The sequence below is a fragment of the Netta rufina genome (assembly GCF_964035555.1).
Source record: "Netta rufina genome assembly, chromosome: 9".
NCBI lineage: Eukaryota > Metazoa > Chordata > Aves > Anseriformes > Anatidae > Netta > Netta rufina.
This window is the reverse complement of record NC_140132.1, coordinates 5,659,719-5,803,897: the sequence shown is the minus strand read 5'-3', so window position 1 is coordinate 5,803,897 and position 144,179 is coordinate 5,659,719. Positions and strand designations below refer to the sequence as shown.

The 144,179-nt window shown below is 44.1% G+C and overlaps 2 protein-coding genes across 4 annotated transcripts; both read right to left on the bottom strand.

Annotated features, from left to right (window-relative positions):
• Positions 1-43,742: 43,742 nt before the first annotated feature.
• PAX3 (paired box 3) lies at positions 43,743-119,437 on the bottom strand (the record flags this gene model as incomplete). Of its 3 annotated transcripts, none has more annotated exons than XM_084292433.1 (9): positions 119,307-119,437; positions 118,542-118,777; positions 117,199-117,328; positions 116,717-116,851; positions 69,282-69,487; positions 58,507-58,672; positions 57,104-57,318; positions 44,306-44,552; positions 43,743-43,777 (listed from the first exon to the last, which is right to left on the bottom strand). In XM_084292433.1, exons 1-9 carry the CDS (start codon positions 119,389-119,391, stop codon positions 43,743-43,745), a joined length of 1,455 nt encoding a protein of 484 aa, XP_084148559.1. In that variant the 5' UTR covers positions 119,392-119,437. The 3 variants fall into 3 exon arrangements, with proteins under 3 accessions (XP_084148559.1, XP_084148561.1, XP_084148560.1); XM_084292435.1 differs by having other exon boundaries at positions 69,282-69,481; XM_084292434.1 differs by having other exon boundaries at positions 117,199-117,325.
• Positions 119,438-131,783: 12,346 nt separating this feature from the next.
• On the bottom strand, positions 131,784-132,686 carry RNF228 (ring finger protein 228; the record flags this gene model as incomplete). Its single annotated transcript, XM_084292106.1, has 1 exon — positions 131,784-132,686. The coding sequence occupies one exon, from the start codon at positions 132,684-132,686 to the stop codon at positions 131,784-131,786; it is 903 nt and encodes a 300-aa protein (XP_084148232.1).
• Positions 132,687-144,179: the final 11,493 nt, after the last annotated feature.

Genomic DNA, 144,179 nt, shown 5'->3' with positions numbered 1-144,179 from the left:
CAGACTGCCTATTTTAATACATCAACATCCAAAATCTGTACACCAGGGCAACAACACTGGAGTAAAAAAAGATGTCATCAGATGAAAAGGAACAAGCCAAACAGATATCGCTTATAGAGAGTAAGCATCAAAAGTGACAACTGAAGCCAAGAGTCCTGGGGGAGGGAATGCTGTTTTGTCCTATAATTACGTTCTCCCTCCCTTTGCCAACCTCTCTAATCCTGTTTCGAGTGGGAGTCATTTTCTGACAGGGAAAATAATACATATGGAATCAAACAAGTTGTTTCAGGCAGAGCAGAGCAGGAGGGAAGGGTGGGAAGTGTGCTCTTCAAATAGTTTCTGCTCTTGCTTTTTGTCTGCTGACCACAAGCTGTGCAATGGGACCTGTTCAACCAAACAGCCATCCTGCTGCGGCCTCCTTTCTGCGGGGCTTGCTTCCAGCAAAGAACATCTGAAGGGAGCAGGAAATGAGACAGTCTTCAAGTTTAGATGTTCAGCTGTCTGACCCAAAATAGCCCCATCCTTCACCAAAATACATGAGAGCCTTTGACGCAAGTTTACAACCAAGGTCCTGAAGCCCCCAGAGCTCTTCAGAAGCCCCAAGGGCTAGGCTTAGAGACTGGACACCTAGTCTTGAGCCTTGACACCACCACTGGATACTTCTGTGGTTTTGTAGTCTCGTCTCTGTCACCCAGCAGGGTCATGACAATGACAGGTTTTCCCTCCCATAAGGAGTATACTTGTCATACACACACAGATACACTAAATCCTGCACCATTCTGCAGTCAGTTCATTAACTGAGCTCATTACTGCTGGGTAAGTCCAAAGTAAAGTATAATGCAGTTGTTTGTTAGGAGGGGGTTAGGCAGCTCCCATGCTTAGCTCAAAGGGAAGTTTAGTAGGGATTCGTGTTTCTGACTTTCAAAAATGCTGACCATTAGCTTTTTCCAAGCAATTTGGTGAAAGCACCATGACTTACACTGAAATTCTACTGCAGGAGCACTTTCTCTAGAAATACCATGCTGAACTGAGGATCATCTGGGGCTTTTCCTTGAGTCAAAATAGTTCAAGAGTCTTTTTGCGATGTCTAAGATCCTTCTGTCTGCTCGATCAAAAAGTTGAACTTTTGCAAGGCCATCAAATGAGTTGGATAATGAAGTAGGAAGATGCAATTAAGAACTTCTTCCAAGTATTCACCATCTAATAAGTATGAAGCAAGCAGCCAGCTTGTTTTCCAGTTCTCACTGCTAAGTATTGAGTAACATTTGGTTATTTAAGAGTTATTTGGCCTTTTTCCAATACAGTTGACAGCTAAATAATATATAATCTGGTTTTCAGCAAAGCAATTACCAAGTAAATCTGAATACACTGAAGCAGTAAACGACAGGTTACAACACCTAGGACAAGATGCCACACCTGAAAAAGCTAATATTACCTCAATAACTATTATCTGTAATCACCAGAATATGCTGAAATTATTGCTTTATTTAGTGGAAGATTAAGCCACCTGTTCTTGAAAACACATGCTAGGTACATGTTTACTGCCCCCCTTCCCCTTTTTCCAAAGGGACTCCACTATCATTCCAGTAGCACGTTACTGGAAATGATGTGTGAACCTCAAGTTTCAGGGCCAGATTACTCAGAGACAAAGTAAACGTTGCAGTCAATTAAGCTGCTCACACCTCTCACGAAGCAAAGCAGAGAATTTGATCCTGTGTCAGAGCTCATAATTGGAACTGTGCAAACACTAGATTTTCAAAGAATTAAAAATAAAAGAAGTATGACAAACTGAAAAGCATTTCATCTGTTTACACTGAAATGACCCCTCTGATTCCTTATTCTCAGCAAAATATTTTTGAGGGTCAAAGAAAAATACTATATTTGAGACAAAATTCAATATTTCCTATCTAGCTGGATGAAAAGGAGCTTAAAAGTTAAATTAAAGCATTTATATTTTCTCCCCCACACTTGGTTGAAAAAAAATAGTTTAAAACATTTCAATTAATTTAAATCATATGTTCGGGGGGGAACTATACTTTTGAAGTACTTTCTCAACATTGAATCAGAAACCTGTTGCTGCTGTCTCTTTATCATTCTTACTTAAGCCACTAAGGCTTTTCTTTAAGCTGTCCTCTCTGCTTTAAATTTCACAGTAGCAGTACTGAAAGCAAGTAAGAATAATCATCACCAATGGCTCTCCCTAACCAAAGGTATTTGTTTAGAAACAGATTGTGATGATAACTGCAGCAAGAAGATGCAGATGAAGAAGGTACAAATTACAACTTCCCTTCCCTCCTTTGTCAGTCCAATGACTGTGATAATATTTCCATCCACCATTAAGCTGTAGGATGGTCCAGAACATCTTAAGACCACAATTATGAAAACAAAGCTGTTTGAACACACCATACATGCCTTGTGAAAAGAGAGTACAGCTTCACTAAGGTGTTGTTATCTGCTGTAGGACTTTTCTGAAGTTATATGTCTGCTACAAAAATTGCTACCCTGCAGTGGTAAATACATCATAAAGCAATTAAATGCATTTGTGCAGTCTTCAGAAAACAAGATATTCTATCATCTCAGCCAGATACTAAGTATCTGGAATAAACATGCTTGCTATTGGAAAAAGGACTGAACCAAAACCAGACCTCAATTTCCAACCAGCCTGGAAGAGTTTTGACCCAGTTTTGCACTTCCCAGCAAACATCTCTCTCTCTAACAAGCCAAACCGAGGGTACAGTTGCATCCTCAGTCTTTCACAGACAGATACAAACAGGCTTTGTTGTCGCCCCAAGCGGCTTCCGTGCTATTCTTCTGGCATAAGTAGGATGCAGTGCCAACGGCAGCACACCTTGCCCTTCAGCAGCTCCCACCTCCTCAGCACGCGCCCTGTCCCAGCCGTGGCACGGCAGCTCCTCATCCAGGAATCACGCACACATAGCTGAGCTGCTCCAGCGCCTGCTTACACACTGCCTCCAGACCTCCCTGCACACAAGCAGCACATGGGTGTGCTCTGGCACTCACCCTGCACTCGCTGCTAGGCACTGCCCCTGCAGAAGTTACCTGCAGTCCCCCAAGAAGGGCATTTGGGCACATTGGCCTTTCGTTTCAACGCCAACAATACTGGGAACCTTAATTCTAGGTTGCCAGCATTTCTTCGCACATCTATCTCCCACTCACTGCAAGCAAGAGTACAAAAGGAGTTCACCACTTTTTATTATTATTTGCTCTTATGGCCAATCTTTCCTCATGTTCCATTTAATATCCTGCTTTTACGGGCACACCTTCTGGAGGTGGTTGAGCTGGCCTTGCTGAGGGCTGGAAGAATTCCCTCTCCCTCAGACTTCATGGTAACTGCTTGCCGTTTACCTGGGTTTAGCTACAACAATCTCAAAGGCTGGCTATGGCCAAAATTATAGTTGATAAGCATCAATGCAGACAATTTGTTTCAGGGTGTGTAGACTGTCACATGGTGACTGTATCAAAAGCTTGACCGTATGTGTTATTGTATACATGGATGCAAACCTTTATTGTATGTGTTAATGTTTTCCTTTACATCTTAATGAATGGATTAATTCAGGAATGCTTTAAGCATATGAGAATAAGTCTACATTAGACAAAATATATTTATCTTTAAGGGAAGTCTTGATCTTTCCCATGACCAAGTTTCTGGATGTCAGGTAAAAGCAGTTGTAATCAAAATTTCAGCTACCAAAATCAAAAGCTTAACCTGCCCACGTCTGTGTACAAGACAATGGGACTGTTAAGGGAGGTTTCAAACTGCTAGCAAAATAGCAAAAACGACTTTGTCAGGATATTCTTTTTAGAAGAAAACCTCCATCTCAATGCCTTCACAGTCCAAATCAGGACAGTAGATGGTGCTGTCCGATGTCTTCTCCCGGAGCATTTTATTATCACTAGCATTAACACACTACTCTTAAGGCATTTTTTACAATATGTACTGAGAAAAGTTAATTCTGGGAACTTGTTAAATCATTTCTTAATCAGTAAATTTATATTTACTCTATATTATTCGCTTCAGCTCAAGGCATATTTCTTAGAACACCTTGCCTCCTCAGAAAATGAGGTTTACACATTTCCAGGTCAGAACACCATTACCAGATGCACGGCAGAATCAGTCTTTGCATAATTTTGTCACAAGGACTCAGCCCTCCCAAACGTTTTTGGAGAAAAAAAAGCCATAGGAAAGCCCAACAAAAATTATAGGCAAACATTTCAAGATCTTTAAAACACCAAAAGTGCGATCAATTTGTGGTATGTAGTACGTGAGCCCTACAGAAAGTAGTAGATAGAAATTTAAAGCTGACAAATTGTTGTTTTTTGCTTTTCTTTTTGTTGGGAAAAAAAAAAAAAAAAAAAAAGCCAGACTAAACAGTGAAAGAGATTCCAGATTGTAATGATTTGAGTTTCAACAAGCTAATACCATACTTATAATTGAGTTTCTTTTTTTCCCCTCCTGTTGTTACTAATACAGCTCCAATCTCATGCCTGCCGGGCCCTGTCCTCCAATCCCATCACTCTCCCTCAACATCACATTCAAGCTTCTTGTCCTCGCTTTGAAGTCTGTCACAGAAATAACCTTCCTGTGCTGTCACTTCTATTTATAGCTACCTCTTCCCTGACCCATCCACCCGTTACGTTAGCCTAATGGATATGCCCGTCTGTGCCCCCATCTACTGTGCACCTTCCTCTGTGCAGCCTACAGGATCCTACACGCCTGTAACATCGCTTTGGTCTCTTTGAAGCTTTCAGATATCTCTCCCTGAACAAGAAGTCTTGGCTAACAAAGAATCAGAGAGGGCAGCTAAAAGGTATCTTTTTAAAACCAAGAACACTTGTATTTCTGTAATATTTACACTTAAAAACACTGTGATCTCAGGACACATGCCCATGGTAAAAGTCAAAGGCACTCTAACATTTCAGCAGACTGTCCACATGCCTGTGAACAGGCACACACAGAAGTTTTACAGGACTGACTGCATGCTTTGACCGGTCTCTGCAAGCTTCTAACGCTCAAGAGCAGCTCAAAACCAAAGGCTTTTTGAGCAGGTCAAAAAAAACAAGCAGGTCAAAACCAGCTGAGGTTCTGGATGCACAATTTCTTTGCATGTCAACACAGAGAGCAAAGGGCCCCAACAAAAGGTTTGTATGGACACGGTTGAACAAACAAATCAACAGTGCTGCACAAGGCAACAAACAAACAGGAACCAAGTCTCGCATGCAACTTGTTCCACAACAGCCAGGTTTTGTTTTCAAAACATGTATTTTTCCGCAAACAAAGGCTTGATGCTTTATTTCCTTGTCCAAGAAAACGGACATTTGTCAGCCTCCCCACCACTGCGTGCCCTCTCTCCCACTACTCAGAACTTTTTAGCAGTGAAAGCATTTGGAAGCAGTGGTGTCAGATCAAAAAGAACAACCCCTTTCCTCTCATTATTTGTAGGGCAAGGAGACACTAAGGGATAGGAAAACCCTGAATAAGCTTCTAGCTGCATTCAGAGACAGAAAAATCTTTAAAAACTGGAAATAGCTTTTGTCAAAGTCACGCAAGTGCCTTGGGAGCTCCACACAGAGCAGCCAGCCCAGCCTCAGCCTGCGGGTACCACGAAGGATGCGGCACAACCTGAGCACAGCGATGGACACGTGGCAGGAACGGCAACAATTTGCAGGGCACTGGCAGAGAGCTCCTCCAGCCCCTGCTGCACAGAGCTCTGCCAGGGAGAAGGGAGAGCATCCTGCCAGCACAAGGGCAAGGCTGCTTTAATCGCCTCCACTTGTGATGTGAGTCAAGGCATTTTAATTCCTGCATTTGCACAGGACATCTGATAAGAACTTGTTGGTTTCAGACATTTTTAGCACGGTCTTAAAAGAGACTCAATTGGATAAACAGAAACAGCAGCAGGGCGGGCAGGAGGAGCCATGGTGGATGGAGAGGAGGTGGAAAGGGAAGTGGTCAAGGGGAACAGCAGGACTTGCTGCCTGAAGGGCCGGGGACCTCACCGCAGGCACGGCATAGCTGCAGAGCCACGGCTGCCTCCAGAGAGGCTGGAGGTGATTCCTGATCCTCCAGCGGCATCAAACAGAGAACTGTACACGTGGCACAGTAGTCTTGAGCAGTTAATAGCTTGAGCCTTTCTTAAAGCCATGTTTTTCCCCTCAAGTTTTTCACTGTCATAAATAAAAGGGGCTGTATTCATCCTCTGAGACAGGGATACATATTTCAACTCCCAGCAGCAGCTGCAAGGAAGGGTTGGGAGACACGGCTGTTCTTCCCAAGGGGGCTCCACAGAAGGAAGACAGCTTTAAAATCAAGCCAGGGCTCCAGTCTCTTCTCAGGATATACACTGGATTAGCAAGGAGAGGTGGTGTCAGGCCTCCCATTTGTACCAGCCCCCCTTTGACAGCCTGATAGATTTAGCATTGTAAGCAGCTTGAATCAGGGTGGGCTTTTTGGGTTGTTATTTTTTTTCCCCCTCCTATAGCTGCCTCAACCACAGCCACCCCAAACCAGCTACGCCGCAGATAACTACAGGAACACCGGCTGTTTCTCCAGCACAGCCATCCTGTTTTCATAGCCATGTTTTCATATTCATCCTCCGCAGTCATGCTCTGTGGCTACACACGCAAATCCCTCATGCGCCCACTGCCAGACGAAACGTGAAGTTTGAGCAGGCCGCCTGCACACAAGCTGGCTGGCAGCACGGGCACGGCTATGCACACAACACAAGCTAGCACGCCGCTGGGACAGCTAGGGCCTGCTCGGGCAGCCCAACGTGCTGCAGGGGAATTGCCTGCAGAGCAGCACCTCTCCGACACCCACGGGTCACAGCTGGACGTTCCCACATGTCACAAACCCCATCCCTCCTCCTCGCTTTGCTGAGGCTCTCTCTCTGAGCAGGAACACTCGAAAGCTCCCACATCCGAGCGGGCTGCAGCTCCCTGGGCAGAGGCTGCGCCCATCACCCTGCCACAGGAACGTTTCCCTTCTCGTCTTGCTGTTTCAGACACGAGGCCCAGCTGCGACACCTCCCACAGCACCCCAAAAGATGAGGCCAGTCATTTCCCATGGTTTCACCCTTATCTGCATTCTGCTTCGTGGTCCCCTTCTCAAGAAGCTGAAGCGGACAGACACGCAGCCTGGCCAGAGAGAGGATTTTAACTCTCTTATTCTGTGTGGTGGAAAGAAGAAAGGTCCCCAGCATTCATATTCAAGCCAACATCCACCCCTACACTGGCAGCCTCAGCTCCCTCACCCTGGAGCACTTTGGGATTTGGCTGGCACCTTGTCAGGCATTTGGGGCACCCTCCCAGACACACACCTTACCCCAAGCGCAGAGCCCAGCTTCCCTCCTCACACCAAAGCCCACTCCCAAGAGCAATCCCTTCCTCCTCCTCCACCTTCCTCTTCCCAGCTTCCCTGTGTTTCCAGCCCTTGCTCAGACACCTCTGCCAGTTGCTGCTCTACTTCCCACTCCCTAGAAGGCTTTAACACATCTCCTTTGTTCTTTGCACTCTCCAACACACCTTTAACGAGCCAGGCAGCTTCTCAACATCTTCACATGTCACGCTTGCCTGCCTACTCACCAGTAGGTGCAAACGCTACTCCCACCCTTCCTGAAGCACACCAACTCAGAAGGCTGTACGCACAGCCCTGCCACATTTTGGACCGCATCGCCCCCCCGTGCAGCTGCAGATCAGCTTGTGCCAAGGGAAGAAGCGCGGAGAGACGGCAACAAGACGCCGTGGGTGGGAGAGGAGAGCAGCAGCATCCCTCCGGCAGCAGCACCCATCTGTGCTGCCTGAAAACACACATTTAAACCCCTTCTGAACCAAAGAAGGGATAAATGCAAACAACCCTAACATACATTGCACACTAGGGACAACCTCGCAAAGCTAAATTCTTCTTGTAGCGTGCTGCTGCAAATCCTGGATGCACTCCTACCTTTCTCAGAGGTGATTACCACCTGCCTCTGACTTTTTGCTCTCAGATGGAAGGAGGTAGTTTCTGTCTTTGCCAAACTGGCAGATTCCACTTAAGCACGAACAAAAAAGCTTCAGGATTTTGTTGAATCCAATTAGTGAGAAGCAACTTTTACATCTGATTCTTATTAAGTGCCTTTGAGCTCTCCCCAGAAAACCATTGAAACTAAGTGGCTGTGACACTTGATCTTTACAGTGAAGGTGTAGGGTCAAATTTGCATGTTTTGCTGGCCTTTCATCTTTTGATGATTACATACCTCCTTTAGATAGCCAAATGAAGACCTTGAGTTCTCATCAGAGCCCTGTACTCCATCACATTCAGGATTCTTTAACATCGGTCCCCTCATTGAACAAACTGTCAGTCCTGGGATTTTCTGTAAGCTTACTGTCAGCTGTACTAGTGCAGAGTAACTCAGAGATGAATTACACATCTCTTGGCTTTGCTAGAGCAGTTCTGGGGCTCTCAGGTGCATACAGCTCTTCAGACTGCGTGGGGCACTCCAGCACCTGCAATGTCGAGTGCTGGAAGGAAAACACACTGATGGGACCCAACAGCCAACAAGATGAAGGCCAGCAAAAAAAAAAAAAAAAAAAAAAAAAAAAAAGTGACAGGCTTCTCATAAATTAAATCTATGAAGATATATGAATGTCATTACATATATATATATGAAGTCATATACCAATATATGAAGATATTTGAAGAATCCAGGAGATACTGAGGATTTTTATGCAATTCTGTGCTATTATTTTCTTTACAAATCGAGCCTTTGTACAGGACCATGAAGTAACTGTGTAGTCATTAATGAATTTAATTTCCATAACTTTGCCTACCAAAGAAAACTACAGAGAAGAGAATAAAGAAGTAGTTTCTGATTCTTTTAAGTACACAGATATTTACAATGGATCCCCTGCCCATCTCATTCCCAGCAATCCCAGTTAGGGATCCTTGGTATACTAAGAAGACATTTCTTGGCACAAGAAAACAGCATTTCTCCTTCCCCTTCATCCAGAAGGCAAACATAGCTAGGTGTGCTGTTATCAAGTGCTGCACATGGTTTTCTTTTACCACAGTTCATCTGTAGATTATTCCCTGAGAATTTGTGGTAAAGCACAAGGGTGCTGGGCAGCAAGGGGGAGAAGCCCTAACACTCTGCTGACTGCCCCTCTGCTGGACAGAGTATGAATACCAAAGTCTTCCTCCCAGGAGCTTTAGAAAAGATTAATCTGTTAGCATCACTACACAGAAACTATCCTAAGGATTTGCACAGCCTGGCATCTAAACCATGCACCCTATTTATTTTTTTCAGAGCTCATCTGTACACCTACAGACATGCCTATTGACTGCTGTAACACTGCTGTCCCATAGCATCAGTGCCCTCTCACACAGAACAGACAGTCCACCAGGTCTGAATCCCAGATGTTACCTCCTCATGGTAGGATGAGCCCTGAAACCTGTCATTCTATCACCACTGCTCACTGCCAGTGTCTCTCAATTTACTCCAGGAATGAGGTTTCAAACTCTACTCTAGAAGATCTATCACAAATAGAAATCTCCTTGGAAATAGCCGTCAGTAATTCTTTTATGTTCTTACAGAGGGAATCATGAGACAGGCAGTTGATGCCAGTGACAGCTGAATTTTGAGCTACAGTTTTTCATTTTCAACTACTCGTTGATAATGCAGTACTTTCTACTGCAGCAGGATACTATCATAATTGCACACATTTTTATACCTGTGATGGATGACCTCAGCAGAAACAAGTGGGCTAGGAAGTTTTTATCTGCAGCAGTTACCACCTTGCATTCAGACAGCATACAAAAAATGACAGCTCTGTACTATGTAGTTTACAAATCACACCCATAAGAGTCAAAAAAAGTGTAAAATGCCAAGTTTAGGCTGAACTCTCATAAATTGCTATATTAAGCCTCTCTGAGGAAATAGGAGAAATCATACGTGATGGTAAATAAAGGCTGACATTTTACATATATGTACCTGGGGCAAGTTAAGGTAACAGTATATCTTATTGCAGACACACAAGTAACTCACTGCTATCAGCAGCTTTTGAATATTAAGCTTTTTATCCAGGACTAGTTTTGACAGTCAACAACAGAAAAAAAAACAACCCACTTTATAGCAGAAATAAAATAGGGCTGCCATCCCCACAATGCCCAACGCAAGATTTAATCAAATGAGCATGGCCAAGATCTCTTTAGCTTTTCTTTGCCCCCTGTTCTTCCCAAAGGATCTCACAAACCCATCCAAAGGAGTATGGGCAACTTTCAGACGTAGTACTTGAAGATCCTCTCCCCACTGCTTCATTATGAAATTTTGAAGAACTGTTAGGTAGCGCCTGTTGCTGGGGCTGCTTTTGAGGAGCTGGATCTGAGAGTATTTGCAGGCTGTTATTATACAGGCAGGAAGCCAAAAGAAAAACAAACAACCCACCTACCACCGAGTAATCCAGGAAAGAAAGGAGAAACAATGTTCAGCGTTATACAGATAAAGGAGTATTTCCCTCCTGCCAAATTTGAGAGTGCTGCTAATAAGCCAACCACATTCAAAGTAACATCAAACGAGAGTACATGAGTGGAAAACGTGAGCCTACGTAAGCATAGGTACATGCTCTTATCTTGGAGCTTTCCAGGCAAAGATCTCTTGGGTGCTTCTCATCCCGGTCCTGCTGTACGTGCTGCCGCTGGGGCACACTGGGCTCCACGAGGTGTGAACAGCACACGGGACAGGTGAGGGGAACTGCTCTAACACTTTTTGCTGATCGACATACTCACTGTAAAACCATTCAGGGCAAGCCAAACTTCATTAGTTAAAAAAATAAAACAAAAACACACAACTCCTCCTGTCACCGATCTCAAGTTAGGTACGTGGAGACTTTTGCAGAGCTGAAGAAGTGGCAATGGCTGCAGATCAAGTAGTAACTAAATGCAATAAGCATTGCCCCACGCAGCATCACTGAACACAAAAAAGCAGCGTCCTCTGAGGAAACTAGATCATGTATGAGACAAGTGTCTTTAGCGGCCACAAGGAGTCAGGACAGCCATTGGAATAGCTAAGGAGACTGCTCCCAGCTAGTGCAGAGGTAGCACCTCGCGTGCAACTGCTTTACAGCACAGAAATTACACACTGTGCCTCAGCCGTGCAGAGATTGAAGGCTCCCGTAACTCCTCCAGGCAGCAGAAGACCTGAGCCCTCGTGCCCTTGTCAGCTCCAAAAAGAGCTTACTGGGAGGCTGCACCGGAGTTTGTTCAGGGAAGCACTTGTGATTGCAGAGTTGTGCAGTAGCCATAGACTTCCACCCCAAAACCTGAGGATGAAGTAGAGGAGTTGCACGTTCAAATGGGATGTCAAGGAGCAGGACAGGAGAAATCTGTCTGATAGATCCTTTAACCAAGGCTATGTGGTAACTGCTTTATTCCATAGGTGTAAAAGTGCTGTTTCTCCAGCAGCCATGATACGTTGCAATTCTACAAAAAAAAAAAAAAAAAAAAAAAAAAAAAAAAAAAAAAAAAGTCCCGTTGTCCACACAGATATTTTTCTGCAAAAGCATCATTTGAACTAACAAGCCCTGCTGGTTGATAAATAGTGGCTGCCCTTCAGGGTGATCTCGCAGTGCCCACCTCACCTTCCTGAGGTTTCCAGCAAGTAGTAAAATGACCATTGGGACAGTTACTTTGAAAAACGTTAACAATTTCCAAAACACATGTCCACTGCAATCTGGAATACTCGTTCAACTTAAGCTGCCACATTACAGATTCAAGCATTTGTATAGGTTTAGATAGATTTAATCACAGGTTTAAGAAGATGTTATTTCAGTTAGATGAGAGCACCTACCCTAGCCCTAGCTGCTCAGTTCTGGTACCTTCGGTGGTCTCTTGCAGCAAAGCTGGTGCCCAAATTCCAGCAATGAAATAAAGTGAATGTGTTCTACCCCATCTCATACTGAAGGAAACAGAACAAGAGATTTTTCTGGTGGTGGTGATTTGCTTCGCCTCTATAACTGCATGTTTGCTTCCAGGGTCTAAGACAGCAGGGGGAAAAAAAAACAAAACAAAAAAAAAAAAAAAACACCCGCCCAGGCTTATGAGTGAAATAGACTTTGCTGCGATTTCACTGCATCTTTTAAAACCATGTGCTACATCATAACATCATACCACTGCAATTTGCTGATGCCTCAGGTGGGCAACTGACTTTCAGATCACCTCTTCCGAAGATGCAAGGTATACCATACAGCACAAACACAGTCTCTTTAGAGAGTGCCTAAAATCCTACTGCTGGTTTGGAAAAGGATTTTATCCTTAAGAGCAAAGTGGCTCTGACTTGTGTACTGCAAATGCAGGGGTTTATGGGTTTTTGTCTTTTTGGCAATGCAGACCCAGAAAATGAGTCCCTGATACAAAACTCACCCTGTTTGCTGTTTTATCACTAAAGTTGACCTAACAAGAAAAAAAAAAAAAAAAAAAAAAAAAAAACTTATTTGGGTTGCACAAGTAAAGCCAGATTTTGGAAAAAGCTCTTTCAAGCTGTGGCAAAGAGAACAGGACACCAGAAGAGCAGTTACACTTCTGCCCTCCGAGGCAGAGCCCAGCGTATGCAGAACAACTGTGCAATATTTGCAGCTTCATTTTTAGCTGAGATCTCATCTCTATAAACTTGGTTTATCATCATACAGTGTATCTATCTGAAAATCTTATTAAATGCCTTTAGAGAAGAGAGTATAAATTAGCATCAAATCCTCTTCCAGTCACATACTTTTTTGTGTGGTTTGTTGTTTTATTTATTTATTTATTTTAAATGAGTACAGCCAGCTAATACAGCTATACAAACACAAAACAGTCATCCAGCTCAACAATCGTCTTGGTTCTGTTATGCAGCCTTTCGTCTGCAAACTTCATATTAAAGAGCAGTGCGATGCTTCCAGATTTTAATAGGAACGGGGATGAAGTGAAAAAATGAATTAACCACTGAATCTGACCTCTTTCTATCATTCAAAAAATCACTGATTTTCTGGTTTTACTGCACTTCAGGAAAATCTGATACACAACAAAAGCAAACATTACTTTGGTGGAATTTTTGTTCAGGAAGTTTTTATAGTTCTTACAAGAACCATCAGAATCCAAATTTTAGTCAACACAACAGAAGTACTCCCACTGACTTCTCTCCACTTTGCATCTGCCCCTAAGTCTATCCATTTTTTTTCCACATTGTGAAAAAGACTCAGGATAAACCTCTCCGTGGCTCTATTTATTCAGCTTGTGTCATGACAGCTTGAGAAAAAAAAAAAAAATCCCAGTTACCCCTCCGATGAGAAAATACACTGAAAATAAACAGCTCACCAGAACACCAAAGCAACAGACGAACACCAACATTTTACACCCCTGTTGTGGATTTAGGAAGATGAAAAGATGCTAACATTTTTGAGGTCAGCAGAAGTACTTCCCATGAAAATCAGTAAAAGCACCACCACCAACACATTCAGGGGACCAGAGCTGGGCCTACATGGACTTCTTCTGAAAATCCCGTATTGAACTCCAAAAGAAGCGTTGACAGCTTGCGTCACTGGAAGCTCAAAGGCCACTTCTGAAAAAAGCCAGCTTCAGTATCTAAATACACCGCAACAGCAGTTGGTCTTGTTGATAGAGGAAATGTAACTCCTCATTGCTTGACTCTTTCCTCTCTTGCTTTGTGAAAACAACCAGCAGAGTGTGCACCCACATTCAGATGGGGTCCGGGAAACCTCAGGACTCCAGGTGGCCTCACATTTCTCAAGGTAAAAAATAAAATACTTGCACTTCTGCCTACCATGGAATTCCAACGCCAGACAAAAATCAGTGCTGTTGGTACTGCTAGTAACAGCAGTAGCCTTGCACCTTGTAATTTATTGAGTGCTAATACTTTCCTCTTCTCCTCCTTGTACAAAAAGGAGTTTATGACCAGTCAAACAGCAGAGACAAGTTTGACCTGTGTACTGCAATAAATCAGGTGCCAGGACCAGATGGAGAAGGGTTAGGAAGCATACTAAAGTCATTCTTGAGTTACACCTAGTCTATATGGTCTACTCAAAAGATTTTTTGACCTCCTAGCACAAGCATTTGTTTTCAAAGCCTGCAACAACAGCAACAACAAAAGGGGGGAGAACGTGAGCTGTTGCAGATCCCATTTCACAAGAGCCCAGAGTACAGCTTGCCATGGTGAGGATCAGTGCAAGTGTCGCTTTTTTGTCAATATCTAAGTACAACTGTGAATCTGATTCTTATTTTCTATGTATCATTCCTGTAGCATTACAGAAAAATGCTGTTAAGACTAAATTCAAGTTTTTGTTATAAAAAAAAAAAAAAAACAAAAAAAAAAAAAAAACAAAAAAAAAACTTATAGATTATGGAATTGCTGTGACTGCTTGAAATTATCATTTGAATTACAATCTAAATTTATACAATGTATTTGGTCTCCAGACCACATTCCTTTTCCTGCATTCATTTCCATCTGTCATATCACTGCTGTACTTGACCTTGGATATTGTTGTAGCTCTGGAATACATTTCTGTGGCTTTTTCTCAGGCCACGATTGGAAGAAGTTCGTTTTTTATTTTTTTTTTTTTTCTCCTTTCTTCTTCTTGTGGTCTCCAGACCAACACAAGGCAGAAAAGCCAGACTCCATACTCCCATGAACACACCAAACTAAACGCTGATGCCAGAAGCTCCTGCAGAAGTTCCACTGAAGTCCACAGAAGCCACCTGTGGCCATTCACTTATGACTGAAATCACTCACCTTGCTCGTTATTGGGGTCAAAATGACATAGCTGGTTTGCATTTGTCATACACCAATTTTTGTCTACACTTTGTGGCCGTTAGATGTACAACATCTATTTGATCAGTGTCTATTCAGACATCACTAACCAATTATTGCTCTCCCCTTCTTAACACGGCCTCTGACAACTCAGGTTTCCTTTGGCAGTGTCTTATATTTTCCACCAACTCGGGACATTCTAAACAAAGAGGTTTGCAGGACTTTTGGCCCAAATACTACTTTTGTTTAACGTTTTTGTTTTGTTTTGTTTTGTTTTGTTTTTAAATGAGAGTACTTTAGGATTTTATTTATTTATTTACTATTTTTAAGGAAAACAACAAAGGAAAAGAAAATAATTATCTGACATCTGTTCTATTGACTTCCAAATAATTAGAAAAGCTGTATTGCTTACCCTTATTTAAGAAGCACAACAGCACAAATTTTTCATCATTTCCTACAAAATCCTAGTCTACCAAAGCATCACTTTGAGCATCACAGAATATGCCTGTTGCTTCAGAGGTGATGTTTGCTCCTTGCAGGAAAGGAATTGCTCTGCTTTTGATACACATGTATAAGCATGACAATTTAAAATGGCAAAATTTAATGGCAGTTCTTTCTGAAGGAAACGTGGTAGTAGAAACATTTACAATAGAAAAATAAGTTTTTTTCTTGATCAGGGTCTGTTTTCTGAAATGATCAAGAGGAAGTCCACATTTCCAACAGTAGAGTTGATTTTGCATAACCAAACTATTCAGTAATCACCAACATATTTTTGATAACTTTGGATTGGCCTTGCTAGCATTAAGAGCACAAGAACATTACAGCATGCCAAGAGTAAAAGGGAATTGAAAATAAGTGAAAAGGAGCTTGCTGAATAGATTTATCAAACATGCAATGAAACAATCGTTTGATAATACAAAAAAAAAATAAAAACACTTTATTTTTCTTTTTCTCCCACCCTGAAATATATTTCATTATGGATGCACTGGCACATTTTTTTTTTTTTTTTTTTTTTTTTAAATGATCGTCACTGTCAATTTTCAGTTTCCACATCTGCCATGTTTAGCACACAGAGGGCTGGTCGTCTCAAGGTTGCCAACACCTTGCTTTGGCACTTAATGAGACAAAATGAACACTCAGGATTTCACCAACACCACAATAAGCCCAAGCTTATTGTTTCTTGGAGGCATAGCTTTGGGCAGGACTTCCTATGCTCCTTAGCTTTTCTGACAGGGTATGCCAAAAAAAATGGTGAGAATCAGCTGTGCAGTCAACGACAATAACACAGAATAACAATCCACAGAACTTGACCCACCAGCACCAAAATAAAACAGCCACTGTATGATAACTTTTGTTTTACCTATTCCTAAGGCAATCAATTTCAAAAAAGTCATTCACTAGAGAACAGCTTCGTTCAACTTGAAGCATCTGTGCACCAGGCAATTCTTGCAGCCCCTGAAGCATCCTTATGCCAAGGGACATTTCTGATCGTGATGCATGGCTAATATTGCAGTTAATTTAAAATAGGATGTTCACAAAACAGCTCTTTAAAGAAAGCGTTCCTTCCCAATTTAAAGATAAATACACCTCTGCTGACTGACAGACATTGAGTCTAGTGGTTGTTCCTTCTATCTCTGTTTCTTAAGTGACTTAGCTAGGACATAAGTCAGTATGTGATTTTCTTACCAATGTTTACAACTGTTAAACACAGCGAGGGCCTAAAATCCCAAACTTTCTTTTATTACCTTCCCTTTATTGTAGAGTTTGAGAGATAAAAGGCAGCAGTTTCAATGGAGCCATGAAGGAAAGAAAGACATCAGTTACACAGATTACATCACTGGCTGATTTCATCTTCCTAAAACTAGAATATGTTCTATTAAGCTTGATGTGCCAGGACCAGAAATTGGGAAACATATCAAGACAAATATTTTAAAAAGCAAGTACACATTGTTGCTCTGAGATAGGTTTGTTTAAAATATAAACAGCTATGCAAATAGGAAACATATTGCTTGAAATACATGAAATGCAACACACAGTAACCAGCACAAGTGAAATCCAGCAGTCAGGTCCTTACTTGGATCTTATTAGCCTAGCTACTTTGGCACCATGCAGCTATGCCCTTTTTACATGAGCTAAAAATTTGGCCCAGATGTAAGCACAGATAAGGTATGACTAATCTTAGGCAGTACTGGAAACCTGCGATGCCCAGTGAAATCACTGGTCAACATTTGCAACATCTCCCACTGCCCCCCTCCCTTCCTTTCTTTTCTTTTTCAATTATTATTCTTTCTTTCCCAAATACTTTTTTTTTTTTTTAATTCTTATTCTTTCTTATTATTTCTTTCTCAATTATTTCCCATTATTCTTTCCCAAGAAAGTTTCCTCAAATGAAGACTGTGATCCACAAAGCATCCATACAACAGCCAGGGGTAACAGGAATTTATGGATATCAATACATGATCCCTGATTTAAGGCAACTCATGCTCATGAGACTTTTGTTCCAGTAGAGCAGTAAAGTTTTGTAGAGCTATAAGGTGGTTAAAAGCTATGCAGCTCTTCCTTCCTTTCCTTGGAAAAGCTCACTCATTTACTGTGTCCGTGAGAGCCTCCCCTGGCCAGCACAGTTCCCATAGGCTCTGCACATTAAGGAAGACATCAGGCATTGCCAAGTCCGTGGGAGAAGTGACCTGCACCTTCTCTGGAGCTATGCCAGGTGGGAAGAGCACAGCACAGCACAGCACAACCACCTCAAACTCAGACATGAGCATGAGCATTCAAGGCCGTTTGGACTGGATCTGCACGAAGAGCCCAAGACAATAGCTGCTAATGAAACCATTGTGCTCAGCTCCCATGCTACCTGCAACTGCTCACACTTTCTGGGCTGAAACGGGGGTGTCACATGAGTTTGGGTAATTCAGGTTAACACTGCAGAGAAAATTTATTTCCATGCATACCAAAATCACTTCAGGAAGGGAACACAGCTTCTCAGTGTGAGTACTGCTATACATGCACTAAAGGAAGCTGATATTTCCATCAGTGAGCTGTTTTAATTAATTAGCACTACGAAGAAGAATATACAAAGTTAAGGATGGCGCTGTAACACACAGAAAATCTATCCACCCCCATCAGGTAGCTGAGACATGCAAGAGATCAACACATGCAGCAATGAAAGTAAACAAGTGTGGTGAGTTCAAAAGAGACCTGGGGCCGTGTTTGTGGAAGAAACCAGAAGCTGCAGCCACCAAGTGAACTTGTAAGTTCACAGTGGTGATGGATTGGCTGATTAGATTTTTTTCAGGGTTAATAAGGGCAGGCCTCAATAGGTCAATAAGCTCCTCTCATCTTGTATGCGTTCTCCTGGTATGTAAACTACACATTCTCCTGGTATGTAAAAATATTAGACAGTCAAAGCAACAAAGGAAAACAAAAAAAGTCTGATGTGGCTCATAGATTCCTTAACAGCTCTCTCTTGTCATGAGGTTGATAGGAATGTGATGAGCTGTGGATTCTGCAAAACCTGAATGTAAAACACGGAAGGGCAAAGCACTTAGTTTTGACCTAAGCACGTTTGGGTGGTATAATGATGAAAGACAAGAAGTAAAAGTTGAAATGAAAAGTAAGGAGACAACTGAGAAATATAAAAGCCTAAGGTCTTCACCTTTCTCCCTTCTTCTCTGAGCAATGAAAAAACAAGTCACAAAGAACATGACACCACTCAGAAGAAACATGTCCCACAGCGTGCATCAGGGGAATCAATTTATTTTGCTGAAGTCTTGTCTGACTGTAAATGGACAGAGTGTGAAATCAAAACAGAAGTGCAGTAGATTCTTGAGAGAGAGAAAAGGCAGAATATGTAGAAATTGTTCACCCAGGAGTGATCAAACACCCCCAAATTCAGACCTTGGAACAGAAGCAGATCGTTGCACACTCCTGGGAAGCAGGTCAGCAATAGATGTGAGAAGGAGACGAAGGCAAGCAGCCTTCAGGGAGGCGCAATCGAGCAGGAGACATGCATCCACCAGCACTGAGAGCAGAAGGAGAACAGGTAAAAAAGAAGGGTTGAAATCTCTTCATTGTACAGAGAGAGCAGCAGGTGGTAGGAATTAGCTAGATGCTTAGATGACAAAGAACTAGACCCCAGGCTGATTTGCAGGGAAAGGGGCACTGTATGTGGTTCTTCAGTGACAGAATTTGCCCGTAAATTGAAGATCGAAGCCCCGTCAGTGTAAAGAAAACTTCCATAACTGAAACCAACTGCAGGTCTGTGTAACATAAATGGACTAACCAGATTACATGGCTCACAGCAAGTGTGAAACTGGAAGGATTTCCAGCGGTCCATCCCCAGTGCTGGTCTACCCAGAGCCAGCGTTTAACTAACCTGTGATTAACAAGCACCAGAGAAGAGGTTTCTTAAAGCTTCCCCTGCTACCTGAACTATCTTTCAAATCTTTCTATTAAAAAATGAAAGCACAATGAAGGTTTACATTCAAAGGCGGCTAAAAGGTAATCTATAATCCAGTTGCCCAACCAGCTGTATTTAAACACTTCATATCATAACAGGAAGCCCTTTTTTCTTATGTCCTTAAAAAGAATGCTCTGTGAAAAGTAACTAGATTCAGTACCACGCTTCCACAGTTGATTCCAATTTTCTGTAACAAGGAAAGTGTTCCTGGAAATGTGATTCTTATTGTTACTTCATGTTGATGAGTTACTCAACCAAAACTAATTAGTTCTAGAATGGTAAAGTTATATTTGCGAGTCAGGCACGATCTCTGGAAAAACACTGTTGTAGATCAGCCTTTCCTTACGGGACAAGCACAGAAAAGGCAGATTGGGTTTTGTAGACACCAAAAATAGACTGTTGTTCTATGGCACTTTTACCTTCTCATTCTCTATTAATTCAAAGAGCGGTGTAATTGCAGCAATTTTTAAGAGGACAGGCAGGAAGAGCAAAATAGTTATTTCCCAATTTCAGAAGTCTTCAAGATGTCTATGCAATGTAGGTCATTCCAAGTTGCCTTTACATGGCCCAAGCATGGCAGGGCTGATCTATTTAGGTGATTTATGTCAGCAGGAAACAGAGAATTTACACTGTCTGCTTTGGCCTTGATCCCACGACAGACTGGGTCTTATTTGAACAAAACTAGTCATAATTTTGAGGTACACTTCATTCTACTAAAGAATAATTTGGCAAATTGAAGAGGCATGCAACGAGACAACAGGTACTAGATATTTAGCAAGCTTTTATTAAGGATGCTTCACCAGCCCTCGGGAACTAAGCAGATACAAACCAGCATTCCAGATGTCTGAAAAGAAAAAAGTAAGTATACTCCTCCATACCCTAAGTAATCACTATGGCGATTCAGTTTAGCACAGAAAGGAATATGTTATTATGAAGCAATTCGAGAAGAGCAAATAGAAGCAAAATGTTACATACTGTTTTTTTTTTTCATGCATAGAATTCATTTTCATCAGGTTGATAAAAGGACAAATTAGAGGACAGAGACTCCAGAAACTGATTCATCAGTCTTAAAATAAATGATTTAAAAGTGAGTTTAAATACTTAAATACACAATTTCACTTCAGAAACCACAGAAGGTACCTGTGCTGGCTGGCTCTGATTAGACTCCTAAGTACAGAGCAGGTAAAGCTTCATCCTACTTGACTGAAGAGCAAAAACACACACGCACAGGTATTAGAGGCAAAGTTGTGAGGAGAACACCAAAGCTACAGCTTAATCATTAGCAAGACAGTTGGGTCATTTCCTGTGTAGTCCCTGCAATAGGGAGATCCTTTAACTCAGAACAATTTCTGCTAGATTGTATGTAAAATCATGGAAACTGCAAGGAGACGTTTTATAATTGTCAAAGCTTGCTACAAATTTGCAGCCTAACCCCATCCAGGGACATCTAAACCCTAGAGGAAGATGTGACTCAAGAAGTTCTGAGTCACCAAACTATTGTTGTTGCCATTTTTTCTGACCCAAAATTTTCCATTTGTGGGTTTTCCATTTTTCAACAGGTTTAAAAGGTATTGTTTTCATAGCAACTTTCTGCAAGAACAAAAAGGAGGGAAAGAAAAGTCTTACCAGATCTCATTAGAAAGAAGAAAAGCGAATTTCCAAAAGATGTGGACAATCTTGGCTAAAGTTAAACCGAGTTTAATTAAATTACATGAAATCACCAAGAATCTCCCATTGTTAATCAAAGCATGATTGCCACAAGACAACCATAAAAGATTGCTGAAGCCATTGTACAATCTCTACAAACACTGATTCCAACATGAAGCATCAAAACTCTATGGGGATGTGGTGAAATTAAGGTCTGAGATTATCATGTCACCTACAATATGTAATGTAGGAACATCGGGTCTGAGACGTATGAGCAAGGGTGACATGTAAGTGGAGAAAACTAGTGATGAACAGATTACAGAAACAAATCCTTTTGCATCAGGTACTAATGGGACAAAAACAGAGAAAGAGGTCTGCAGATCAGACTGGCATTAAACTTGTAGGAATTTGGAGACCTCTGGAAAATGCTGAGTTACCAAACCTGAGCACAAAACTAATTGAAGAAATTTAATTCAAGAAGTTCAAACAAACAAAGCACAGACTCTCATATTTTTAATTTGTGCAAATGCAGAAAAACACCGTGAAATTAATCCGTTCTGCACTGGGTGGTACCCAAGTCCCCAGAGCTTTAAGCACTTTATGACCAGTCTTTCTGTAAGTTATAGAAACTCAGCACACAGTTGGCTGACAGGTGTCTTGTTCACTGACTCAAAAAGGATTTTCAGATTTATGTTAAAAAATGAAAAGGGATGGTTGGGGGGAGGAAGGGGTGGGTGTCTTTTTCTTTCATTAAACCAGCAACAGTTACCTTCTAGCAATGGCAGAAAATAATTTGGATACAAGAATAAAGGATCACATTTGCTTTTGCAGGAAATTTGGTGAAAATAAGAGGGAATCACAAAAACATTACCTGATGTTTTCATTTTTCCTTCCTCAAAGGTGACACAGTTTACAGAATTTGACCCTATACAAAATAATTGAATTAAATTAAATGGAAGCGAAAGAAACTCCTCACAAGCACACAGATGGAACACGGGGTAGATGCTCAGTCCACATAAACCAACAAAGGAACATCAGCTCCCAGGAAAGGAAACTGGTTTACAGCACACATAGATCTGAGTAAGCAAGAGACCTTCTTCTCTAAAATAATAACAGACATGCACCTCTAAGGAATTGATTTTGGAAAAATTCCTATAGTAGGCACTTATAAAGGATGTCATTTTGGGTCAATACCGATACCAATGTAATGGTCAGATCTGGCAAAGACACAAAAATCACGGATCAAATTCCTCCCCTGGTCACACTCTGTTAGCTGAGATGAACGCTCAGGATTCAAGCTCCCACACTGCCTGGCGTATAATTCTACATCTCCTCCCACTGAAAAGTACAGAAAATTTCATGAAAACAATACAAAATGCTGCCTCTCTAAATGCAACATAAGCAAATCAGACAACGATGACCACTCCTGAGCTCACCTGATCCATGCAATTAGAACTGTTGGAAGTTCAACTAAAAAGCAAGAAACATTAAGGGGGGGGGGGAGGGGGAAAGTACTTTATAAGAGTCCTAAAAGCAAGAATAACTAATTTAGACAGGCACGTCCCAACCCCACATTTTGTATGGACAGCGCAATTCCTTTGTAAAACACCTAGATGAGTGTTGCTGGTGTCATGCCCTGCACAAAACAAAGTACCAGGAGCATCACGAATACAACCATTTTTTCCAGAAAGTGTGACTAATCCTGCAAGTTTGTTTTCAAGTGTACAAGGCTCCAGTAAGGTATCATTGCACTCAAAATAAAAAAAAAATAATAATAATAAAAAAAAAAATCACGAAATGGCAAAACGGTGGCAATGAAGAGTTAAGATTGTTGCAGTACAGTTACAATAGGGCTCACCTGTCTGCCCGATGCAAAACCACTACATAGGGCAGAAGTTTACATCCAGAGTTGATTTTCACGTGTACTTACAGTGTACAAGCTACCCAAATGGCTGCTGCTGCTGCGTACAAAGGACAAGCATACTCATGGCAGTAAAACATCCACAAAGTGCTCGGGTCCCAGGCAAAGGCACAGGGACAGCAGGCTCATGAGCTCAGCTTCCTGAGCCAATGCAATTGCTAATCCAGCTCCAGTGGATAAAAGTGGAAAACCAAAAAGAAATCCTAACACCTGTAAAATATGAGGTTGCAACAACCAGTCGGAAGGTAGGGGACAACTGGAACAATAAGCTTTCATCCCAGCCTGTGCTTTACAGAGCGTAGCAGGTAGAGGAAGCCCAGGAAAAAATCTTGACCATGAACTTGCACAGAATCCTGACAAATGCACAGGGAAACCATAACAGGACTATTATTGGCTTTGTCACAAATAACCACTTTTTTTTTTTTTTTTTTTTTTTTTTTTTTAAGACCTCTGTAGTCCAAATAAAGGAGAGGACCTGAAGCAACTCAAGTCTGAGAAAAAAATAACTTACCAGCAGAATTATGGAAGCACAAACCTGAAATCCCGTGGTGTGTCACACACAGAACGACAAGGGTCTTCTCCAGTCAGAATTACAGAATTTTAACCATGAATCATGCCAGGACAACACAGAAGTAAAAGATGTTCAGTGTTTAAACAGCCTTTAAGAATCACTGAGAATATCATCAGAGGTGTTGAGATTTTCGTGCCCTCTCTGTTTGATTGTATCATCACACAAGTTGCAAGCAAAACATGTGCAATAATCCTCTTCACCCTATAAGATTCCAGTTACTGAATTCTCTTGAGAAAGAATTTTTTTTTCCCCCGCATTAGACACTGTTGTAATTCAGACCTGGGATGATATTTTCATAACTTTCACTTATAAGCTTAAAACACTGGCCACACTCCAAACAACACAGCAGTGCTTGACATGGCGTGGTCTTTTGAAATGAAGAACATTTCATTTTGCTTAGTTGATGGCAAATACTTTCAAGAATGAGAGTCTGGAACGCTTGGGTGCCCTGAGATTCTTCTGCTGCCGAGTTGCTTGTTTTGTTTGTCTGTTTTAAATTAAACCCATAGATGTAGAATAACTACATATAAACTAGGCAGCTAATAGTATATCACAAAGCAGGATGCAAATCATTTTTAGAGCACCATTTTTAAGTGCAAAACCAAAAACAATCAACATGTGAATACAAAAGTTTAATGGAAGATGCCGTACCTGTATACTAGAAGGAATGCATTGAAGGTTAGGCCCAGGCCCCCACCTAGAGATGGGAATTAGGAGGTTTTGTGTCCTTATCCAGTAGGGATGCTGGGAGAGAAATGTTTGTCCCGGGGGTGAGAGCTGCAGCCCAGCCTCACACCCATCAATGCTGCTTGCTGCCTGAAGCTGGCAGCTGCAAACAGCCTCCCCACAGCAGGCAGAAATGATCAGCGTCCTTCGGAGCTGAGTTGTGCACACAAGCTGATATCAAATGTGAAGCCAGCAAGAGAAAAAAGTCATTTTACATCCTCCGCATCCTGATCTTCTAGCAATGAAACCAAAGCTCTGTACACGCACAAGGATGCGGGATCAAAGCATACAGATGAAAGCCAGAAAGTCTCTTAAAAAAAAAAAAAAAAAAAAAAAAAAAAAAAAAAAAAAAAAAAAAAAGAGAGAATTGCCATTTTCTAGAAAGCGCCTGTGAAGCCAGCAACTCTGCCAGGCTGGCTAATAATACTCGCTGCTGAGGGCAGATTATGCTCCCTCTCCCCCAAACCCATCAGGATTAACACCAATAAGTAAACCCGAGAACTCAGAAGAGGCTCTGACCATACCACTCCACTGCAATTAACTCATTCCCTCAAAACACAGCCCTTTGGATCAATCAGCAAGTGCCAGGGAGAGGGAGGAAAGAAAAGACAGAAGAAGTTTCACCAATACTTCTGACCATGTATTTAAACCAGGTCACGTGGTACTGCAAGACAAAGTCATTTATGTGATTACATAATGATTCTGCACATTAACGTATTTCATAGGCTTAATTAATAAAAATGCTCTGCTGGAAACCAAACCAATTCTGCTTTGCTTAAAGACAGGGGGAAGGAAGCTACAGCTTCAGCTTTATGTCAAAAGAAACACCTCCCCATCCCAAAACATACAGTGTGAGAATTATTGGTCTGTCAAGATCACCAAGTACCACACCACATACAAGCTTTGCTAAACCAGGGACAGCGCTCAGCAAATTATGGAACTGGGTTCTGTTTCAATACACTGTTACCCCTATCATCACACCCTTTTCAAATCCCAAATTTGGATTTTTCCAAATCCGTACTTGATCCTATTGTAATAGCTACAAGTAGTCATCCTCTTAAATCTGTGTCTCCTTTGTGGTCTGACTCCCCGTGGTATGAGTATTATCACATTGGGACACCTTGGGGACTCAGGCAAAGGGCAAAGCGATCACTCTAAGCTTTGGAGAGTTGTGCCAACAAAACTGCAGCCAACATCAGTCCTCACCAGGGCACAGGCAGTGGAAACAACGTCGTTTGCATGCATCTGTTGCCACTTGCTAAGGAGGGCTTTGCTAAGGACAGAAAAGGACAGCTACTCCAGCACAAGCACACTGGGCCTGACCACAGGTTTCAAAACTAGCCAGAGAAATTACAATTTTCTTTTGTATGGTTGAACATTCACTGAGTATCTTCTTATATATGCAAGGATATCTAGGTATGTAACCTCACTTGTCAGAATCCTTTATCTTTGTGTTAATTTTATGACCACTTCAGTTCTCCTTCTGCTTGGGGGATGAAAGCAAATCGATGGAGGGGAAGGGTCACTGCCAAAGGTCATCTATATTTAATGCAATTTCATGTGCTGGGTCACACAGCATTCCCAGGCTGAAAAGAAGGCTCTGTTGCTAGGACTTTAAGAAAGAAAAACCACCAGTTGAAGGCAGTGTACAGTCACACTACACACGGCTGCCAATCACTTCTTACTGCGGCTTCCAATTTGTTCAGAGTAACTAGAAGAGCTGGAAGGCTTCCTCTAAGTGCACCATTCTGTTATGGGGGGGAAAAGACTTTGGAGGGTTCACATTCATTTCATTAGAAACAAGCCCACAGGATTCACTTATTCCCAGTAGCATGAGCTCTGTTAATTCACTAAGCTTACTTACACAGCAAAGGATTTGCTATTACACATCCCACACCAAAAGGAAAAAAAAAAAAAAAAACAGCCTATTTCAGCTGCTTACTTTAAGTTTGTGCTACATACTGCTGCACTTAGCGAGGCTCCAAGTTCGGGAAGCATGCTTACTCGAGAAAACATTGCAGCATATGTTTAATTTCAAGCATGTGCTTTCCACATCCCTCTGCACTCATGCACATGGCTGACTGAAGACTTCAGTACACACTGGTGTGCTCCTCTGAATCCAGGCCAGGGGATACTCGAACAGCTCCATAAAGTTATTTTAGATGCTCATCTGATGAGAAAAAAAAACTTCCTTTCAAAATGTCAGGCTCCTTGAATACTTGCAAGCATGTGACAGACAAAGAGACAAAAGTTTGCAGCATCTGACATGCAAGTTAGAAGAGAAGGTAAGGGACACGTAGAGCATCAAGCCTGCTTTAATTCAGGCACACTTCATTTTTCTGGAATGCAACAGCAGTTGCTGCCATTAAGTTTTCCATGCATGGATAACTACAGCAAAATAACGCTCTTAGTGTCTACAGCTGCCTGCGGGCTCCAGGAAAACTTGCTCATATACAGCATTTATTTTTACACTTCCCATGGAAACAGGAAGTTTCACTGAGAAATCAGAGCTGTGTGTAATCAAAACGGACCCATAATGTAACGTTTCATTCAAGACATAGCTCACGTACCTGGAAACATCAAAACAAACAGCCAGAACAGCTTAATCCAGATTTACATTACCATGAGTGGCAGTCCAAAATAACTACCATTTTAGCTCGTCCTGCTTGTCTGTCATACTTCCAGCATTCAAAGAAGAACAGTTCTAACGTGCTAGAATGTACACGCACCTATGCACATAGAACTAGATAACCTAATATACATCAGCACGGGTTTGCTCAGAAGGTCTCCTTATTACAGACCAGTCTGAGTGATAAAATAGTAATTCACAAGGCTAAGTGAAAAATACAACACATCTGTGTTTTAGTAAAGCCATTAATAGAGTACCTCAAAATCTTTAAACTGAGCTCAAAGTGGACACCCCATCCAAAAAACAAAACAAAACAAAAAAAAAAAAAAAAAACAAAAAAAAAAACAAAAAAAACCCACATAAATCAGCTGCAGCACGTTACAGAGTAACACAGTAAACAGCAAAAGGCAGGTGAGTCAAAACAATCTGATCTACTTTGTCTTAGCCTGTTTTTTTTTTTACCAGTAAGGAGTAAAGCAGCTCTGTGTTGTAGTCGCATCAAGAGATTAATAATATTAATTCAGAATAGCAGTAAGCAGAGATAGGAAAAAACAACACAAAACAGACAATTAATGAATCCCTTCTCTTTATGATTCTAAACTTTCTAAAGTTAAAGGCACTTAACACACAGAAGGGAGTCCTGCAGATGGAAACACTGTTCCTGCAGTTCCTTGCCTGGGCTAAGCCTGTTACAGCGCCTTGCACTGCCAGTGCTCCTTAGTCTGGAGCGGGCTGGCCACCCCAGAGGTGTAAGTCACACTCCGCAGCCTACAGCACACCATGGATGGGGTTTTCCTGGCTCTCCTATTAATGATCCACACCCCACATACAGAAAGCCATAAGCAGCTATAAAGGAGACTGACGAGATTACAGATCCCAGGCTTCTGCGTGCTCTGGAAGCACCACACAAATATCAGTTTCATGCACAGAAGACAGAAAATGAGGTGTCTCTCCTTTCTTCTCACATTCCAAGCAATGTGTCAATTGCCTCTGCAGCCTCACATCACAGCGCATGTGCCATTTAGCCCTACACAGTCTGCCCTCATCGCCTCCTGTTCCCAGCATAGGCAGGCAACGCATCACATCAGAGAGCAAAAACTACAGTTCTATGCCACATTTCCTTCTGTCGAGAGAAAAAGATGTGTCTTTTCCCCCTTGTTCTCTCTAGACACCAATGTGTCCATTAGAGGTCTTCCTTGTTCTTTCAAGGGGAAATTCAACTCCTAAGGACATGCATATGGTTTGGACCACACCTCCAAACCTAGAACTATCTCTACCTGGCTTACCATCTCTGAAGGCAGGAGGTGCAGACCAACCTATGTGCTCTGAAGTCACAGAAACACCGAAATGGCTGAGGTCATGCCCAGGGGCTGCAGTAGTCAAATGCCCCCTCTGATTTCTCACTAGTAAGTAAGATCTCCTGGGCAGGGACAAGCAGGCTTTGACATGCAGTAGAAGGGAGTCCAATAATGTCACCAATAACGTACACCCTGTGGCTGACATTTACAAAGAGGCATTTTTACTGCTGCATGGAGATAGGAAGGGAAAAAGCCTCCTCTTGTTGGCATACACACCCATGCACACACACACAGGCGCACAATGTTCAAAATTGTTTGAAGAGCTTGTGGTCTTGTTGTTAAATGAGTTGTGAATGTTTCCAAAAAGCCTAAACACCAGACAATGGCAGCACATTGCTAAAGAATGTTCAAGGGGCTTAGGCTGATCTGATAATTGCCCAGTAAGACAAAAGCAGAAACAGCTTACAGAAGTAAAAGACATCAGTTTGAGAGAAGTTTCAGAAAAGTTGATCTTTAATTTTTAAGGTGACATAGCATACACAGCAAAGAACCAAAAAAAAAAAAAACAACACTGACTACAATATAAGAGTGGAAAGGCTTTTCCATCAGGAGAAGAAATCAGTGTTTACGTGCACATTCAGAGAACAGCCATCCAGAACTCTGTGTCCAAAAGAGCAAGTCTTCCCACTTGCTCCAATCCACCGTAAGACACCCAGCTAAGAGCAATTTTTGTTTAATACAGTCCAAAGCCGTGAGCACAATTGAACACATGACTTGAACTTTCATTTTTTCTCTCCAAACTATCTAGATGAAGGAGCCAGGGCACGTATAACGTAGTGCTTACACAAATCAGTGTTTCGTCTGCAACCCTGGTCTTGTTTCTGTAGTCAAAACCGTCTAAATTAGAGCTGGATGAAACCAGCAAAAATACATCTGTGAACATTTTTTTGGCCTGTTAAAATGCTTATGTTCATACACTTCCACATCAGTATTCTGCACGTATCCCACCCTCGCAGTTAGACAAAAGGAGTGGCCTCTGGCTCAGATGGCCCCCGAGCAACAAATCCTTGGAGGCTGGGCAAGTACAACTGAGAAAGTATCACCTTATTCTTATTATCTTCCTCTGGCACAGCTGTCGGAGACAGAGCACTACACCCTGAGCCAACGTGGCTATTTCTACAAACATGCATGCTGGTAAGTGGGAAGCAAATTTTAGATTCATGTGAAGAGGGTTATGTATAACATCAACCTCCCTGCTCATGCGCGCGCACACACACACCAGAAACACTTAACATATCCCACGAGGAAACAGGAACAACAACATCTGATTGCTCAGCCCAGGCTGAATACATACAAGAACTTTTTCTAAATATTGAAAGAATTAAAAAAAAAAAAAAAATCCACACATCCCTAAAATAGTCAGCAAGTAACCATGAACACACTTTAAATCAAATTCTTGGCATTGCAATTCCACTAGCAGAAAAAGAAAAACTAATATATTCATAAAAATTTGCTGTTTTTATTTTCATATGCACGTTAAGAAAAATCAGAGCCTAACTTTCACCTGAAAGTACATACTATGCTCAGAGAGCCCTCTGAGGATCAACTGCATCTGTAACGCAGATATATGTAGTATACCTAAGAGGTTGTATAACAAGTAAAGACCATAAATTGAGAGACCCTAGATAAGAATACAAACAAATGAAAGTCTTAGAAGACAGCATGTTCACTAAGCAGTGCAATATCACATGCATGGTACCACAAAGCAATAAGCACTGTTCTTTTTACGCTAAGTAGGGCTATGTGTTCTATGTCATACTTCTGTAACATTTATTAAATAGAAAAATCAATAAATCAGATAGCAAATCTCACGTATTCAGCACAAGTCTGAATGAAGCCTGTGCAACATTTTACCAGTTAGACATTTATTGCAGATAGAGGCAGTTTCTCTGTTAGGTTTGTGATCCGTTGTAGTTACCATTCACTAGGACCGAAACATACATTTCAAATGAGAAGCTGGCAAAGAATAAACACATCTGAGAGATGGAAAAGGCAAGAACTCCAAACTCACTGAATACATAACCTGTTTTTCCACAAGATGCATTTTAATTACATTTTGCAGATGGTTTTTTGAATCTTTTGCCACAGCATGTGAAATTAATTTTTGAGGGGAGGGAATGCAAGAGAAGCTTTACTATATTTACATGTTAAATAGTATTTGCTGGTCTAGGCATGGTAAAAAGCGTTCTGCAGTTCCAGGGCTGCACTTTCCAGGGACACTACCCACCGATTTCCAGGTCTGAGTAACGCAGCAGTGACAGCATTCCCCTTGTGTAGGTACGTGCATACACAAACTAGTCCTCTGTCTTGAGTAAATTTGGAGTCTTGATGTACGATGGATTCCCATTCTTGTTCCACACAGCTGGAAGCAAGAGCTAAAAATGGCCACTTTTCACTGCTGCTTTAAAATTAAAAAGAGTTTTCCAATATTGAGCAAAACTACATTTCAGCAACAAATGAATTAAAAGAAAAAAAAAAAAAAAAAAAAAAACTTTTGCCATTCCCTATTTTAAGCAATGCTTTGACTTATTGTAAGGGGCACAGACGAACAAGATAAATGTGTAGATCTTCACTTGAAATGTAGGCAGGAGAGACAGTCCAGTGCATTTGCAGAGTATTTTGGTTTAAGCAGTTCAAAGAATACTTTCTTCTTCAAAGTCAAATTTCACCACCACTGGCCGGGTCATGTTCCACTTCTTATTTCGATTCCTATCCTCGATGAACTCCTGGTAAGGATCTTTCTTTGAAATTGCTTTCTTCGAGCGTACATAACCAAAAAAGACAGTTAATGCCAGGAAAGAGTAAAACAACATGACAAAGAGGATGAAGAAATAGGCATTGTCATATGGTTTGTATTGTGGCTCTTTTTGTTCTGTAGCATTTTTCCTTGTGTCCAGGTTCCTTTCCAAAAGTTGCAGAACACATTGTGAGATGAGAGCGGCTAGAGCTGTTTGGTTCATGTTGGTGAATTAAAAAGCATGTAAGAAAACACGGAGGAGAACGAGCGCCGAGGGGCCCCAAGCAATACTTCATTGAAGTGGGAATCTATCCACTCGCTTTAACAGGACTTGGATCTGGCCTGTAATCATTTCCTCTTTTGGTAAGGAATGCTGTTAAGCACTTATTGGGTCTCAGTCATTTGATAATGAGGCATTTGGCTGATAAGCCTGCCTTGCCTGTGAAGTGAAGTCTATTAATAATAACAATAATGGAACAATAACAAATCCTTGAGACGTACATCTGCCAGGCAGTTTTAAACGTGTGATTTTTTTTTTTTTCCTCCTTTCCCCCTCACCATATTTGGTGAACAGATCTGTTCAGGTCACTGAGTGAAAACACTTAAAAAGCTCCAGTTGAACATCATAGAGGTCTGGCGGAAAAAATAAAACAAAACGTAACCCACAAACAAAACACACCCTCAGTGTGTGGAGGAAGGTGCTTAAGCCTGTCTCTGATTTGACGCACATAAACAAGTCACACACATTTGCAGACAAGCATCTCTAACTGCCCTTCTCAGGTGCAATCTCTCGGCATCACAGTTGGCAGGCTGTGCAAGAATATGGCCCAGAATCTGACACCTTTCCACGCAGTCCCTACGGAAAGCCCATGCAAACACATCGCTTGTTGCGTGAACACCAGCATTCAGGATAAGAAAGGGTTTTCAATCTAAGTACTGATATGTTGTTCTCAGCCAGCTGCCATCAGTAAATTAAACATGAAATTTTAACTCTCAGCTGAAATATGACAGCCTCAGAGCTCAAGCAGGAAGCCGAATAATGTCTGTGTAAGCATTAGGGCTGGTAGTCTGTAACTGCATGTTGCCACAGATATGGACCATGCTGGAAAAATGTAAGAGAATAATACCCAAACAGGAAAGATCAGCCTGTAAAGTTGTTCTGGAAAATGAAAACCTTGACTATCGCTGACAAGTGGACTACACTGAATATTTTCAGGCAAGGAGTAAGGGGGTTAAGTCTTCTTCAGCGTGGTTTGTCACAGGTCATGTCTCCTTGCATGATAACAGCAGAGCAGTGCTCTGCAGATTCCTGCTTCCTATTGTGTTTTACAGGCTAGGTCACTCTAAAGTAAATTGTTGTTTTACAAAGTAGTGAAACCTTATCTTGCTACAAAAAAAAAGTCCTTACTGCCACAAACGACAATGCCAGCTGTTTCTTTCTGTGATCTGAATTCTGGGGAGTAAGCACCATGACTTTGAAGTGGAGAGCACATCACCCGACTAGCAGTTTGCCAACTCTGAACTGTTTCTTTAGGCCTGACCCCCTGAACTGATTGTATGATGACTAATTCACATGCTAAGATTGCAGTATATCGGTATCACTAAACAGCCTGCATTTGTCATTAAGGGGTTCTTGTAAAAAGAAAGATGAAAGTGAAGTCTGTAATTTTATATGAGTAGCAGACTATGGTATAAGTACATTTAGAATATTCCACTTCTAGAAGAAATGTTCAGCTCCATGTTTTAACTATTTGTTTTAAAATCAGCCTAAAAGAAGAAAAAAAAAAAAAAAGAAAGAAAGAAAAAAAAATCCTTATAAAGAGCAATGCCAAATCCTGCTCTTGGTTAGAGCCAAGTTATCGGGAGAGATCTTATTCACCTATTCTCATTTGTGAAGGAGAACAGATTTAGAGGACCTAATCGTGTTTTGAGGACAGAAGAGAAAAGCATTATGGTCAGTTTAACTACAAATAAAATACATTTATTAAACTAGTATAAGATCTTCAGGGGAACTATGCCCAATTTATATTCATGTAACTGGAAAAGGATTTTCATTTAGGTTTTGCAACTTTTCCAGAACTCTGTAAACTCTCATTGTTTGTTTGTTTTTTAAAGAATTCGCTTCAGTAAAAGGAGCATGAGATTCTACATAAATTAAATTGGACACAAGCTAATCCCTGTAAATTTCTTGCCTGCTTGAAAAACCCACGACCTCTGTTTGCCAAGTTTATTGGGCTTTCTAGTACGAGCAATAATAGATAAACAAATAAGGGGGGAGGACAGACAGACAACAGGATGCTGCAACTGAGTAGAAAAACAAGTGACAAGAATCACACCTGTGGACTTGAAGTGATATTTTGGGGTTTACCATGACCGAGTAGTGCTATGCCTACACTTTACTGCGCTTCTTCAGAGCTGCAGCACCCTACTTCTTGAGGTGCACAGTGCTTGTTTCTTGAAGCATTTTAATTCATATTACCCTATTCAGTGAACTGACTGTTCCACATATCTCAACAGTTGCCTGTGCTTCTTAACACAGCTGCACAGAAATTTGTACTTGCTCTTCTCATGTTTTAGAAGGTCAGATCCATACCAGCCTGAGCCTGCAATCAGGATTACCGTGCTAACACTAGATCACAAAACTCAATATGTAGGCTTCACCCCAGAGGTAGCTCTCTAACTCATAATCCAGGTACAATAAAGTCAGCTCTATACTTTTCTTTTCATACACACTGCAGGATATTCAGGTCTTCCCCGCAAGCAGAACTACTTTAGCTCATAGCAAGCCCATGATAATCAATACTACATTTTACCAGTTTCCACATAACTACTCATGGTGTAATCCTCCACATAACATAAGAAATTATGACATGCAAAGGAAGACTTGCAACCTTAACACTGCCCACTTTAGGCAAGGTTTAAAGGCCCTGCATACACACATACAAGACCATTACAAACCAAGGAATACACATACCAGAGCAGACAAACTCTTCTACCTCCAAGCTCATGGGGTTAGATATAGCCTCCAGGCATTAGGGCCTCAACAGCCCTCCCATCAGCCTTAGGAAGCGTTATGCACCACAGCATAACATATTCCTTGCTGCTTCAGAAGAGCTGACAGATGAGAGCAGTTTGCAAAAGGCTGATAGAATTCAGCTGTGCTGCCCTGGTTTGCTCTTCTTGAAGTGCTCTTGCCCAAACACACCTGTATCCAACCCCAATTACAGGGAAATGTTCATTCACTGTTCTGCTCCTCTAATACAATCTTGTTTCATTGTAACTTAGGGTGATCTGTGTACTGTATTTGTGTTTAGTTGAACAAATTGATGTTCTGTTAGGCTACACAAACAAACACTGCTTTAGAGTTGCTTTTTCTCTCCTTTCTTTTCACCCTCCCCCTAACAGCTAAAAGTACATAATGGCGCTTTGAACAAGATCCTAAAGAGTTATTTCCATAAAGTGGTCCAATTCTTTTTAGAGATGTAAGTACACAAAATTCTTCAAATGTGGGGGGACAATGAGTGAAGATTAAAAAGAAAGTAAAAGATTAAAAGGAAAAGACCATAAGAAAAACTCAAAGGGGGGAAAAAGATCAAAAAGAGGATTAACCATGTTACTTGTTGTTTTTCAGAAATTAAAGAAGGATGGAGGATAAGGAATTTGTTTCCTTTTGGCCCTAGAAAAATGCCAATTATGGTAGCTAAATTGCCAGGATCACATATCACTATGCTTTGGAAATGTGAGAAATGGATGGGAAATATAAACACAGGGCAATAGCTTACAGTTATGTTATGAATTAAGCTACAAAAATATCAAGATTTAGTCACTGAATAAGCTGCCAAAGTTAATCTTTCCTGATGAACTTGAGCAGAATCAGAATAGAGGCAACAGAACTGTAGTTTCACAGATCAAAATTGCCTGACTCGCTCATCTTTCCTATCACTAGTCCTCACGCACCTAAAATTTCCACTAAAATCAAAGGAAAGTGCCTGAGTGCACATGGACATAAGATGGAGCTCCTTATCTACTGTGCATATTCATTTTAGGAGGGTTTTGGTTGTTTTTTTTCAAGTTTAGGGATTAAAAAAATGATATACATGGAGTCTCTTTTTGGCAACAGAGTTTGTGATACTATCCATGCTAGTACAGCTTTAGTTTCCATTTAAAGTTTTAAAACATAATACCAGAATAACCTTCGAGGGGGAATGGGAATGGACAGACAGGGAGACACAGCTTCCTCCCGGGTGCTTTAAACATAAGGCATTAACACAGCCCTTTACTGATGATGATGGCAAAAGGAGGCAGGCAGAAATTCCTGCTGCATGTTCGAAGAGTGTCTAAAGCTCGGTTATGATTTGCCTAGATCTACAGGGTAATTTCACCCAAGCCAACTATTTTTACAGAGGCCCACCAGCCGTTTTCACCCTGCTCGGCTCCCAGTGAGGTGAGCCTGGCCAGCCCTGGGGACAGCCACCCAGCCGAGGGTGACAGCCCAGAGGGCCTGCCCGAACGATGGAGTCCTCATGCCTGAGACTTTGTCAAGGTCTCAGCCCCAGCACTCAGTCCAGATTGAGACATGATCTGACAAAATGCTCTGAAAGCAAAGCCAGCCTAAAGCTAAGGCTCACAGGAGCAGTCTATTTTGGATTCAAAGCACACTTATTAAATAAATCCTCAGAGCTCTCAGATCCTCAGATGCTCTCACCACCAACACCAGCCCTGACAGTGCCACATCACTGCTCACACACAGATTTTCTGGGATTGCCACAACACTGATGTGGCTCTGATACGTCCCACGGTGGCACCTACAAAGGCAGGAGGATTTAGTTTTACACAGTGTCCCATGTGACAGAAGCTGAGTGCAGAAATGGCATATGCTGTTCCCAGCCAACCCCAGACAACAGACAGGCTCTGCCCTGGTTGCTGCACTCAGCTGCTCCTTGCTGATGCCACATACCTAAGGAAAAGACACATTTTGCAGTAGTGAGGGGCACAGCCCTGCCTCCTGTCCCTGGCCACCATGCACCTTCCCCAGGACAGCAGTCCACAGGCGTGAAGCTCTAGTAGGACTTCACCTTCAGGAGAAAACACCCTGCAGGTTTCTCAGAGGCTTCCCAGTGCCACTCTTGCTGCCTCCCCTGCCTGCCCACGGGGAAAGCCAGGCTTCTGGATGAGACAAGATGTCGGCTGCTCTGCCCTCACATGCTGCAGCACCCAGTCATGCCAGCCCCCACAGCTGAATGCTGTCCCCTCCCTGCTCCCACTCCTGAGCTCCCATGGCCCCAGCAAGTGACACCCCCAACAGCCAGCCCTTTGCTCTGCCTGGAGCTGCCTCCCTCTGGAGCTGGCAGGCACCATGTCCCCACAGGATGGGTGCTGCACAGCAGGTCCCCAGCACCTCACCTTGTGCCATCCCCGGGGCCCACCATGCCCTCCCAAAAACTCTTCACAGCCTGGGACCCAGCCTCTGTGAGGGCAGTCACACAGCTGTATGCCTCACACAGCACATAGACTCATGCCAGTAGCTTATACTACTCTGTGCTTGAAAATCCCTCTGAGGTATAAAAGGAAAGCTGAACTTCATCTTACTTCTGTGACACGTCTTCATCATCCCATTTTCAACTCAGGCAACTCTGACTGCTTAAAAATTTACCTCAGGTTTTACTCCCAGGTGAAACAGGTACCACTTCTGAAGCACTGCACTTCATATTGGAGCTCTGGGAGCCTCTGATGCTCTCCAAGGATCCATTCTTCCCCCAAACACCAGATTAAATTTTCAGGTTGCATATGGCATGCAGCCCATAGGAATTCACAATGAAGGGAAGGTGCTCGTGGCCAGAAATGCTCTGCCCCACAGCCTGCCAGGGGGACATCGTGGCAGCACTGCTTCCCTGTTGTCTGTGGGCATGTAGGTCTCACTGAGGCACCAGGACAGCCACCAATTTTGGAAAGAGTGGGTGAGAGAGAAGCTTGTTAAACTGACATTGTGCTGAGAAAAAAGATCCCAGTGGCAGGCACCAGCGGAGCAGAAAGGCTCAAGGCTGCCAGAGAGGTGCTGGGGAAGTGGCCGTGGGGCAGGAGGTGGCCCCAGCCCATGTCTGTACCCTGGGAGACCGTGGGCAGAGTCATTGGGGTGCCAGGACACTGATGGAAGTAGGGAATGTGACAGCACAAGGAGTCTTCAATCGGAGACAACCATCTCCAGAAGAACCGGGTTGGTCAAACGGTGGTAGCAGACCTGACAGAGGGCCAAGGGCCCCGCGAGTTTCTGCACCTCATGAGGGGCAGGGTGTGAATACCAGCAGCTCACCTCACTGCCCCTGAAGCCCCCATAGGCCCTTTGTCACAGTGGATGCAGGGGGCTAAAAGAGCAAAGCCTCTGGAGAGTTGTAAACTTTGTAATTATTCCAGTATTCACTGTGGGGACATTCAAGCGAGGGAAAATAAATTTTGTCCATTTCAGAGCAGAGTACATGTAACAATCATTCGTAAAAAGCTAAAATTTTATAGGTATATCCACTTGAGATCATTATAAGCAAATATATATCTGTGGGGAGAAAAATATTTGTGAAAATGAAATTGCATCCATAAGAAAAAAGCATGGATAATTGCACAGAGACATAAGCAAAACTGAGAACATAATCGTATACAGCACAAGGAAAGATACCAGCACAAGTGCTGAGAGGAGGAGAAGAGACAAGTAGCTTAGCATTTGGTTATGGCCTAAGGGACAAACTTCACTGAAGATGAAGACACCGAATAGTTAATAAAGCTTCTGAACTGTTTCCAATTCTCAGACAAGGAAGCAATAGTTCTGCTCTTATCAGCAATTGCTCTTTCATATTTGTGTACCAAGCTAGCTTTATTAAATTATTCAGCAAGGGTCAAATGTGATGTGTCTTCCTAGTTTTATTATGATTTTTCTGACATTGCCTGAGTAGTTGAATAATAAACAGTGCATGACAAAATGCTACAGTGCCTGAGATATCCACAGGCACTCTGGATTACGACCTCTACAGTCATCAATTCTGAGGTAATATAAGTGCATAAAATGAAGATTTAAGCTATATGTGAGCACTACTACGTGTCACTTGTGGAAGCACGACAGCAAAACAGAACCAAGCTCCAGCACTATATATATATATACTGATTTTCACAGAATCACAGAATTTCTAGGTTGGAAGAGACCTCAAGATCATCGAGTCCAACCTCTGACCTAACACTAGCAGTCCCCACTAAACCATATCCCTAAGCTCTACATCTAAACGTCTTTTAAAGACCTCCAGGGATGGTGACTCCACCACTTCCCTGGGCAGCCTGTTCCAATGCCTCATGACCCTTTCAGTAAAGAAGTTCTTCCTAACATCTAACCTAAAACTCCCCTGGCGCAACTTAAGCCCATTCCCCCTCGTCCTGTCACCAGGCACGTGGGAGAACAGGCCAACCCCCACCTCGCTACAGCCTCCCTTGAGGTACCTATAGAGAGCGATAAGGTCACCCCTGAGCCTCCTCTTCTCCAGGCTGAACAAGCCCAGCTCCCTCAGCCGCTCCTCGTAGGACTTGTTCTCCAGGCCCCTCACCAGCTTCGTTGCCCTTCTCTGCACCCGCTCAAGCACCTCGATGTCCTTCTTGTAGCGAGGGGCCCAAAACTGAACACAGTACTCGAGGTGCGGCCTCACCAGAGCCGAGTACAGGGGGACGATCACCTCCCTAGCCCTGCTGGTCACACTGTTCCTGATACAAGCCAGGATGCTGTTGGCCTTCTTGGCCACCTGAGCACACTGCTGGCTCATATTCAGCCGACTATCCACCATCACTCCCAGGTCCTTCTCTGCCTGCTTTGAAGCCTGCTTGTACGATAAATAGTTTGTAATTTTTAGAACCTGTCCCATGCTGACTAATAATCTCACTAGCTGAAGTCTTCAGCTCCCTGTGACTGATGAGAGCTTCCCAGCCTGTGATGAACTGCCCAAAAATGCTGGGACAGAATAGGTAGCAAAAATCTGACAGACCAAAGTGCCTATTACCTACAATACTACAAACTGCAGAAGGAGATTGCAATTTTGATTATTTTACAATAGACAAAGATCAGGAACAGATTCAAATCAACTCATGTGATTAACCCAATGACTCCATATAAATACATGCATTGAATTATAAGTACAGAATAAAGTAAAAGATGCAAAAAACTTTTTCAGCAGTGGCTAATGAGAATTGCAATGTCAAATCCTTAATCTAAATGAAATACATATCTAATATTAATTGAACAAAAATTTAGCAATTTAGCTCAGTTATTTGCGTTGTTCCAGATTATTTTTGTCTGGCTCTAGGCAACATCTATATGTTATTGGAAAAGCCAAAATAAATTAAAAATGGGATCTTCTAATCAGGATACAGGTATTCTTACAATTATTAAGTGAGTAGCTGAACAATACAAAGAGGTTTATGAATTCAAGCTGTTCCTGATTTCTGACGGTCTCATTGATATTGCCTCAACTTTATTTCTTGTTATTTTATACAGATGTACCTTTCAGTAAGCCACTTCATAGACATTAAGGTCATAAGAATTTATGGATAGAAAACATTGAAAACTTTTATGGCTACTAATGCAGAAAAAAACTTTTGCTTTACGTGTTAGCAGTAACTGAACACACTGACAAAAAGGAATACAGTTCTTGTATTTGAGAATATATTGCAGAATTCATATGTAAGAAAAAAAAAAAAAAAGCATCCTTTAATCTGTCATGCTTTTAAGAAAATGTAAATATATCTTTGCTGTAAATCATGGGCAGCCTTTGATAATTTGGGGGTGATTTTGGTGTTTCCAAAATTAAGAAAATTTGTATTTTTCATTAAGTTTGCAGCTCTACATTACAGGTTGACTGCCAGATATTTTAAGTTTGAATTTCCACTGACTTTAACATAAGAACAGAGATCCCACTTAACCAGCTGCTATAGTCAGGGAGAATATGAGGCTTGGATAGACATTTTGTGCCTTTCAAAATAGCTATAGAAAAGAGTTCAACAGCATTTGTCATATGGGCAGACAAGATCTTTGCAGCAATATTGAGTAGAAGACCATGTGATTATTGGAGAGAAAAGTTTATTCACAGATTATGTTTTAATGGGATACACTGAATTATCCAAGGAAAACAGACGGAAAATGGCATCCATTAAAAAATAATTATTTTCCCTCATTTAATATGCATTTAATATTATGCATGCTCAAATAAAGGAATTGTAACATATACCAATATTAATATATGCCAAAATGCATATATTGGATATTTTGATGGGAGTAGAAGTTACTTTTTGTAAAAGAAGGAAGATTTAAAAGCAAAATATAAATTAAAAATCAGGATTGTGCCATAGGTAATATTTTTTCATCAAAGCTTGTCTCTCAAAAGTTCCTAAATCCTAAATCGATGCCATAAGACAGTTGGTTTAAGCAGCTGTTGTTATTTATTTCCATCTCATAGCACATGCACCACCACCCTGCCCAAAAATAAATAAGTCAAGGGAGGAGGCAGAATTGCAAGATCCAACTTTTTTGCACTCATCAGTGAGCAGGTTTTGGACTCGATTGCTACAGCACATTCCTCTAAGCTATTTTGTGGCATTTATGTCAAATGCAATATCCACAGCAGTCTCATTCCCCTTTGACTTTCTGAGCATTCAGGATTCATATTCCAGAAACATATGTAGCTCCCCAAAACTTCTTCAGCCTTGACAGTGATAACAAGAAGGAATCAGCAGTACCCCAAGTAATCCCTACAGCTCTGTCAGCAATTCCTGCGGCACGTCATAAATCAGGAACCTGCTTAGTCCCTCTGCCCCCAGCTCCTCACTTCCTCTGACAGCTCATGCCAGGTCTCTGCTTGTACAACTTGCCTGCAAGAGGGCTGGGTGATTTTCTCATGTCCTGTTTCCAGGCTCAGCAGCTCTGCACTGGTATCTCATGCAAGTAAGATCTCGGGAGATATTTAAAACCGAGGATGGAGGCAGCCAAAATGCCTGCTGCCTAGCTTCAGGTCCAGAAAGCACCTCACCAGCAACTCTATGGGATGGAGGGAAAAATCACGGCTCTGTCCCACCCCCCACAGCTGCTGGAATAGAGGATGACAGATGGAAAAAGTGGTGTTACGATGATCCTGCATGTATATCTGTAACAAAGGTACACCCTTTCTTTTGGGGAAGGAACAATCACACAGCCCTCATCCAGTTCCAAACTGTGCACACTGGTTTTTGTCCTGTCCTTTATGACAAATGTATTGCAAGTGGGGAAAAAGGGCTTGTTGGAGCTTTTTATCAAACAAACCTAGGACACTGTGCAAATGTCAGCGCTCAAGTACTCAGACAAGAGAGGACAGATGAACACTGAACACAATAACAACAGAAAAACGAGCTGTTTAGAGCATGGAAATAGGTATTAATAAGATACTTAAATTGTAATTGTCACAAAAATTTAAAATGTACCAGATTAACATAAAACAAACAAACAAAAAATCCCCTTTTCTCATTTTTCAGCATTTTTAATGTTCTCTTTTCTAAGGTTTATTTCTTCCTTTTCCAACAGAAAATATCACTACATGGGAAGGGAAGGGAAGGGAAGGGAAGGGAAGGGAAGGGAAGGGAAGGGAAGGGAAGGGAAGGGAAGGGAAGGGAAGGGAAGGGAAGGGAAGGGAAGGGAAGGGAAGGGAAGGGAAGGGAAGGGAAGGGAAGGGAAGGGAAGGGAAGGGAAGGGAAGGGAAGGGAAGGGAAGGGAAGGGAAGGGAAGGGAAAAAATAAATGCGTTCATAAGTAGGCTCTGAAAAATTCAAGGTAGTAATTTCCCCCACCAGTACTGAGGAAATTTCATGTCCACCAAGCTTCAAACACCAGTGTGCCACTGAAGCACATCCTGTTTGTTTAGAATGGTCTTTCCCCATGGTTCACTCTGTTTGTGCCAAGTTAGCCCTGTGAAAAAATTATTGAGGCTTTTAAGGGGGAAAAAAATCACCACAGAAACTGCAGATAAGTGATTACAAAGTTCTGGCATTGTGTGAAACCATCCTGGCTGACCTCCTCGTGCTGGTTTTAACTCTTTCAAATGCACAGCAAAGGCATGAGGCTTTTGTTGTTGTTGGGAAGACGTATGGTAACGGTAGCACTTCAAAATATCATAGCTCCTTAACAAACCCAGACTGCTGAGTGGCATAGGAGCAGCAGCGGGCACAGAGGCTGCCCAAGGCTACTGCAGCTCTGGGATACATGCAGAAGACACTTACATAAGGAATACAGCTTTAAGTTGAAGATAACATGGTTTATTTCTTCATGGTATTCAGATTAAAATGTATCAATGTATTTAGCACAATACTACATTTTAGGACAAAATCATCAGTGCTTTGCAAGTCTTCATAACTGTTTATTCATTATAAATAGTAAATATTTACTGAACTTTTTACATGAAAGACGTTTGTTGTTTTTTTTCTTGTTGGATTTTTTTTTTTTTACAACACATGTTGTTGGTAGAGGCTGCAACACAAAGATATCTCATTTTTCCCTCACCCTTAAGACCAATGTGTGAACTAACCTCTGTACTGAACCTAGCCTAATGCACTACTTCATAGTCCTTAACACTAAAAGGAATGTATTTGTGTTCTGCCTCCCTCTTTGTTCCAAGAATAGAGAGAAATAAATAACACCGCCTTCCATCTTCCTGTTCCTCTCAACATCACAAAACACAAATTTATTGACATTCTAAAATGTCACAATGCAAACTTCTTGTAAACCTTGGTTCCTATAATTATTTTCTATATTGGATATCACTGTATAATTTAAACAAATGTGTCATGTACAGGTCCATCTCTGTTAATGTCCTGTACATCACTAAAAAATGTAAACGTAATCATTTTTTCTTATTGTTTCCTGAAAATGACCTTTAAATCATGATTAGCAAGCTGGATTTTAGTTGTCCAGCACACTGCAACATTTCTGTACTTTTTCATCAGCATCAGGAATTATGCACTGCAAAAATAAAAGTACCTGCAAAAATATAGTTCTGATTCTATCTATATGACTTTGGATGATCCCAAAGTTTGTGTGAGGTACACAGTATTGCACATTGCTAGGCAGTTGTGAAAAATCAGTCACGTTGTTGGTTTTCTTCCTCTGTGTTTGTTCGAAAAGGTACAATGGACTAGGAAAACTCCACATAAAAAGATAAAGTGTGTTTTTCATGTTACACAAGATCTTGTCTCTTGGTAAAGTAAAACTTGCAAGTTACGTTTATTGACAACATGATTACAAAAGCATGGTAAGATAACCAGTAGGTTGCTCTGGAAGTCTTTTGCACTTATCCTAGCTTCCTATGGACTGTGATATTTCCTCTTGATGACAATTTCCAGTGTGTAAAATGAAAGAGGTTCTGCTGCCCATGCTTCAGAAACTTTTTCATGTTCAGAAACTCTTTGCTTTCAGAAGCTTTAAAGTTAGACTAAAGTCAGCACTGGATGTCAGATGAGTCACAGTATGCAGAGATCAACTGTTAAATTTCAAAATGTTCCATTTTCAAATGTTCCATTTGCCCCAATCAATGAACATTAATTTCAAAAACAAAAAACGGAATGTTTTGCCAGGCAGCAATATTAAATACTGCTCTGTTTTGTATACCCATTCATAATGAACCATGTCGCATTTATTTATTCATTATTGCTTTTGGCCTTTGTCTTCTGTATAGCTTTGTCCAGCCTTCAAAAGTCTACTAAAAGCTATGACTGAGAGAACATAACAAGCCTGCTCCTCTCATTGGGATTGCCCCAGTTTAGACTGCAGTGTGTTGAGAAGATCCCTGGTATCCAAGCACTGGAGTGAGACCGGAAAACAACACCAGCTTTAACTTGAAATGGACAGTTCATTTATGCAATATCTGGCTTCAGATAATGAAAGGCACCTGCAAAAAAAAACAAAAGAAGCTTTTTAAGTCATGCTGTGACAACCTCACAGCATGGGGCCATGCCAACTACAGGTTGACATTGTCATATTTAATACTGATATATCAAAGGAAAGGGACTAATATTTTTATTCCTAGGACAAGTTTGACAAAACTCTATGTATCTAGGATTATATACTGTAATGATTCTTGAGCTGACCTCATTAAGAACATGTGTTTCTAATAATGGAATGCCAGTGGTTATTTCATTTTGGACAACCCTTATGTTTTACCTAATGGCAATCAGGTTTCATGTCTCAACAATTAATAACATCAAGATGTTGTTGACATCACTTAAGAAAATAATTATGCAGCAGAAATCTTGCTTGAACAATCAGCTATCTCACCAGTGCTCTCTGCTCAGCTTTGGAGAGAAGTAGCAGTCAGCCATTAAGATCTATTCTCATGATTTTCTTTGTTCCAGACAGAAAATACAGATCATTGATAAACAGCTGCCGCACTTCACTGTGCAAATGTCCCAGTACTCACTTTGTCCATATTGTCCGTACTGGTAGCCTGTGACAGGGTCCATGCTGTAGCCTGTGGTGCTGTAGGTTGGTGGGCAGTAGGACTGGGACGTAGGCAGGCTGTCTAAACTCTTCATGTGCTCTAGCCGCTGACTGCAGCTGGCTGAGACCGTGGTGGTGGGCTCCAGGCCCCCAGTCAAAGGGGACAGGGCATAATCAGTTTGGGGCTGGTGGGGCACACCACCATGGTTAGTCAAGAGTCCCATTACCTAAAATTAAAAACAGAATAATAGAGTTAAAATACATGGGAAACTGTATTGCATATAGAGCCACAGGAGCCCTCAAGCCTGACATTAGATTTCCTAAAATAGGTGGACTTGGTATTCAGTCTATGCTTTAATACAAATAGAAGAAAAAGATATGTAATTCATCAAAAATAAAAACTGATTGTTAGCAACCCATAAAAAGCAACACCAAGGCCACAGAAGGAAAAGTAATATCAAGACCTATTATGATTTTTGAGTGCCTGGTCCTATGCCCCTGCAGATGTTTATTCCTCGAGGACTCAATTACAAGAGAATAAGAAACTGGTAGTGGCTTTTTAGCTGTGCTGCTCTTCATGGTCTACCAACACAGAAAAGCTACAAGGAAGTTTACACTTTTTTTTTCCTTAAGATCAGCAGTCACTAAAATGAAATTAATTTGGTGTGGATCACAGCAACACCACTGACAGAAGTAATAAAGAATCCCAGCACAAAGAAGAACATGAGTATGTGGGGAACAGGCAGAGCAGCCCTAACTCCTGCTGCTGGGTGCACTGTGTGCTGCTCTGAAGAAATGAATGTGAAAAAACACTGGTCATAACACCACTTCTCAATTTAATAATCTGAGTTAGAGAGAACAACAGAAAGGGTATGGCTTTCCAGACTGGCTTCAAGTCAGCTTTGACTCCCTTAATAAGCTGCCCATACACAAACAGTTACAAAATCAACAACAGTGTTGAGATTAGGTGACAAAAGATTTCAGAAAATTATACAATTGTCTCTAAAAAAGCCCAGCCCTCTAGGTTGTGATTTCCAGTAGAAGTCCACAAAAAATTTCCAAAACACCTGTGCTTCTGAACGGGAGTGAGGGAAGCCACTCCCTTGTAAGTTCTTGATTTACAGAGACGAACTCACAGTACAGAATTTGTATTTCCATTCCCAGCACAACTCTAGGAACATTTTGAAAATAAGCCCTATTGAGAGAATAGCTTGCTTCTGTTGGAATAAATTGCACTTCAAAGTCCGAGAAACAGTCTGCAGGTTAAAACTGGGGGATCATGTACAGCTTCTGCCAAAACAGCATATTTTGGTAATTTTCTGGTTGTTCTTCCTCCAAAAAAGGCATTACAGATATCTGATACATGCTTTTTTGATAAGCATTTTGCTTTACTGCACTTCTTAACACAACCTACAAAAATTATTAAAATTGCAGTTTATTTTGTAAAGAATAAATCCATGGTAATATGAACATGTCTGGTTCCTAAAGTTCTGGTGCCCCTTCTTGAACTGTTTTTATTTTACATCACAAAAGAAGAGGGATTATTGTTCTAAGGAGCTCATCGTCCCAGGTCTGCAAGCTCTGAATTCTGTTTGTTTTTAATAAATGAGTGAAACAAGCCCAAGGGATCATAACTTAAGTAGGAAGAAAGACAAATCCAGGTCTTGTAAGACCTGTCTGATAAGGAAAAGAACAAGAGGCATAAGCACAGTACTTCAAAAAGTGACACCCAGGTGCCTGCATCAAAAACATAAAACATTTCTGCATCAGGTATACTCAAGACATCTCACTGAGACACAAAAAAAAAAAAAAAAAAAAAAAAAAAAAAAAAAAAGCTCAGAAAAGTTCAATTCTCCTTATAGCAACAGAGTTTTCACTTAAGTTCCACTAATCAGAAAATGTGAGTCTAACTCAGGGTATTTTCTGAAAGTTTCACAAATTGTAGCAATCATCCAAAAAATGAAGTATATCCATAGATGTCATTTAGATACTGAAATCCTTTCACTTAAGTTAAAAACTCAAATGAAGAACTTGGATTCGGATTATAAGGTATTTTATATTTAATTCAAATCACCTTTTCAATGAATAAAGCCTATTAAAAGAATCTGAAATTAATATAAAGCAATTTAAAAAGTCCTTGTAACTGCTATAGATTAAAAAGTCATCTTACTAGAATGACAGCCTGCATGGTATTTTGTCCCAAACAACTCTAAAAATTGAAACAACTGGCCTCTCAACTTTTTGTCCTCAAAATCAGATCCTGAAAAATATTAAATTTTTTAAAGATTGTTTTAGTAAGTTTTGCTATTTTAGGAACTACAAATATTTTTCTTGTACTTTTGGAAAATAATATGATCCTGAAAATCCAGCATGTTTAATGAACTGACATTACATCAGGAGGATACAATATTAAATATATTATAACCCAAAAGAACACAGGTTATATTAATCTTCATCCTTTAAAATTAAGGTTACAGACTTAAAAGAATAGAAAAATCAGCAAAAATATATAACATAACTTAAACACACTGAAAATTACTGATTTGAAAAATATTTACATTGGCACAAGTATCACGGTTTTGACTACAGTTGAATACAAACATGGTTTATCAGGAATCTGAAACGAGTGCACAACCCTTTCCATTCCTGTACAACACCTACGTGATCCCACTGTTTACTGGATTTTAGCATTTTCCGTTCCAAATTCAAGAGCAGGGAGAACAACCCGGGCTTGTGTTGCCTCACAGTCCCGCTGGAGTCCTGATGCCAGCCTCCTCTGCATGCAAGCTCTCACACCACACATCATCTCTACCACGAGTTTTATGACCGATTGCTAAGTTGGGCAAGTAGCTGTTTTACCAACTACATACTCCAAGTAACTAAACTCTTTTTCTGTTTAATATTTCCAATAGAACAGAGCCCAAGATAATATCATTAGGATTTTGACAGCAAAAACAATGAGCCTGAAATCTTATGGACTGGAATTTATTTTAGAATTAGAGATTACCCTTGAAATCTAAATGTGGATCCACACCTGGTCTCAAAATTCACTCAAAGTTTGGTAGCATCTGTATTTGGAGGGGGATTTGTTTTCTCTGACAAATTAGACTTAGCACGTGATGAGATCTAATTTTTTAAAAATTATTCAGATAATAATACCAGTCTTTAGGCATCTTTTATTAAGAGCATATGCACCTAACAGACACTTTGGAGCAGAACTGACACAGTTCCTTATCTTTGAGGTGGAGAAAACTGAAGCAACGATCTGCTCAGAAATATCTTCTTCAGAAGCCTTAGGAATCATCCTGCAGTTGATTAGTATCTAAATAATTAGATTTTTGGTTATGTCTGTTTGAAAAGCTATAAGGCAAGTAGCCTCAGGGTGGAAGTCTTTTGCATGGTATGTGCCATGACCTTATCACCCATACACGGAGTTACAGGAAGGGCATGGCTGACTTTCACCTAATCAATTAGATGGCCATTAATGGGCCACGTCTGCCAGATACTCAGCACCCTCAGCTTAATAGCATACGAGAGACCTGAAGATCTGGGTTTTGCAGCTCAGATCTTCTGCTAGAATGAAACAGTATAGTTCTAAATACGTAAATAGATTTGGTTTTTCATTAATTATTACAAAATATTTGCTCAGTCCACATGCCAGCCAAATTACTGGAAAATATGTACTTCCCTCTGAATTAATTTGGGAAAACTGAAGTGGTAATTGTCACCCACACTGAGCTAGATCCCAAAGAAGTTAAAAAGAAGAAAATCAAAATGCTGATTTAACACCTAGAAGTAAATGCTGCTGAAACTATTCAATTTATTTTAGAAAATAATTCCTATACATGGAAAAACAAGAAAAAAAAAAAAAAAAGACCACCAGGCTGTAAGTATATAGTATATACCAGGCTGTGGGTATATACAATAAAAGACACTACAGACAATTAATAAAATAATCATATTCCATTAAAAGACACTACAGACAACTAATAAAATAATTATATTCCATTAGAAAACAAAGATTCATTTGGAAATATCAGGAAGAACACAGTGAACTGCAACTATCAAACTGCAGAAATGTTTTCAGAGAGCACATCCCAAACAATCCAAAATATTCATTAGAATAAATCTTTAGCCGTGGGGTCAACATAGCATCACTAGATGAGGTTATGATCCAAAAAGAGGAAGAGAAATTGAATGATGAAAGCCTTGAAAACCATGTACGCAACATCTGGTCCATTATCAGCTATTAGAAAATACTTCTATTATCAACAAAATAAAGTCCATTAAACTGAGAAAAGGCTTATTCCATTTAAATGAAACATTATGCCTGTTAATGTGGTTGGTATTTTAGGATGTAGGACCTACCATAGGCACAATAAAATTCTCATATGTTTTAATTCATTTACGCATGCCTGCATTTAATATGCTTTGTGACCATGTCTGCAATTAATATGATTTATGAGAAAAGAACATGTGCAATATTTTTTGGGGTACAGTGATACATTTTTCCCCCTCCTGTGAATGAAAGATTTAATGAAACAGCTCAAGGAAAATTGTTGGCAGTTAACGTATTAAGTTGAACTGACAGAATCATGAGTAAACTTTAGTGGAGTTAATGATATCCTCTTATCTGACCCTGACACATTTGCAGCATGTAATTTACAGAAGCTCTGTCCAGGGAATCTTGACAAATGCTCCTAACGATGTCAGGGCAATGTTCCATTCTAATGTAAAACAGATGTGGGTCAGATACCCTCATTCATCACAAACAGTGAAAATTTCAAACTCCTTCTGAGATGAATGGCATTACCTGCTGTTAACTCTTTTCACTGTAGAAAAGTCTCTCAAAAACAAAATATTGCACTGTAAACCACAAAAATGATTGTCCTAATGTGCTAGAATGACAGATTTTAGAAGATTAAATTAGATTAATTAGCTACATGGACGTATGCCTGTAAGGTCCTAGAACTATGTTGTTATTTCTTAAATATGAATATTTCTGCTTTTATATATGAAGAGACCCAAGAGATTTATTTCCCCCACCCCCCCAACGGCAAGCACTGGGAACCAAATAGCTACTTCGTGTAAATTGGAGCAAATACACTGACTTTGAACATCCAACAATCTGACCTTCTGCATAATCAAATCAAATGAGGCCTCTCAGTGATTTCACACCACCAGACATCAGTGGTAGCTACAGTGAAATCAGAGAAGGTGCAGTGGTGTACAGTTAGGACAACTTAGAGGATAACTTGATCCTTCAAGAATTGTATTTTTATCTACAGGAGATTACTGATGTCCACAGCATTACCACAGTCTGCCACTAAATCAGTGCCTTTTTTCAGTCATTGGATCACGGAAGCACAGGGCTAGGTAACGCTATCAAAATAATTAAGAGAAAGGAATTCTCTAGAATTAGAAATGGAAAAGCTTCAGAAACATCGATAAGACTGAAAAGGCAAAACAGAATGCCCAAAGATGAACATATACTCATTTTTTAAATATATTATTTATATATAATATATAAAATGTATGTAAATATTTATGTTTTAAATACATAAATAGTAAGCATCTCAAAACTGTTAGGCAGTCTTGGATATTGTAGGTGTTGGCTTGTGAGTTTAAATGCTTAAATATGGCAATATTACTTACAACAGTTCATAACATGCCTAAATTTTGGGTCATGTTACCCTTTCTCCATGAACTCTTCTCCCACCTTCTCAACCCAAAATACAAAAGGAAGATTCCAGCCATCATGAAAAAGCTAGAGACAGTTGGACTCTGACATACCTCCCCTTCACAACTGGGGCACATGGTGTTGTTCTCTCTGAACGTCAAACAAGAGGCTTTCAATAATGTCTATGTCAGGGACTCTAATGCCAGGCTAATCATCGCCGGGGACAAACGTGCACCTATTTTGCCAACTGGACCAGGGTAAGCCTCTTTGCATTCTGACTCAGCATTCAGTCTTCCTTTTATAAAACCAAATCAATTTATAAAATTAGGGCTGCTACTGATATCCTGGCAAAAATCAATGAAAAAATTAAAGCAGTTCTCTCTTGAGACGTAGGAAATTTTGAAGCAAATTGAGTCCCGTGCATTTACAGACAGAGGCATCACTTTCTACAATAACTTTGCTATGGATGAAATTTTGCTCTTTCTGACTCTGCCACGATATATGCTTTTCACTGAATCACACTGTGGTATTCTTAGTCTTTTCCTTTGGAAATCTAAAACACAGATCATAAGTAGTTACTTAAGCATGCCATCTGTGATTATTCATGACAAATCTCTCATTCACGTACCAGCCATTAGTTGAATAAATATGCAAGTATTTAGATTCCTGTTGATATTTCCATTTCATAAATTCATTAAAAAATTAAAAGTTCAGTGTATGCCAATCACATACTATATGAAGAGCTGACTCATAATTTCACTTAAGTGGCTTGACTTTAACATCTAAGTGTAGCAAAAGCAAAAAAGTACTTTTAAGGGCTGCAGTGCAGTTGAATATTCATCCTGTTTATATTCTAAATGATACAAATTATTATGAAAACCCGTAAGTCAGTTTTGTGGGAATTCTAAAACTTTCAACATCACATTGTACAGACTGATTTTTCTGTTTCTTGTGATGTCTGTTAATGAATTTATTTTTAAAAGTCATACATGAAATTACCACAAATACTTGTTCACAAATTTTAAAATATGACATATCAGCAATTGTACTTTTTTTTTTTAAAACCATAGTTTGTTTTAAACTCTCATGTAAATAAAAATAAATAAGATAAATTGGGAGTTGTTGGGGTGGAGAAAGCTCAGGTTTTGTTTTTGAAAGAAATTTTCATCTGAACAATTTTTGTCATGAAACAGCATCCAGACCTAGCAACAGGGATCCATCTAGCATTCAAAACCGTAGACTATTTCAAAATATATAAATTTAACAGCAGTCAAGGCTTCTGGATAAGTGGTATCTTCTTATAATGCCAAAATGAAATGACTTAAGAAGGAAAAATTCAAACACAATTAAAAATTTGTTATATTATTGTTTGAGGGCTGTAACATGATAAAAAGGCATTAAAAAAAAAGTCACTACACTTATGTTTTATACATATTTTGTTATTTTACTCTTACATTTTTGTATTCAAGAGAACTATAGTTTAAATATTTTAAATATTTGTTCTTATGAAATTACAGTACAATTGGCTAGAATTTCCAGCAAAGTCCAGAGCTTTTTTTAATATTTCCATGTAAGATTTCCAAGCTGTAAGAGCAGACCTGTTTTTGGAGGCTGAATCCTGCCCCAGAAAAATTTCTGGCAGGGTGAGGGTGAAGGTGGAAAAAGGACAAGGGAGATAAGTTAAGGTGGACATTGAAAATGTAAGGTCACCGGTTTATTGTTGCACTTATACTAATATAGAGAGATCACATATATAATAAATACATTAATGTGTATATTATAATTACATATTATATAATCAATATATAACGATGTAATATATACCATATTGATACCTGTTTTGTGCTTTATAATTATGATATGTATTAATAATCATGATAATTTAAAAATCATGTTATTATTTTTGCAAGGTAACAATTATGAAACTGTTGTATCCCATGTATTTGTATCACACTCCAGAAACAGAAATAATCAATTAACTTTTGTTCCCCATTCTCTCCTTTTTTATTTAAAAAAAAAAAAAAAAAAAAAAAAGCTCATTAAAATCATACCATGTGAATTAACTTTCTTCCTTACAAAGAAATCCCTGACCTCTGTCTCATGTTCTTGGCCATTAAGTGAAGAACTCTCAAAGTTGAGACCTCAGTTACAAATGTCATGAGCTTCTGACTGGTGTGGGACTTAGATTCAAATGAAACGTTTTCTATGGACAACCAGTTGGATACTAATTAGAAGGTACTGGAAAGAACATAATAAGAAATTAATAGTTGCATTTTTTCTTCCTGTCTCTGTTAATGAGGAAATGCAAGGTTTTAGCCACTGGTCCCAGTGTTCCCTTAAAAACAGAGTTTCCAAGACAATATGAACATATTTAACTGATTTGACAGCTGCCATCAGATCCATACTTCAGCTTAATGAAAACCAAGTGCTCTCAAAGACTTAAGAGAAGCCAATTACTTAAGATCTATCTCACCAAGAAGAGTTACAGGTTAATTCTTAAACTCAGGCAGTGAAATGTTTTGACAGTAGAAGAAAGAAACCTTGAAACAGCTGGTATTTTTACTACTGTTCACAAAAAAAAAAAAAAAAAAAAAAAAAAAAAAAGTAAAAAAGTTTGGAATTTTCTTATCAAGATTATTCCTGAGCTCCAGGTAATTACATGAGAACTGCAAAGTATTTTCAAGACTGTTATGATATTCTGTGCAAGCGTTCAACATTCAGTCCACTTCCCATTTTGAAAATACAATCTCTAAAGCTGCTAGTTTGACTCAGTCAGGAAGACAATAAGGGAGAGGAAAAAGGACTCCAAAGTTTTCTAGAGGGCAAGGAGGAAAAAAACAGCCTGATGTCCAGCAGGATACACGTTGCATACATTCATTCTTTTTTCATTAAAAAAATTAACAGTGAAGCCGTATTTAAGCCCAGGTATCCTATAGGTTAAATGCAGGAAGCGAGTGGCTATCCTATATGTTAAATGCAGGAAGCAAGTAGCCTCACGGGCAGCAAGGTGCGTACAGTATTGCTGCTCGATCTGAACCCAAGAGCAGTCTGAAATAACACCCTTCAAAACCTGCAAACTGTCTGAACCGCACGGTGTAGGGCAAACTGTGCTACTTCGACATTAATCAAAAGCACATGACAAGGTCAAGGGATGTCCGTGTACACCGGAAAAGACTTTTTCCTTATCTTAAATGAAGCGGTTCAAAATATTGAAATCCTGTCTTAAAAACAATCTGCTCTCTAGGAGGACCATACACCTGCAGCACTCAAAAGACTCACGTTGTGGTAGCCCGTCTGCTGCTTTACAACCAAAGCACTGGGGGTGATTGCTAATGCCACGATCACAAAGTGACATAGCAGTTCAGAGGCACGCTTAAGTCCCGCACACACACATTAACGGAGAGATATGCTATTCCCTAACAATTTTGAGTTAACAAATTTTTGTTAAAAGAAAATGCACTGTGCAACTGAAGCCTAATTTGAAAAGGAAATACAATATTCTCATAAATGTATGCATGAAAGCCAAGAAGCTGCATAATAGGCATAGAAAACACAAAAAATATGCAATTTACATATATTACACACTAATAATCTCCGTTCTGACGTTATACTGAAAGAGCTCTGGCTGAGATGGAGTGCTTGTGGTTTGGTTGCTTTTTCATCAAATACAAACAAGGACGCTCCTGGATATCAGCTCCCCGAGACATCCATCACTGTCTCATTCCTGCAAAAGGCAACCCTCTGCAGGTCTGAGAGACAGGGGTTCTCACCACAGCCAGGTAGTAACGAGCAAACCAGATGAACAAGGAGGATCATCTGTCATCTGGAGGGCATCTGCAGATCTTGTCTTGATGTTAAAAAGGGTTGAATGTTAATAAGATGCGACTCTCCCTATTCCATCATTCATATAAACAAGAACATTGTATTTCCCAACAATCTATCAGCCAGCAAAACAGGTACCTTAAGAATTCCACTTATTAAAACTGACCAAGACAGTCCTCTGCCTTCCAAGTTCATGGCTAACATGATAAAAGTAAAGTTACAGCACCCTACTCATTTCCACTTTTCCTTTGTGCTTCACCCAGTGCTTGCCTTAACCAGCACATTTGTCCATCAGCCCCAAGAACAAAGATAGAAAGAAAAGATCCTGAAAAGTAAATAAAGCATTCCCCAGCGCATGTCAGACCCTCATTTAGAATAAACTGAAGTCAAAGAGGAAGAGGAGTTTTGTGTCTGGCAAGACTACAATCCTGTGAATATTAGATTTTGGTCTGCATATTCTGAGGTTTGTTTTTTTTTTTTTTTTTTTAATTGCAAAAGACTATTTGGGTTTCAGACAGAGCCCCGGGTCACCGTAAATTCAGCTTTAAACACAGTATATCCCGTGCTCGTCTGAGAGAGACATCGATGGGTGGAAACATTATGCTAATTGCTCACACACCCAGATTTATTGTGGTCAAAAATCCACCAGCTAGTAAAAAGACTCTCTTTCCTTCTCATCTAAATTCCACACACACACACAGGGCACTGCAACACGGCCACTCAGCAAGAAAATTCCTGTTTTTCTCTTCATAAGATCCCCAGCACAAGACTGGTTTAGACTTTCTGGCTACACTGACCTCCCATCTTGGTCAGCACCTGGCCACCTGCTGCACGTAGGGTCCCGAAGAAGCCTGACCTGGGACCAAACCCCCAAGTGAAGCAGCATTTCACACCCAGAAGTGCAGCACATACGTGACACCAATGTTTTAGGCTCGTCGTTCAGGCATAAAGCACAATTGTTTCTCTAGAGTCCCACAGTTTGTTTCACATTATCTACATAGTTCACCCAAGGAAGAGGACAGAAATAGCTGCAGAAGCACAAAGCCTAGGTATGGCATTTAACACCGTGGCATCTCAGTCTTTGTTTAGGCCCTAAAACTGTTTCAGAAGATCGGTTGGTAACACTGCACGAGTATTTCAGGGATTTTTTTTTTTTAGTTAGTTTGTTTGCTCTGCTGGGTGAATGAAAGATCTTTATCAGTCAGTCAGGTTCATCATTCAGTTGTCAAGAAGCTGTTCAACATCTAAATGGATATAACTAATCTCTTGTGTACTTTCAGTGATGAACATGACATTAGTTTTTGAGTGACCAGCTTCCTCCTACACTTGTTGGTAAAGGTGCAGAATAAGGCCAGCAGCTTTAAACACTGGGGAAGAAAAATGTTTCAAATGCCTAAGATTGTTTTTTTTTTTTTTTTTTTTTGTTTTGTTTTTTGTTTTTTTTTTTTTTAATAATTGGAAGAAAAAAAAAAACACAGAAGATTCATAGCTTAAAGACAGGGCTGGGTGTAAAGAAGCCCAGCAACTGATTAAAGAAGTCTAATCTGCTCTGGGATCTCTTTTTGATTATATCAAACCTCAAATCAGCAAGACTTTGGGGGGGAGGAAACCTGGCCTCACTTTTTTGTCCCACTTTCCCAGACATCACAAGATTTCTTTACTGTTGCACTCAACTTCTATGTCACAGACAATAAAAGCTTTGTGAAAGAAAAAAAGATCACATTTTCCATAGCCAGAACCAACATACATTTAAACTGACACTAACAACTACTTTTGATAGATTAACACTGAATCCCAGAAAGATATTTATGTCAAAATTGTGGAAGCCTTGCACACTACGAAACCGTCCATTAAAAAATATATATAAATTGAAGCAACTAGTATAATGTCTTGGCTTTTTTTGGGGATTGCATTTATAAATCAGAATTCTTTAGAACAAAATCCATTCAAGCCTTGTTGGAAGTACATCCATTTGTTTTTCTGTTGGTATTTTTTTCCTGAGGTTTCAAGCCATAAAGTTTTGTACCCCACTCTATGCTATAGGAATCTGTGAAACTTAATTACATTTACTGTTACAAAAAAGGGTTTATGAACTTTTGCCTTTGGGCAAAAATGTTTATTTCATTGCCTTTGTTATTCATTCTTTTCAACTCCAGTGCCTTTGAACTTTTCAGCTGCACAGAGTTATCACCGTTGCACAGGAACCAGGAACTGTACTCCCGAGATGCAAACCACAAGTTGAAGAAAACGAAGGAGGCAAAGATATACGAGTCGTTATTTTGGCCACCCTTTGTGCCATTAAAATCTCATTTTCTGCCTATTAGAATGCCCTCTCCCTGCTTAGGCAGTGGTGATAGTCAGTGATTAGTGTGTAATTGAGTATAATTGTCTTTTCACTTTTCATTTGTGTCATTCTGAGCTTCTCTCTGTTTTTCTAACCACTGAGAGGAAAAAAGGGTAGAAAGAAGATAAAGCCGTTAAAACTCTCACTTTCAGCCCTGAAGAGATTCCTGATTGTAATTATAGATTGCATCCTCTTTGTGACTTCTCAGAATTTACTGGACATCTCTTTCTGAGCACCTGGGCAAAGCTTTTGCTAATAAAATAAACTGCCATCTATTCAAGTTTAACTAATAATGTCAGCTTCAGATAGATGCCACATGTAGGAAAATTTAACCAACCTTTTGACACTCAATTATCAAGGCAATTTATTAACATGATTTCCTAAAAAGAGCTCATGCAAATTAGAAAAACAATTATGGTATTCATGCATTTATATATTGCCAAGGAGCAGTAATACTCCTAATTTATGTATTTATAACTCGATTACAGCTCAGCTCAATGTGTATTGTTCAGCCCTTGGAACTCCCTTAGTACAACCTGCCTGTGATTTCCCGCACCGTTTGGTAAAACCTCTGTGAGGTTATCTTAAAGAAATTTTATTCACACAAAAACTACAAGATCTACATTCTGTACCTAGCCATGGATCTTCAGGAAAATAGCAGTACATTACCAATGCTTGACAACTGAATGTAAACACAAAGCCTGCATGATTACATTATAAATCACTTGAAATTAAATATAAGCTATGACTCTTGATTCAGTCAGTAGGAAGAAAAAAATAAAAAGAAGGAAACTAGCAAACTGAAATCATGTGGCTTGTATAAAGAATACATTATGGTTTAAATTTGGCAATTCATTATACTGTGGCCTGAGGGAATAGACTCTTTGGTTCTGGTATACAGCAAATCCTCTGTCTGAAAACACAGGACTGACCTGAGGTGAAAGGCCATTGCCAATGGCAGGGTTCATGGGATTTGAGGGCCCGGACGGAGGCACAAAGCTGTCTGTATAGCTGGAAAATCCATGCCTGGTGCTGGGTAGGCAATAGGCAGTGCTGCTCTCTGGATTCGAAGGGAGGCTGCTTTGGTGTACAGTGCTTGGAGGAAGAGGCTGAGGTCTATGGACTGTACTGCTTGGATCAGACACGGCTGGAAGCAAAAGAAACATGTTGATCATTTTCCTCCTTTTTTTTTTTTTTCCTGGCGTAATAAGTTCATTATGTGAAGCTCGACTTGATATAATTTCACCAGAACCTTCATGTAAGTACTGGTTAAATAGAATGGTAAGCCTTCAACACTGTTGGATATTTAGCTGGCCAGTTAAATGACATAAAAATTCCATGAAATCACCATTATTAAATAGATTGTAAAAATCATAACAACAGACACAGGCACTTTTCAGACAATTCTTAGCAGGCACATTGTTTAGAATTGACAACTCAAAATTATATATAATATATAAAAATAAATATATTTTATATGGTTTATATAGTTATATACAAGCACATGAAATATATGCACAAAGACAAAGCTTTGTTTGTTTGGAAGACAGGCTTTTTCCCTTCCTCATCACAGCACAGAAATTCTGCCATGGTTTATACTGAAACTAGCAATGGATGGGAGAAGTCCCAGGCTTTACAAAATTCCCCTAATTAGAACATAACCTGGCAACAACATCCACCAACAGTTAGCATACAATGCCTCATGGAGGCAGCAAAGAGAGTGCAGTAACAGTAACTTGGCTTATACAATCTCACCTGTAAGGCTTTTCCGTAAGAGTAGAATCTAGTATAACCTAGATTTAAAGCTCTGTTTTCCCCTTCTCCAATCCATCCGAGTTCAAAGCATTTGGTAAAGTTAAGAAAGATTTTTACCATACTGAGACTTGCTACTATCTGATGCAAAATGGTGGTCTGAAGAGCTGTTTATTTCCAACATCAGGTAACTACTCAGAGTACTTACAGAAGTTTCCAGTGCATCAGCATCAAAAGCAATGAAGAGGACAGGACACGACACTCTCAGCAAAGGAGGCCAATGCAGCACAAAGGTAGGAAAACATGCACATCACAGTACCAGCAGCACTCCTCTGCAGTGCATGAGGCTATTATTTCCCTATAACTAGCACCCTTCATGTGTGACCATCTCTTTCTTGCAGCAAAACAAACACTAATCTGTACATGTTTAAAATAAGCAGGCTCACAAGGCCATCACTGATTCAGACCTTAAAGTAGCCAACACTCTTTTTTCTATATTTGCCAAGAAAATGTTTCTGCAACAGATCAAGACAGGAACCCCCGAATAACACTATGTTAACCAAGTACCTGTTTGCTACTGTACCTTGCGGTATGGAGGTGGGCTGGTAGGATGGCTCGGAGAGCTGGTATGTCGGCAAAGTTGGCATGGCGCTGGGTGGAAATCCTCCTGGGATCAGATGGTTGAAAGCCATCAGTTGGTTGGCTCCTGCCTGTTTCCTCCATCTAGCACGACGGTTACTAAACCAGACCTACAAATGTTTTAATTAGGCACATTTGATATTTTGTACTTTTAATAATGGTGCATCAGAAATAATAGCATCATAGTTAAAATGTGTCTGAGAAGAGAGAGAGAGAGAGAGAGAGAAGATGCGCACTGGGCACATCTGCCATCAGCTCAGAGCTCCTGGAGAAGTGCCCTTGGCACAGACTTCCATGGTTTAACATACAGGATGCAGGAATCCCAAACCCCAGTTTCCTCTTAACTACAGCCTCCTGAGAAACAAGCTGACTAATGCTTCCAAGCTTTTGTGCTTTTAACAGCTATTAATCACTATCCTTACTGTGCCAGATTTAATGAGAAAGGGAAAAACATCTATCCATTTGATCTAAGTGCCAGCCACTATTTGGTCTGGCTTGTATTGCCTTTATATTTAATTCGCTGACAAGTCAGCAGCACTCCTTGATGTGCTGTCGGAAGGTGCTTGTATTTACTGTATATTGGGATGCTATATTGCCCTAATTATCAACAGAACTTTAAGCCTTCAATTTGAAAAATACAAGCTCTGTGTACAAAAAAAAAAAAAAAATTAAAAAAAAAATCCACCACAGCCCTCCCAGCAAGTTTTCATGTACTCACATATGTACAAAACATCTCTTAACTTGACATTAACACTAGATCAGAATTTCAGTGCAAGATCAGTGTTTCAAAACCACTTTGAAATCTGTTCTCAGGACAGAGTATCAAACAGATGGGTTTTGGATTAGTGGAACATTTCAGCTATAAATCTGCTTTCTACCAACACGTGATTCCTTCACATCATTCTCAGCTCATGTTTTAAGTTTTCCAATTCTTGGATGGCTCTTATTGCTTCCAAGAAAGGAAGAGGCAAGACTTCACAGATGCAAACAGTAATATTTGCAGCATGTAGGCTAATAAATATTGGTTACATTAATAGTGATTACACATCACAAATCTGAACGAAGGGCAGCCAGCCACAGCAGGGACACCTGCAGCCAGCTTGCATCAGCACTGCCCTGCTGCAGATTTAGAGCATCTTCTAGATTGCTGTGCTAGACCTTTTCCATGAGGTGGATCACTGCAGAAGAGAAAGGTTGAGATAAGCAAGGCTACACACATTTTGTAAAAAAGCAGACAGGTTATTGTTCATAATTGTATGCCCTGAAGCAGCTGCAACTGCTGGATACCATCAATTAGAAAAGATGCTAACTGTCAGTTAAGATCTCACAAGGTACATCTGTACAGACCATGGGCAGTCTACCCTGAAAGCCACTGAGGCACATTAGCTAATTAGCCACACGTAGACGTACTTGTAAAAATAAGCTAGGTCTCAGATCCATCACCCTTCCAGCAAGCAGCCCACACTGGCTTATGAATCAGCCATCACAGACCAGATTTCTAGGTGTAACATCACCTAGACCATCTGTGGCCCTTATGTAAGTGTGTAGAACATTCTGGACTACGCTCCTGGCTTCTCCACCACTTGCTGATTCATAAGCAGGAGTGGGGGGACTCACAGGGCTACCTGGTTTCTGGTGTAGGACATTTGTCACCACAACACTTGATCTGGCTTCACCCTCTTTTCAGAAGGTGATGCTCAGTGCACACAGCTGCCTCCTCCTCCGTTACTCACCCTCAGTACAGTTTGAGATTTAGGATGGAGATACAGATGGAGCCTCTGTTCTACCTCAGGAGTCCTGCTCTTGCTTTTCTGCTATATGTAACAACACCTCTCTGTGCCTCAACACAAACTATTTCTGCAGGCAGCTTGCAGGACAAGGCACTCCAGGGGTGGAGAGGTGAGACCTATCTGATGAGCAACAGTTGAAGATGGGTTTAGATTCAAGAATATTTGTACTTTCCCATCCTATAGACATCTACATTTTTTTTCACCTCTCTCATTACTCTTCGCCTCCCTCACTGACATTTCAGTCTGAATTCCTCATTTATTCCTCAGACTTTCCACCTGTTTATACTCCTCGAGGCCTACCAGAGGCTCATACTCCTGCAGAGGTCTCTTTTGAAAATTAGAAGAAAAAAAAAGATGAGGCAAGATACTCTGAAGAGGGAGGTAGGGGCTCGCTAAAGAGCCAAAGAGCATTTAGGAAGGATAATAGAGGTCACAGAGGAAGCAAGGAACAGTAAATGCATGTTGTAATTAGCCCACCCAGGTCATTAACTGTTGCTTTCTCCATGACACTCTCCCTTCTTCAGGTCAAGAGGGTTATCTGGTGATCTTCAAACGCTTTGGGAACACTAGCTGAACTACATGATGTGCATTTCCCTGAGCAAAATGAGGTAACGAGATTTTGTTTCCACTACAGATAAGCGGCTGTCTTCTAGCTCTGGATCATTGTTAAAATGAGTTGCATCCGAACCTGGAATTCAGTAGCAGCAAGTGATTTGCATTAATGCCACGTGTTATGCTTTCATTGACAGATGATAGCTCTTGCCTATACTTGACTCATTTTACAGATGTGCCTGTTTCCAGAACTACATATACGCATTAAACCTCTCATGAAGGGACACGCTCGGTGGCAGCAAGAAGCCTGAAGCAGCCCCACCACAAACACACGTACGCAGAGCTCTGCCACCCACCCCCCCACCAGCCCGGCCCGCTGAGCTGCGAGGCAGGCCCCCGGCCAGCACCACAGGTAGCCCAAAACTGGTTCGCCAAAATACTCTGAACATATTCAAAACCGCAGAATGAGCTTCCACCAAATGACCCCTCTGCAGAACGTGGCTGCAGGACTTTGGCCCATGCAAAGAATCTGCCACAAGGCCTCAGCCCCCTCACAAACACCAAGGTCTCCCTGCTGCTGTAACCACACACGCTCTTCAGTACCTGGCAATGGAAAGGCACATAAAGAAACCTTAATAGCAAGCACCAGGGGGCTCATCCACGTATGTCCTTGTTTCCATTTAACAGACTTTGGATCTGCCTTGGTAAAAGTAAAAAGTATTTATCATAAAAAATGACCGTAAGTGTAGCCCCAGCTGTGACCATCACACCTTTTCACAAGTGAACTGAAGCTCTGAATCTAATTCTGGATGTTTTAATGCAATGGCTTTTACTACCGAGCGTGGCTTGGCCATTCTGCCGTGGTGACCTGTGCTTGAAACATGATGGATCCGATCACAGTTTGCAATCGTGTTAAACTCCCACTTCATACCAAGAAACTGCAGATTTCAGGTGTGAGACAGAACATGAAGACGAAATAGTGTAAGGAGAAAAGGAAATATGAAGAAAGTGAAATGGGTGCGCTAAAAAGTTGAAAATCCATTTTAGAAAGCCAAGACCAAACTACTCTAAACTAAATAACTCAAACATTTTATTTATATTTTATGTAATATTTATTAAAACGAGTCAGATGCCAAACATTATTCAGAAGCAGTTATATGCCTTCTGCTTTAGATGAAGTGATACTTTTTTTTTTGTGAAATCTTATTATTTTACTTAGACTATGTTCAGCTGCCTTAACTTACACTGAACATTTCAGGAAAAAAAATCATAGCATTTAATCATATTATATGATTCTATGATAATCAACACATATCATGGAAAAATCCACATACATTTTTACTGCTAATTAAAGAAATCTTGAATTTTTTTGTCATTATTAAGCCAATACATAAAAATAATTCTAATTAGCACAAGCCAACATGTATGCTTAAAAGCAGATTGTAAACACCCAGGGAAATGCTTTCTTTGGTTTGTTCATTTCCAATACGATTTAAACACAGAGATTTCTTACATTCGGTAAATTTCATCAAAATTACAAACTCCCCACATTATCAAGTCGATTTTTCAAATCTAGCAGGTTCCCCATAGCTTACTTCTGTTCTTCCACAGCCTCACCTCTGGGCATTCACCACCTAAACGCACTGAAGCTCAAAGTACAGCACAACCACCAGTAAAAATCACAAGCATCATACTGGGAGACCAGAAACTGCCATCCTGTAGTGGGAGCAAGAGAAAACTAACTCTAAAGTATCCACGTCCTGCTTCACCAGACAAACTGATGTATTTTGTATTCTGCCTTCACCAGCAACAGCAAGGATCTCAGTCCAAGGCAGCCCAAGGCCTGGTAGCACTGCGGTCACCCCTACCACATCGAATTTCCTCGTGGAAGCAAAGCGAAGGATATAAAAGCTACTGTGTTTTGGAGACTCAAAATACAGCAGTACAGTTACACAAACAGCACTGTGTCAGAGGCAATATGACCTGCTTGTACTGGTATAGCATTCAAAAGCTCTAAATTGGGTCAGCATTGTGCTTGCTGTTGTGCAAACGCGCACACGGCCAGAGGAAACACAGCTTGCCTGAGTGACCCAGGCATCCCAAAGCCATGTCTGCACTAGCAGCCAAGTCACGTTTGCTTTAGTGAGACTCTGGCTCCCCAGTTCCTATGTCACTTTCAGAGATGGAATGTAAATTACTCTGGCGATTTGGAAACAAAGTTTAACCACAGAGCCTGGCCAAAATTTTCATCTCTGAAGGCCTCAAAAAGAGAATTGAAGAAAAATGTGAGCGCAATGTAAAATAAAAGGAAGTCATTTAAGGGAAGTAAGCACTGGTTGCCCGAGTTCTTCATGCATTTAGAACTGACTGGACTGACCAAAAAGAAATCACTATGCTATATATAATATTCAACAAATATAATAATTATATATATATATATTGCACTGGTGTTGAATGTATTAAGTGACCTAATAGGTTTCTTCCTTCTCTATTTTCTAATATTTAGATCCTACTTCTTATTATCATTTTTGCTTTAACTAGATTGCAAGTGATCATGCCAGCATCTTATTTCATTGATCTCAACAGGATACTCTTTAAAAGATGCATTTATTCACTTGGGAACACACTAGTGTAATTAGCCTTGACATTTCAACAGTCTGATCATAAACACAGAGTGTTCTATGTGCTTTTAAGGCAAAAAGATCTCTGAACTGCCAAGGCAAAACATCTGAGATGCAAATTTTGCAGGAAACTCATGGATATTTTGTTAAAACTCAGTCTTGACCATTGCAAGCATGAGTGCCAAAAACACACAAAGTCAAAAGACTGATGTATTGTTAATGGCATTTCTAATTTTAGCCAAAGAGTGGTGGTTGCTTGTTGTTTTTTATTTTATTTAATCTCCCTCCTTTTGCCTTACAATATTTTTCATGGTATCTGCCTCTTCCCCATCGTAATCCCCACCCCAATTCCACGTGTCCAAAACCATGTCCTATTGTCCTGGAAGCAGGAGTCCTTCTGGATGCACCAGGGGACCCATCTGGGGGATATCAGAAGCAGTTGAGCTGCCTTCTGATGGGGAGAGGCTAAAGGCCTAGAGGCTAACTCTACTGCTGTTGGCAGGGATGGAAATCATCATGCTGCATTAGCAATGTGATGGAAACCTGAGTTCTTTTAAAACAAACAAATAAAAGACAAATAACATCCCCCCCCTCCAAAAACCATCACCCCCCAAAAAAAGACAAACCACTAGGCTGTGCCAAAGCGAATGACTTGCAACCTTCTCCCAGTGTGATCCAAAATACTCAACTCTCACATGTTTCTCTGAAAGGCTGACTCAGTCCTGCACAACTACTACTAAACACTGCAGCTGAGTAGTTCTGCAGAATATTGACGAATAAGCGCATTGAACTGTGTATTTATAAATTAAAGCGCCACTAATTTGAGCCCTCAGGCAGCAGAGACCAGAAAAATAGAATCAAAATCACATCCTTTCTTCTCCTTTATATTTATAAACGTCTTCTTGGGCCTCCATGTGTTTGTAGTTGAATAATTTACCCATATGAATTCCTCCTTTACCCCAGGAAAAAAAATACGCAATTACAGGGTTATCTACTACAAGAATGCACACAGAATTTTCTTTCTGTATCCTGTACATGATGCAAGAAGGAGAGGCTGAAAAAAGAGACACTATAAATTTTCCATAAACCACATTAGGAATAACTGTAAAGATCTATTGAGAGGTCTTAAATGCTTCTGAATCTGTCCCACATTCCTTTATCCCATCTCCCCATAGGACCATGCAGCTGAAGTACAAGCTCAAACCATTTCAGAAGAGCTGAGTGCAAATAAAGACTTTTTTTTTTTTTGGCAGAGGTCCTCTGTCTCCCATGATTTCCCAGTGAATGCTTTTCACTGTTTGCCCCTGAGAAGAGACTTTTCAAGCTAAGAGATCGAAGAGATTGGACTTCAGAGCTCTCAAATCTTGCTAGTAGCTTAAAAGTCATCATTGCTTCTCTCACCTTTGCCCCCCTCTGTCGTCTTCTCCAAAACCCTTCTCTTCCCTCCCTTGTGCCAGAGTGAAACAAAGAAAACAATATGCAAGCACAGCACTAAAGAAAATATTTTTACAGTTTTTCTTCCAGCTACTCAGGACTTTGAGCTCGTGGGACTTCTATTTGCTGAGGCTGTGATAAGCTTTTTACAAAAGCTAACACACTTACTATGAGTTTGATATGTGACTATTCAACCCCATCATAGTAGCCAGTCAGACACACTCTTCTGTTAAACCATATTTTTCTTTTTGAAAGTTTTCAATCAAAACAATTTAAACCTGGGATTTGGCCTAGAAAAGCCTTTTCAGGCAGGATGTATTCATGTTTCAGAATTCTTCCCCACTTTCCCCTGCTTTTTCAGCATTATTCATGGACTAAAAGAGTCCAAACTAATTTCCCCCGTGGCCTTTTGGGGTTAAGCAAGACTGCCGCACGCCCTGCTTGGGGCAGGGGCCAGGAGGCAGTGGAGGTGCTGGAGGGGCAGCAGATGCAGCTGCAACCAGCCCAGGCCAGGAGCCGGCACGGCAGGACCTGCTGCCCCACGCTGTGCCATGCAGCGGGGCGCACATCCCCACGCAGCCCAACACGCGGCTCTCGTTTCTGTTAAGGCAGGAGGCCTGCCTTCAACACGCAGCCCAAAAAGATGGGTCTGACCAGCTGGTCCTTGTCAGCAGAGTCAGGCTGCTGGCCCTTCACTTGCCACGCAGCAAACCTGAAGGCTCAGCGGGCTGCCCAGAGCACCACCTCCCTCCCTGCCGCCAGCCGGCGAGGAGGCGCTGGGCACGCACAGTGCACCCCAGGCTGCTCTTAAACCAGGCTTAGAACAGAAGGATGATGTGAAACACTTCTCACCGCCAGGCTGAGGCAGGCTCCAAACTGCTGCCAAAGCTGGCCCAGTTCATTCAGGTCTAAAAATAAGCCTGATGCAGGAATCAGAAGGTGGCCAGAGAAGATGCTACCCACTTCAGTCCCTATGCACCATTTGTTAAAAGAAACCATAGCTGTGTTTCTCTGAAGCTCAGAAAGAGCCCTTGATCTGTATCTACAGAAAACTTCACTTCTGAATTAGCCTCCAGATTAATTCAGTAAAAGTATGCCAGAGACACTAAGGGCCTGCACTCTGACTTAATGGTTTTAAAGAGTTTTTTTACTCTTTAAAGAGTTTTTTTTACTCCAGTAAAGCACTGCACATTTGTGATTTTAACTTACAATATGTGAAGTTTTAACTTCGTGTTAAAGAGCATCACTTTTTTTTTTTTTTTTTTTTAAAAAAAAAAAAAAAAAAAGGGTCATTCTAGACCATGGGGACTTAAGTTTTGGAATTGCCTCTGATAAATGCACAACACCAAAGAACTTTTCCCTTCCTGCTGCATCTAATGTGCAGAACAGAGCCAAGTGCCTCTGGAAGAGGCAGGGGAGGAGGTTGCCCCGTCTCCACATGACATCCAGGCTCAGACACAAGGGAGAGACTCACAGTGTCCTTGAGCACAAAGGCACGGCAGGAGAAATCACAGGGAGCATTTTAACGCTTTATTACACTCAGTGCTGAAGTACTTGTGATAATTATAGTACTTGTGATTCTTGCAACGTGGAGTTTGTTTCAACATTTCTTCCCCCAAAAGCCTTTCCTGTCCCCACAATTTAAGTACACAAATAACATTCACAGTGTAAAGTCTGTTTTCAGTTGCTTGTAGCTTTCAAAAAATTCCCCTTAGGGGCTGAAATGTTCTAAATTTGATCTCAGCCCAGAGGTGGTTTTCCCCACCCCCCTCCAGCTTAGAAACATGCATTTGGTTACCCTTCAACAGTGGGAAATGAGAAAATAGATGGTTAGGAGGTTTAAGACTCTTCCTTTCGTGGGTGTTCAGAGATCGCCTTGGGGAATCGAAGGAAAGGGGAAGCACGGGACTGACAGGGTAGAGAAAGGAAGACATGGAGGGACTGTGAGAATACCCCATTGGTCCAGTTGTAATCAGTTAAATATTAATTAAATAGCTTCCCAGGCAATGCAATCTGCAAGATCAGTCCTTACAGCCAACCCCATTAGAAAATCTCAAGAGAAGAAAAGAATTTTCTGGGTTTACCCAGACTCAGGCTGCAAAGAGCCAGCTCTTGTACATAATGCTTGATCTGGAAGCAGTCAAAGAGATCTTTGTGTATATGACCATATAAAATTTGATATCTCTGATCTCTGTCATACTGTTACCAAAACAGAAGTGTGACTAAGAAAGCTTGAATGCTACATCAGTATGGCTATCCAGCCCTCTCAGGCTCGAGTCTCTTAAGGTTATTTCTTTTCACAGGTCGTCTTTTATTTCATGCCCATCATAGGTGGCTATTTTAAGGGGCTGTAGAGAGGTGTTGAATGCTGATAAGGAAAATCCTGTATTCCTTAATCCACTGCTAAAGCACTCTGCCAGCCTCCAAGGGTACCAGACAGATGGAGTGCACTAGGAAGCTACCCACAGGCTGGCTACTTCAGCCCCGGCTCATCTTTAATCCAGAAAGGTTTTGTTCTGGTATTTTAATCATTGATTGACTGGGAACTTTCCTCCATGCTGGGTGAGGTAAAATATCCATATGTCAGAGGTACTGGGGAATTCGTGTGGCTGTAGATCATAGCAGTGGTGTGAGACAAGATGCGTCTCAAGGGAACCAAGGAAGCCATAAGGAATGTAAAAAGTCACAGGGTTAAAGCCACATTAAGACAGCTGTTATGTTAATGAGAGTTCTGCTTTTCTTCTAGCTGTGGGTCATTGATTTAGAAAAACATGAACAGGGTCTTTTTCATTTTATCGTATCTTTCCACTGAGGCTAACATAGCCTAAAACGTCATATCCTAGATCCTGTTCGTTTGGTAACGGTATGTCTGTAGGAAGTTATCTATATTATGTTACTGCATGAAGGATTCCCAGGGCTTGATTTGGTCTTACCTGGCCCAAGTCTATATACGAAGATGTTTTGCAAGCATTTTATTTAGTAAACAAGTTAAGAAGAGAGGCATGCACCACTGAGTTTGCCCTCCAGACAAATTCATCCATACATCTGATTTTCTTGCACAGTCATAACAAACACTTGCAAGAAATTTGGTCTGAAGTCTTCTGCAAACACATTTATCAGGTAAAAGTGACAGAGGCAGGATCTTTTGAGATGGTAGTCAGTAAACACAGGCAGGCTGCAATAGGCATCCTTGTCTTAAAAGGTCAGAGGGATATTTTGAAGCCTATTTCGGTTTCCAGAGTCTGAATGCCTCAGGCTGAGCTTCAAAGGGTCAAAGCACAACAACAGTTTCACCAAAGCAGCCAAACCCACCTGGATGCTTGGTTAGATCACAAGCTACCACTCATTTTGCTTGTCACCCAACCGCACCTTTGCTTACAAACACGTGCACCTCAGACTGATTTAAGCTGGGCACGCTTTTTCAAATGACTCTCGCATGTCAATTAGTGAAAGAGCACCAGAGCAGTGGAGGATTCCGCCTGTGGCATTAAACATTTCACAGGACACGCTTCTGTGTTGTGAAACAGAGCAAGTCTTAGTGTGAACCTGAACTCCTGGCTGCAGTTTATTCCAGAATTATTTAGCTACTATTTGAGCATTTTGGACATCTGAAAACCCAGGTTCATGCCTTTTTTTTTTTTTTTTTTTTTTTAATCTAAATCAACTCCATGATTTACTCCTCCAGCACTTTAGCTTGTTTTAGACAATCCAGATCTACATGAAGTTGTGAAGACCTAACAGTTATTTGAGGGTTTATTTTGTTTTGAATTAAACTGACAGTGGGGATAAAAGAGATATTACAAGGTTTGAATCAACTTCAAAAGCTAACCTAAATGTAAACTATAGATACTGCACTAGTTATTCTGCTCACTTGCACGGCTCTATAAACACATTGTCCTTTTTAAAATGTTTTTCTCTCCTCTGTTAATGCCTGAAAGACCCAAACAACAACAGATGAAATCAGTTAAACAACTATAAACTGGCACAACAGCTGAACTGATTATATGCAGAGTGCTGTCAAATGCATAAAATAAACAAACTGGGATAATAGACCTTCTTCTCTAAAGACTCAGTATTGTATTTATGGTAGGTATGGAACAATTACTGGGGAAAACACACACAAAAAAATGTTTTTCAAAGCAGTTGTTTTACAAAGTTGGAAAATCACTGTCCATGTACAGATGTAGAAACCCCTAAGGTTGTAAACAACGTGGCTTCAGGTTTTCCTTTTAATTTAGAACAGGATCGTGTGAAAATATAAAAGGACTGCCATGCTAATAGGAAAGGAAATTCCCCTTGTTAGGCAGCTATTAAATACATACCTGAACTCGAGCCTCCGTGAGTTTGGCTCTTTGCGCAAGTTCTTCCCGAGTATAAATGTCAGGGTAGTGTGTCCTCTCAAAAGCTCTTTCCAGCTCTTCCAGTTGCTCTGCTGTGAAGGTTGTCCTGCTACGACGCTGCTTTCTTTTTAAAGGTAAGTCTGGTTCAGAATCGATGTCAGAGCCTTCATCAGACTGGGGTGCTGATGCTCAAAAGAAATTAAAAAAAATAATAATAAATTATCTTTAGTTGAGGAAAAAAAATCAAAAGATTTTATGAAATCTTCTTATATGGAAAAGCTGTTTTTTCTTCCCATGACTCAGAACTGAGTGGCAAACTTCAAAACCGCAAAAAGTGAGAAACAAATCAGAGTTAAATGTTCCACTGCGCAAACGTGCTCAAACAAAAAGAATTATCAGAAGTTCAGGTATGAGTTTATCACATTTTTCTGACCCAAGATTCTTTAAGGACCTCTAGAAATCTCTCTGAATGAATGGACAAATTATTCGATTTGCTTTAACTCTTCCAATGGTTTCCAAGTGCTTAAAACCATAAGTAGTTCTGCTTAAATCCAAATGATACAGCCTCCTTCTTTTCCCTTAACTGCTAAACAAATGCAAATATCTGTCACACCGGTGTGCGTGCTGTAACTTAAACGGTCTGACACTGTGGATGCACGTGCGTGTGACTTTCCCTATAGATCCAGCAGTGAAACCTTACTGCTGAAATGGTTATGGAAGTGATTACAACATCACACTTTGAAGAAGCATTGAATATAATATTCTACTACATAATATTCGAATTTAGGAGAATTGGTTTCTTCAATTATATTCACTTTATGGCTTGTGTAGTATTTATCCTATATTCTGAATTCCATGTTTAATGGATATTCAAATGTTCCTTCTCTCGCAACTTACTTGCCTGTCTTAGGACCACCTAACAACCTCTGAACAGTCCAGAAAAGTGTTAATTAAAAAAAAAAAAAAAAAAAAAAAAAAAGACATGGTGTACAGAGAATTCCTGTAAAAATAGCTCAGAGCAATAATTTGTTTTGACTCAACTCTTCCAGTCGCTAATGCAAGGAGATACTAGCGTATCACATGTGTGACAACCAGAACTGAAATACAGAACAGGCTGCATCACCTCCTTCCCCTAACATTTCATGATTTGTCCTCCTAGCCTAGGGAGGCTTTCCAGAATAGACCGTGGCTACAGACAGATGCAGGTGCATGCTGGTGGCTCACGGGATGTGCAAGCAGACCAGCCTCCCAGTGTTGGACCACAGGTCCCTTGCACCGTGCCCCACGCAGGTGCTTAAGCAAAGCCATGAAAAAACATCCCCTGGGATATGCTTCTGGTTCCCAGGACCTCCGTCCCAGCCCATGCTGTGAGCTGGAGGACAACTCTCCAGCCTTACAGGAGAAGTCGTGGAGCGATCTCAGTGCCCACGAGAGCTTCAGGCTGTGCTCCCTGGTAATTGAATGCACTCCAGCTACAGCCCGGCTGGGCTAAACCCATAGCTACAGCTGTGAAGGCAGCAAAGACTCTTACAGTACCCAACCACATTTTCTTTCCCCAGCAAGCCATAATGAACAAAAAAAAAAAAAAAAAAAAAACACAGATTTTCAAAGCCAGTCTTCACTTGCATCTGCTGCTGTCCCAGGCAACAAGCATTCCCCTTCTTCCCCAAGACTTCAAGGGAAACCACCTAAAGAGGGCAGACACTCCCCAGCGATGCTGAAACTGCTTGTTCTGTTGAAATGCAATCATTGCTTCTACTGCTTCAATAATTCCAAATAAATTATTGATACAGACATTGATTTAAAATAATCTTCTTAACTTGATTTATTTGAAAGTAGCTGAGAACACAAAGCCAGAACAGAAATCACTCTTCCTCAAGCTGCAGCTAAAACCCCCCACCTTCTTCAGCACTAGCTATCTTACATTTCCAATTTCACTCAAGCTGTTTGAACTAATAAATACACCTAATCTGTTTATTTAGTCCTACAGCATGAGAAAGACAAAGTTCTTTTATAAGCAGCTCAGCTGAAGAGTTTATGGATTTCTGCGTAAAAAAGAAAAAAAAAAAAGTGTAATTACTCTATCAAAGAGGCTCTTATGTTAAAGATATCTTCATTGTCCAGACACCAAAAATATTTTGGACCCAACATATGCAGGACATCAGGAGAAACTCCCACAGAGCTCAACATAAATGCACTGTGAGAACATCCACCTCTCAGACTCCTGCTTGTGCAAAAGTTTTGCCCCAAGTAAGACTGGATTTAGCTGTTCTGGAGAATATTGTCCCTAATGACAAAGGGGAATCAGTACAAGCATCCTGTCCCAAGTAGTTCAAGTTCATGCCTTACAAAACAAGCAATCCTAGGGTATCCCAAAATAAAGATAACACAAGAAGTTGGTGACAAATCCCAAGTCTCAGTTGGAGCCCCAACCCAAGTGAATCAGTGGCACCTGCTTTCCTCCAACTGCCAAGCTACACGATAGCTTCATACTGGTGTTCAAAAATACAATTAAACATAAAAAAAAATACAGGGCTTTTTTTTTTTTTTTTCAGTCATTTCCCCATGTTAGCCTCAGATACCTATGGCACCCACACGCAGCTACATCACTCTCTTCTACCCTTACCGCCTGGGTCAAGCAAGGGCTCCTCTAGGTTTTGTTCTGCTCCTGCTCATTTTTTGAAAAGCAGACTTGAGGCAAGCTGGAGCAGTGGGGCACTGTACTTCTGAAAGTTCTCCGCAGAGCAGATTGCCTGAAGGCAGGCACAACCCCGACGGCGGAGCAAAGATGCAAAGACGTGGCGCTGAGCACCCTGACCTGGAGCAGCGCTCACACCGCAGGGGTTTTTATGGGGGATGGGGAAGCACCACAGCCTGCAGCATGGGCCCCGCACAGCCCCCCCCAGTCCAGGGTGAGATGCTGCTCGGTCACAGCAGGGTGCATGGGGGGACTTTATCAGGCACCTACATACGTGCCTATAAAGAGCCAGCTTAAACTGTGCAGCTTAGAGTGGATATTTATTGCCACGTTTCTGACCTGAATGCCCTCGCTGACTGGGTGTCAGGAGGCCTATAATGATCTTTCTAAAAATGTTTTATGAAGACATAGCAAAATCTTGTGATGTTTCCCTGCACCCTGTATTCCTGCAGCAATGAGAACAAAACACTGACTTGATTTCATTTTAGCTTTACATTTCATTAAGCAGTATATGAAACGGACAAAGATAAACCAGTCAGAAAACACTGAGCAAAGTATCCAAGAGCCAGACAATGTGTCTTACACAGATGCTAACATTTAGAGATAAAGTAATAAAAACTAAAGTAGGGAGAAAATGCATATCAAATTAAATGGCTTTCATATCCCTCTGATTTCATCAGTATTACCCTTTACCAGACCTGGCTACCACGAGCAGCTTTATTGAAAACACTGAGTTCCTTTGTCTTGTCTGATCCATGATATTAAAAATCAGACAAATGTAATCTCAAATGATAGTTACATGTCTGTGTGACAGACTACACTATTTTTATTTGCTATGAAGTGTTTTTAACAAGGATTAGTTCCAGGGATGTTTTTATCCTCATCTTTGCTTACTGTTATTAAAATTTTATATAGGTGAGAAGCCTATCAGAGTATTGGCTGAGCACACAAATTGGACACACCTCAGCCTGTAAAACAGCAGTAATTATTTTACATCTGTTCTGTAGCCAGGGTGTACGTCTCTTTTGCTAAGCAGCATCTCTCTAATAGATGCACCGACTTCCATGGTCTAATAAGACACCGTTCAGCATAGGAAAAGGTGGTCGGATTTTAGCTGGGTTATTTCCTTCTCCACCACCTCCACAGACCCACATCACACATATCACTAGCCTTTACGTTTGTGCTAATGATCCCAGTACTCCAGCCCTGCAGGCTATAAATGGGAAACAAGGAGACTCACCGTGCACGGGGCTCGCAGCTTCCCTCCTCACCACACCAAGCAAAATGGGAGCGGCAGCCAAAAGCACCGCCAGTAGCTGAGCCATGAAGTTTAATTAAAGAAGGAATTACAGCATTAAAGAGCAATTATTTGTCCCTTGGCCCCTCGTGACCTGTCTGGTGGCCTGAGGAGAGGCTGCATCCCAGTTAGCACTACAACTCGAAGAAGTCCCTGCTCAGCTTCACAGGCGTTTGGTCACGTGGAATTCTGCAATTATCGGTTTTCCAAACACTGTAAATAGACGTGTCGGGGCAAAAACTGAGCAACAAAATAACACACAAGAGGTCATTCCCTGGATTGTTTTTCCTCTCAGCAAGACATTTCATTTGAATAATTAAATAACAAAAACATGACAACCATTTAAAAGCCATACATATGGATGCAGCACACCGCACACCACAAACCCAACCTTCCTGCGACCTGTGAAGGCACAGCTTCTCTGGCAGCCTTTTGGGCACCTTAAAAGTGTTTAATTTTTATTATTTTATTTTTTTTCCACAGCCTTTTCTTCTAAAGCAGGGCAGCCGCTAGATGAATTCTGACTAGCCACAGGTCTTGCTAGAACAAGACTGGATAATGAGTCACGAGAGCAGGGTGGCTGCTGGCCACTTTGCTGGCCTTCCTCCGTTGACACAGCGTTCCCTCACCCCACAGGCCGCCCTCCCGGCGCCTTGTCCCGTGCCGGTGGCAGGGCTCATGGCAGGGCTCGTGGGGACCCGTGGCTGCCATGCGGGTGGGAGGGAGGGGACGCGGGTGACCTCCGTCGTGTCGGCTCGGGTGCAGGCGAGGAGGAACGCGGCGGGGCCGCCGCCCCCACAGGGACCCGCGGCAAATGACAAATGACACTTTCTCTTTGTGATCTTTGGGATTTTTGTTGACTTATTTGGAGGCTTTTGTTGGGTCCTAAGAAATGGCCTGTGGCTGAGGCCCATTCTGCCGATTTCCACGCTCCATCTGTGGTATCCATCAGCAGGGCCCTAGCCCGCATTCAGGGCTCTGACACCTGCCTGGCAGGATGCGGGCGGCACAAAGGAGGCGGGCGGGGGCGGGCGGGGGGCCGGGCAGGGCGGCCGGGGGAAGGGGACGCATAGCAGGGGTTAATCCACACTCCCCAGCCCCAAAACGGCACCTGGAGGCGGCCCCGCGAGACCCCTGCCCGCATCGGGGCCTGGACACGGCACGAGTGGTGTGGCTGAGGAACTGGAGGGGAAAGGGATGGAGAAGGGGGAAGCCATCGGGAGGTCAGGCTGAAAGGCTCACCCTGGTGCTCCCCGCTGAAGCCCCCAGTGCTCAGACCCTCACTTGAGCTGGGGAGGGATTTCGGCATCGGGCACTCCAGCAGCTGCTGGACCAGAAACACACCTTTCTTTCCTCAGAGTAAAGTCCACAAGAGAATAAAACTGCATCTTTACTTCCTACCAGCATCCTCCTTCCCCCCCTCCCCGCCATCCCTCCCTCCCAGTTTAGGGGCAGGTTTGCATTTGCATACAAAATAAAATTAAGGCTCCGGAGTCGAGCAACCGCCTCTCTGCCAGCACGGCGGCCCTCTGCTTTCCGCAGAAAGGCGACGCCAAGCTCCCTCTGCCTCCTCCCCGCCACAGCGAGGGGCCACCAGGCAGAGCAGAGCCTGCCAGCCCCACGCTGATCAAACCCGGACAAATAAAGCCTGACACGCAACAACTCCCCGGGTGCCCGCTGCCCCGGCTGGAGGCTGCAGGCCTGCTGCGAACACGGCCGGCAGCGGGGACGGGTGTTGGAGGCTTGCGGTCACCGTCCGGACACCTGCGAGCTGTTTTGGACCCTCAGCTGCCGAACCCATTATCCAAGATCAAGCATGTTCCTATGGCTAAAAAAGCACCCTGAAACTAAGGGTTGCAGTGGTCCCCCCTAAGCACTTTTGGCAAGTTTTCCAGGATCCCAAGCTGCAATTTTATCCAGTTCACTGGGAGATTCAGCACCCTAAATTTCACCCTAATAGGTCATAGACCAGAATTTGTTAGCAGTCGGAATTTGCTAGCAGTTAGAGTTAACTGCTCTGCTTTGACTGAAAAGCAAATTTTAAAAAACAATGAACAAAACAAGAAGACACAAAAGACTTCAGTGTGGTTAAGATAAATATGCTAATGCTACTAAAAGTTCCCTGTTAAAAAAGTGAAAATTTAGAATCAGAAAGTGTGTGAGAAACAATTCTCAGTCTTGCTAGAAAGTGACAGAATACTTGATAAGATGTGAAACTCTAATAAGTAGTAAAATTTCTTTTAACCTGTTTTACTGGCATTTTGACTATGATATATTTAAAAACAAGAAACGAAACCCAAAAGCAGCCCTCTGCTCTAGACACGAATTTCACTCATCTAACAAGGATTAAGTCACACTTCAATTCCCCCTTTGAAAACCGCTGCTATTTGCAAAGGGCATGCTTACAAAAACATTGTAAATGGCTTTTTTAAACTCCACAGGCACTTTACAAAAGTCTTCACTGAGAGAATGAGAGAAATGGGAAGAAAATATGTTGCTGTTTAAGTAAACTGATTAATAAGAGTAATTAATCGGTTAACAGAATTGGCAAAGAGCGACTGCATCTCCCGTGAGCTGCAAGCTGAAAAGTCAGCAAAGAAAGGCAAAAACAGCCATAGCAGCGATATAAGTGAGGTTGTGGAGAGGAGTGGATGGTATTTTTATTTTGGTTGGTCTGATTCACATTGAGAAATGTGCTTTGTACAGCGAAGTGAAAAGGAAAACAGTAGCTGCAGTAAAAGGAAATGGCCAACAGTGACTTTTATTTACAATTACCAAGAGACAGGCTATTATTGACCATATGTGCCACAATCGCCCTCCTTATCATGGGTTGGCCATCATGTCCATTGGGAGCTGTTAATGAACTGGGTAATTGAGCTGCTGACATGTGTTACCAAAACAAAACAATAGGAAGAAGAGACAAATGAACATTTTATTTGCCAATCAGAGTAGGTTCCGCTTTTCAGAGAGCAGTGCCTAAGTAAGTGGCTGAATACATAAAACAGTGCATTGAAGGCAAGCAGATGCATGCACAATAATGGTTAACTGACAGCCTATGGCCCATCTGTGCTTAACATTTTGTTAAAGAAATTACTTGACTTGCTAAAGAGACAAATCATACAGCTGCCCCGAGTGCTGCATTATAAGAGATAAATCATTAGCTAAACTGTTTTCATGCTTAAAATAACAATGCATATTAACAGTTATGCAGGGACATTTTGTCAGCACAGCTTGATGCAGTTATAACTTACAAAAAATGTGACAGCTCATAGCTATTCAACGATTTCAACTTAGAAGAGAATGACAACACTGTGAAAACAATTTTACCACACAAACAATAGTTAATTTACAGTCCCTAAAAAAAAAAATAAATAAAATTTTTTGAATGATGAAATAATATGGAAAGGAAAAAAAATGGCCAGTATATAACTGTTCTGCACCATTAATCTGCTAGCATGTACTTCATTCAAAACCACAGAGCATCAAAAAGGAACACATTCCATTTTAAATATCAAAGACTGCATCGCCAGCACTAAGAATAAATGGCTAATTCTCAACTGTGCATGAAAGGATAAGGAATTTCTAGAGTGAAAGGAAGGGAAGAGGAAACAGCAAATACAACAGCTACAAAAATCTCTTCTTATTCCCCCACCTCCTCTTCTAAGAGATTTGTTTTGTTGATACAAGTAACATTAAAGTACTTGGCATCTTTGCACGTGGGCCCGATCCTGCTCTGAAGTTTCACTGCTGTAAATGTGCATGGGAAATTATTACTATTTTCTGCTGCACACTAAGCATAAAGGAACTGCCGTTAACACTCAGGGGCTGTTATTGCACAGGCAGCATGCACACATGTGAGCTCACTGTCTAATGCTAGTGAGTTCCTAGCCCATAACACCTGCTAAGGGAGGGCACAAAATCCAGTCCTCCCCTCCTGACTGAGGCCAAGGCAAGCCAGACCCTCAGCCAGCTCTACACACACTACCCAAAACAAAAAATAATACAGTTTGGGATAAAACTGGTGCAGCCTGTGGGGCCTTTCCCTGTGGTTTTGGAGGCTGGTGCCCACACCAGGGTGAGCTCAAGATTCACAACTAAATAAGTATTCCCGGGGAAGAAGTTCATGCAGAGAGCAGGCACTGTGAGGGTCCCGGGTGTTATAAAGTGCCCTGGGACAGACTGATGTTCTCACTGTCACTGGGCTCTGAGTCACTCCAGACCACCTCTGAATACATCCTATTGACTGTGAGAGGAGGGACTTCTGCAAGCATGAAGAGGCATCACAAACACATCCCATTGACTTTTGCCAGGAGCTCATGAGTGCCTACATCTGGGGGCTTTTCCAATCCTTCCTATGGGGAGCATCCATGGTAACACTGAGAACATCAACCTTGTGTTTAAGTATTGCAACATCTTGTCTTCTCTCAAAAATCACAGTGAGATTTCAAGGAAAATTTTCCACAGGGCTCAACATGAAAGAACAATTTTGCCTCCTAAATTTACAAAATTTATGAGAAGGTGAAGGGAACTAAAACTCAAATCCAAATGAGGGTCAATCTCAACAAGCTCTGAGAAAATTGGAATTTTAGGCAATACTTTAAAACACAGGAAGACTTGAGAGGAAAGATAAATCTCTCTTGCACAATTCACAGAACATACTAAGAAGGGACTGGCAACAAGTCTTCAAGCTGGTATCAGCTGATGGAAGAGCTGATTGGTAACCAATTAAGACTGAAAACATTGAGTATCCTGGGAGATGGAATTTGTCAGCTGAGAAATGAAATAAAGCAAATGAAGGAGTCTCTAGATAAATAACGAGACTCTATTAGAGAGTTAAAGCAAGGCAAATAAGCTGTCAGCAATCTCTCACTACATAGGCAGCATGGATTCTTAGAAGGAAAAAAAAAATCTATAAGCTATATTTTATTTAATTTCTTGAAAAGGTAAAAAAAAAAAAAAAAAAAAAAAAAAAAGAAAGAAAGAAACAAAACAGCGCACATAACCAAAATCCCTTAAGTTATCAAACTTACTGGGCACATCAAGACAAAAAAGGTTTATGAGCTTTTTTCAAAAATAGCTCTGCATTGCTTCACTGGGCTTTACCCAACTTTAACACAACTGAAACATTTTGAAAGAAAATACTGAAAATATTAATATTTACAGTAAAAAAAAAAAAAAAAAAAAAAAAAAAAGAGAATGTTTTAATACATTTAATACATTTTCTGTACCTTTTAACTAGCTCTAACACCTGTATTAAAACCATCCTTGATCTGAAACAGCACTGACAGAGCAAGCTGTAGGTAGTTTCAGCTCCTTGTCAACACCACAGTCCTCTCAAGTCTCTATGGGAAATCAAAGCTATGATCTCTTCTTAAACCCACAGCTGCAGCCACTCACACCTTAAGACTTTTACCTACTGCAGAACTGGATTGAATTATACATGTACGATCAGGTCTATCACTCTCAGGGCTTGGGATGGCCAATTTTTTTCTTTTAAACAATTTTGGATTTTGTCGGACTCAGTTTCCTCAAAAAATTGCTTTACTTTGCAAAAAGTTTGCTATATTTTGTGGCAGCAATCCAAAACTGCTAATATTTTTGTTGTTGTTTTCTAGACTTTAATAGATAGAGAAAAAATTACTCCTTTCGCTAGATCTATTCCTGTAATTCATTTTCCAATGTACCGCCTACCACTGCCAAATGCCTCTTTTCCAGCCAAATCTGTCTGTAACAGCTACGTAAGAATTGAGGTGCTGAATGCAAAATCCAACATCATCCCTCGTGGACCTGGGTACTGAACCCTCCTGTCTCACTGGCCAAAGACAGCCTCTACTCTTATGGTTGTTCCAGTATTTGGGATGAAATGACCCTTTTCACTGTTACAATAGGGTAGCAGTAGGGTGCTCAGCACCCCCTTGTGCTGCTTCCTGACCTTTTCATTCCCTGCTCCTACCTTGGCTGCCAGCATGGAGGTGAAGGACTCAGTGGTGCAGCAGACTCCCTGGATCAGTCTCGTTGCATTCATTACACACCCTATGATGCTGCTACAGTAATTAAGTTGGGGCCATGCAAAAGTCAGACACCTGCAGATTCTCCTGTTCTCTTGCCCCATGGAGCACGTGTGCCAGTGAGTGTCATCCTTCAATTACCCTTCCCACTGACTGTCACCTGGAAGCTCACCAGGCAACACCTACACACAACCAAGACCGCTCTGGTTGGGTGTGCAAGCAGACAAACCTCACAGCAGCCATCACAGCTTGCAGATGATGCCCCCTGACCTTACTGTTGCCATCATACAGACACTGAATGGACAAGACAAATCAAAGCAAGACATCTTCTAAGGCAGGCATTGAGACAACTGAAATCTAGGTGATTAAAAAATATATATTTGCATGTGCACGGTGCTATAAAAGATTAGCACTTCAATTTGTTGGTAATGAAGGAAGGTATACAGCTTGCTATTTGTTCAAAAGAAATATGGAGAGCTTGATTTCCAAGACAAACCCCACGCTTTTTCTAACCCCACACTTTTTCAAACAAACCAAAATACGGAGCAAAGCCCAATATCAGCCAACCTCAGCACAGTCAGTGGACGGTACTGATACACCATGCTGGAAGAGTTGTCCAGCTGGGAGTCACTCATGATCCATTCTCTGCCACAGACATATTTAATTGCCATACATTTGGCCTCATTTACTACTTGTTGACAGATGCTGATAAACGCTCTTGAAAACCTCCAAGAATGATGGTCACTGGTGAATGCCTAATGGCAGAGATGTCAAGAATTATTTGACTAAACATATTCACACTTACATCATCTGCTTTGAAACCCCTACAGATATAAACAATAAATTTATAACTGTCTCTCTGAATTATTAGCAGCCCCAGAAACTGAAAAAATAACTGCACCAAGCCTGCGAGATAAACACGCTGGCTTTTCTTAAAGATTCCTCTGTTGGCCTAAAACAAAGACTGAAGCAGCAGGATGCCTGCTGGTGTGTCTTGCAGGCTTTGCACGGACACTAAAATTATGATCTCTCGTTTCTTTCTTCTTCCTCCTCCAATATAACTTACTTTGAAGGAATATTTGTTCAGGAATCAAAATGAGATAAAGCTTTAATTGACATCAAGTCCCCTTTTATGACTCTGACATTAACAGAGGTTTAAAACAATTAGACACAAAACGTGTGTGTTGATAGGCATGCAATCCACAGCATGCACAGAGCACAACTTAAAACTTGCATTACTAAGCCCATATAAATCGTCCAACTATTGCCTTCAGTATATAATTATAGCAGACTTCACCATGGCACTTAGTATTTTCTTAGCTGTGTAAATAGAACTATGATTTTAAGCAGGTCTGGAGAAAAATTGACTGCAAAACTTTTCCCAGAAAGGTGTAAATTAAACAAATTAAGTCAAACTGAGCAAATTAAACAACAAATAAGGCCTCCCCCATCTTGGGGACTGGGAATTGCCTTCTGTGTATTACAAAATACAACTCCCCCAGGAGCTGCCCCACCTGCTGCTGCACTGCCTGGGCAGCCGAGGCAGGGTCAGCCCCAGCTACTGCGTGGCTTTTGGCAAAGGGCTACGACAAGAGTTTTCTAGGCTGCTTTTTTGTTTTGTTCTTATTTTAAGTAATTGAAATTACAGAGCTTAAGTTGCTATAAGTATGTTGTCTATTTCTCAGCTTTCTCTGCCTTGGTGCCAAATAGTGGAATACAAGAAGATCCAGCGATTTTCCTCAAAAGTGTTAGATAAGCCTTTAAATAAATAGGAATACTGAAAAGCCTGAGCAGAGGGATAAAATATTAGACTGGGGCTTAGACAGTGGTTCAGTTTCTAATAGTCTCATGAATTTGAGGCTGCTTTGGGCCGTTTATCTGATCTATCCTGTATTTATCAGCAAGCGCGAAGCCGTATAGATACAGTAAGTACTACACCTCTGCTACACCTCAGGCTGGTAGAACTCCTGCACCCCCACCTGCAATTACAACCGCCCAGGTCCAACACCCAAGATGTGCAACCCAAGGTGCCAGATCCCCAGTCCTCACTAACTTCTCCTGATCGTGTTCCGTGGTTCTGTTCTCACACTACCTCAGTTAGTTTCCAGAGACCAGTATCACAAAACATGCTACACATATCCTCGACATATCGATGGCCAAAACATACAACTGGAACACCTTACATACAGAGTACGAACATGCAACACAGCACACAACAGTGCATAATCTGCAAACAAACGTACAAAGACAACATACACCTTCTGTTAAGGCCAATGGTAGCAATCACCTAGTACAAAAACTAGGAGAGAAAAAAAGGCAGTTTTAATTTCACAAAGGCAGACATGTGCTGTAGGATCATTTATAACCCAAGGACACAGCCCAAGGCAGCGCTGATCTAAACACATTGCACGCAGTATCCCTGCAGCATAGGCACCCAGAGTTTGAACAACAAATTAACTCGATCATCTAAATGGAGAGCATGTACCTTAAACATGACTTACATATCCTTGCTAGCCCTTCATCACCCTCATGTATCAGGAGTTTTCCATTCACACAAGACACAGGGTATATGTCCTTTAATTTCATTTTATTTATTTTTTCCTCCAGCTGGGAATCCAATGAAACAACCTGTGTTGTTTTCTGGACCATGAAGAGGAGCTCACTGGTAGATGATCTTCTACACACTGACAAATCAATGGCTTAATTACAGCTGATGGTTTTAACCTCCAGAAAAAGCACAAATCATATGATATAAAAGTGAAAATGGCCCCAAACAGTTTTGCTATAATAAAAAAAAAAAAAAAAAAAATCCCACAAAGTTGCCAAGATGTAAATGCATGAATTCAGAAAAGTTGTTAAAATGCCTAGTTTCATAGCTACAATCTTTGATCTCTGTAAAATCAGCTATCTTCAATTGCTAGGCTGTAGGGTTAATTGATAACATCTATTTTAAGGTTCTCTCAGTTTCCCACAGGTCCTCAACATTACAGGGGGAGGGGAAGAGATGAAAAAAGATCTGGGAAAAGCTTTATATCAACTATCTAGCTATAAAAGTTCTGTCTCCTGCTTCATCTTGCCTTCCAGTGCTATGGCACCACTGAACTGAAATCCCTATTTGTTCCACTCGTACATGACTGCAAGCACCGCAGCTTGCAGAACTCATACATGTGATGCTGGATGCCCCCTAACACCAAAAGTAAAAGCCTTAATAGCTCCATAAGAAAATATGTGATGAGAGAGCTTTCCTAGGCGGACAGAAACAGGTCCTCCAGTGGGAGCCTGGGTTGGGCTACGTAAGAGGCACATCTAATCATGAAGTCAAACCTGAAACAGAAAGTCCCCCGGGATGAGTACTGCAAGGAGCGCAACCAGTAGCATAGGCTGCTCCCTCCTACCTATGTGTACCCAGCAGTATGTATTTTGGTGGGATTTTCTAAGAAGCTTAAAAAAAGACAAGTATTCAACACCCACTGAATTTCAGCAAAATTCAAGCCCTGTTTAAGTTTATTTGACCGCAAGCTGAAAATGTTAGTTTTTCCCCCAATTCACACCCTCAGGATTGTGAGATGCAATTCTCTGCCTGCTTTGGTCAAGCCCTGCTGAGAGCCACATCAAAGCGTTAAATGCAGATTAGGAAGTCAAACCTCGGCCTGCAATATGGCCAGACAGAGCCCAGCGATGGGGCCTGACAGATGCCACCAATGTGCAGGGGGAGCCTGCCAGAGCAAACTCTGCACAGTGGGGAAGAGACAGAACAGAACAAGCCAGCCTCCTGCGTCTGCAAAGGAAACCAGACCAACTACGGCATGAGCTTTTTGCAGCTTTTCCAAGTGGCTTCCTTTTTATTATTAGATAAGCAGGGGAACAAGATGCAGGGCCCCAGGTTTAATGCTGCCAACAGGGAGCACAAACCACAAGTGCAGGAGCGCTATCCTGCGAGGTCTGCATATGAAGACATTTTGCATTCACCCACTGTTGGCCAGGTGATCAGTGTTTCTGTCCCTGGTAGCATATAATGCATCTTTGGGCTCACAGCAGAGGCCAAAAGCGCTCACCGTCAGGACAGACATTTAATTTGATAGGATCAAACGGAGCCTTTGTTGCTGTCACAGCTTAGAAACGTCTGTGCTGCAGCACGGGTACCAGCAGGCTGAGCCTGCTCCGATCAGAGCCCAGGAGCCTCCACCCCTGCTTTGAAGTCTAAGCACTTGTGGAGCACCGTGTGCCTACACCAGCAGGGCCTTTCCACCTTGTTCAGCTCCCAGCACAGCAGCAGGCCGTGAGTAGGGCTCCTGCTTACCACAGCAATAGAAACGACAATAAATGGCCCAGCAACAGATGCCCTGGAAATGTTTCTGAGGTTTTCAGTGACAAGTGCTTTATTCATGTTAGATTTTCCAAATCCTGGTCTAAAGGCAGTTACCAAATAGTACCCTTCAAACAAACTTTGACCCATCCTATGCTCTGGTCGATGTTCGCTTGAGTCTAACTTACATCATCGTATGCAGACAGGTTAGCCAATATGTGGAGTGAATAACTTCACAGCAAGAGCTCAGGTCATGATCTCCAAAGGAAAGCTTCCATCTGCCATTAGAGTTGCTAACCATCATGTTATTCTGCTGAAGTAGCAAATTTACATTGCTAAAATCTTCATGCTATTATTGCACCATTAGAAATTTTGGTCAGAATCTAAAACAAGAAAAATAACTTGAGTCAGGGCCTGTGTGAGGAAGAGTCTGGACCATCTTCTGAGATAACTTGCAGTGAGTGGGCACCATTGCCTGTCTCAGAGCAGTCACATTTACCGTGACAAAAAGAAGCATCTTTCCCTCCAGGAACTCTATTATGTTTAAGACTTGAATTTTCATTACAACCTGGGACCATCAAGGTTCAGCAGAAGGCTTGTGATCTTTTTAAGCAAGCCTGGACTTTGTTTTGAATAAAAAATGGGCCTATTTATGGTTTTGCATCAAAGTCATGTGAAATGTGTGGTTTTGTATGGCTTCAATTAGAGATGAGCCTGAGGCACAAAAAGTTCAGATTCTGATCTGGATCCAGACCCACCCAAAGCTGAGGGATGTTTGGACTAAGGCACTTCGTTCTTGTCCACCTCCAATTCCAGCATGAAAACCAGGTGGGACCAGCAACCCCCTGCTCCTCCCCAAATTTTTCAGCTTTTCCAACTTGACATGGTGGCAGCAGCAGCAGGAGGGTCCCCATGACTTGTGGAGGGCTCTGAAACCCATAAGACACTGTTTGAGCCTGTGCAAACCAAAACCATGGCATCTTCCCAGCTCTTACAATTAAGCTTGCAGCCATAAGGAAAAAAGAAAACCCAAATTAACAGCCATATTGACAGTTTTATAGACCCCTGAGGGCTCTGCCTACATCCAAAGAAGACAGTGGGGCTTTTTTAAATTAAAGTGAATTAGCAATCAAGTTCCTAAGAAGGATTCATTTAATAAGTTAAAGGGCAGAATTCAAAACAATTTCAAAAGTAATCCTTTGGCCATAAATTATTCTCTGTACAGTGGAAAAATGGAACACTGTCATTCTGATGCTTGTCTTAATTGGCACTCAGTTGTTTTCCTCTTTTAAAGTAATTGTTTATTACATTAGTGGGCATCATCTTGCAGTAAACTAATGTTGCCATTGGCTTCATTAGGAGCAAGATAAGGTCCTAGCTCTTTTCTGATAAATCCCAGGGCTTAGTTTGTTATTGCAACACGCAGGGAGAGAGAATTAGAAGCATATTTGATCCTTCTGAGTGCCAGAAGGAACCAAGTTTCCCACCCTCCTCCTCCTCAGCCTTCGAGTCCACCAACATGCTGAACACCCTCCCACCCCAAACTGGCCTCTTGAATGCTGCGCCCCACCTGCAGCTTTTTTTTTTTTTTTTTTTTTCCAAAAATTGGGCTGAGCTCTCCGCCACCAGCAATCAGCAGAGCTCCGTCAGGACCCAGCTCTAGTGCAAACTATTTTACAAGGCTTAAACTCAGTTTAGCAGCATGGCTATTCTCACAAACAAAGTTAAAGACAATCCTGCAAGTTCTTTTGAGTGTTTATATCAAACTCAATGCAGCTACCATTAAAAGTGAAGACTTACAGACTCCTAAAATACCATTCCCTTTAATATGATTTCCTATGGTAACACACAATTCATTGGAAGGCCTTTGCACCTATTTAGGAACAGACAGACTTTCAAATTAACTTCAGTGGAGCCATGACAGATTATACCAGCAAAGGTTCAGCTGCTCTGTCATTTGGGTATGTTTCTAATTCATGTCATTTCATGCTTTCAGACCATGGTTGCAGCTTGGTGAGGACAGGAATATTTCCCCTTCTCCTCGTTTCACATTTCTCCTTCCAAGCTTTCTCCCCCCTTCCTCCCCCATCCCATGCTAGCGGAAAAATAAAATCTTGTTAAAGCCTTTCACGAAAAATGGAAAGAGGGAAGCATCTCTCTGCGGAGGGACAGGCACGTGGCCGTGGCAGCCATTCAGGATGGCTTGGAGCGGAGACCGACTGTGCGCTGGACGGTCTGAGAGCGGGGATGAGCACTTGCCTGCCCCGCAGTAACTCCTTCTCCATTTCCACTCTCAGAAAGGTCCAACGAGTGCTTAGAAACAAACAGAACAAAACCCAACCCAGCTCCCCACTACCACCAAAAAGCAAACAAGCAAACAAACAGTCTACATTCCTCTCCCCCAAACCCAAGCATCTGAGCTTGACTCCCCCACACTGCAGGCGAACGCCCCAGTGCCCAACAGATGGCAGCCACACAGCCGAGGCAGAGGAACTCGAGAGGACCCAGGGATGTCCAGTTACAGCTTTTCCCTGGGGCCATGGGAGCACTCCTGAAGGCAGGGATCTGCCCTATTTATGTCAGAGAGGACAGGCACATTCTCCCTCTACTTCTAACCAGGAATTCCAGTCGGAGTCAGGAAACCTCTCCTAGCAGACATCATGTGCTCCCAAGAAAAGTCTGCTTTGTCCAACTGCCAGGGCGCGACAGGAAACATACTTCATCTAAAAAAAAAAATAAAATAAAATTTGAAGCTTGTCTGTTATGGCTCAAGCTTTTTTCTTGTGACTTTCCTCCTATACTTTACTGACACAAAATCCAAAAAGCAAGAAGTACCAAAAGGCTTCATTAAGAGCCTGGAACCATTCTGGTGCTACCGCTCAGAAGAGCGGCAAACACATTGCTGTTCTCACAAGCACGTCGGGGCTTTCCACTGGGCTAATCGATGTCTTTGGAGCTCAGGACTTTTCCGTGCACAACGTTACGTACTAAATGCACAATCCAGGGCTACAACACTCACACTATGTAAGTAAAAAATCACATTTCTATTGCTTCTTGTCACATTGGCTCTCAGAAACACCCGGTTACCATTGCACATTGTATTTTAATCGCTATTCACTGCAAACATAATGCGGTTTACCAAACAATCATATTTATTCCTACAGCTATGCTCTTCTCTTCCCCTTTAAAGCATAACCAGAGTCGCAACATTCAAATTGATCTCTTCAGCAAGCCAGGCAAATTGCCTGCTAAAGGCACCAGAATAACAGTATTTAAAAGAAGCGTATTCCACATTTTTTCCCCCCACTTGGTTCAATGGGGGAGCATCTTAGCGTGGAACTAAACTGAGTCTACACCACGAAGCACAAAAGATCGCCAGGATTTTCTGCAGCATGGGCTTGTCAAAGCGAGCAGGCAGCCTTTGTGTGCGCCGGCACAGCGGGAGCATTCCTCCGGGCTGCGTCGCGCTGCGCCCCTGGCCGCGGCTGCCCTGGGCGCCGGGGTTCCCACACCCAAGGCGGTGGGAAGAGGAGAAAGCAGAGCGGCAGCGGTGGCGTTGTAAATGGGATGAACTGGTCAACACGCTTCTTAGGAAATGCATGGCTTCCAGGAAGAATCACGTGGAAAGATTTACAATACCTCCACATCAAAGGGGCTGACATTGGCTGCACGGGTTCTTTCAAAAGAAAGCCACGTCTTTCCCCGAGAGCACCGGCTCTGACTCAGGATAGAGTGCAAAGACATTGCAGAGAATCCTGTACTTCCAAACAAAAGTCTGGTTTAGCTTACGACTAAAAATGGTAGAAACAAAACAAACAAAAATATTTTAAATTCACTCTCCATTTTCCTTTTCTCCATTAAGGATCCCTCAATGTAAGTCTCAATCTTGCAAAGCATTCTGAGAAATTACCTGGTTTCTGCAGTTTAATCTTAATAATCTTAAGATATTTCTATTTTCCCTCAACACCTTGCACTGAGGCAGCTTTACGGATAAGGCCTGCATTTGGCAAGTGAATGGGTGACCCTCCGGTACACACTGACCCAAAGATAAACTTTGACCTGATGTTTGCTAATAACACTTCTTCTTAAGATGCCTTGTTTCTTTTATGAACTACTGCTTGACTCCAGGATCTAGAAGCTGACATGCATTAATATACATCTCTGGGTGCCCTTTGACTTGGCCATCAAGACCCTTTGACCCCAGACTTGATTCCTAAGCCCCGTCAATTGTTTGTAAGTGGAAAAAACTTATTTTCTAGTAATAATTAATTTTGGTCATGTTTTATTAAGCCTTTCTCTTGTCTTTTTAACTTGTTCTCATTTGAATTTGGTTATAACAGATGCTTATTTCATTTAGTGGTTTTCTAACCTACAGAAAATAGCTAAGGATACTCCTTCAGAGTTTAATCCTTTGTTTTCAAGCTTTGTAAGACTGCCAGTAGTACCCAAGTGCCTCAACACTTCAAAAAAAGCTCCCCAAGAACAATAATATATTCTAAAAAGCTTCCTTTTGTGCACTGCTTTTCAGATTTATCTGTGAATTTCTGCAGTCTCACAACTCTTTTTGGATAACTTCACCGCACTCTCCAGCTGCAATCCAGGAGCCACGAAAGCTGGTGGCAAAACAGCTCCCGCAGCAGCAGGATCCAGCCCCTCGGCTCAGGCAGGCAGTGCCAACTTCGAGCCAAGGCTTCAGATTTTTGGACTCGCTTCTTGAAAGGAGAAATTTAATTTTTGTGTAGACGCAGAGAAGCACATATTTATTTTTGTAATTATACATATGTGCACGTTCATGCCTGCTGTACCCTCGCTGTTAGCAGATACACACACACTTGGTGTGCTAAAAGAGGGCTGGAGCCTGCCGCCAGCCCATCCCCGCCAGCCGAGGCACGCTGCCGCTTCCTGGTACATTCCGAGATGGAAATTTCTAATTCCTGGAATCATGTTACATTATGGCAGGAATTGCTGCACTTCTGCCTGGTTTACATCAGGACTGAGAGATCGCACAAAGAGAACGAACGCTTTCCAGCGCTTAGATGATGTATCAAGTGTACGTCGCACACATAGCATTATAGCAATCAGCGTCTGGTAAGGAACACCATCAAATAAAAGGCCTCCAGTCTCAAGGAGCACTGGGACACAGCAAATGAGGGGTTTTAGCAAAACGAAGCAACTAGCCTTTATTTTTGTTCATAAAATGCAGTACAGCCTCAGCAATTATGATGTTATATTCTTAGAGCTGCTCTGTTTTCTTGGTAAGCAACAATATTTCCCAAAAGCACCAAGAAAATGCAGTTAAAAAATAAGGTCTGCTTTAAAAAAAAAAAAAAAAATCTACACGTATGACCAACTAGTAACTCTTCACTGGAGAAAGCTCAGGGCAGGGATACACCAGGCCATGGCACAACAGGGAAAGGAAGGAGTTCATCTGGAGGGGACACACTCGGGTTCCACTCCTTGCTCCAGCAGGTGGAGGAAACCCCATCTGGGGGCAAAAGGTGGTGGAAAAGCCAGGTGAGAAATTCAGAGTAAGACTGAAGTGTTAGTCAGTTAGAGGACAGTTAAACAAGTTTGTTTTTGTATGTTCAAACAAGACAATGCACACCACGGGATTTTACAGTAATGGTTTCTGTTTGCCACAGGGCTCTTTCACAGTAACTGATCTCCCAGCCACAGCATGGGAAAGAAAAAGAAAAGGGGAGATATTCCTCATGCTCCTGCCACTGCACAGGTCAGGAAAGAGCAAAAGCTCCCTGGTGGAGATCCCTGGAGAAGATAAGCAGAGATGGACCCTTTGCTCCCCTTTTCCTCCAATACTTCAGTTCTTGTTCATCTCATGACATGGAAAAGATAGAAAAATGGACAAAAACTGCCTTAGAAAGCTCTCCCTTCAGATTCCTCATGGAATTACCTGGGCTTTGGTCAAACCCACAGCTCTGAGAAATGAAGTAACCTTCCCACTCAGTTGAGAGGAGGCCATCTCAGCTCGGTGACTGACCCCAGCCACACCAGCACACAGCTGGCCCAGAGCTCAGCAGGCTTTGTGCTGGGCATGGACCTGGCACAACTGCACACAGGGGTGTGATGGCACCTCCCTAAAACAGCTTTTACACTTTGGATAATGAGACAATTCCCTTACAGCCCAGCTCAGCTGACTCCATCCAGCCTTCTTTTCTTCACTCCTTTCACAATGTGAAAACTATTGCTTCCTTTTTCAGTCCTTCGCTCCAAATTTGAAATCAGCAGAGCCTATTAAGCTGGTATGCTACCAAACAACATAATGAACAGCCCCTCTGGGACGTGCACGAACCCTCCTTGCAAACACAGCTCCTATTAGGGAGCTGGAACTGAGCATTTTCCCCTTGCAGGAGAAAGTAATTTAGATAGTATTTGGAAACAGCTTGAAATCAAAAATGAGAGACAGTGAAGCTGGAGCAGGTGGCAATCTACATGGAACAGAATTGCCATGGCATTCATTTGGTCCAAGCCCTGCTGGATTTAGGAGTCAAGGCAGCTTGCATCAGCTGAGCTTTTTTGCCCTTTCTAGAAATCCTCTCTATTCTCAGCTGGTTTAGCAATATTTAATCACTCCTGATATAAACATCAGTCCTCATAAAGCCTTATCCTCATCAGGCTTTAATACTAGCAACATTCCCCTCTAAGTGGTCTGGGTACAAACTCTTTCAAAATCAAACAAAATCAATTAATAGGTTTAACTTCAATAGACTGTAGATAAAACCGTATAGACACCAGGAGGGAGCCATACAAAATATGAAAGAGGTCAATGGTTCTGTACAGTTATTCCAGCTGGAATTCTTAGACAGTGAAGTGTTCATATAATGCCATTTTTTTCTATTAATATGTAGCTTTGAAACTGTGCTATGGCTGACAAGCACAGGAATTCCTCTTTTCTCCTCCTTTAATAAAAATACAGTGGACACCATAAAAGAAGAGTTGACATTTCTTCTTGTACGATGGCAGAACCCTTCATACAAGCACAACCGCACTGAATACTTTTCTAGACTATTTGTTAGACTGAAGTTCAAAGGAGGGTGCAACGTAGCCAGGAAAAAGTCCCTCTGTTTAAAATTTAGCATGCAAGATCTCAACAAAAGTGATTTTTAATTGACTATGCCAATGCTTTTGTTTTCTCAACAACAGCGACAAAAAACGATTTCTTCCTTCTCCCCCACAGTAAACCATTCCCAGCTGTTGATGAAGTATTTTTTTTAACATGCGTTAAGTCATATTGTATATTGTCCATTTCATGTGTGCAGAGCTTTTTTTTTTGCAACGAATTCCTTACCCTGTTATACCAATGAATCCGCGAGTACCACCCAACCTTGTAACACAGCCGAGGGCTTATTAACGGGAGCGGGGTTTCACAGAAGAACACTGTGCTGGTGGCTGAAGTTACTTTTATGCAAAGGTGATCACAGCAGGAAGCTCACGCCTGACGCAAAGTCTTTCCGCAGATTTTGCCCGTACAAATCAGTGGGCCGCTCTTTCCAACTAAAACCCATTATGCATTAAAAAAAAAACCATACAAGTAGTTAAGTAATGTTGTAAAACTGTATGTATTTCAAGATGGTTCTCACCACACACTTCTTCCCATGTGTCTGTTATTACACAGTTCTCTGCATCAGCTGGATCAAGACTAGACCGCTTCTCTCACATTGCAAATTCAGTATTATTTCCTTGTTTCAATAACGACGACAATTTAATGCAACTATGAAGATAAACTCAGGAATCTTCTCTTATGCCAGGACCTTAAAATATGCCTGTTTATGGGCACAACCATTTGTGCAAATAAAATAGTGTATTTGTTTTGTATGCGTAAATTCAGGCCAGTGGAAAATTAAGCCCCATGGGGATAATTTAACCAACAATACAAAGAAAATTGTAAGGAAAATCTGAAACTTTGTCCTTAATTTACCCTGTTAGGGCAAAATAAGGCAGGAATCTCATACCATGTGTGCTACGGTGCTTAGGTACGAGAGCATATGTTAAGTAAGGAGAGTTGCAGTCTCAGCTCTTAATCTCATTGTTTATTGTGGTTTAAAGTCTGACCCTTAACATTATATGTGGTTTAAAACTATATTTGGGGGAAAGAGAAAACTACTCTCCTAGGTTTGTAAATGTGTTTGTCTTTAAGGTTTGTTCCAGAGGAAACCATGCATGCCTTCGTTTGCTACATATGCAAACCCTTACACGATTTTTAAACATGCTAATGCACACATTCTGCACCCCAGGTTAATCGCGAAGGGTTTTTTGTTGGTTTTCGACGAGCAGCTTGCCTACAATCCACCAACCCACCACTCTTTATGTATATACGCTGAATAATTATGAAGCAGTGAGTATTTATCACCTTTTCTGAGCAGTAAGCAGAAAGAAATACAATACCATTACTTCCAGCTACTGGCTTTCCCAAGATAATTAGATAACACAGTGGACTGAAGCCTTGGTTAGCCCAATGCTGTTCAAGTTAAGTGATTGACATGCCTCTGTCTGGCTGCTCTATTAACTGTTTCATTTTGTTGCTATTTGCAGTTTGCTTGGCTAATACTTCGAACAAATACAGACTGTTTCTTTAGCCCCTTTTTTCTCTTTGACCTTCTCCTGCCCATTTTCTTTGAGTCACTTCAAACTGCCTTGAAAAGGCCCGTTGAATGCGCACAGTCCATCAGAGTCCCAGGTTCATCCCATTCCTTGCCCTGAATGCTTTACTTCAAAGATGGGCCGCATTCTTTAATTGCCCTTTGAATTAATATCAAAGGGTCACAATGCGAGTGCCAAAAGAGAAAGAGGCTTTAATGAAGCAAAGAGCTGCCATTCATTTGCAGATAAGCACGTTTTTATGCCTGACTGGTCACCACGGCTAAATGCTCCGCGAAGGAGGCAGGGCAGGCAGGGAGACTTTTGCTTAAGTGGCGATTAGTTCAAACAAACAAGAGTAAACAAATAAAAACAACATCCCGACGACAGAAAATAAGTTAATATGGCCGAACGTGTTAAAAACCAGCCAGCACCCTATTGTGTTAATAAGGCCATCAGCAGAGCCGCGGCTCCCTTCTCTTTCACAGAAGAAAAACCTTTTTTTTTTTTCACTTAAACTTTCACTCTTAGGCTCAGCCCAAAGACACATTGTTTCAATGCAGTTGTTTCCAGAGGTAATGAGGAAAAAAAAAAAAAAGACATAAAAAAATAAAAAAGGAAAGAAACTATCTGCCTTTGCAATAGGAAAAAGGAATCGGGAAGTTAACTCTGCCCATGTTTTTCTGCTGTTTGCATTTTAGTGCCTGGGGAATAAAACTTTATATTTAAATTATCTATTCATTTACATTTTGCTAATGCATTCGGTGTTGTGTTAAAATGTGAGTGTTCAGCTTTATTAATTGCCTAAAGGTTTCTGATATTTTGTTTGAAAACTTCAGCACTTGGGGATTTTGTTTGCTTGACTGACTGGTTTTGCTTATTTGAAACCCATGAAGCTGCACTAAGGAAACGTTCTCGGCTTCTTAATCCTACCTATGGAGTCTTCTATTTTCTCTTTAAAATACCAAGAATATAAAATTAAAATGAGCAGCATTAACGTACATTGTAATGCAATTACAGTCACAATGCAAGTATACAGCAACAAGAAGTTCACAGGTGTCCTCTTTATAAATTCTGACTTATTATTTATAGACCCAGGCTTCTCTTTGCACAGAAATAATAACTTACTTAACAAATACAAGGTCGTTTTATTGCAGTAGAGTTATCCCCCCATGAAAGAGGATTAGCCATACTCGTAACAGTGTAAAAGTGCCTTATAAGTGCATTCACGCCAGGAATTGTGCCGCCATCTCCCATAACTAAGAAGGTTGCAGGGGTACAGGCACCCAGAGAAACGGCCCACGTTTTTAGCCCCGGCCCTTCAAAAAAAGGATTTCCTCATTAATATTGCATACACTTAAGCCTAACCCTGCGTGCAACCTGTCACGAGGCTTCGCCTTACTGATGCTCCCCGGGATTTCTCACCCCTCTGCTGCTGCCCGCTCCTGCCTTGCGCAGCCAGCCGCCCCTGCTGCCAGCTCTGGCTCTCCACTACCCACCAAACATGAAGGAGTTTGACCTTCAACATCCAGCTGGAAGCTCAGGTAACAGAAAAGCACCTTTCATTGGTGAAGCGGAGGAAGAAGCGCAGCCACGGAAAGCAGGCGCCAGAAGCACAGGAAGGTGCCAGCTGCAGAAGAGGCAGGAGCGGCAGAACACGCCGCGTGGGCAGCTTCCATGCCAGCACCAGCAAAGGCAAATGGCTTCTTTTATCAGAACAGCCCATGTGTGGAGCAACCTGCCAGGAAACTGCTAAAAAACTGCTACAGCCCTAAATTAATGACGTTACTGAAAAAATCATTTGTGATTTTTTGAACTAGCCCAGTTGGGATCCTACTTTATCAGTAGTTGTGGTGATCCTAGAAATCTACATTAACTCTGACATTTATTTCAGCAGGTGCAAAATAATGCCAAGTTTATGCCATTCTGACTCCCCATGCTCTTCTGTTTCAGAAGCATTATGTTTTCTAAAACTTTTCAAATATTTGCCAATTTATTCTCATTATATTTCTTGTATTTCAAATTATTAATTTCACTGTCCTTTGTATGTTCACAGACATTTCTGTTTGTTGGGCTAGATTACACTATTACTGCTAATGAAAGACATACTGCACTGTTTGAATTCCTCGTCTAGAAACCACAAAACATCTGACTCCTCTGCAATGCCAGCCCTGGCATCGCATTGGAAGCGAAGCTGCACCACATGATGCTCAGAAATACATGAGAGGAGGTGGTGTATAAAGAGGGAGAATATTTCCCAGGTGTGCACACACGGCGCATTGAAGAGCAAGGCTGCAGGGACAGCACATCACGCTGTGGATTGACATGAAAGTTCAGGGCTTGAAAAAGCAAAGCAGTGCTTCAGGGCACAGAGCAGAGGGTGTGGACGAGCACCCCCAGCTGGGGCTCAGATACAGACACCAGGGCCCCGAGCCTGGCACAGCCCAGCTCCAGCTCCAGCAGGGACCCCACGGCCACTCGGAGCCGTGAGATGGACACCACTCAGTCACCGCAGGAGCTGAGATCCTACTTTTTGGCACACATCAAGTCAAAACTAATGCGAGCCAAACATCTACCCACGCACCAATGCCACAATTATTACGTTCTTTAAATAACCACCATACGCAGGGATTATCCTCTCTCGACCAGGGGCACAATGGTGTTCAGTTTGTAGAGAACTACTTCAATACAAATTACTCTTATTACTTCGCACATAGTCTAGAAATGCAGTAAAATATCTAAATTTTAATCCCTGACTGTAAAGTATTATGCAAATGAGATGCAAAGCTAGATCAGGAGTTACTGGACATGTCACCAAAGACAGTTAGACTTCAGCATTGGAATATGCTAAGAATCAACTTAATAAAATAAACAAAATAGTTTAGAGAATTTTCATCATTTAGGTAACACCGTTTTACCCTGATGCATGAAAAAAATACTATTAAATTAACTCCTCATTTTGTCTGATCTGTCACTTCAGCTCCTATCAGTACATAAAACATTCAGTGTTACAGCAACAGCTGTTCTAGAATAACCTAACTGGCAAGCAAAACAGAAAAATATTAGTAAAGCCATCTTACCATACAAGCCATTCGTTACCATACAAATAGCTAAGTCACTACATTTCATGAACCATAAGAACTCTTTATTGTCATTATTGAATTATCAGGAACCACCATTAAATTTAAAACATAAGCAAATGGATTTTTTTTTATGTTACATAAATTCCTTATGATATAAAGCAAACCAGCACCATTCATGGATATGAGCCAGTTCACACCCGCCAAGGACATAAATGTGGCCATCCCTACACCCCTTTAATTAGTTAGCTCTCCATCCAGTACTGCCCGGGCACATGCTCTTGACAATATTCTCCTGGTAGTTTTTGTGACAAATAATATCATTTTGTGATAACTGGATTCAACTATTCTCTAATTTTTGTCATCCTTTCAATATTATTTCTGGTTTTCGTTGTCATCTAAATAGCATAGTCATCAGGCTTCAAATTCCCATTATCCAGCTTCTTCTATTATCTGCAGCTTCAGTAGTTAATGCTATACAAACAAATTCAATACTGCCAGTGGTTTTGTGCAATTATTACCACTAAACAAAATAAGGAGGAGAAAAAATATATATATATGAGGAGCAAATTAATCAAAATAGAGACTTTAGTCCTTAATAGCCACCATCTAATCTTATATTCCAGAACTGGAATGAAAACACCCCACAAAAACCTGGAAGAAGAGCATTCCCTGCCATCTGGGGACCACCTGCAGAAATAGAGTCCCGAACCTGATAAACCTGGTCTTTGCTACACCAACAGTGATCTCCTAGCCATATTGGTGACTAACCCCAAAGCCCAAAGGTTGGACTGTATCAACACCTTCCTTATACCACACTCAGTGCAGAGTTTCCAAAGCAAACAGTATTGCTGTTTGGCCAGCTTCATGAGCATATCACATCCGAGAAAGCTGTTCACGGGGTTTATGCAGTTGGAAACATCCCCATTTATCCCTGTCCAGCCCCTACCTTCTGTTGGAAGATTTTACCAAAATCAGCAGGTCTTCTTTTGGAGTATAGCAAGTTTCTGAGACAGCAGTTCAATGAACCTGGAGTTTAGCTGAACAGATAAATCATCACTCCACTTTTAAAAATCTTTAAAGAACATGGAGGATGGAAAACAAGCTGAATTTTAGGAAATAAAAACTCAAAGCCCATGCTGAGTTCCTACCAGGACTGGAGTCCATGGGAAAGCACCTCGGTAAGAGCTGCCAACCTTCCCCATCCTCAGCAGCAGGAAGGCAGCTCTCCTCCCATGGCCTCTCACTCTCGTCAGAGCTGGATTCCTGGAAGTGCCACAAGACCTTAGGTGTGTTTTCCAAAATTTTCCATTTTGAATTTTTATTCTATAAAATTCAGCCTTACTATTTAATTTCTAGCCATTCCAAAGTTGTCAAGAAGTGTCAGGATATAATGGTTTTTTTTTTAAAAAAAAAAAAAAAACAACTCTTTTTTTTTTTTTTTTTCCCCAAAAAAAGTTTCATGGTAGATCTGCTTAATCTTAAATCCAAATTAAGGAAAGAATTCAAGAGGTTTTGGTCTATAGATGTTCAGTGACAAACTCATCAAAAAAAACAAACTCCCCAAACAGTTTCAGAAAAGAGACTTCTAGTTGTCACACGTACAACACAACCATCTTCAAGGAAAGTTAGGAGCAATACAAGAGAATGAAAATGGGACCATATGTTAATTCTTTAAGAGAGCTTTGCTCTGACCCCTAAGCACACACTGTTTTGTAATCTACCCTACACACACAGCCTAGAGGGCCCAATTCTGCTGCTCTGCAAGTATCTCCCAGCCCAGGGCACCAGCATTTACTTGATCTTAACCAAAACATAGGTTCCGAATTGCTAAAAATTCATCACTGGCTGATGGGTGATCAAATGAAACTTCACCATCTTGTCAAAAGCTAGGGGAGAAGCAGGAGGGACCCACCTGCAACACTGTTCTACACTTACTATCCCAGAACCCCTTAAAGCACAGGCATTTGACTTGAGTCCCACTTTTTTTTTTTTTTAAACCTTCCTTTAGTCCCCAGAATATGTCAAAGCCTCAACATCACTTTTTCTGAAACACCGTAAAGAACAAGCAGTGATTGGTGTGCAAATTGACAGAATTTTAAAGAGGAAAATAAATAGGATGCTAACAAAGTTTCCAAACAACAACCCTGCCGAAGGTCTCAATAGAAAACATTTGTTATGAAGTAATAAGAATTTGCATAATTTTGGGGAATACTTTGTTTTCAAAGTAATTCTCTTTTTCACCTGCTTAGGACTTGACCATGTATGGCTTCAGTTAAGTTTTGTTGATGGCGGCTCATGTTTAACCAACTGTTTTTAATTTACAAATTAAACTTGTCAGAAGTAGAAATCCTTCCCTTGGAACCCTTCCAATATGTCAAGAATTAATTCTAATGAAAACGGCATTGCCTAAATGCAGGATGGCCAGTTACTTACTTTATTTACACAAAGTCCTTCTCAGTTTCTTTGATAAAAGCAGCTAAATCTTTTTCCTCTTTCATGTTTTGTCAGCACTTGATTCCTTTTGTCCCCTGGCTATTTGCCTAGCTGTGGACAATAAGGCAGGAAGAATAGAAGCAGATTGTTGGAATGGCCCTCAATAAACCTAATTATGACATGTTGACTGCACTCACCATGACATATTCAGGAGATCCAGGCTTATTCAATTACCCTTGCCAGGTTTCTCTTTCAGACCTAAAGTTATCCTTTGACTGTTTGTATTTCTGAACAGTATTCATGTTCATTGTGAAAGAAAATCCCCTGGACTTTGAGGGGTTTCTAAGTTGGTGCTGTTATTGTAGCTAATTTTTATTAACTGAATGATAACATGATAAAGAAATAGACTTTTGTTATGTAATAAGAACAAATCAGTGTGTGCTTAAAGTTACACCTTCCTTTCCGTCCCACCCACCCCCCACCGGAGACTGACAGCACCCATCACTGGAGTTAATAAACAGAGCCATTTTCTCGACGTGTGCTTAAACTTCGGTGACACCGTGCGTAACCTCACGGCAGAACCCGTGGTGGAGCAGGATCCACACCGTCACACCGCTCTGCCCCCAAAGCCTCCTCCTCCCCAACACCCAACGCCGCCAGCCCCTCAGCTTCCCACCCACACCTCTCCTGCCTGCAACCATTTCTTCCTCCGTTTGAAACAGCGGAGGGAAAATTTGCAATTAAAAATCGGGTTATAGGTTGGGTGGGAGCTGTTCAGTCGGCGGAAGGACTGTGCCAACTGCTCCTGCAAAGAAGCTGCATGCCAAGCGGACAAAAGTAGGGAAAAACGAAGGGATGCCTAATGGAGAGGGAAAAAAGCAGCCCCCGATCAAACTCAGTTCATGCGTCAAGCAGCTCCAGAAGAATTAATATGCATGCCTTCATCCCAAACCATTGCTCGGTTGCAATCAGCTGCTTTGTGCTGTGCTGTCTGCTAGCTCCGAACAGCTCCTAGGACTCTAAGTTAACGGAGAGGCTGTGGAGCAGACTGGGAAAGCCTTAAAGACGTAGCTTGAAAAGGCAAGTGATCCAATGCAAAGTGACAGAGTACATTTATCCACTACTAACGCTTCACAGGTGGGGAAAATACACTGCTGCAGCAAAGAATGAGCACTTTTATTGTTTGCCGTAGCAAGCTTTACGTCCAGGGCCTGACCCAGCGGGGGATGCCAGCCAGCGCCACAGCCCTGTGAGCAGCCGCGGAGCTTTCGGGCACTGCATGCACAAGGCACGCAGACAGCAGCAACAGGAATTGCTTCTTCACTTCATTCTAGGAGAAGCAGCCAACGTCCCTGCTGGACTGACTGGTCTGCAAACCAGTCTGAAAGAAGAAAAGTGAAAATACCGTTTTTGACATTTTCTTCACAGTCAGTCCTCTGCAGGACGTTTTTTGGAGTGAGAAATTCAGGTGCCCAGAGAAGTCAGGTATCTTGACATTTGTTTTCCTTCTGGTTCAGAACGTGGATCTGAATATGCCTCAGTAACAGACAACCTCTAGGGGAAAATTCTTTCTGAATACTTTCACTTCATCTCAAAAGCAGCAGCAAAAGAGGAAAAGAAATCATACTTTAATCTTTGTTTGCTAGGTGTAAGAGTCAAAAAATTACAATGTTAACGAATAAAAATATTTAGCTCTGTAAAAAAAGTTGAAATAAGTGATTTTATGTAGACTGAACTCTTCCTTTCATTTTCTCCTGAACAAAACATTGCCATAATTACTGTGATCTGACAGTTTCATTCTCAATGAATCTGCATCTTCCGAACAGAAAACTGAGCTGAGATTTCCTGATCAGCACAATCTCCAAATAGTATTTAGGAAGACAATAGCACAAAATATTTCAAAGGCTATTAACAGTGTTTGCATGGAGTGGAGCCAGAAAAGTGTCTTAGAGGATATAGCCTAGTTTACTAAATTATCCATCATGCAGAGCATATGCATAGGGTTGGGTTTTGTTTGAAACTTGGTTCTTTTTCCTCTGTAATTTGGAGACCTTAATGGGTGTTGACAGCAAGTCCTCTGAACAGCAAAAGGAACTTTTCTTAAAATATACATGAAATCCTCCATTTGCATCCTTTTGCTAACTAATAGAAGCAGCTACAGCTTTGCTGAAGAGGTTACGAACGTGCCCCTCAGAACAAGGACAAGTTTTTTCCTCTGGCTGCACCAGCACGGTGCCTGGTCAGACTCAGCTCTGCCCTAGCTCCAGCCTCCGTGTGTCTGTACTTCTGTACACGTGTGTATGACATGTGTGACACCCAGGGAGCAGAAGGTACCGAGCATCACCGAGCATGGTCTGTAGGATTTGTTACCAGCGCATTCAAGGGACGGACGAACAGATCAACACATTCATCAGGCTAAAGTGTGCTTTGCTGCCTTACAACAAAAATATATTAAAAGTGTCCAGAAATCTCTCAGAGTTAGCCTGAAACACATGTATTCTAAATTCCATACCTTTATTCTATTTCATTATATATATTGTTTTAAAGATCTTCCATAAACATCAACTAATATTCACAGAGAAAAAAAAATGTAGAAAAAAAATATCTAAAGCTTAAGACAGACTCCTATTCCTGGCAGTAGAGCCAGAAAGAGCCCTCAGTTATTCAGACTGGACAGAAGTGTCTGCATGGCCAGATTGGGATCTCAGCTACACTGCTGGAAATCAAGGGGTTTCAGTAAAGGAACAGCTCTGATTTGATGCCAGCAGCATTAACACCTGAATCTGGTTTTAAAACATACTCCGTATTATGGCATTTGCTCCTGCCAGTTAACCTGAACATCTGTGTGGAAGCAGATATGTTCAATGCCTCAGTCCATTATTATTTCACAAGATCAGTAAGGTTCAGTCAATATCTCAAATTATCCTGGTTTTCTCTTTGTAACCTGTCAAAACGTATGAGGGTAAATTAAAGCAGTTCTCTTATTAAAATCAAAATTGGTAATGTACAGAAACATACAGGAAAAAGGAGGTGGCAGGGGCTGAATCTAAGTACACTGACCCTGCTGCTGAGCTCCTCACACAGCTCTCTCCCCAGTTAAATCAAAACAGAGCCAGATAAAGTCCTGGGTACTTGGACAACATGAATTTGTCTGTCATTTTCAGGGTTTTTATTCCATTTTGATAGGTGCAAAGGTGCATCCCACAGGTGCTTGTGGCACCTACTCCACGAGCAATGAGCATCTGATGAGCAGCAGCAACAGAAGAATCTCTCCTGGTCCTGAACTTTTCGCCACCTCATTTTCTGGAAAGCTGCCAGTGATTTACATTCAGAAGAAAAATGTGGGTGTTTTCATCCTATTCAATTAATATTTTCCTACCAGGGATGTCAAAGGCCATTTTATAAAAATAAGTACTTTGGATACATACATAATAGAGGCATGATCCTGTTCAGAAATGTTATATTCAAATAGCAAGAGCTGGAAAAATAACTTGGGTCCTACTTACATGGAACATTTTTGAAGTCTACAGTTCTAAGCTCTGTACAGCTGATGCAAAACCCAGCAAATAAAAGCCACTATCACCCAATCCCCACTACAAAGGCTGCCAGCCCAGAACAGAACCAGAATCCAAGATACTCTTCTTTCCTTTACTTCTGAAAAACTAAAATCCCATTGACAATGCTGTACCAAATCCAAGCCTGCTGCCCCATTTTTTAGCTCTAATCCCTATTTATTCTTTCACCCTTTTTCCAAAATGGAAGATAAAATTAACTGTAATTGATTGTTCACAGACGTGATTTTCAGAGATTTAGATGCCATTATATTATCCTTTCAATACAACAAAAATTAAAAAAAAAAAAAAAAAAAAAAAAAGAATAGCACCATGCTTTTAACATTTATTACAAAATCACTCCCATTCAGATGGTTATTTTCCACAACTGCATCTACCTTTGTTCTCTGCTCCTTGCTGAATACAAATACCCTCGTTTGCTTTGCTGACTTAGAGCCTCACAGCAATGAAGCTGAACTTACCTAAAACCATCAATGCAGCGGTTACCCATCTTCTCTTACAGAGGTTTTTCTTGAAAAATTTTAATTGAAAAGTAGCAAATTTAAGCAAATCAACAACATGCCAACTTTTCTCAGCTACCTTCTGCCGACAGCTTCAAAGCAGCCCACAAATCCATCCACAAGAAGCACATTGCACACACAGCAAACATCGCTGCAGCTGCAAGCCGCTCGCTTTCAACCTAAACCTGAGAAAACCCAGTTTCCTTCAAATATCCTGAGTGATACCGAGGATGCCCAAGCATGTTTGACAGGCTTGAGCTAAGTGAAAGCATGCAAAAGGTATCTCCCACGTCATCTAGAAGTTTTGTTTTCCATTTCTGAAGCCCTCAGCACAAACATCATACGAAATGCTTTGCGAAACACAGCGCTGGCAGCTCATTCATAACGCCCGGCTCCTCTCCCGTGCTGAGCACAGAGCTGAGCGCAGGAGCATTGCCGTGGAAGGGCAGGGAGGCTGCACCTGGCTCAGCAGGACTGTCAGGACAGGAGCACAGAGCCTGTGCACCTACTACCACCAAAGCTGGCTGTTAAGTGCTTGCTGGGACAGCTCCTCCGCTTCAGTCCTGGGAAATCACAGTATCTGCCTCCTGGTAGGCATCCTTTTGTTTCTCTTCTGTGCCCATGCCTCCAACAAACAAGGACATGCCAGGCACTGCTGCTGAAGTGGCAGTATACTTGTTTCGCACGCCTCCAAACCACACCCCTGCAGGTAATGCTAAATTGCTGCCAAGACCTATTTGTAACCTGGGTAAGTGACCCTAGACTGCTGTACTTAACATCATGGAAATAAATTCTCAGGTAAAAAAAGCTTTCAAAATTCTCCAAACCAAACAATGGTGTAAGGTCACACTGAAGACCTTTCTCTGGATGTTTAAATTTAGAGTTTCTTCTTCCCATCACACAAGCAACCCCACTAGAAACCCTGAGGCTTTGCAACACATAGCCACAAAGTTCAGTGGCTATTTTAATGTACAGCAGTCAGAATCTCGGACTAATTACATTAAAATGCATTGGGGTAATTCTCCCAGCTGAAAGGCACTTTACAGCGTATGAAATGAGCATTTTATGGAGGCAGAGATTTGGATCACCCTCCCCGGGAGCACATCTAGCAAACAGCTTCCCCACACATCCAGCCCCATATCTTCCCAGCAAGGCAGAGGTGGAATTTCTGAGTCTCTTCATGAATAAGCAATAAAAGCCTTGAGATGGGACAGTGTAGCAGCTTCCAAAAAGGTGCATCGACTGCTGGGGACAGAGGTGGTTCAGCCTGGGCGCATCAGTTTGTGCATTATCCACTGCCTCCTCTGCAGGGAGAGCTGGCTCCTGGTATGAACAGCTCTCCCCATCTTACCTCAAGAAAGACCTGTCAGGAAAGAAAGAGCCTAGAGAGTTTTTCCTTTGGCCTTTGAAGTTCTTCCTTGGCTGACTGATGCTCGCCCATACATAACTGGAAGAAAAGACTGCCATTGTGCTGCTCTTTACACCAAGTGCATTATTCTCCAGACAAAAGCTTGCGAGTCTAACTTTTAAACACACCTCTCTTTAGGCTATACTGTTCCTAAACCATAAAATCTTTTTGTTCATTAAAAAATAGACAGCCTTTTCCCCCCTCAGGCAATCTACTCTGCTAGTTAGCTTTTTGCACTACTCTTTGCAAACAGATACCGCAGACGCACAGCAGTTCGCAGCAGAACAGCCAGTTCCCATCCTCAGAAATACTGCATTTTTCCCCAGTATAGTCTCCAGTCACTTACCCAGCCCAGCTTTAAACATGAAATACAACCACTGTAGGAGCTCGCTGGATTTGGACGAGACCTGGCAAGCAATCAGTCTCACCGAAAACATCTCCAGCATCTGGCAGCTCACTGCTGTTCGCAGGGTCTGTGCACTGGGTCAGGGCTGGGGGTTAAGCGAGGAACATGCTCAGCACCTGCCTGCTCTGCCTGGCTCTAATCAGTATTCCCCTCCCATGCCCAGGAATGCCAGAATTCCCCAGTTTCCTCAAAAAAATAACACACACACCCCCTCAAGGAAGACAGAGGGGGAAAAAAAATAAAGAAAACTCAAATAGTTTAACAAAATTTGGATCTTACCCGAAGGATAATGCATGTCTTGCTATTGACTTCAGTATCTCTTTGGATGTTTACGTGAAATCTCATATTTGACACTATTAAATAGAAGAATTCTGTGGTGTTAGAAAACAAACCCCACAACTTTATTGTTAAAAAAAAAATTGACTGCAGCAATGCCACTTTGCTTGAAACTCTAGCAACTAGTAACAACTGTTTTTGTATTAGTAGTTCCCAAAGTCAGGTCTCGCCTTAGTGTGAAAGTTGTACTGCAGTTGCACATCTGAAAACTTTTCTTTTTTAAGACCTGTTGACAAGTTCAAGCCAGTCTATCAACTGGAACCAGCTCCTCAGTTTTTGGCTCTGAGCTCCCTATCTTAGTCACTAGGCTATTGCTCTCTGTCAGGAAGAATTTTTATAAAAAATAGTACAGATTTCATTAAAAAAAAAAAAAAAAAAAAAAAAGAGAGAGAGGGAGAGATGAAAATCAAACCAAAACAGTCCATCTTTAACCAGTCTGTGTAACACAAAAAGCCACTACTGAGAAGTATATTTCTTCTCCAGGAAGATTTCGAAAGCTTATAGTTCTAAACTATAAACAATAAATTACAAACAATAAATACAAACAATATACACGTTTTAAACATACTTTTGTTGATTTTGTCTCCTTTTCTGCACAATCTATATTTCTATATTAAAAAAGGCATTAGTAAAACATCCATTTAAAAAAAATAAAATGTTTTAAGCAGCCATCTAGCAGTTACATTCTTCTAGCGACTGCAATAGCAACACCCAGTTCTAGCAAAGAAAACAGCCTGAGATTGCTGTGCCAGTCATAACCACATAAATTTAAAGCATTGAATATTTGCTCGGACCAAAGGCTATTTGCATATATTATTCAATAGATTTTCCACACCACATTAAAAAAATTTGCAGGCTATTCATACGCAGCCCAGCAAAAACTACGTACCACCAGTGGGTGTACGTGTAAACCCGGCATGGCTCAGGGCAGACTGAGGCAGCACCTCACAATTCGTTAACTTAACCCCAGACCGTAGCACTTATGGACCTGCTTTTGCTGTAAATAATAGTAATAAAAACACTAGAAGTAAGGAGCTGAGTCTCGGTCCATTTCATTAACAAGCACTCACCTGCTGCTGTGACCCAGGAGCTGTGGTATGGCTCTGTCCTGGTACTGGGTGCCCCCCAGTATGGGCTGTGGGTGCTCACTGCTCCTGCTGCGGGCAGCCCAACATCCCCTAGCCCTGCCACCCCCAGCCAGCAGCTTCCCAGGACAGGTTACAATCCTTTCTAGCCACAAAAAAATATGTTTTAAAACAACATTTCATCTGGGCATGCAGATCTGACAGATGAACTACGGCAGCTGGTGCTATACAACACTTTTGATTTCTGCATCCCAGACATTTGGAAATACCATTCAGTGCAAAAACCACCATTGTTCCCATTTCACGGGAAGGAATGCACGAAGAGGTAAGGATGCCTGAACCGGAGCAGCTGACACAAGCAGATATCCTACACGCCAGCCCCACCTCCACTGCACAGGCTGCCAGGATGCACAGCGATAGGAGAAAAATAAAAACAGCACAGAAAGCACAGCAATAAGAGAAAAAAAAAAAAATAAGAAAAGAGCACAGAAAGCAGGAGGCAGCTGCCTCTTCCTGCACCAGGCAGAGGCATGGCCCCCTCCCAGCCGGCTGCAGGCAGAGGCAACGCAGGGCACGGCTCTCAGGAAGGCAGAGCAGATTGTACCAACTCAAACCAGTTCTCATCCAAACCAAACCCAACTCTTCTAGCTCTAATTTTCCTGTGACCACTTTTTTCTTGTTTGTTTGTATTTAGGGGTATCACTTACTTATAAACACATTAGTCACCAAGATCACTCTTTCCTACTCAAGACGGGTATAAAAAAGCTCCCTTGTCCCACCCCAAAGATGAAGAACCACACTCACCACAGCCCAGTCAAAAGACTGTTGAAGCCTATGGAAAGATGCCTTTGGCAGCCCCTTTCCCACAGCTGTGGGAACTTCAGCAGCAAACTAGCACCAGCTGTGCAAGTGGGGGGAGCCATTTAGCCCGGCATACTGGGACCTAAGGCAGCCACTCAAAGAGCTGAATGTCCCCAAGTGCAAATACCACCTTCAAAGCACCACTGTGACCGCAATGTCTCCATCTAGAGAACACAGCAGTCCTGTGGAAGCTTCAAACTTTGCGTTAAGAAAATTAGCATCGCTTATAAGCATCCCAGAAAAGGGCAGAGGAGGCAGAGCAAGGAGCAGCCTGGGCTGGCAGTCCGGGTAGCGCAGCCAGCCCTGAGCTATTCCTAGCTCACCTCTCACACATTAAAGCTGAAGGCACTCAGGGAAGCACAACGGGTCTCATAACCAAAGGTCCCAGCTCTGCAGAACGTGTTTAAGGGGCACCCAGGGCACACCACTCCTCAACCCCCCTGTGGCTGAAGCTGGAAGAGCAGCGTGGAAGGAAAGCCAAGGGCACCCAAAGGAGAGCCACCATCCGGGTCGTGCCCTCCCCGTGCCTGCTCCTACAGTAGTGACTTTTCTGCATGCTAACACCTGCTACTGGGAACAGGTGAGTCGCTTGTCTGTGCTCTGATCACGTGGAGGATCTCTTTTTTTTCCCCTTACAAATATTTTCTAGGATATTTTAAAATTTATGTTTAACTACCATTATCTGGATTCAGATACTAGATGTATTTAGGGCTCGTTCAATACGTGCTCTGAATCTTTTTGCCTCAGATATACTCTCCCAGAGCTGACAAGTCTGTTCCTGATGTCAGATTAAGAGAAATATTTATGCCGTCAATCATCGCTGCATCTTTAGCACTGCCAGCACAGGAGAAGTACGGCAACTTTGAGTCCTGGCTTGTTTTAAGTCCTCCCTTGGCCAAGGAACTTCTAAGAGTCGGGAGAAAAATCCTCTTTGTGCCTGTCATAGCCCTGGATTTGACAACCATTCAAATCGGAGCTCCTGATTCCTTTCCCAAAATCTCATTTGCTGCGTTGATTAGGATCAAAGGTTGAGGGGAGGAATGCAGTTTAGGAAGAAAGAGAGTGCCTCCCTCCCCTTGCGATAGCCTTCAGCCAGTGAGGAGCCAGAAATCAAGCCAAGCAAGGCGCTCTCTCCCTGCCATCCTGCCGGCGCTGATGGAGCAGATTGCTTACAGAGCTGCTCCAGCACGGGGCCAGGTTTTTTGTTTTTTTGTTTTGCTAAATCATGTGTTAGAAAACTTTTAAGTGCAGTTCGCTAAAACAGCTCTTTTTAATTTGCTCTGCTTGTAATGCTTTATTTTAACTAGGCCTACTAGCCATGTCACATCTCTTATTTAGCAGCTGAGGCAGACGCTTCGTGCTGTGATGTCTTGCTAAGCCAAAGTGAGCGAGGTCCCTCAAATCCGAAACGCAGTGGGATCTTCCTATCAGGGCCAACTTCCACCCTGAGTAACCGGCACAGCCCCGCTGAGAGCAGGGGGCTGTTCAGATGGAAATGACAGTACAGTTTGGCCCCCAGACCCTTTTTTAACGTACACTGAGAAGGCAATAAGATGAACAAAATGTCTGCTATACGCAGCCATTTTGCAACTTTTGCCAGAAGCGATGCTCCCGAGCGCCTGTGGGGCCGCGACTGCCCAGCGCAGACACACAGCACACACCTCCTGTCAGTCCTTCTGCGGGGCAGGAGAGGTGGACAAGTCACTCCTTCTGTGGGATTTTCAGAAGGTCACACTGAAGTACCCAGCACACAGGTCTGACGGCTCCGAATTTGTTAGAAAACAAACTGTGGATGCTAAAGCAACAGGCTTTTGTGTGGCTTTCCACATAGTTGTCAAATATTTGAGTGTTTTTGCCTGATCCCATCAAACTGAAAGGGAGCAGGTCCAATCAGCTGTGCTACACCAGGGACGAACCCACAGGGCTTTTTCCCAACTGCAACATTTATGGTGCGATTTTTTTAATAGATAACTGAATCGCCCCGATTCCTAACTGCTCGCTTGCTGCTAGTACTCTCCTGCTCTGCAGATGTTGGCAGAGCACAGCTGAGCCCCGTACCATGTGCGTAATTGCCACCGTAAGCACCAAGAGGCTGGAGCGTGCCGTGCCTTGCTCTGCACCGCACGTGTTACGGAAATACTTGTAGACCTCCCTCCCCCCAAAACAGAGCGCCAAAAAGGTTCGGTGCCTACTCCCTGAAAACATCACTGCTCCTTGTGTAAATAGTCCTGGGTTGATAACTGCTCCAGATTTGGTGAAGCTGTTTAAAGCACTTGTGCAAGGCGATCCTGCAGGATGGTAGTTACCCAAAGTGGTCCCTGCTGCTCCGGGGATGCTCATGGACCCTCTTGGTGTCACTCACACCCCAGCTGCAGAGCCATGATTTATACCTTTGATAAATGGAATTCCTGCAGTTTGGGAGATTTGGGCAAAACAGACACTTGACAGGATTACATTGTGAAAATAGGCAAATTCTGCACTTCACTTTCTATTTCCCCACTCCTTTAGCTAAACATACCCCCCCCAGCTCCATTTGTTGTGTGTGTTTGATTTTTTTTTCCCCAAACCTCTCTTTTCCAAAACCAAAGCATTTTGCTGCCCAAGGATGCAGAGAAGCCTGACTTCCACCTGGCTCTGCCCGGGAGCTCTCTCGCCGCTCAGCCGGAGTGGAAGGGCTGGGTGAGCATCAGGGTCCCCCCTGCCCCTCTGCTCATGCTCCAGCCCTGCAGCACTTCAAACGAAGGAATTGCTCCTTCAGGGAATGGGACATGCTCCGGCACTGCTCCCTGCCGCCTGCCTCCTGCAAAACCTGCCCCTGGCCATGTGCACCTTGCTGAAACATGGAGCAACGCAGAGGGGCTCTAAGTCCAGGCCAGTTACACCGAGCATGCTGGTGCTACTGCCCCACAGAGCTCCATGGACTACACATCGGAAAAGCAGAGTAATTCGGCCAGGAGACTGTCAAGGTTATTGCTTTTCTGTGTATGGAGCAGATCCTGACTGTATTGGCATGAAAAGTCCTGCTCATTTAAACCAGGTGGATGAGGTTTGACGGGGGCTGAACACACTGCTTGCAGAAATGCCAGCTGCAGACAGTTCGTCCCTCACACAGCTCAAACCACAGTGATCTACGTGACGGTACATCTGATAAAGAAATTACTACATAGTCATTTTGGGATCAGGAATCCAACACGAGGCGTGCCATAAAGACAAAACCCCTTAAGACGGGTCCATATAAGGACTTGTGCGTGACAGAAACTTGGGACATGCTTGGCAGAAAGGTTACATCCAGGCAGATACCCATAAAAACAAAACACCAAGAGGTGGAACACACATCACTGTCCTCACTGCAGCTCTCCGCTGCGATGAACATGTTGAGTCTGTGCACTTCAAGGAAATTTGTGCCTAACCTGATTTCAAAGAATTTTAACCATTATTCTAGGGCAAGATGTCTTCTAAAGTAGCTAGGCACCTGTGAAGTAAGTGCTAGTATTTTATTTAGACGAAACAAAAAACAGCGTATTTAAGAAAGGGAATGAGAAACCGGTGACTTAAAATAATAATAATAATAAAAAAAAAAAATTAAAAAATCCTTTTCAGCTTTTTACTCTGCTGCTTTCACTACAGCATGAGGCTCATCCACGTAAAACAACTGTGAGACCAGGGGAGGCTCTGCAGCTTTACCAGGCTTCTTACCACTGCTGCTGAAGCTGAACGCCTCTGTTCAGAGGTGCCCGTGGAAGCAGCGGGACCTGGACCTGATGCTCACAGCCCCCCAGTCCAGCCGGAATTCCACGGCACAATTACAAGCCAACGTAACACATCCCCGCTGCGCAGCCTCTTGTGCTGAGGATGCGGTGGAGCAGAGTTTGCTGTCTCTGAAGTAAGCAGAGCTCTCCGTACGGCAACAAGGAAGCGATTATTCTCGAGCACTCTCGTTGCCTGTCAGCACAGCCTGGCCGATCTGACTTTTCCTCCCCCTTTTTTGGGGGAGGGACAGCACAACTCTCCTGCCTGATGCGAGTGGGGACTGTAAAATCAAAACTGGGGAAAATGCACAAAGAAATGCTGCCAGCTCGTTTGTTTTCCCCCTGCACCGAGAGCCCAGCCCTGAGAACTGGCAGGCTTCTCCAGCTCCCTTTCTTTCAGTGGCAGCCCCGGACCATTTATCTTTCTGATTTGGTGTAGAAAAAGAAACTGTCTGTATACTACGCCCAAAAAAAAAAAAAAAAAAAAAAAAAACACATGAGACTAAATCAGTTTCATTAAAATTCCATGAAATACACAATTTTTCTCCTGTTGTTTTAGTAAAATTTCTGTGCCCTTTGTACTAAAACCAGTGATTCACACAACTACAAACCCAATAATGCCAAACAAAAACCCTCCACAAAACTGCAGGAGCGTACAGTGAGTACAGGCAACAGCCTGGGCGAAATAAGGAGTCCTCTCAAATTTCACATCTCATTAAAGACAATTTGGCCATTAATCCATACGGTTTTAGGAGCAAAGAAGGATTTTCCAGGACAGATAAACTGAAATGATCCTCCTTTGATCTCCGAGGTTAAGAATCAGTTACAATGGAAGATGAACAACACGGGGCAGGACTACTGGCCTTTTTATCTGCAACAATGGCATCAGCAAACAACTACTTAATCAATATTTGGCCAGGGCCACTGAAAACTTCCTTTTCAAATTTTAATTCCTAGTTGTAAAACAACTGTAGGGCAACCAGCAAGATAAGACATTAAACTGACTGCTTAATTGCCTTTTACTGTCCTGCTAGTTATATATGCACATCCTTAATCGCCCTTGAATCTTTATTTACCGGGATGAATAAATGACCTGTCGACAATCACATCAAACTCCACTAACCACGTAATCTCAGCGCGCGACACACTAACTCTAATGTGCCCACAGTGAGTTTTAATTTCATTACGTTTCACTTTTTTTCTAGGGAGAGTGATTTAAAGTGAATTAGTTTAACAGCATGGGGCAGGAGTACTCCAGGGCAAGTGAAGTAAAACGAGGCGCTCGCACTACGCCGAGCAAGGTTTGTGGTGAGCTGTGTTACTGTACATCATTTTTATTAGCCAGCAAGCTCAGCGTTTGGGGAGCACTTGGAAGTATCCCACATTTTTATTTATATATTTTGTTCTCTCTGCAGCCACATATGTTTGTTACATAGGATTTAAAGTGACATTTACATGGAGAAATCTGCATTGACTGGGTTGCTCTGATTTATTGCTTTGCGTTTCACTCAATTTCTTCTTAAATTAACCAGAGAGCACTTTGTAGTTCTGCTTCATTTCCCAATGCCGTTTTATTACACAGCCCTGGGGACTCGTGATAATTCATCACTATCAACTTTATTGGCTCCCCTCATCTAAACCCCGTTCCAGCCCTTATCAATAAGTAAACCCAATACAGAACTAAACCTTCCCCAAGTGTTAGATAAAAGCGGCGTCTTGGACAGATACAACAGAAAATTACCAGTTGAAATTGGACCCCAAAAATAATCTCTTCTGGGGATTTCATCAGCGTCAATTTTTACTTTCAGCATTAATTTCTAATTAATTTTTTATCTAATTAAAATCGCTGCCTGGCTGCCTGCTGATACCATCGCTACCTTTGTGCGAGCATGGCTACAGAAATCCTCAGCTCGACGAGAGTTTTGCCGGTTTCGGTCGGGACTGCAGCCACGCTCGCAGTCAGCCAGCAGTTTCTCGTAAGAGAAGAGGACGAATTTAGGCCCCGCTGCTGCCTGCCCCAGCCACGTGAGCAGCTTTACACACATGAATGGGCCCTTTCAATGGCACTCCTCGCTGTCCCTCGCATCTGATGCTTTCCAACCAACCTTTTTTTTTTTTTTTTAAGAGTTGGTTGGAAACAGAAGTGCTGGGGCCACCTCCTGTCATCAGAGTGGTTCCAAAGAACATTTGTCAGTATGGTGATAGGTACTTATATATAAATAAATAAGTATATATATTTAGGGGTCTGATATGCAAGCCTATAAACCCAACTCACATCCCAATCCTGAGCACTTCCCTGGGAGCTGCAGTTGCTCAGCACATTAGAAATCTGCTTTCAAGACAAGGCTGAGCTTTACCATGCTAAATTCCTACTGTTGTCAAGGATTTGGCAATCGCAGCAGAATCCAGAAAGCCAAGGATACAAATCATGGTTTGGGAGCAAGTCCATTCATTTCCTGCCCCAGTCTTTCCAGAACGACACTGTCTAGGTTTAATCAATTATCAGTTAAGATTTTCAGAACAACCCAATCGGATGCAAACTTGGGTACAAACTCCAACCAGTGTGTGTGAAACTATCCTGGTATTTGCTAAAATAATATTTGTCTTTGCTCAGGGTACAAAAGTTTAGAAAAAAGGGACAGGATGTCCCCGGTTGTGCTGCTTGAACAGCTAAGGAAAGTGCTCCCGAGATGGCAAACCATGCAAAACCAGCAGAGAGATCAGGATGTCAGCAGGGGCTGCTGTGGGATGCGGGGAGCCTGCGCCTTCCCGCAGCCCCTGCTCGCCCCGCTGGTAGCAACCTGGTCCAAAACACCACAGCCCCTGGCCAGGCAGGAGCAGCAAACCCAGGGCCACAGTCCAGCGATGAGCCCTGTGGTGATTTACTTTGTGCAGCACCCGGCTTTTCTGCCCGCCTTGAGCCAAACCCTGGAGCCATTGGGGAGTTTTTTGTAATTATGCACGATTTCCCCACCAGCTCTGAGACCCCGAGAGGCAGAATTCTGCTCAAATCGGAGGAGCAGGTTTCTTCGACCTGCTGGTGACCAAACATTTAACTTAAAACACTGAATGCCAGGCTCAGGAAGGTGCCTGCCTGCAGTCGCCATCCCCACATCACCCCGGAGGCGACCCTTCAGCAGGGGATGTAGCAGGGGCAACACGTGGCGCTCCTCAGACCTAAAACCCACCGGTACTTGACATGGCAAGGACACCCTGGGAGGGGATGCTGGAGCAACACCACAGTGAGCCCAGCATCAAAACCCCAACCAAAGCACCAGGCAGCCCCCGCCCTGCCCCACGCCTTGCCGTACAGCGGGGAGCGGGATGGCTCCAACCGATATCTGGCGCCTGCGTGTCAATCCCCTCCCTTCACAAGCTGCCTTTATTAGTTTAGCAACCTAAAAATAACCGGCTGCATGGTACTGACCAAACCTAAACAAAACATCTGCAGGCCCGGCTAGCCCCCGCTACCCTCCAGACCATGTGCCACCACTTCAAAGGCCGCGCATCAAGTCAGTAATTGTAACATTGCATCTAAATATTTAAGCTAGGGGCTGGTAGTCGCGTGCCCCATTTACAGCCAGCATCTGTCCTCTAATTCCATTACAGTACAAAGCAAAAATGTTTCCCAAAACTCGCAAACAGGAAAAGCATCGCTCTGCTCGAGAGGCAGCGGCAGCTTGAACTTTGGAGCTGCTGAGCGGGGCTTTTGTGCTGAGGTCCTTCTTCTTCTCCCCCCCTCCGAGCTCCCCGCATACACGCACAGAAATAGGGGTGGTGCCGAAATTGTATTAATGTGAGCCTCGGGCACACAGAAAAAAAAAAAAAAAAAAAAAAAAAAGAGAGAGAGAAAAGAGGAAGGGGAGGGCGAGGGGGGAAGGGTTTGGTCCGAGATGAAAGTCAGAAGGAAATAAAGGAGGCAATTTAGTCGGCTGTAGCCTGAATTGCTCTCAGTGCAGCCCAGGGTAGAGGCTGGGGATGAGTAGGGCCCTTTCTGGATGGGCGCGCATGACTGGGGGAGGATCAGCCGGGACAGGGCCCGGGGGCCAATTCCGCCGGGCCGGGAACAGAGGCCCCCTTTGAGGCCGGGGGACCCCAGCGCCAGCCCCGTCCCGTCCAGCGCCGCCCGCTCGCAGCGGCCCCGAGCAGCTCCCGGCCCCGTCCTGCCAGCGCTGGAGGCCGCCGGTTTGTGCCAGAACATGGCAGCAGGAGGCACGGGCAGCTCCCCGTCTCTGAAAATACAGCCTGATGTGCCTGATAGCGCAGGAGCTTCTCTTTTGTGATCGTTATTCACAGCTTAAGTGGTTAAGAAAAATATATCAGGCACGCAGAAATGCAGATGTGCTGTTATAGGGAGATAATCTCACCGATCCGCACTATGACAGCCAGGCTTGGCTTTAAACACACACCCGAAACCAGGGGAGAGGACGAGACGGGCAGAAATGCAGAAACGCAGCAGTGCAATGTCTGCCAAGGCGTGTGAGAACAAAAAGTTTAGGTGCGTGTAAATAGGGGCTGAAACAGAAACACAGCAGGGCAGATGGAAGTTTACCTACGCTCACGTCTGTGAAGATCAGAGGGAGAAAGCCCAAGCCACGTGACGGACTGCTTCTGTCGCACATTTAAAATGTATATATATCACATTTCTCTTCTCCATGACCCCGCTCTGCTGCAGGAGCTCCCCAGCTCCCGCACGGTTACAGCCACAGCCCCACATCCCTCCCTCCCTCCAGCCCTACACAGCCCCGGCTCTCCCCACCTCGCCCACAAGCAGGGGACATCAGCCACCCCCAGCCACCCCGTGGCTGTCCCCTTCCCTCCAGTGGCCAGGGCCCCCCAGCCCTGCAACCACAGCCACAGAAAAGGCTCGGGCACGCCAAAACCCCACGCTTTGCTTTTCTCACTCGGACGGGTGCAGTGCTCCTGCCACGGGCGCTCAGCACTGAGCTGCCCTGCAGGGTTGTACCACGCGCTTCAGCAGTGACACCAGGGACCCAGGGGTGCCAGCCCGCCTCTCACGTGCCGGCTGGGGCTCCAGGCCCTGCACACAGGCAGCCAGGATCCTGCAGCACCCACATCCCTGGCAGCACCGCCAGAGATTTCAGTAAGAGGGTCGGGCAGTCTGTGCAAACGGCAGGGCCCAACCTGAGGATTTTATAGACAAGAGTGAAATCCTAGCTCCTCCACTGGTCACAAGAGTTGAAGCAGAACTTCTGTTTTTTGTTTTTTGTTTTTTTTGCCAGATACAGCCAGAGAGGTGGACTCATTTTATGTTTTTTTCTTGCAATGAGCTTTCCAGCATGGTGTCCCCACAGCACCATGCTATGCGCACGGCAACAAATCCATCCTGCAGCAGCTCTCCCACTGCAGCACCCCGGCCACCCCAGTAACAAGCTTAAGGAACAGGCTGACACCCAGGCAGGAGTCAGCAGGAGCCTCCCTCCCATCGCCAAAACCTCCCCAAAACTCAGGGAACAGACCAGATTTGAAGCCGCTGTTTGCACAGAACTGCCTGGCCCCCTTCACCCAACAGAAACCTGTATGCACAGAGATGGGACAGGGCTGTGCTAGCCTATCTACTCCGGGGGAATTTCGCCTCTGACTGAAGGAAGAAGTAGCAAAATATGCTCATTATGGCAGCAGAAGGCAAAGGAGAGGTACATGGAGGGCTGAGGGCAGCCTCGGCACGGCAGCGCCCGCGCTCCCAAAACCAGCTGGTGGCAGGTCAGGATCCCTGCCTTACAGAGCAGAGTCAGAGACTGTGAAGATTTTTCTGAAGTAGAGGGGTGGGTAATATTGATGATAATATTTTTTCTCTTGCTGTCTCTCTTAATTACTCTGCTCCATAAAGCTGGGGTGTTATCAAGGTTCCCTACCTTCTGGTTTTAATCTCTGCAGAGAAATTCAGGAAGGCAGCACAGCTAGCTACTTCACAGCTGAGGGCACCGCGTTCAGCCCGTTTTCCCTTGGTGCACATCCCTCGGAACAATTCTCCGTTGCAGGAGGTACTGGGGGAAGCTGTGACACGCCATACAGGGGCAGACAAACCGTGCCTCCTGGCCTTAAAGTCTGTGCCTCTGTCAGCATCGCGTGTGTGTGTGTTACACACACCCACAGACACAGAAGGCAAAGTTTCCCCGAGAGCTTCAACAACTGCCTCGGAAAGTAACTCTGGGAAATGCTTTCAGGTCCGTTCCTACACTACAAGGGGACACCCTTCTTTTAAAGAAAGGGTTTCAGTTGTCCTCTCGAGTGGCGCTCGGCATCTCCAGATGTCTAAAAACGCTACAAACATTTTGTAGGTAAAACCAGTTACTTTTTCCACGGTGGAGAGTCCATAAAACTGCGTGGAGCATCAGCTATTAGGGGCTCATTGAATAATTCATCCCTCATTGCAAGCCCATAATGTCTTTTCTCGGCCTTTTGTGGGGCTGTTTTCTCTTCTTTTCTCCTTGAATTATAAAAAGGTTGCCTTCTTTTGTTCACATCAAGCTGCTGCTAGCTGAAGCTTTGTCTGCGCAAAGCCAAAGTGTGAGTTTCAATGGACTCCCCCCTCTTTGTTTTCCAAGTTCATCTCCAAGTGTAGATTGTGTATAGAAGGCCTTCTTTGTAAAAGCTGGAAAAGTTGTACAAATGTTTGACCAGCTCATTTGCTACTTTTGTCTCGCCTTCTCCAGCGCCTGTGCCTGTGCCGGGCAGCCCCAGCCCTGCCGCCCGGCCCGGCCCCAGCGCCGCGCTCCGCCGGGGTGGGCACCGCCGCCGCGGGCAGCCCCCTGCCCACTCCCGGCCCCCCCCAGCCCCCTCCCCGAGCCGTCCTCAGCCTTCCCAGCGCAGCCGGGACGGGGGGCGAGGCTCCGGGCCCTGCCCGCGGCTGCAGACCCCGAGCAGCTGCAGCCTGGCGCTGGGCTGGGGCTGGCAGCGCGACCCCCGTCGCCCCCCGCCGGGCCGGCTCCAGGCTCCCCCCCGCTGCCGCGGGTCCCTTCGGGGGCTCTGCCCCCACCGGCGGACCGGGGCCGGCTCGGCACGGCTCGGGTGCCCCGTCGGGGCCCGCTCCTCGCCCCGCACGCCCCCCGGGTGTACCTCTCTCGCTGAGGATGCCGTCGATGCTGTGCTTCGCCTTCTTGTCGCCTTCCTCCGCCTCCTTCCTCTCCAGCTCGGCCTCCTCCTCCTCGCCTTTCCCGAACTTGCTCCGCAGGATGCGGCTGATGGAGCTCACTTCGGGGGGAGCGGAGAGCTGGCACCGGGCCGCCCCCAGCCCCGAGGAGCCGAGCCCCGCTGCTGCCGGGGGGCCGCCCGCTGCCCTCCCGCGGCCGTTCCCACCGGGCACCGCTGCCGGGCCGCCCCCACCAGTGGGTTTGTCCCCGGGGCGCGGACAACCAAAAAACCCCTCCACCACCCGGCTCCCTCCTTCCAGCCCCGGTTCGGCGAGCCCCCAGCCGGCCCCAGCCCGGGGGAGCATACAGGGGGCCCCGGTCGCTTTTTTAATTACCCCTCTCCCCCCTATCCCGGGGTCCCCCCGCCGCCGGGCCGCCCTCCCCGCACCGCCCCGGGGCTGCCCGTACCCGAGGGCACCGTGTTGCGGTCGCACACGCCGTCCTTCAGCAGCTTGTCGCGGATCTCCCAGCTGAACATGCCGGCGTTTTCCCGCTTGTATTCCTCGATTTTCTTCTCCACGTCCGGCGTCGTCACCTGCTTCAGTAAAGACAAGGCGAGCGGGCAGGGGTTGTGCGGCCGGGGGCGGCGGAGGACCCCCGAGGGTCCTGCTCCCTTTACCGGGCACGGCCCCGAGCGAGCCCCGCTTGTGGGGCGGGCGGCTGGAAAAAGGGGGGAGCATTACGGGTAACAGCGGGCCCATTTAAGGCAGCCCCCCAGGAACCCAGAACTCGCCCCGAAAACCGCCGGGGTGAGACGCAGGGGAGGCGGCCGCGCTGCACGGGCTCCTCGGCCAGACCCATCCCGGGGAGCCGAGCGGGCAGCAGCGGAGGAAAAGTCGCACGATAAATAAATAAAGAGGTCTGAGCACCGGGACCGACACGGAGAGCTTTCTCCGATCGCCTCAGAATTTTTAAAACGAAACCGAGCTCAAACGAACCCGAGATGTCCCGGCTGGGAACAGCCTCTCGGCCGGATAACGCGCTTGGAAAAAATCGCCGCCGATTGAACGCCAGAACAGAAAGTTCGGGGTTTGCTACTTTGGAAGCAACAAAGGGAAAAAAAATCTACGGGGCAACTTTCAACCAAAAATAAAATAAAAATAAAAATAAAGAAAAAATGAAAATAAATAAATAAATAAAAGAAAGAAAGAAAGAAAAAAGAAAGCTTTGTTTTGGAGGAAACGAAAAGACAAAACGACGGAAGAGGCAAACCCTGAGACAAGTTTCCCTGTTTGTGCTACCGTGAGCGCGAACTTTTAGCCGTATCACTATAAATACACGCAGCTTGGGAGCAAACAGAAAAATAAAGGGGGCAGGAGAAGGCACCGCAGCCGGACAGATAGCCGGACAAACAGCCAGACAGACAGGGCACTGCTGCGATTTGCAGCGCCCCGAGCCGTGCCCAACCCCACCGAGCCCCGGCGGCCCCCCGAGGCTCCCCGGCCGCCGCACGACTCCAGGGCGAGCACAGCACTCGCTAAACACCCCCCTTCGCCCTCGTTTCGTTTCCTTTTTTTTTTTTTAATATAAATATTTTTAAGCATTTTCTTAAATAAAACAACGGCCAAAGCCCAGTAACAATCCCCGTAAAGGCCGGGACTCAGCAACAGGCAGGGCCGGGCGCACCCCGCTCCCCCCGGCCCCGCTCCCGGCGCATCGCGGCTCGGCCCCGTCCCGCTCGGGCCGTGCCAGGGGGCAGCGGGGCCGAGCCGGGCCGTGCCCAGGTTTTGCCCGGCTCCGGAGGGGCTCACCTTGGGCTTGCTGCCGCCGATGGCCCCCGGCCGGATGGAGCCCGTCTCCTGGTACCTGCAGAGAATTTTGGAGACGCAGCCGTGGGACACTCGCAGCTGGCGAGAGATGACACAGGGCCTTATGCCATGGTGGGCCATCTCCACTATCTTGTGTCGGATATGGTTGGGTAAAGGCCTGCCATTGATAAACACTCCTCCGAGCTGATTGACTCTGCCCTGGCCTAGAGGAGTAGAGACTAGAAAAGGAGGGGAGGGGAGGCAGGGGGGGGAAACGGCGTTAACGTCTCCTTCGGATCCCGCTGGCTCTCTTTTTGCCGTCGCTTTCTGGAAGGCAACTCGCCGCCCCCCCCCCCCCCCCCCCGAGCCGCCCCGCAGCGCACCCGGAGCCCCGCCGAGAACGGGCCGGGCCGGGAGGCTTCACCTGAGCCCCGGTGCTGCCCGCAGGCCGTGCTCCGGCCCGCCGGGAGGGCCACCAGCCCCCGGGGGGGGGGCACCCAAAAGCTGCGGGGACCCCGCCGAGCGGGGCCGGGGGCTGCCGGCCGCAGGACGGGGCGCGCACCGCTGCAGTGCCGGAGCCCCTTTCGGCTCCGCCAGCCGATCTGCGTTTTCCAACTTTTTCCCCCGCTCCCTCTCGCCCGATCGCCGCTTCCCGCAAGGGCGGCGGGGCTCCGGGACCCCCCCGCGTCCCCCTTCCCGGCTCCCCCCCGCCGCCGGCCGTCGGGGCAGCCCCGTCCCGTCCCGTCGCGGTGCCGGTGCCGTCCTTACCTTCCAGCGGGAAGCCGCTGCGGGGGTAGTTCTGCCCGGCCCCGGGCCGCATCATCCTGGGGACGGCTCCGGCCAGAGTTGTCATCGCGGCGGGCGGCCGGGGTTATATCCAGCGGGCGGCCGGGCCGGGGGAGAGCCGCGCTGTCGGGGGGTCCCCGCCGGCAGGGGGTGGGCGCTGCCGCCGGGGGGCGGGGAGGGGGCAGCTCCCCGCTGCCCCTCGGGCACTGCCCCGCACCGGGAGCGCTGCGGGGGCCGGGCGGGGGCGGCGTCGCTGTGCCCGGTGCGGCGGGGAGCGGCAGAGCGGGGCCGGGAGCATTTATCGGCTCCGGCCCCGGCGCGGCTCCGCGGCGGCACCGCCGCGATTGGCCGCCTCCGCCCGGCCCGGCCGCGCCGCCCCAGCTGATTGGGCGACGGCCGGGGCTCTCCCGCATCGCCGGCAGCGTGACCGGCACGGCACGGCCCGGCACGGCTCGGCTCCGGCACGGCACGGCTCGGTGCAGCCCGCTACAGCCCGCTGCGGCACCGCACGGCTCGGTGCAGCCGGCTGCAGCTCGCTGCGGCACGGCACGGCTCGGCACGGTGTGACACGGCTCGGCACGGCGTGGCACGGCACGGCACGGCCCGGCTCGGCCCCGCACTGGGCTTCCGTTAGCCAGCACCGCGGAGCCGCTCCGTGCCCCGACAGCAGCCCCGGGGCCCGCTGGGCTCCGGGCGGGGGGCGCAAGGCCCCGCCGCCCCCCTTCTCCCTCCCTCCTGTTTATTCGTTTCGCCCCGCAGCCCCTCGCCGTGCCGAAGACGCCTCCCGGGACCGAGCGGTGCCACCGGGCCCGCAGCGGGAGCTGCCGTCGGGGCTGGGCGGCAGGAGCGGGCCGGGGCCGCGGGGTGCGCGGTAGCGGCGTGTGCGGGGGGCTGCGGGCGCCGTGCGGTACGGCCTTACTAACGAGCGTTTGTTCCCAGGAATTTATTGTAGTATTCAAACTAAACTGCTGGAAAAATAAAAGAGGTAAAGTCTGCCTCGGAGCTGAAGTGACCACAGCAGGATATGACGCCAGGAGTGTTGTAAAGACTGTCTGTCCTTAAAGAAGGTACTATTGTGCGCGGCCTTTTATTTATAACTTGGTAAGTGCCAGCAAACTCGCCTCCTTTACACTCTGAAGTGCCAGCCCGGCTTTCCACAGCGCTCTTTATTTGCAATAGTCTATTCAGCAACTGTCACTCCCGAGCTTCAAGTTATTCAGGACCTTAATCAATCAAAAGGATGAGAATCGCTCAGGTTCCCCCTTTGAAACGGAGCGAACAATGTCGGCCGGGCCGCGGCTCCGCTTCCCCTCCGCCGGCCGCGGGGCGCGGGTCGGGGCCGGGGGCGGGCGCCAGCGACCCCCCCCCGGAGGGGAGGGCGGCGGGGCGGGGGAAAACGGGGAGCTGCCGGCCGGCCCCGCACCGCCCCGCAGCGCCCCGCAGCGCCCCGCAGCCCCCCGGCCTTTCCAAGCGCTTTGGGATGCGGAGGAGCAGCCCCTCCGCAGCGCGCAGCCCGGCGGAGCTCGCAGGGGACAGGGCTCGGGGACAGGTTGGTGCAGGAGCTGCGGGGACAGGGAAGCTCGTGTGGGGTCGGCACGGCGTCGCCGGCACCGAAACGTGGCCAAGGGGCGGCTGCGAGGCCCCAGCCCCGGCCCCGGCCCCGGTCCCGGCCCGCAGCAGCTGCGCGGGTTTCCTGGGGGATCCGCTCCGCCGCCCTCTGTCCTGCGTGTTCTCGGCGGAGCAATATGGAAGAAGCAACTTAAATAAAAAAAATGAATAAATAAAAAAAATAAAAATAAAAAATAAAAAATAAATAAAAAATGAAAAGCGAAGAAGAAAGAAAAGGAAAAAGAAAAAGAAAAGAAAAGGAAAAAGAAAAATGAAAAGGAAAAGAAGAAGGAAAAGGAAAGGGAAATTAAAAAAGAAAAAGAAAAAGAAAAAGAAAAAGAAAAAGAAAAAGAAAAAGAAAAAGAAAAAGAAAAAGAAAAAGAAAAAGAAGAAAAAGAAAAAGAAAAAGAAAAAGAAAAAGAAAAAGAAAAAGAAAAAGAAAACTAAAGAGAAGAAAGAAAAAGAAAAAGAAAACTAAAGAGAAGAAAGAAGGAGGAAAAGAAAAGAAAAGAAAAGAAAAGAAAAGAAAAGAAAAGAAAAGAAAAGAAAAGAAAAGAAAAGAAAAGAAAAGAAAAGAAAAGAAAAGAAAAGAAAAGAAAAGAAAAGAAAAGAAAAGAAAAGAAAAGAAAAGAAAAGAAAAGAAAAAAGAGAAAAACTCTTCAAGACACTTGGTGCCCGAGAAGCGCAGGCAGCTGCGGGGAGCGCCGGGGCCCAGCAGCGTGGCACAGCCCGGCGGGGAGCACGGCCCGTGGCGATGCCCACCCGCGGGGAGCGGCCGCGAGTGGGGGCGGCTCGGAGCCCCCGCAGGACGAGGAGGAGGAGCGGGGTCCCTCAGCCCCGGGGCTGCGCTGTCGTTCGGAGCTGGGCGTGCTGGGGTGTGAGGGGTGTGTGTGTGTGTGTGTGTGTGTGTGTGTGTGTGCGTGGGGTTGTGTGCGTGGGGTGTGTGCGTGGGGGTCCCGGGCCTCGTCCTGCGCTGCCCCCCGACGGCTGCGCCTCCCGGGGCCGCCAGACCCAGGCGGGGGCCGCCGCGGGTACCGGGCGGAGCGGCCCCGTCCTCCCGCAGCGCCGGTGGCGGTGCCCCGGCCGCCAGGCCCCGCTCCTCCGCCCCTCCTCGCCCCCACCCCGCATTGCCGTCCTTTAGGCCAGCAGAGATGATTCACGCTTTGCCAGTGGAAATAGCTAAAAACGCTCCTGCTAATTAAAAGAGCCCTTCCAGGCCAGGTGCACTTTAATTGGATTAGTGAGCGCTCTATATTAAACCTGCCGCACATCAAATGGACAGCGGAAAATTAGAGCTATTAGGAACAGAGGCAATCATTCGGAACGATAACGTTGCTGTTTTCTCCTCTATTAGAAATAAAATCAATTACACTGTTTCCGGTTTGCGCGCATACATTAATTTCTCCTAAGGACTCCGGAGGGGATCGTCGCATAACTGTGTCGTGGGGGGGGGGCAGGGGAGAGGGCGTCGGGCTTCGGGGGTGGAAACGTTTGGGGGGAATGGAAAGGAAAAAGGAAAAAGGAAAAGGAAAAGGAAAAAGGAAAAAGAAAGAAGGAAAAAGAAAAAAAGAAAAAGAAAAAGAAAAAGAAGGAGGAGGGAGAAAGAGAAGAGAGAAGAGAAGAGGAAGAGAAGAGAAGAGAAAGAGAAGAGAAGAGAAGAGAAGAGAAGAGAAGAGAAGAGAAGAGAAGAAGAGAAGAGAAGAGAAGAGAAGAGAAGAGAAGAGAAGAGAAGAGAAGAGAAGAGAGAGAGAGAAGAGAAGAGAGAGAAGAGAAGAGAAGAGAAATTAATTAAAGAAAAATTAAAGAAAAATTAAAGAAAATTTAAAGAAAAATAAAGAAAAAATAAAGAAAAATAAAGAAGTTTAAGGAATTAAAGAAAGAGAGAGAAAGAAAAAGTTATTTTATTTTCAGGCTGTTTTCGAGCACACGAGCGTGTAGGACCGCCCGTTACTTCTGGTTCGTGCTCCCCGCCGCCCTCACAACAAGCGCCCCGCACCACAGCCGGCCGGGGGCTGCGGACCCCCCTCCGCTGTCCCGGGGGCCGTGTCCCTCCCCCTCGGCTGGTGTCCCCCTCTCTCTCCAGCACGGCCCCCCCTTCCCTCCTGCCAGCGGGGTGCCGCGGGGCCTCTGCGGGGTGCTGCGGGGCGGGGATGCTGCAGTTCAGCTCGGCTCGACCTCCCTCAGCAGAGGGACCTCCGCACGTTGGGAAACGCCACCAAAAAAAGGCACAAACCAACCAACAGCGACAACACCCAGGAACGTGACCGGGGAGCGGTCAGCAGCAGCGCCGTCCCCATTAATTGTTTTTTTTTTTTTTATCCTTTTTTTTTTTTTTTGGTGGCAGAAACATAATACTATTTGGTGAAAAAAAAAAAAAAAATTGCCAGCAAAGGGCCGGGGAGATTAACGTTTGAAACTTATGAAATGTAATCTGCATATCCAATTGATTCCCAGCATATCAGTTGAAAGGATAAAGATGCATATCTCCATGATGGATATTGCATTAATAGGCACATAAATAAAGGTGAAAAGTCATCACCGAAAGCTTTGAACCTTTTTCCTCCGCTTTTATGTCCCGTGCGCACGCCTCAGCACCGGCTGAGGTTTTTTTTTTTCCCCTTTCGAGTTCCGTTTTCATCAATTCACGGGTCCCAGAGCCGGGCAGCCCGAGAAGGGCTCGGCACCGGAGGATGCTCTGTGCAAGGATGGGGACGGGGCACAGGACCCCCCAAACACCCCGAGAAGCCCCGGGAACCACTGCGGAGCCCCAGGACAGGGCAGGGCGCCCTTCTCCACCTCCTCGCCCCCCTGGTCCCACCGGAACCGCCGGGACGCGATGCTGCGGGGATGAGGACAGGGACAACCCCGGGGCTCAGAGGGAGCAGCCCGGCGGGGCTCGGCCGTGCTGGGGGGGCACACGGGGCAGGGGGCACCCCCGGAGCCTCTCGGGGCTCCCCTGAGGCCGGGAGAGGCGGAGGGCAGGGGCTGGTGGCCTCCTGCGGGGGTGGGAGAAAGGGAGGGAGGGGAGGAAGGAGGGAAGGAGAGAGGGAAGGAGGAAGGAAAGGAGAGAAGGAGAGGAGACAGGGAGGGAGGGAAGGAGGTCTCTCTCTGCCCCCCGGTGCCGCAGCAGCCCCGCACCCCCGGGCCGAGCGGCGGGGGGCACCCCTCGGCCCGGCCTCCCCCTTCGCTCACAGCCGCGTTTCAAAACGAAGCGGCTAATCCTCGTTAATTACTTGTGAAAACACCAGCGATGATTAATTCCAGCGGCATCGCGGCGGATTTCCACGGGGAGCCGTCCTGCAGTCCGAGGCCCTTCGGGTTTCGCGCACCGAAGGCTCGGCCCGGCCGAATGGGCTCGCACCGGGAGCCGGGGGGGGGACGAGGAGCCCGGTGTGACCCACGGCAGAGGAGGGAGAGCCCGGGCCTGCCGGCAGGCAGCGGACACAGGCAAACATCCAGCCTTGTCCCCAGGGGACTCCGGGGTCGTCCCCAGCCTCCGCGCCCTGCACCCAGCGCCACGGGGCCAGGGACTGACGGCGCGGGGGAAAAGCAGCGCTCCGAGCTCGGACAGTCAGTTCGGTCATCGGTATCTCGGCCGCGGATAGAGGATTTCACCAGTTGTTCTTCTGGGGATGAACTGGATTGGGACCTGGAAAGAGAGAAAATGAAAGGGAGAGAGAGAACGGAAAAGAGGGAAAGAGTGAGAGAAAGAAGGAGAGGGGAACAGGGAGAGGAAAAGAAAAGAAAAGAAAAGAAAAGAAAAGAAAAGAAAAGAAAAGAAAAGAAAAGAAAAGAAAAGAAAAGAAAAGAAAAGAAAAGAAAAGAAAAGAAAAGAAAAGAAAAGAAAAGAAAAGAAAAGAAAAGAAAAGAAAAGAAAAGAAAAGAAAAGAAAAGAAAAGAAAAGAAAAGAAAAAAGAAAAGAAAGATGGAAGAGAAGAGGAGAGGATAGTGGAAACGAAAGAATAAAGGAAAGGAAAAGAAGGGAAAGAGAAAAGAAAGGAACGGGGAAGAGAACGAGAAAGGAAAGGAAAGAGAAGGAGACGAGCACGAAGCAAGCCCGGCAGGAGGCAAAGCAGACCCCGGCGGGAGGGAGCCCCCGTGGGGCCGCGGGGGGCCGGGCCGGGCAGCAACACCAGCAGCAGCATCACCACCACCAGCACCAGCACCAGCAACAGCAGGGCCGATCCCGGGGGTGTCGGCACGGCCCCGTCCCCCTCCCCGCAGGATTTCTGCCCCCGGGCAAGGACCCGAGGGCGCCGCAGCCCCTGCTCGCGGCCCCAGGTAGGGCAGCGGGACCGGGGGCTCGGGGCTCGCTGCTGCCCCCCGAGCCTCGCTGACGGTGCCCCGGGGGGGGGACAGAGCCTGCCCGGCCCCCGGGGCCGGCGGGGAGAAGCGGGGCCAGCCCCCAGCACACAGAAGGGGTCGGGGGGCGAGGCGACCTTCTGGTACCTGGCATAGGACCTCGGAGGGCCGAACCGGAGGCTCTTCCCCCCCCCCCCCCAGAAGGAAACTCACAATGTGGACAGCAAGTCACAAGTACTGCTCATCGCCGAGTTTTCTACGCCGTAAAAAGTTTCATTATTTCCACATTAAAGGAAAGCAAATTTTGATTTGTATCTCGAGCATGTTTCTCAGGTTTCAGTCGTTGAAAAAAAAAAAAAAAAAAAAAACAGAAAGAAAGAAGAAAAAAAAAAAAAAAAAAGAAATAATTTTCTTGCTATTACTATTAATCAAACGGTTATAAAATAACGACCCGAATGGATTTGTTAGGGTGGAAGGCTAAACAACATAGAGGGAGGGTGGGGAAACTGCTTAGATCTGGACCTGTAAGGAGCTGAAATCTAAGATTTAGATTCCCTGATAACGAACAGGTAGGTTGGGGCATAAATTCAAATAAAGATGTCAAAAACTTCTAAGCTATTCTTCCCAAATTCTGTATTCCAGTGGGACTGATCAACCTCGCAGTATTTCAGCTTACTGTAAAAATCCCCTTAAACCAGCCGAGGTGTTTCTTAACTGAAGTTATTTGAAGAGATTACAGCCACCTCGATCCAAAATGTCACCACCCGAATCCAAAGCTAAAAGTAAGCCTGAGCCCAACTCGGGATCAGGGCTGTGAGGCCGGTGTCAGAAGTGCTTTTTTGGGGGCAGAGGAGATGTGTCCAACCGGATCCCAGTACTGCTCCTTCCTCACAGCACGAGCAGAGGTGTTTTGTGCTGCAGCGGTCAGAGATCCGTGTAGCTAAACACATCAGGTACCCACAGAAGCATCCCCCCGGACAATACATGCGTTTTGTTAACGCAGCTGTGGCATTTCTTCCAAACACCTCAACCTCTACACGCACCCGGACCAAGGGAAAAAGCAGGGTAGGTCATGGGGCTGTCCAGCAGTACTACAAGCGAGCCACCAAATTTAAACACCCGTCAGAAACATTAGAAATCAGAGCCATGACAGACCTGTCACACAACCTGCTTCCTCGCCCTGTTTGTAACATAACGAGAAACCTGCAGTGTTTGCGTACAGATACTGCAGGAGCTGCCTCTCACGTGGTTTAAGTGGTCAGAGGTTAATACCAGCAAAGATGCAAGTTTTCTTTGGCAATATAATATGTTAACAAAATCACCAACTTCCAGTGAGATTAAACCTATTTTCTAGACCAGACAGGGACCTCGGAGCTGCAAAACATCCTTAGCACAGGGAAAAGGGGCGGTGAGTTCAGGAGGGTTTTTGCATACACCAAGAACTCCCACATTAGGCAAACAATTCTCCTGTTTTTATTTCCAGTATCAGGCACTCGATATCATGTCCATAAACATCTCTCAGGCTGTGTTAGTATCAAATGCACTGCTTATCCCTGAGTCTGCAAGCAGAGCTGATTAATACCCATTTATCTGAATGATGTACACATTCATATCTAACTATTGGTTTCTTCAGCAGTTGTTAAATTTTGCCTGATGTGCACAACGCACTGATATAGGAAGGAGACTGTGCCAGCCCCAGACACAAGCAAGGGAGCTGCAGCAGCAGCTTGGGTTGCCATTCACAATTGCTGTTCCCCCAAGTGACTGCTCTCAGCGCCAGGTCTCTGTATGGGACTGCACACCACTTTCCAGGGAAACTTGTAGCTCATGCACATCCAAAATTCCAGCTCTGCAGGATTTTTTTTTCTTTTTTTTTTTTTTCTTTTTTTTTTTTTTCTTTTTGTACACTCCCCAGTCTTGGCCAATTGAAAAGTGCACCCACTCCAGTGGCAGTGTTCACTGAAACAGGATTTCAGCTATTAATTAGTTAATCCACGTGAAGTCTGTAGCTATATCTGTACTCCTAAGTGTGCTAACTCAGTGTGAAAACAATTCACTCTTTCTTCATTTGCAAAAGGTATCTTACACAAAGCATAATGCACAGCAAGCTACTTTGGGACTTAAGCCTTGACAACAAAGCTGAATCCCTGTGAACGGTGATTTGAGCTACAAAAGAAGAGCACTAAGGTAAGAAGCAACAGTGTTTCCATATGCACCTGTAATTTGCCAAATTTTAATAATGTGTTTTGTAGTGCAAGAAAAAGTAATTTTGTTTTGTTTTGTTTCTGAATTATGAACCCAGACAGGAATTCACTTCTCAGAGTAAGATGCTCTTTTGGATTCTCAGCCCGCATTACTATTACACAGCCTGATTTGCAAAAGATATTTTTGGAAAAAATCAGACTCTGTTGCCTCAACGCAGGCAAAAATAGAACCCCAACCACCAGTCACTTTTGGAAATTCAGGTCATCGATCTAACTTCCAGTGATGCATGCTTCGGTACCCACTGCTGGTAGCTCCCTTTTTATTATTTGTCTTTGTGGTACATTTCTAGTGACGGTACAGGACAGTAACTGCATCCCTTTTTGCATGATAAAGGAACACAAAAGTGGCTCTGTATGCAGGCCTTTTGACCAATCCAACTAGATAATCAAGGTTTTTATTCCTTCCATGCATTTACAAAACGCTCAAGTGTTTTTCTGTCAAGCCTGACTCTCATGAGATGATATCTGCTGGTAGGTAAATTAACACTGTATGATCACTTGCTACCTGTGGGCTAGTGATGCTGAAAGGAATTTAATTTCTTCCCTGTGGTCACAGCATTTATCAGAGACACCTTAAAATGAGAGAGCAGAAATAAAAAGTCCTACGCTTTAGCACCGATGGTGCTCGGTGCGTGTTAAGAACATAATGGTGCTTTAAAAAATTGAATTGGAAATTGAAAGAAGTTGCAATGCGGTGGTGACCGTGCTAGGACATCCCCTTACATTTGAAGGGGCAGAAGCTCCACTCTGCCCCTGAGGCTGTGTCACGTCGAGCCTTATCCCCTGCAGTGAGCCTGTGAGCACTCCTCAGCTGAGAAATCCCAGGTACGACGGAGAGGAGCATTTCCCAGGACTGAACTGCTGAACACCGAGTGTCAGCCACCCAGGTGCAGTGTCGGTGAGCTGAACTCTGCCCTCGTACCCGCTCTGCTCTGCCCCCTTGGACTGGCACCACCGCTGCCCAGCAGCACACTGCAGATCACCATCAGCGTAGCATTTAATCTGACCTCCCAGTCTGGAGTCCCGCATGCTTCCCGTCCGGTGCAGGAACAGAGGGCTACCACGAGACAAAATTTCAGATCTATTGGCACGACTGGAAACTACAGCAATCTCTCAGAATTCGTGCAGCCCGTGCACTCGCAGAGGTCAAACAATTCCTGGGAAAGCTTCAGGTCTTCATTTACTTTCCTGGTGCTCCCATGTACTGGCTGCAGCAGCTCCTGCCACAGGCCGTGCAACTCAGTTACATAGCAAAAAAAAAAAAAAAAAAAAAAAAAAGAGTACAAGAAAAAACAAAACAAACCAGCTTGTATTTCCCATGGCTTTCCCCCATGGTGCTGTGGCATACCCTGCTTTCCCCCCGTGTGCCCCAGAGCACTGTTTTTCTGCTAGATGTGTGGATGGCGTAACTGATGCATACCCCTCCAGCTGCGTATCTCCACGTACTTCTTGAACGACCAGAAAAGCGTTCTGCCTAAAATAATTACAACAACAAAACACCACCAGTGACACAGTTTTTCTCTTTTCTGTATTTTACTTTTTTTTTTGGTTTTCAAACTGAAACTTGAGCAAAGTTTGGCTTTGGACAAGCGATCTGTACACTCAGAGGAACCCAAAATACAAACATAATACTGGGATTCGAGAGATGTACACAATGCATGATTTTTTTTCTGACTGGTACTGTGATGTGGATCCAGACAAACGCTCCTGAAACCAGTGGAGTTTCCCAAAATTTGCATAAGTACAGAGAAGGATTTGGCATGTGGTCAGACTGTCCATTTTAATTTGGCTCTGAAATATTTTGAAATGTATGGGTAGGAACCTGATACGTAATATGACTGTTCAATTGTAAATAAGCCTGAAAATCCTGTTTAGGCCTGTGATCTTCAACTTTTTGTAATGTGCAAACCTCTAAACAATGTAAAGTTGACCCTCGCATAAAAAATTTAAGGTTCTGGTGATTGATTTGCTTTTCTTACTTACCTTTTGCAGATCTTTTAGAAGTAGTCCACGGATCCCAGCTGAAACCATTGGTTTAGACAAAATGGCAAATACTGTTTACAGAGAAAAAAGGCAAAAATGGAGCTATGATATGGAAAGAAAAGAGAAAGATGGAGTATCGATTTCTTACTGTAATCAGTATTTAAGGGCCCAGCTACGTAACAGCTCCTGTTGTGACTGCAGCTCCTGTAAACACGGCCGGGTCGGCGTGAGCCCGCTCAGACACCTCTGGCAGCACGTCCATCGCACCCGGAGGGCCCCCAGGAGTCAGGCAGAGCAGGAACGAGCTCCAGCTGAGCTCCCCGAGCCCTGCCAGGCAGCTGCAGCATGTTTACAGGAGATGGAGTTAGAGCAGGCCAGCCTGAGCTGCTGGACGTGGGGCTCACCTGACTGCGCACAGAGGCCGGCACACACGCTGCGTTTGCAGTAGAAGCACAAGCAGGTAAATCGTAGCTTGGTGCATATGATGTACACACGTACATATTCGAGATATTTATTTTTCTTAGAAAACATTGCCGCTGTTTATGTCCATTGATTTACATATATTTATTCTTACTACAGTATCATTTATAATAATACTTTCACTTCTATAGCACCTCCTCTTCAAGGTTTTCCAATTGCGTAAAAACTTTAATAAATAAAGCCTCACATCTTGCCTGTGAGGTAGGTCAACGCTATTATCAAACTTTACAGATGCATTAACTGAAAACAGAGAGGTTAAGGCCAAAATTTTCAAATGCTTGTACCTGAAGTCAACCATCTAAATTCTCATTTAGATGCTTAAATAAAAGTCTCATGGTTTTCTTTGGTGCAGAACATCCACAACTACTGCTGAAGTCAACAGGGGCTAATAGTCAGGCCTGATTTTAGGAGGCGTACCTTTTACACAGCCACCAGACACCTCCAAGTCTGAAAACACCGGTCTAAATACACAACCCACGGTCAGAGCCAGAATTGATCCCAGTGATTTATCTCCTCAGGGCCTTTTTATTATTAAATATAACTTTAAAAGGCTGGTGTGGATCTGGTAAATAAACGTGACACAAAAATCATATACTATTTCCACAAACTATGTCCATCATAGCAAAGGCTGTATAAATACCACTTTTTCTTTTTCTTTTTTTTTTTTTTTGAGGGGGAGAGGGGTCCACAGATTTGTGATAAGTAAGACTATGCACAGTACACATCACTTGTGCAGTCATAAAACACATCACACATCTTCACTTGCTGTCTTTACATGTCTACAGAGTAAATTCCTTTGCACTTGTGATAAATAGAAGTGGTCAAGTAAAGGTCTATTGAGAGGATACTTGTCAGAATTCATGCAGACAGCTTGCAAAATACACATACTAAAAGATCACTTTTGAAATTCTTGAATTGTTAAGCACGAAAATAATTACCTCATTCCAATACAGTACTGTGTAGAAACGTGGAATAAGCAGCAGCATCTTACTCCCCATGTAATAGATTATAACAACTAATTAAGTTAAAAAAATTCAGGCACCAAATGAATTATCCTGCAACACAGAATAGTACCTATATAGAGTGCTCTCCTTAATATACTACAAAATCAGTTGTATGGCAATATTTTTCATTTCATAGTGCGAGCGTCTCCCCGCGCTTCCCATACATCTCTGGCGTGCCAACCGCACAAAGCAAGAGCATTTTCTACTGGCCTTCACAGAAACTCGTACTACAGAAGAGAAACTTTCCACGAGGGGAAAAACACGGCCCCGTGACAGCCGCCTTGGCGGAAGGTAAGGGCTGGAGACGCGCCTTACGCTGCTGCATCCCACCTTTACAGCCACGCCGAACGTCCGTGTTTTAATGTGGGTTTCTCTCGCTGTATCAAACCGAAATCAAGGGGCCAGTGGAATAAGGGAAACATGGTTCTCTGCCACAGGAGCCTCCCAGCTCCGCGTTAGAGCTCCCTTACTTAAATCGTCTGCCGTAAACCGTTTCAAAGTGTGCAACGCAGCGCTTCAGCCTCCCACATGAAATGAGGACTTCAAGGAATTAAATAATAAAGCTTATTTTAAGCAACCAACAGAGGGCCCGGCGGCCTTCCAGTAAAATCCGAACACAACCGTGCGCGGGGCGCCCGGGCTCAGCCTGGCCGAGCCCAAGCGCCCCTGGCACGGCTTCCCCGGGCGCTTCGCAGCCCGGTGCAGGGACAAGCAGCAGCAGCAGCATCCCTGCTGCCAGCGGCGGCGAAGCATCCGAGCATCTTCCAGCTGGGGGCAACAGCAAGCCGGCGGCGCTCCGGCCTGCGGGAGCCGGGCGGCTACGAGTCGGTCCTGCGGGCCGCCCCCCTGCCCCGCGGGGCGCCGTCGGACGCGGCCCCGGCGGCGTTGGCGGCCGCCGCCTCGGGCCGGTACTTGAGCCAGCAGATGAGCCAGGTGACGACGACGGAGAAGAGGGCCAGGATGCTGGCGACCGACAGGCAGATGGGCCCCACGGGCGACGGCGAGGCCGAGGCGGCGGCGGGCTCGGCGCCGTACTGGTTGACGAAGATGAGGCCGGTGAAGAGCAGCACCACCATGGCGAGGAAGGAGACGACGACGCACACGCAGCCGGCGCTCAGCGCCGCCCGCTTGCAGCTCTGGCAGCTCTCGCAGCCGCCAACGCCGCCCGAGGAGCGCGGCCCGGCCCGGCTGGGGGCGGCGGGCGGCGGGGCCGGGGTCGGGGCCGGGGCGGCCGCCGGCTCCCGGGCGCGGTGCGGGCGGCGGGGCGGCAGCGGGGGCAGGCGGTCCTGGGGCAGCGGGTCGCGGGCCCGCAGCTGCGGCGGGCAGGCGGCGGCCAGCTTGGTGTTGACGGGCAGGCCGTGGACGCGGTGCTCGGGCAGCGCCGTGCGGTGGCGGCACAGCGGGCAGGCGAGGGAGCCACCGGCACCGCCACCGCCACCGGCACCGGCACCGGCACCCGCCCGCCCCGCCGGTCCCTGCTCGGCGGCGGCCGGGGGCTGCTGGGCGGCCCGCAGGTGCAGCTGGCTCAGGCACTCCTGGCAGAAGGTGTGCAGGCACTCCAGCAGCTTGGGCGCCCGCCGCTCCAGGTCGAAGTAGTTGTAGCAGATCTTGCACTCGTAGTCCTCGTAGCTGGGGGGGGCGGCCGCCGCCGCCGCCGCCGCTTCATCCTCCTGCCGCCCGCCGCGCCCGCCGCCGCCCTTCTTCTGCGCCGGCTCGGCCATAACATGTCGCCGGGGGGGCCCGGAGCGCCGCGGAATAGCGGGGGAGCCCCCGGCGGGCGGGCGGCAGCCGCCGCCTCCTGGCCGCGCCCGCGGGCTGCGGAGAGCCCGGTGCGGGTGGGCGAGGGGCGGGGAGGGGCGGGCGGGGCCGCGCCGGGGCCGCGCTGCCGCCGGGGGCCGCGGGGGGGCGGCCGGAGCGCGCTGCCCGCCCCCGGGGCCGCCCCCGGCTGCACCCTGCAGCAAAGGGTTTAATGAGGTCCAGGTATGCCGGCGGTGGGGCTGCTCCAGCCTTTGGTGTTCCGAGGTTTGTTATCGGAGCTGTATCTGCCTCCAGGTCAGCCGAAACCCCGCCTAATGAGGGTAGGAAAGTCAGCGCTGGGAAAGCTTCCTGTAACTCAGGCATGGAAAACACACAGGAGAAATGGCAAAGCTGAGCGTAACTGAAAAATAAAAATGCTAGGGGTGAAATTAGGATGAGCTTTACTTTTTTTTTTTTTTTTTTGATAAAACTTAAGAATGAGAAAAACTTGTATTTTTTTTGTCGTGGGAACTAACTCCATCACACCCAAGCAAGGTTATCATGTGGCACGAGGTCCTAGAGAAGACTTAATGGAAGGTGGAAGCAGGATGGAGAATTGTGACAGAATTGTCCCCGTCCCAGTGAGTGGTGAGCTACCGCTGTTGTCTGCAGAAGGATGCAGCTCACATTTACCCGCTTGGATGGCCAGTGGTTCCTGTGCTGCCTGTCCTGACCCTTTGGCACAACCAAACGCCGTCCCGTTTTCTGTTATTTTTTCTGCTGGATCAGCTCCGCAGAGCGGGTTGCTGCTGCCTGGTTGCGCAAGGTCTGCAGCCAGCGCAAGGAGAAACCCTGGTGGCTGTGGTCAGGAGAGGAAACAAGGCTGGGACCACAGCAGCTGTGATTTACGTACCCTTACCTTGCTGTGGAACAAAACCACTAATGATTTCAGCCCTCCCATCAGCCCAGCGCTGTGCCACCTGCGTATCGGGACAGCACGGTCCGGAGCAAGACTTGTGTGCGAGCTGCCTGCCCACATCTGCTGGCAGCCTTCCCGGTGAGGGCACGCAGCTTTGGTGGGCAGGCTGCTGATCCCACAGACGTGGGCTCCATCACCCGTGTCCCCAGGGTGCCTGGCCTCCATCCCGGCTGGATTCTTCCCTTGTCCAGGCCCGTTGTTCTCTCCAGGTGGAGGAACTGGCCAACGAGTACGGGTAAACATTTCCATAGGCCTTTCATTAAAGGTCTTGTGGGCCGGAATCAAAGAGAGCAGAAATGTCTCCAGATTTTGGAAGAGTTACTGCAGTTCTCAAGGTCCAGATGTACTCTCTCCTTTAGTTGCTTAAATTGCAATTAGCATGTGTCTTCTGGACTGTCAGCTTGGAGGGCCTGTTCTTTAATGGAAAAGTTGTATTGGTTATTGTAAAAAAAAAAACTGAACTGCAGCTGAGCTGAATCTGAGGGCTGACTTTTGGCTGAACCAGTTTCTGCGCCTTTGGATGTTATTCAGCAGAGGTTGTGTTATGAGTTCTGAGCAAAAGTGGCAAACAAGCCTTATGAAATACACATTTTTCCACTTAAAATAATCATCCCGCAGCTGGTAAGAATTGATTTTTTAGCATTTTAAATATTGTGCCTGATTTACCCAGTTCAGCATGCCAGTTCTGCGCCGGTGTAAACCTTGATCCCAGAGGAGTTGTAGCAATGAGAAGTGAACTCACTGATGAGCCAAGCCCCAGATGTCGCAGAAGAATCCTCACGTTGGTCACAAGGAGCGTACTGGCATGCATCTCTCGCTTAGCAATAGAGCTTTGTTTAGCTGATTTAATTATCCAGAATTTCTGTGTTACTGTACAACAAGTATGTTTAATGAAACTAGACATCTTGCTTTTTATTTGTAGGTAGGAAGGATGTTACCTCTGATGCATTCATAAGACAGGAGTGGATCGGATCGCAGCCCATTCAAGGTAAAAATGCTGCAAATCCCTTTTTGATGCCCATGTTTTCCATACATTTCAACAATGAAGTGGCTTGTATAGGACTGATGCAAAGATCACTGAAGTCACACAGCTCTTTGTTCAGTCCTTGTGGTTTAATTTGGCATCATGGTTGACAACAGAAGCTTTTTGCCAATATTTTAAGATCAAGAGTGTTTTACTTTATAAAAGTCTGCTTATTGTATGAGTTTCTAGAGTGCATTATGTAACTAAGGCTAGAGCACATTTGGTAAATATTTAGAAGAGAACTGTCTTGCTTTTCATCCTTGTACTCAAATTCATTTACCCGGGTTTCCTCCTCCAGCCCCATTTCCACTCACCTCTCAGGGGCAGCAAAAGCTGCACATTACATTTATGCCCTCAAATTGGATTGTGGGATGCTGCAACATCATCTTCTGATTTCTTCACGTTAACATTTTATTTCATATAATGTATTTCTGAATAATTTATAATTAAAGTGCTTTTTTTTTACCTTTTCTGTCCTGGAACTACTTGAGCAGCTATTGCACGCGTGGTTTATTGCATTCAGTACAGAAGGGAATGTTAATTTCCAATAGTATTTGTGTGCCATTTTGGGGAGCTGAGAAAGGAAAGAGAAAGGATTATGGTTATGAGCAATGCCACATCAGAGCAATGTGTGTTGTTCTCTTAATGCATATGGTATGAATGATACAGAGGTAAATGGATGCACAGGTACCATATTTGACACCCCTCTTCTCTCCAAAACCCTCTTTGTTGTGTTGTAGTTGCTAAATAGGGTCCTGTGTTGGTTGCCTCAAGCAACGAGGAACGTGTGAAAGATCCCAGATTTTCTGAAAGTGAAGCTGCCTCTTCCTGCAAAGTGAGAAAGGCCAGGAGCTGACATTGTGTCTCCTTTGCGAGCCCTGACAAAACTCTGGCACGTTTGCAATAAAAGGGTGAGGGATGTGGGCTTTCAGCTGGGAACGAACACATCAGACACCATTTCTGATTCTTCGCACCCCTATGTTTTCCACATCCCTGTGTTTTCTGCATGTCACAAACAGGCCGCCGCATGGTGAGGCTTGATTAAGACAAGATGAAGAAGCATTTAAAACTAGGGGGGGTATGTCCATTAGTGCAATATCCTTCTCAAGTAGCCCGGGTTGAATGGCAGCAAGGATCATCACTAAACTGGGAGACTAGAGGAGACGGGGCATTTGGGGATGAGGCACATCATGCCTCACCTAGCACCTTGGGGCTTGTGTTAGCTACAGCTTAGGGCTCTCCTGGCCACGTTAAAGCACCCACATTTGAAAATACTGCTAAAACGAATAATTACCACTAATGGTGGGTAGTGTGAATAGCAGCATGGCTACTTGCTGTTGGGCAGTGACTTCCTGCTACCCAAATTGTCCTTGCGTTCTACTGAGACAGAAAAGCTATTTCTGTGCGGAACCACTTAAAAAGATTATGTAGTGCTTTGGGAACTTTATTTGCAATACACAATACCGATTTCAGATACAGCACATCATTGGCATTGAGTTGAAGTAAGGATGGTTATCTTCAAAATAAAGTCCCCATCCAGTCAAGTTGGTAAGCATTTTCTCATCAGCTTCAAAGGGGACAAATTTTTATCCTTAGTAATGACAGGGACACATTTTTTTTTAACACAGCTTTTTAAAACTGCTATTGCCCAGACCACAATATTATGTATATGTGCTTAAATCAATTTTATTCAGAATGAGAAACAGATGAAGGATTTGGAGATTTTTGCATTCATACTATTGCATCAGTTCAGATAATAAAATTGTGTATTCTTTTTTGTTTTGAGTTGAAGCGAGCACATAGGAGTTTCTTATTTTTTTTTTAGACAAACTTTAACATCTCACAGGAAATACCAGATTTAAAATTCACATGATGTGAACCTAAAACTGGATCTATTGCTAGCTGGAACCTAAGGGGCCATTTCTATCAATTTCTCTGGGCTTGAGGTTCGTTTCAGTTTTCCATTGTAGATATATCCCAGGTTTATGCTCGAGAAGCTCCTTTGTTGGCAGGGGAGAAGACACTTCATAGGTTCACCCAAGCTTCCTCTAAGGTAGCTTGTGAGAGGTAGCTTGCAGAGCAGCAGGAGCTCTGAGTTCCAAGTGTTAGGGATACATTAGGAACAGCCACAGACCACAACACAAAGCCTAATTTTTCTCCTGTGTACATCAGCAGCATGTTCACTGTGTGTGCTTCTGGTGCTCTTTCTCTAGGAAGGCATCTAGGGCAGCAAATGTTCAGGAAGAGCAGGGAAGAGGAGGGACTGGGAAGAGCTTCCAGGGGAAGGGGAGCAAGTGGTCTGAGACCCCACGGCCTGAGGAAGAGGCAGCTCAGAGGGATGCAATAGCGGTCTGGTTGTCTCTGCTCGACCAGCCAAGCAGCTCAGACACAGCGAATGAATCTCCAGCATTAAAAGGGCTGCAGACTGCCAAAAGGGCTGCTGCCAACTTTTAAACCGGCACCGCCAAGGGTGCCTGTAACTCTAGAGGGAAGGGGATATCTGATTTGTTCCTTGGCATACTTTTGCTGTATATTCTGTTATGCTGGCCCACTCATTTTCATAATATTGGAAAGGAAGATGAGAAGCTAGCTTCTAATGGGTTGATTAGATATTAAATATTTTGGAACAAAAAAGGCCAGCAACTGGGATGTCTTTCTGATGGGGGTGAGAACTCAGGATGTTCGATCTGGAGAGAAAGCCCTCCAATTAGCTGAAAATGCAGTTCTAGCTGAGTCAAGAAAGAGATTCCTTTATCCCAATTTGAAATCTAAATTACTTTAATTGAGGAGTATATGGTTCCTGAGTTTTATGAGTAGGAATAATTGCAAATGAATTCAATTGCAATTTTTTTTTTTTTGGTACACAATTGTTTTTCCCACAAAAATGTGGACTAAATTTGTACTCCCACTAGTGAGTGCCAATTTGGAAAAATTCCACTGAGTTCATTGCAGCTACCCTACTTGCACCTTCCTTTGTGAGTACAGAATCAGGCTCTGCGTGCATAATTTTTCCACTTTTAGACCTGAGGGAATATAATCGGGAGCCAGGCTGAGGTCCTATTCCAGATTGAGTCTTTCATATGCAGATTATAAAATCACTGAAAAACAAGCTTGGTTTGGCAGTTACTTTAAAAGAGACCTTGGGTGATTTTATCAACAGCAGAAGACGCAATTCATTCTTCATGCTAGGAATCACTGTATATCTCATTCTGGGAGATGGGATCTGTACTGACTTTTTCACGGTGAGGGAAAAATACCGTATTTGGGAGATTTCTTGGGGCCACTTCAGGTCTCTGGAAGTTCTTCCGCCCTCAGAAACCTCGTCCCATAATCTCAGAGACATGTTTTTGCACAATTTATTTAGATCAATATTTTTGTTTTATTTATTTCGATAGTCTTGTCTCATGTCTCTGGCTGTCTGAAGCTTCAAATGAGATTTCAGAAGCTCATCCAAAGTTTCTATATTAGTTCTATTAGAAGCACGGACTTTGAGTTAGCAGTGTGGGTCAGGTTTGTAGATGCCAAGGCAGGAAAGCACACAAGGATTGCATCTTTGCTCGGCTCTTGCACTGCTAGAGACCTCGTAACCATGAAGGAGGGGAGTTAAAACACGATTTTCTCTTCAGCCAGTGCCAGGAAAGCTGCTGACCAGATGGATGATCCATGAGGGATGTGAACAATGGTAGTTAAATGCTCAGGAGTTGCTACCATTGTCTTTCAAAAGAATGTGTATTCCCCAAATGAGAACAAGTAAATAGAGATAACTATTTATTGGGCACGCATGAAAGACAATGAGGGAATGGCTGAAGTCTTGTTCTCAGATTATTTTGTGGGTCAGGAACGTAAAGCAGCGCCTTACGAGTAGTAAGGTCCAGCGTGCCAGATACAGCTCTGGGTATTCAGGAACACTAAAGGCTTAGCCCAGCTACACCACAACTCTCCCCTGCAAAAATATACTGACAGTACCTGCCATTTGGTGGTATTTTGATGCATCTCAACAGCAAAGCATCTGCACTAAGAGTGAGGCACGGGAGAAAATCATTTCTGTGGTGAGTTATGTGGGGTGATGGAGCTGCCCAGGCCAGCTGCCTCCTCAGTGCTGTCCCCACAGAGAGGCCAGTGTGGGCATGAGAGCCCCATATTTCTGTCTCTCCTTTGGGACCCTTTTCCTTCCTCCCTTCTCCAGTCTGAGGACGTTGCACCCTGCTTCAGAAGGTGCCTGATGCTCAGGAAACACAGGTTTGTGCCATGGTTAACGCTTCTTGCAGTGTTTGGGCCAGGCCTGCCTGACACAGGCAGTAAAAGTCCTGCTCTGGGATGGTGCAGATCGCCTTAACGTCACCCGAGACAAAGGCAAACGCTGTCAGACTGCCTAATGGCTGTTTCTATCCACTATCCCATAAGAGATGTACATATATATCCCTCTTGGTGTACTGCCAGTCAATCAGCATTAAAAAGTTGACATATGGGTGTGGGATTTTTTGCTGTCTTTAAAATAGGAGCAATGACATTAAGGTTTGTCATGTAAATAGTAGAAATAAAGCAAAAAACCCAAGAGCTATTTATGGTTTTAGGATGGCATCTGCAGGGTGGGTGGCAGTAGAATGAAAAGCAGAGAATCTCAAGGCTCTCTGTAGCTGAATGAAAAGACTGAACATACATTTTTGGTGGTTTAAGAAGCGGTGGTTACCCTAGGTTCATGCATACAAGCAAAATAAACCCTATGAACTAACGTGCTGTCAGTAGAAGATTTTCAGAAGGGATTAGTGTTAGGCACTGCACATTTATAAAGCTCTAACTAAAATATGAAGATATACTTAGTTTACAACTGACTGCAAAAAATCAGGGAAGAAAATTGAGCAGAGGGAGAAAAATGAGCCAAAGTAAAAGAAATCAGTAGCCCAGACAGTCTGCAGGTTCCCTCCTTCTTATAGGGTAGAAAAACGGACCAAAACATTTGCCAAAAACAGAGGTTTTGTACCACAGCAGAATGGATTCAGTTCTGATGTCCAGGTTATCGTGCAGTGGCAATGCCCAGCTCCGTGCTGCATACACAGAGCTTAGGGGAAAGAGAACAGCTCCCAGCCTGTTGCATTCCTAACAAATGCTTGGTAGCAGTGACTCATGCCACTGATAAACGCTTAGAAAACATCATGCTGCAGCTTCAGGAATGGTGGCTGAGGTTTCCTACATGTAAGGGGCCACTGAAGAGAGACTATGAAGCTGCCTGGGGGAATGGGACCTGGCTTTTAAATCCTCGGCTCTGAACAGGACAGAGAACCACGGAGCAATGTGCAGCGCACAGAGGGCTCTGGCAGTGGTCTCTGCCGGGGCAGGATAAACCAGTGCTGCCCAGCACCAGTGGGTATCAATTTCTTCTCCTCTGGGAAGATGATGTGATTAACACCAACCTTTCCTTCAGTTTTCGCTCAGTTTTGTATGTGCTGGCTGTGAGGGCATCCATCAGCAGCCAGCAGTTTAGAGAAAACATGCTCTGTTTGTGCACAGGGGCGTCAAGCAAAGCCGACCTTTTCAAGAATAATGGCTTGCTTGAAAGACAGGGAAGTTGTAAAAAGAAGGGCGTTACACCACATTCGGTAATAATCACTCAAGAACTGTCATGTTGTCACCATTTCTTCATCTGCTGAGCGAGAGTTTGTTCAAGATAGCGTGCTAAGAGATTTCGGGGAGCAAAACAAGCAAACAGAAAGCCTGTTTGTTCAGCTGACCTCTTTCAGCAGAGACCGCCTCTCTGCAGGGCAGCTGCCCCACGAGACTGGCTGTTTTGGGGAATCCATTTGTCGTGATCTAGGAGCCCCTCCGTGCTCCAGGCCTCGGTGAGAGCTGCCAGGAACTCTTCCCCTGGTTTCACGTACATCGAGGCAAAACTCAGCCCAGAGAGAGAGGAGTTTTCACCAGTTTAGGCCTGGGCTCTTGTTGAGACAATTTCTCCAGAGGGCTGAGATGGAATTGTGAATGAAACCAATGCAACTCTATTGATAGTCAAGGTTTTAAAGATTCTTAGGGGTTAAGTTAATTATGTAAACACAACGTTATTAAATTCCATTTTGTCATCATTTTCCCCAAACACTGAAACAGCCAAGGTGTGGGATAAGCCTACAAATAACTAGAAATGTTGAGAACACCTCCAGGAATTTCACAGTAGAGATGCATGCAATTGAAGTGTCCAAATGATATGGTGCAGAATAATTATTTAAATGACATGCTAATCATTGCTGGAAATTAGCAATACCATTTCAAGCAATGCAAATCATACGCAATTACATAGCATTATCTGGTTACTTACACTGCAAACAGAAAAGTTAATTATTCTTACCCAAAACAGCAGCAGAAGCTTCAGCACATTCTCCTTCGTGCAGCTTTTGGAGATGCTTTCATCTTTCCAAGTTCTGAAATTCACTTTTCTTTTTGAAGAAAAGAAAATTCTCTAAAACTCTGCATTCTCTAAAACTGGAAAGATGACCATAAGGATTTAATAAGAAAATATTATGAACGTTATAAAAACAAGGGTCGGCAATTCCATTTTTTTCTGTGCCTAAACTTCCAGGAGCTGATGAGCAGTTTGGACCTTACAGGAGCGATATATTTAGCACACACAACACCGTGTGCTGCTGGAGCTTCACATTTTTGAGACCATCTGTGCAAAGACAATTGGCTGCATGTTGAGGGCACTGAAGGCTGCTGATGTATCAGAAACATGTTCCGATCTCGCCGTGCTGCTCAGCTAAGCTAACGAAGAAGGTGCTTGTGTAGAAAACGCTTTTTCAAAGCCAGAAAAGCCATGCAAAACAGGCAGGCTTGAAACCCATTACATGTGTGTGGACTTCTGTTGTGCTTAATCGAGCTGGTTTTGTGTTATCACCTCTCAAATGGAGATCAAAGCTGGGAGAGATCCAGTGGGAACAGTGCCTGTCCTGGGCTTCACATGGCAGACACATAGCCGCTCCTGCTGCTGCAGAGCAAAGCCTGCTGAAGCTTCGTGTTTCATGTTTTTTATTGACCTATGTTGCAAAAGGTTTTTTTTGTTTGCTTTGTTTTGTTTTTTCTTTTTTCCCTCAGAAACCTTCTTTAAATCGATTTTTATTTGAACTTTGATATGCATTAAATCAAAAGTGAAGGATTGAAGTGCTGTGAAAACCACAGTGGGGTGGTTTCTAAGGGCACACTGAACAGCACTTTGCCATCTCTGCAGCTTACTTCACAATCTTTGCTTCTTCCAGATAAACTGAGAAAGCTCCAGCTTGTTCCCCGTGAGGTTGGTGGGTGGTCAAGTCTGACATGCAGTAGAAGAGTCACCTATCCAAAATAATTTGTTCAGTAACGTGTCAACTAAATAAAAAAGAAATTGCAGGAAACTTCTAAAAAGGGTATTAAAAGTATACAATTTTTAACAGTTTCCTTTGCGGTATGAAGAGTGAAAAATGCAAATTACCAAAAAACAGTGAAGGAAGATGAAAGCGAGCTGGGCTCTGAAGTATATGGAGAAAATGACTGAGGATAAAGAGATACAGGATGATGCTGGTGAAGAAAACGTGGCCAACACCTCCTTAAAGACAATGTGCCGTGATGCCAATGCATCATTGGGATTTCGTTCTTCAGTGCGTGGCCAAAGGAGCCTGCAAATGGTGTAGCGGAGGCATTGCAGCCCAGCGGTGAGCAATATGGGTGCTGAGTGTGCTGGTGTCCACACCATTTCCCCCCTCGCCGTCTGCCTTGGTGAAGCACAGACATGGCATTCGTGGGCACAAGGACAACCTGCTGCCACCTGACAGGGCTGAGGTGCTGCCCTTCAGGGTGAAGCCTGGTTGCTGGCTGCGTTTGCTCCTTCAGCCCCATTTCCTCAGCCTACGAGTCAAAACAAGACTCGTCTGACTGTCAGGGCTGCAAACAGGCTGGCATCTGAACGTGGAGCTGCGTTCTTATGGCAGCATTATCCTCCCCCGGTCGTGGAATTTGTGCCTAGCTCTCAGCTTTGTTGATGCTGGAGGCAAAATGATACGCTGGCACGACAGCAACACGAGTTGTTGTTAAGGAAATGCTTTCGGTGCAAGGCACTATTTTCAGCTTACTGAAAAGTTACCCTTTGTTTTCTCATTTTGTGTGCTCAGCCCAGAGGTGAATTTCCTCCCCCATGAAAATGGCGCTGAGTGCTGACCAGCTGCTGGGGTGACGTTTTGGCCTGAGATGAGGGAGTTTCACTGGTTAAAACTTTTAGCATGTTCTTTGCAGCTGGTCCTTTTACATACTCTCAGAGAGCTACATAGCTCGTCCTTTGCAGTGGTCCTGCTTCCACTGCTTTTACAGAAAACTGCAATTTGAAATGCCAGAAAACCTGCATGGGGCATACAGAGAGTGGGATGGGCACTTCCTGAAGATTTCTGTGTTTTGTTTTCTTGTTTTCACCTTTCAAGGAGCCAAATCCCGAATGTTTTTATTGGCAGTCAGAGATAATGTGAGGCAGGTCTCAGGAAAAGGGTATTAGAGCCTTGCTCTGTAAGAGGAACATCAAGAGGAATGATTCACACTCTTGCTTTGAACAAGAACAAACAAGTTGTTCCCTGAGCAGTGCCAGTGATAAAACAAGCTTCCTATAGATGTGTATTCCAAGTTACTACGAGCTTTCCACTGCAACTGTCACTTTTGTGCTCTCAGTTCTCTCACCAAACCCTCCATCGTCCCCTTGGCCCTCCACGTTTACTCTGTGGCCCTTCTTGTGATCCCACAGTCTGCCCTGCACGCATCCCTGTGTCCCTGGAAATAAGTGACCTGCATGGGGCCACCCAGTGGCCTGCACCACGTCATTTCTCTGGCTCCAGCCTTTTGTCACTGAGGCTACCCCAGGGACACGCGGGGGTAAGGCTGTGCACAGTACTGCCTCTGCTAAAATAATCTGTGTTGGTGGAAGTAATCTGCTGCCGTCATCTAATGCCACGGGTGTCCTAAGGCGCAGCCAGGAAGATGGTAAATTCCTGAAGGTACATCCCTCCTTGGTGTTTGTGGAGGCCTCAGTGAACAGAAAATTAACCAAGAGCTGGAAATCATAGAACCACTAGGGTTGGAAAAGAGCTCCAAGATTGCCTGGTCCAACTGTCCCCCTGCCACCAGTGTCAACCACTAAACCCTGTCCCCAAGCACCACATCCACCCTTTCCTTGAACACCCCCAGGGACGGTGACACCGCCACCTCCCTGGGCACCCCGTCCCTGTGCCTGACTGCTCTGTGAGCAGAAACGTCTCCTCATTGACAACCTGCACCTCCCCTGGCACAACTTGAGGCACGCCGGTTCAGACAAGCAGTACCCAGACACCCATGCTCACAGGTACAGCTTTATTTCCCCAGACACGCCTATTTATATCTATATCTATCTATCTATATATAAATATCTATCTATCTCTATCTCTCTATATATCTATACACAGGTGTATTTATTCCCCCAAACTCTGTGTGCACCCA